Source organism: Euleptes europaea, chromosome 2 (assembly GCF_029931775.1).
Source record: "Euleptes europaea isolate rEulEur1 chromosome 2, rEulEur1.hap1, whole genome shotgun sequence".
NCBI lineage: Eukaryota > Metazoa > Chordata > Lepidosauria > Squamata > Sphaerodactylidae > Euleptes > Euleptes europaea.
The window spans coordinates 95,644,801-95,788,658 of NC_079313.1; the positions used below are offsets into that span (position 1 = coordinate 95,644,801).

General features: G+C 44.1%; 5 protein-coding genes across 5 annotated transcripts; 3 read left to right on the top strand and 2 right to left on the bottom strand.

Moving 5' to 3' along the window:
• The first annotated feature begins 7,056 nt into the window (after positions 1 to 7,056).
• Positions 7,057 to 56,977, top strand: C2H6orf132 (chromosome 2 C6orf132 homolog). The gene is made up of 5 exons (XM_056844162.1): positions 7,057 to 7,214; positions 23,399 to 23,514; positions 47,676 to 47,751; positions 51,945 to 55,038; positions 56,782 to 56,977. The coding sequence occupies exons 1-5, from the start codon at positions 7,064 to 7,066 to the stop codon at positions 56,885 to 56,887; spliced, it is 3,543 nt and encodes a 1,180-aa protein (XP_056700140.1). The 5' UTR covers positions 7,057 to 7,063; the 3' UTR covers positions 56,888 to 56,977.
• A 12,628-nt stretch (positions 56,978 to 69,605) lies between these two features.
• On the bottom strand, positions 69,606 to 79,313 carry WDR77 (WD repeat domain 77). The gene is made up of 10 exons (XM_056844163.1): positions 79,160 to 79,313; positions 77,050 to 77,235; positions 76,036 to 76,177; positions 75,903 to 75,952; positions 73,450 to 73,520; positions 73,171 to 73,225; positions 72,046 to 72,117; positions 71,838 to 71,946; positions 70,682 to 70,750; positions 69,606 to 69,765 (listed from the first exon to the last, which is right to left on the bottom strand). Exons 1-10 carry the CDS (start codon positions 79,281 to 79,283, stop codon positions 69,606 to 69,608), a joined length of 1,038 nt encoding a protein of 345 aa, XP_056700141.1. The 5' UTR covers positions 79,284 to 79,313.
• Positions 79,314 to 79,902: 589 nt separating this feature from the next.
• Positions 79,903 to 93,344, top strand: ATP5PB (ATP synthase peripheral stalk-membrane subunit b). Its single transcript, XM_056844164.1, has 7 exons — positions 79,903 to 79,936; positions 80,028 to 80,070; positions 84,496 to 84,641; positions 85,427 to 85,590; positions 89,168 to 89,293; positions 91,287 to 91,466; positions 93,205 to 93,344. Exons 1-7 carry the CDS (start codon positions 79,906 to 79,908, stop codon positions 93,274 to 93,276), a joined length of 762 nt encoding a protein of 253 aa, XP_056700142.1. The 5' UTR covers positions 79,903 to 79,905; the 3' UTR covers positions 93,277 to 93,344.
• A 3,028-nt stretch (positions 93,345 to 96,372) lies between these two features.
• Positions 96,373 to 98,143, bottom strand: LOC130473321 (adenosine receptor A3-like). Its single transcript, XM_056844843.1, has 2 exons — positions 97,824 to 98,143; positions 96,373 to 96,952 (listed from the first exon to the last, which is right to left on the bottom strand). The coding sequence occupies exons 1-2, from the start codon at positions 98,141 to 98,143 to the stop codon at positions 96,373 to 96,375; spliced, it is 900 nt and encodes a 299-aa protein (XP_056700821.1).
• An 18,202-nt stretch (positions 98,144 to 116,345) lies between these two features.
• LOC130473322 (adenosine receptor A3-like) lies at positions 116,346 to 119,659 on the top strand. Its single transcript, XM_056844845.1, has 2 exons — positions 116,346 to 116,695; positions 119,035 to 119,659. Exons 1-2 carry the CDS (start codon positions 116,346 to 116,348, stop codon positions 119,657 to 119,659), a joined length of 975 nt encoding a protein of 324 aa, XP_056700823.1.
• Positions 119,660 to 143,858: the final 24,199 nt, after the last annotated feature.

A 143,858-nucleotide genomic window follows, 5' to 3' on the forward strand; every position in this document is an offset into this window, starting at 1 on the left:
CACCCTGGGTAGTAGTGACCATGTAAACTTGGAATTTACAATCTTGGGGAAAGGAAAAACTGTACATAGTCAGACATATAGGTTGGACTTTAGGAAAGCAAATTTTAACAAACTTAAACTTATGCTGGGTAGAATCCCATGGTCAGAAATACTTAAGAAGAAGGAAGTTCAAGAAGGGTGGGAGTTTCTTAAAAATGAAATACTGAAGATGCAATCACAAACCATTCCTATGAGAATGAAAAATGGGAGGAGCCTAAAGAGGCTAGGGTGGCTCCATAAACAGCTTTTTAAAGATTTGAGAAATAAAAAAGACTCATTTAGGAAGTGAAAGGAGGGCCTTATAACCAAAGATGAATATAAACAAATAACTAGTGCTTGTAGGGAGAGTGTTAAGAAAGCTAAAGCTCAGTATGAGCTTAGGCTAGCAAGAAATGCTAAACACAACAACAGTAAGAATAAGAACAAGGACAAGATAAGCCCATTGCAGGGACCGGAAAGTGAAATTGTAACAGGAGATGAAGAGAGGGCAGAACTGCTCAATTCCTACTTTTCCTCAGTCTTTTCTTGTGAGGGAAATGGTGCTCAACATGGCAGAAACAGAACACTCAATGAGGGGAGGGATTTGCAGCCGAGGATTGACATTGGGGTAGTGCACAAACACCTAGTTTCTTTAAATGAAAGCCCTCAGGGCCAGATGAATTGCATCCAAGGGTACTCAAAGAACTTGCAGGTGTAATTTCTGAGCCTCTGTTGATTATTTTTGAGAACAGGTGAGGTGCCAGAAGATTGAAGATGGGCAAATGTTGTCCCCATCTTCAAGAAGGGGGAAAAGGAGGACCCGGGTAACTATCGACCCATCAGCTTGACGTCTATACCAGGAAAGGTTTTTGAACAAATCATCAAAGTCAGTCGTTGAGCATTTAGAAAGGATGAATCTGATTACTAAGAGCCAGCATGGGTTTCTCAAGAACAAGTCATGTCAGACTAATCTGATCTTTTTTGAAAGAGTTACAACTTTGCATTATCAGGGGAATGCTGTAGACATAGTTTATCTTGATTTCAGTAAGGTTTTTGATAAGGTTCCACATAGTATTCTTGTTGACAAACTGGGGAAATGTGGTTTAGATCCTTTAGATCCTGTCCCTTTTCCCTGAGGTGCCCCCGCCCGCATTTCTAGAAAGCTGAGAGGGCTACCTTTTCATGCTATCAAGGTGGATGTGAGGGGGTTCACCTTTACAAAGGGCTTGGACCTCCTGGAATATCTTCACAGACCCTGAGATGTAAAGCTCTTTGAAAACTTGAAATGAACTGTGTTATTATTAAGAATGTATGAGCAGCTGAGTTGGATGAGACTGATGTTCCACCTTGTCCAGCATCCTCTTTCACACCTTGGTCAACTACTCAGACATTTGTGTTTTTTCCCCTGTCAATGTAATAAAATGCTAGTCTTGACCCTCTCCATGTTCTTCTTGAAATCTGCATGAAAGGCAGAAAAGAAGATGGAAATAATAGTTAACGTTAAATGTACATGTTAATTAACATGATCCTACCTATATTACTCAGATGTAGATCCCATGGACTTCAATTTTAACTATATTTGAATGACTTCTGGAAATGGTGTCTTCAAGGAAACCCATGAGTTTACCAGAGAGCTTTCACCATGGCTTAAATGGGAGGGGATGTTTCATATACTGGCAGTAGCTCAAGAAATTGGCTGTTACCGCACTAGGTATTCCCAGCTATGTATTAAGAGTTGGAAACTGTTATAAAAAACACTGTTCGCACTTTGTTTGGCCCCTTTAGCTGTGAAGACGTTTTCAAACCATTTTTAAGCCGTGGCATCCAAAAACCCTTTTAAAGCGATGTTTTTTTATAACATTTCCAAACTCTTGATACATCGCTGAGAATACCTAGTGCGGTAACAGCCATTGTCTTACGTTTTTTTTAATCCAGTAGGACTGCATATTTGGATTAACAGGCACGTCTTTGAAGGCAGCTAGACAGGTTTACTTTCTGGTGATGGAAACTACATATTGCATGGTTTCCTTTTTAAAGAAACCTATAATCCCCATGATCCAATCTGTTTTACTTTTACAAAGCAAGATACAAAGCCCAGTATCTCTTAAGAGTGAACTAATCTGTGTTAAGTAGTTGTTCTTCCTTGAATTCATAAAAAAGTGCCTTCTAGGATCAGACCAAAGTCCATCTTGCCCAGCAAGTTCAGGGAGGTAGGAGCTGCTATGATTGAACTTTTCTTGGAATCCTCAAACATATTGTGGGGTGTCTTCCCCCCCCCCCCTTATGACACAAAATGTTTGAGTAATAACATGTTTACGTTACCGCTTCCTACCTTATCTTGCTGCACTCTGTTTCTCTGAAAAATTTTCTCCCAGTCCAGCTGATTTCCCATATCAGAACTTGGCAGGGTGGAAAATGTTACAAGGATCCAAGGGAGATGTGGGGTGGGACAGGGTTAATCTCCTCTGAATAGTGTGCTCTGGTTTGCTTAAAAAAAAAGGGCCCCATCTTGACTTTACATGTGTATGTAACTGGACTTGCCTGTATTTCTCCCCTGCTGAGCAAGCAGTACCTGGGACGAGGGCATTTGTATCAAGGGGAAAGTATAGCTGCTAAGTCATTTTTATACGAAATTACAGATTCTGAGAGATTTCAGATTCCGGATCCACCTATAGATGCTCTAATCCTTGCTTACCACTGATTTCTTGCATTTTGACTGGTAGGATGTATGTGCTTTTACTGTTGGAGGAGGGTAAGCTTCTGCCATCTTCAGGAAACTGTATTGAAACTGTGTGGTATATAAGTACCAGACAGCCAGCGTGGTGTAGTGGTTAAGAGCAGTGGTTTGGAGCGGCGGACACTAATCTGGTGAACTGGGTTGGTTCCCCCACTCCTAACCATGAAGCCAGCTTGATGACCTTGGGCTTGTCACAGCTCTCTTAGAGCTCTCTCAGCCCCACCTACCTCACAGGGTGTCTATTCTGTGGAGGGGAAGGGAAGGTGATTGTAAGCCGGGTTGATTCTTCCTTAAGTGGTAGAGAAGCTTGGCATATAAAAACCAACTCTTCTTCTTCTACATTAAATTAATAAATTTTATTTGCCTATCATTAAGCGGAGAGGCCTGTATTCTCCCCTGTCTTTGCGCCCCTGCCTGCTTGTCAGTAGATACAAGCAAAGCCTTTATCTTTGTCCTATGCAGGACCAGCTAGCACTGTCTACCTACTGTGTTGGAAGTGGATGGCCTTGTCATAGCCTTTGTTCCTCTATCTCGTGTCCCTATCTACCCTGCTGTCTTCCACAGGATGCAAGCAAAGCATTTTTCTTAGTTCCCTGCAGGGCATGTGAGCTGGTGAGTGCTGCCCGCCTGTCACAGGGAGAGATTCAAGTGGCTACAATCAAAGCTTTCTCCTGCCTACCTGCCCAGCATATGCTGCAGCCCCAGATAGTGGGAAAGCTCAGTCAACCAGTTCCTGTGGATCTGTAGAATCAGGAAGCCTCCCAAAACCAGTGAGATAGTGCGATGATTGCCGGAAAGTGGAAATGCCAAGCAAAAAATACCAGTCAGGATAATCCTGTTTTCGATATCCTTGTCATATATATCTGCTGATGGTGAGTCATTCTTGTCCATCTTTCTGCTCCCCTCCCCCCATCACATAGGCACTAGAGCAGTAGTTCCAAAAGTGGGCAATACCACCCCCTGGGGGGCAGTGGGATCACCTAGGGGGGCACTAAGAGGCAAGGGAGCAGCAGGGGGTGCTAGAGGTCGGTCCCTTCAACTGTGTTGTTAGATAGGGTAGGGCAGTGATGGCGAACCTTTTAGAGACCGAGTGCCCAAACTGCAACCCAAAACCTACTTATTTATCGCCAAGTGCCAATATGGCAATTTAACCTGAATACTGAGGTTTTAGTTTAGAAAAAACAACTCATACATTCATATATTTTGATTGATATTCCCTTCTTGGGGAATTTGCATAAATAAGAGGCTTAAAGCTGGGCTGGCTAAGGGCAAGGAAGACTCCTCTATGATCATAGAATCATAGAGCTGGAAATTTCTTCTAGAAATGAGGCTTGGGGGAAGCTAGGTAGACAGACAGAGATACATCCTGGCATGACAGGAGGGTCAAAGATATGGCCCACGTCTGAGAACAAAGCCACTGTAGTACCAGCCACATGGGACACCTGAAGCTTTGTCTATCAAGGTCAGTACTGTCTACTCACTGCAAAGAGGGTTTCTACCGTTGAACCATGTCCCCCACCCCCAGCTCCTCAAGTACTTCTGAATTCCATAGATTTCAAGGGGAGAAAAGTATTTTCTTCTATTTAGCTCTCAGACTGAAACCAAGAGGACTAAAGGCCAAACCACACATTAGGTTGAAGATCCATTACTAGATCTCCACATGGCTTTTTCACCCTAAAATGCAGCCATAGGGACAGACCACACTGGGCTGGGAGGATATTAACTTTCTTCATTTTGCCAATTAAAAATGTCCTCCCCAACTGGGTGGCTATTGTTCCTGGTAGACAAATCTTTGTCTGTCTTCTTTCCTTGCTAGGAGATAATTGTACCTGGTGTGGAGGGGAGGGTTCAGCTGAGAAGTTAGTACCTTGTTGTCTCTGTAAAGGGCCTTTTTAAAACAGCTGCACCCTGGGACCAAGTTCAGAATTAGATATATAGGTGAGTCAGCACTCCGCTTAACATTCTGTAAGGGGGAAAAAACGATGTTTGAAAAGGCAGTTCGAATGGGGTGAAGAGAGTCAGTTGGATGATAAGGGATGATGAGAAGCTGACAGAGTAAGCAGGGATAAAAAGAAAAAAGGCAGAGCAATCAATGTGGTAATACCTACCTAGGAAAGCAGAATGGAAGAAACTGAAGACGGGCGGGGGGCCCAAATTGAAGATGGGCAGGGCCCCCAAACTGAAGATGGGTGGCCCCCCCGACAAACAGCTGAGCTCCCCGTCCAAACTGAAGACGGGCCCCCGACAAACAGCTGAGCTGCCCCGCAGCTCAGCTGAGAGGAGGGGGGCGTGGCAAGGTGCTCGGCCACAGCCTCCCCATCCAAACTGAAGATGGGCAGGGGCCCCGACAAGCAGTTGAGCTGCAGCGGCAACTCAGCTGAGAGAGAGGGAGGGGCTTGCCCCGGTGCAAGGAGAGGGAGGGCGCCAGCGCAGGCTTGGGAAGCATGGGCTTGGGGAGAAGGAGCACCGCACCACGGCACAGCCCTAGGCAGACGCGAGGACTCCATGCGTGCCCACAGAGAGGGCTCGGCGTGCCGCTTGCGACACGTGTTCCATAGGTTCGCCAACATGGGGGTAGGGGGTGCTAGGGTTGAGTTTGTGTAACCAAGGGGGTGGTGGCCCGAAAAGTTTGGGAACCATTGCACTAGAGTAATAATATGAGTAGAAGGCTTCCATCCACTCCTCTATCACCAGAAATAATTCAGATGTGGGACATTTACAGTGTTTCTGAATGGGTGAGTTCAGCTCAGACCTTGATTAGTAAGTTTCTAACAGCACATCTCTAGCACCCAGCAAATGCGGTAATCCAGGTGTTGCTATTTAAAATATGAATTTGCAAATTCATAGCATTGTTTATACATGGTAACACAGCAGATCATTGAGGGAATGATACTCTGGGTGTTTCTAATATTTGTTCTGGAAATATAGCATATTGTATTAGCTTGTTCAGAGGTGAAATCCTAGAAATTACCATGTTGTTTTCTTCTGTTTTATCTCTCCTTTTTATCACTACATGGCTTCTGGTTCCTGGTGCTGCCACAGGGGTCTGTTATAAATGTGTCTTGCCTCCTTCTGATACCAGGCGATTCCACATCAGGTCTATGCATTTCTGGGGGAAGAAAACAACCCATTTAATGGAGAGGTAGGATACGCTAACTGGTGTTAAATGTTGCAGTGCTAATGGGACAAGACTACGTTCTCATTGGGGGGAAAAAACCTTACCAGAAAACAGACCTCTTGAAAACAGGATCATCCAGCGTGATATAGCGGTTAAGAGCAGCGGAGTCGAATCTGGAGAACTGGGTTTGATTTCCCCACTCCTCCACATGAAGCCTGCTGGGTGACCTTGCACTAGTCACAGTTATCTCAGAACTCTCTCAGCCCCACCTACCTCACAAGGTGCCTGTTGTAGGGAGGGGAAGGCCATTGTAAGCCACTTCAAGACTTCTCATGGTAGAGAAAAGCAGGGTATAAAACCCCACCCTTCTTCTTCTTCTATATCTCGTTGTGATTTCAGTTATTTGCTGGGAGCTGCTTCTTATTGTATGCTACGGCCTCGGTACCCACCACCCACTATTCCCTTCCTTATGCCGGATTCCTGCTAGTCTTCTGTCGTTGCTTTGTTTGTGTATACACGAGGGAAGTTCTTAATGGCTATTTCCTATCTATGGAGAGGTTTACCAAAGTCCACATCTGACTTAAGATTTTAAATGGACAGAATTCCATGGCTGTGTACAGGGGGAGAGTTATTTTTTTTTATAGCTGTGTGCATATATTTTAAGCCTTACATTTGAACATATGCATTTAGAATTGCTGTTACCAGTTCTGAGACTTAAACAATAACTCAGGTTATAAGCCCAAAGAAATCAGAAGCTGACACAGTGAGGTTGGGAAATCCATGCAGCGCACTCCAGTGTTTTTTATTTGTTTGGCTTTAGCTCTGAAAACCTGGGAAGAGGCTTTTGACCAGGCACCTTTGTTAGCCTTTGGACGTGGCAGAGCTTTGGGGAAGACCTTCAGAAGTCCCTGAGCTTTTTTTTTTTTTTTTTAAAGTCTGCTGCTTTTAACAATGGCTTATTGTAGCAACGAGAAAAGAATGTGATCGACGGAGCTGCCGTGGGGTGTGGCCAGGTAACAGCAGCCAGCCCTCTACCTGCTCAGGTGGTTTACCTTTAAAGCAGCTGAAAAGGTAGCTCAGAAGGCTAGCACCTGCCAGAGCCTCCGCTGGCTGGTGGCGGAGCAAAGTTGAAAATAATGCCTTGCTAGAGGGAATATTTGGAAACGCGTCGGAGAAAGGCAGAAGTCAAGATGAAGAAGCACCACTCTGTGCAGGGGACTATTAGCAGACTCTTTGGGAAAAAACATAGCAGCAGCAACAGCCCCACCACCTCCCTCTACGTCACCAACCCCCCCTGGGTCTTCACACAGGAGGTCGCCTCGGACAGCCTGGCACGTTCTGGTCAGTATGGCTTCTCTTTTGTTTTGTTTCCCCTTTGGAGGCTTGCAAGGGAGGGGAAGGTTATTTGCTTTCTTGGTGCGCAGTTTCACCTGGTCAGGCTCCAGATGGGAGACTGTTCGGCCCCAGAAGTAACTGGGAAAACTCCGAAGCGGAGTGAACAGCGGTGACACTGGTGTGGGTGCTTGTTTTGTACCACTCGAGAGAGCTCTGGGAAGTAGCTCTGTTACAGCTGGGAAGCTAGAGGAAGCCTTTGGTAGGAGTGACTGGATCAAACAGAAGCATGTTGGAACCTGTGAAAGTACACTGGGAGCCTGCGATCAGTCCTCTACAAACAAAGCAACGATAGAAGACTAGCAGGAGTCCAGCCTAAGGAAGGGAATAGTGGGTGGTGGGAACCGAGGCCGTAGCGTACAATAAGAAACAGATCCATCAAGAAGTAGTACAGAAATGTCTCTCCCATGGTTTTGTGGGAGAATAGAGTTGCGCTGATTTCAGCCATAGGGAAGCCATAGGATGGATATTTGTAGGGTTGCCAGCCTCCTGGTAATAGCAGAAGATCTCCTGCTATTACAATTGATCTCCAGCCGATAGAGATCAGTTCACCTGGAGAAAATGGCCACTTTGGCAATTGGACTCTATGGCATGAAGTCCCTCCCTTCCCCAAACCCCTCCTCCTCAGGCTCCACGCCAAAAACCTCCCGCCGATGGCGAAGAGGGACCTGGCAACCCTAGATATTTAGCAGGCACTTCTGGTGTTGGATGCTGTAGACTTGTTTATTTTGCGTCTCTGATTCCTGTCCTGTAATTTGTAATTGTGCTATGAAAGCCAACAGGTTGATATGGGTGGGTGGGTGCGCTAGGTCAAAATGTTGGACCATTACCAAGAGTCATCTAAGAGTACAGGAGTTGTTCTAGCAAGTTTAGGGTGTAGGCTATAAGATTCAGCTGCTGCTCAACCTCTGCTTGCTTCAACATAGGATTGTGTGGGAATCCCACACAAGTGCTATGGGGACAAACTGGAGTTGTGCCATAGAGTTCTCCGCGGGTGGCACCCTTAGAGTTAAAAACTTAGTTACGTAACTTGTACCTGTGTGTAAGTACAAGATAGGCAGTGGCGTTGACTCTGTCTCAGAATTTAGGACAGTGAAATTTTGGATGAAAGGGAAACTTAAGCGGTGAGAGAAGGGGGGGGGGAAGAAATCACTGAGATTAAATGAAATGTGAAGCTGTGCCCTTTGGCTTGCTTCTAGTTCAAAAGAATGAGTCAGTTCTCTGCTATGGAAAAATGATCCTCATTTCTTGATTGTCAACTTTATGCCCCACGTATCTATTGGCACGGGAGCTCTTTTGGGCACTAAAGTCAGAAGTAGGCCTTGGCATGATTAGCTTGGCATGATTAGCCCTCTGTTGTTCCCAATTTGGAGGCTCTGAGAGTGAATGATAATGTCTATTGCTGTGGACCAAGGATTTGAGGGTGCACTGCTGCTTTGCATTCTTACCTGTACTGCTCTTCATGTTTCCTATCCATACTTATTTTCTTTTCTCAGGGCTGTGGGCCTTTCTGGGGGCTCAGATAATGTCACCAATATATAAAAGCTGTAAACAACGTTGAATAATCTTACTCTGAAGTACTGCGAGGCACAGATTTTCAGTTTGGGCAGCTGATTTTGGAGAGGGCACAGTTTTTTAATTCCAGTCCTCCCTCCCCGTATCTTTAAAAAATAAATAAATTCATGAGCCAAGCAGAAGTACCTATTTTTCTTTTCACTTCACATGCAAAAATGTCTAATAATAGCACTGTGCTGTACATGTACACACGTTCATGCTTATGATAGGGTTGCCAGGTCCCTCTTCGCCACCAGCGGGAGGTTTTGGGGGCAGAGCCTGAAGATAGCGGGGTTTGGGGCGAGACTTCAGTGCCATAGAGTCCAATTGCCAAAACAGCCATTTTCTCCAGGTGAACTGATCTTTATTCACTGGAGATCAGTGGTAATAGCAGGAGATCTCCAGCTAGTACCTGGAGGTTGGCAACCCTAGCTTACGATGACTTTGTTAGTGTGCAAAAGATGGGGTGGCTCTGTCTCTGTCGAATTCGCAAGTAGCTGAGGCTATGCCACGTGAGCCTTTTCCCCTGGGGAAAACTTATATGAAGTGGTGGGGAGATGGAAATGTAAATATCCAGCATTGTTTTCATCTAGAAGGAAAGAAAACTTCAGTTGTGGGGATTGAGGAACGTTGTGAGAGGTTACAAGCGTAGAAACCCTCAGAGGGTTTTATATCCAGATCAAAGGTTGGAACGGTGACAAATTGTAACAGCAAGTTTGTGGGGGGAGGGTCTTGTTAGTAAAATGTTAATAATCAGTGTACTTGATTTAAACAGCCTGAACGGCGCTATGATGTCCTCCACCTCCCAAAAGAATGTTCTTTTGGAAAATTGTCCTATGGTCTGTTTACATATGCAATTGCGCGGTTTTTTTCATGCAGTCACTCCCATGTATAACGCTGCAAGGAGAAATGAGCTCCACACAGACACTTCGAATAGACATAGCTTGCTGTGGCTAGCAGTTAGGGTTGCCAGGTCCTTCTTCGGCACAGACAAGAGGTTTTTGGGGTAGAGCCTGAGGACGGCGGAGTTTGGGGAGGGGAGGGACTTCAATGCCATAGAGTCCAATTGCCAAAGCGGCCATTTTCTCCAGGTGAACTGATCTCTGTCGGCTGGAGATCAGTTGTAATAGCAGGAGATCTCAAGCTAGTACCTGGAGATGGGCAACCCTACTAGCAGTCGTTGCTGAGACTGCTGCAGGAATGGCTGATGCAATTGTGGAAATGGATACTGGTCACTATCAACCTAGCTTGCATGGAGAAAAGATCCCATATGTGTACCACCAAACAGATATTCCCAAATCACTCAGCTGCTATACTTTGACAAATGATCACTTTGCTGTCCATGCTTTCCTTGTATTCTCACAGTTTACTTCTTGTGTCTTTCTTTTGTTTGAATTACATTGCATCCTCTTTTGAGAAGACAACTTCACCCTTTTGTCTATCCTCACATGACATAACATGATCCTGATCTGTGACTGTGACCCTAGGCACTGCTGTGGAGAAGCTAAACAGAATTATCCCAAGTCTGCTCTTGCCTGCCTTACTATTGAGAAATGCAGGGCTCAGCTTGGCAAAATGTGGGAGATCCCTGGCTGGCTCATCCACTTTTGTTAAAAAGCAGCGGCTGGGTATGTTTGTGATTTGGATTAGATCTCCTCCTGTACTGGGGCAGGTGGGCTTAACTGTTCCATCTCGCGCTATTTCCCCAAGAGAAATTGGCAACCCTTTGCAGCTTTAAAACCTGAAAAAGAAAAGAGACAGACAAGCTGCTAGTTCTGTTGTCCCATGATATGGTTGGAAGATGCCTGGCCCCCAACCATGTTGACGTTCAGCATGTCTGCGTCTGCTTAGCGTAGGGTTGCCAACCTCCCGGTACTAGCTGGAGATCTCCTGCTATTACAACTGATCTCCAGCCCATAGAGATCAGTTCCCCTGGAGAATATGGCCATTTTGACAATTGGAATCTATGGCATTGAAGTCCTTCCCCTCCCCAAACCCCGCCCTCCTCAGGCACCACCCCAAAAACCTCCCACCAGTGGCGAAAAGGGACCTGGCAACCCTAGCTTAGCGCCTGGGCCTGAAATCTCCTGGGAACCCTATGTGCATGGCCTTGATTTTCATGAGGCAAGAATGTCTGGGTATTCATGTAATAAATAAACATTTGAGGTGTAACACTGAAGTTATCCCAGGGTGAATAAGTCCCTCTCCTTCAGTGTTTGCAGCATACTTTCCATGCTGCATGTGCTAGAATGCATAAACTAGTCCCCACCTTAGTTTTGCATCGGATGAATTGCAAAGTAAACACAGGTTACCCAACCTGAAATGGGTGTAGGCTTGTGGGTGTCACTGACTCATTCTTGACTCCCATCCCTGGTGCCTCCCTTCCCCCTACACTTCCCTTAAAGCTATGGATGCAGTTAGTATAAGGAGACAGCTACACCTCTCATGAGTAAGGCAATTAATGACACAGCATTGTTAGAAATGTTTAGAAATTGCCCCCTAACAAATCATAGAGCTAGATTAATTATACATCTGTGTTTGGGAAGGTAAAATTCAAGCACTTGAAATGCCAGTCACTGTCTTCTATGGAGTCCTCATCAGACACAGCTTTTTGTGTCCTTCTCTCTCAATGATGCATTCTTTATTGTTTTAATTATTGTAGTTGTTGATTAATTAAATGATTTTCCTCTCTGGAATAAAACAAACATTTAGGTTTTGTCTGTCACGTTTAGTCTTGGTTGCACACTGAAGAAAACCTTTTTTGGGGGGGGGTTTCCTCTGCTAGCATGATGATTTTAAAAGTCAGGTGGTTGTATACTAATGACTGTTCAGGAACTTGGGCTTTTAAAAAAATCAGAAATATTAAAGGGGCATTAATAAATTGCTCTCAACTAGCAAGATCTATCAAGAATAATTATCTCCCCCCCCAGGTTCAAATCATTTAAATCAAACCCAAGCAATGTTGCCTAGACCACATGATGACTGATTTTTAAGAGAACCACATGTGTACCTATTGCTCATGAACACACGAAGCTGCCTTATACTGAATCAGACCCTTGGTCCATCAAAGTCAGTATTGTGTACTCAGACCTGCAGCGGCCCTGCAGGGTCTCAGGCAGAGGTCTTTCACATCACCTACTTGCCTAGCCCCATTAACTGGAGATGCCAGGGATTGAACTTGGGACCTTCTGCATGCCAAGCAGATGCTCTACCACAGCTCCTTGCCTATCTCTAGAGGTCCCCACACACAACAATACCTTCATAGCTCACTGGTTCTCTGCCTGTCGTTGGCTGGCTATCAGGCAGGAAGTACCTGTCTGTTATGGTGATAGTGATGCTAGAATGATATATTAAAAGGTATTGCCATTTTGTAAGGAAGTTGCTTCACTGACCTCTGACATTTCCCACTTAATGCACAAACATCCAACCCTGAGCACAGGGCACTTCCAAAGTTATCATAATCATCACAGGGAGCTCTCAAAGTATGAAGCAAAATTTCCTGAGATAGTGGAGGCAGCAGTCCTCCTTGACTCTTTCTGAGAGATTCTATTGGCGCAAAATGGAAGAGCTGTATAGGCTATATTTGTTGGGGTGTTGATGAAGGCCATTGAACTTTATCAGACCTCTCCAATTTTTTAAAAAAAAACACACACAATGGCACTTTAGGTGCTTTGGGATAAATCTTAAAGCTCTCTGAATTCACATTGTTTGGAACCTCCCATTTTTAAAATATATTCAGATATGAATATACGGTGGAATGTGCTGCCTCGGAGGGTGGTGGAGTCCCCGTCTTTGGAGGTCTTTAAGCAGAGGCTAGATGGCCATCTGTCGGGAGTGCTTTGATTGTGGGATCCTGCATGGCAGTGGGAGGGTTGGGGTCACTGGGGATGTGGGGGGAGGTAGTTGTTAATTTCCTGCATTGTGCAGGGGGTTGGACTAGATGACCCTTGTGGTCCCTTCCAACTCTATGATTCTATGAGATGAGAGTGGATGTTACCTATCATGCTTATTAATCTACATTCAATTTATGTAAGGTTGTATTTTTCCACTTCAGTAAGATTCAGTTTGCAAAGCCTTGCTTAAAACTGTGTGTGTGTGTTAAGTGTTGTCAAGTTACTTCCAGCTTATGGTGGCCCTATGAATCAATGAAAGCCGTGGCTTCCTTTATTGAGTAAATCCATCTCATGTTGGGTCTTTCTCTTTTCCTGCTGCCTTCAACTTTTCCTAGTGTTATTGTCTTTTCCAGTGAGTCTTGTCTTCTTGTAATGTGACCAAAGAACAATAGCCTCAGTTTGGTCATTTAGGCTTCTAGGGAGAGCTCAGGCTTGATCTGATCTAGAACCCACTGATTTGTCCTTTCAGTGGTCCATGGTATCTGTAAAACTCTCCTCGGACACCATATTTCAATGGAATGAATGTTCTTTCTGTCTGCTACGCTGTCCAACTTTCACACCCATACATAGTAAGGTGGAATGCGACAGTATGAATTTTCTCCACCTTGGTTGCCAGAGGCACATAATTACACTTAAGGATTTTTTTTTCTAGCTCCTTCCCCAGTTGCCTTCCCCAGTCTCTCAATCTCCTTCAGATATCTTAGTTCCAGTCTCCCTTATAGTTGATGATTGAGCCAAGGAATAACACAATTTTAATTTCTTTATCGTCAGTCTTAAAGTTGTGTACTTCCCCAATAGTAATTACTTTTGTCTTCTTGATGTTCAGCTGTAATCCATCTTTGGCACTTTCTGCTGTAACCTTCATCAATAGTCATTTCAAGTCTTCACTATTTCTGCCACTAATGAGGTATCATCCACATATCTCAGATTGTTAATGCTTAAAATTGAAAGGACTCCATACACTGTGAAGTTCTCTGGCACAAGAGACCATAACATCCCAACTTTCTGTTGTTTTCTTCAGTGGATTTGATCTCATGTTTTTAAGGATTCTGTATACTTGAGCTCAATCCTGTGCTGTCCTTACAGGATTCAATCCTAATAGGAGTCACCTGTCAGAAGAACTCAAATTTTGAAATTGCATCATTGGAGGTAGGGCTGAGAGAAACTCTTGCTTTTCTTCAGTCCACGGAGAATTTCACTGCTGTTCTTGAATAGGAATGGTAAGAGAGCTCTGTAGAGATAGTCAACATTCTCAGCAATGTAGAGTTTGTCCAAGTATAATCGAACCAAGAGCAAGGCAGCTGTCTCTCAAGATGGTGTTTACAGCTGACTCAACACACCAAATTCAGACATGCCCATATGGATGTCAGTATAGATATCATGCCCTTCAGTTCACCAGAGTGCCCTAACTCAGCCTTCCATCTGTTCAACCGTCTTCACATTCCACACCAGCTACCTGGCGCCAATCCAACTCATAATACGAGATTTAGGTATGCAAGGGATTTACACCCAAAAGTAAAACTAAATAAATAAAGCATTGGGGCACTCTTGAATACAATTTGCTGCTAACTTTAATTTGTTACCCCCCCCCCCCCAACACACACACACATATTTTGCCTTTTGGTTTCTTGGATGATTAACATTTATCTATCTTCATTATTGTCTGGAATGAACAGAGGCTTACTCTTCACACAAGATTGCTGATTCTTCAGCATGGAAACTGCATCATCCCATTGCAAGATGAAAGACACTTTCTTTAAAAAAAAAATTGTGCAAGATTTGCATAAACAAACTTTTCCAGCAAAGCAACGTGCTGTTGGGGAACTCTAGTGCGGTTCACATTCTTTTAGAGACTGAATACCGGGCTACATCAGGGTTTCTCAAACACCTGATCTCCTGGCAGGGGAAGCACTAGCAGGAGAGGTGAAGACATGTTGTTGGATACTGCAGCTGCTTGGCTTTCCCACGGCACCATACACCTGCTTGTGGCAAGCAGTTGCAACATAGGAAAGGCAGTCAAAGCCATCTGAATAGAATCTGTGTGGGCAGAGCACACTGCAGGATGGGTGGAGAAGAGGAGCGACTTGCACAGAACTTAAAAGAGGAGTGTAATGAAGTTTGGGAACCGGTGCTCTGACAGGCTATGCTTTGTATGTGATTTAAAACTAGCTAGGATAAGCACATGTACCCATATACACTGTGATGTGAGGTCAATGCAGTTAGTTTGGCCAGATTCACATGTACCATTTTCAGCACATTTCCTGTTTTTGGTGCATGTGTGTGAAAAACAGAGAGGCACATGTCTCAAGTTTAATTAACAGAATGGCAGCTTTAAATGGATCTATATTGGGTTTCTGAACTGATGGATGGCCATTGGGACAGATTGATCCACATTTACATTTCAGCTTCCCAATATATATTTGATAGAGGACCATACCTGTTGGCTTTATACCAGGTTAGAACATTTGCTCCTCTGGCTCAGTATTTTCTGCCTTGTCTTCCAACAGCTTTCCAAAGTCTTAGGCAAAGAAGGGCCTTTGCCAACATGTATTATAGGAGATCCATCAAGTAGAGGTGCTAGCAATTGAACCTGGACCTTTGTGCAGACAAGCCTCTATCACTGAACCCTGGCCTCTCCAAACTATGATATAGTCTCTGGCTGAGGTCTCAGCAGGACTTGAATAAATTTCCATTGCATTAGAAAGAAATAACTTCCTCTATACAACCTGCATCTGCTGGTAGACTTGAATCTCAATTATGCAGGTTGAACAGCGAGTTTTGTTGTCTGGCTTTGGGCATGTCGCTTTTTCTTCTGCCTTGGTTGGCTCCTCTTCTATTAAATGAATGCCTAGTGATATAGATCCTTCTTTAGTAATTATCAAGGTCACACGTGGAAAACACATGCAATAGGTTCCCACACAGTCTCGTTCCACCAAGACAATTCTACTCCCACATTGCAATATCACTCTCCCTAGAGCATCCTTAAAATCCAAACAGCCATTTTTGATGTAATAATGAAGTCAGCTGCAATGCTCTGGTGGGGAAGGGTAAAGCTCATACTTTGATTACAGAAGGTTCCACTTTGGTCCATGGTAACCCTAACTTAAACGTTCTGAGTAGAAAGTGTTAAGAAAGAACTGCTTGGGTCTCTACAGAGTTGCTGCTGGTCACAATAAATATTGCTGATCTAAATCACCAGTGGTGTGCTTTGGTATAAGGAAGATTCATGGGTGCTCATATGAATGGTATAATATCTTCATGCATACCATTCTAAGCTATTTGGAGGATATATAAATTTGACAGACAGACATACAAGTTACATTTTGTCACCTTCTTGAAATGCTTCCAAAAATGGGTGGAGAATATGGTGGATTGCGCTTTGGAGACAACAACCAGTTTCTTACATGGTGGCTTGGGTTGACTTTCTTCTCCTACACAGTCCATTTTGGGGAACTTTTTAGGGTGTGTATGGAGTTGTGATGTGGGTATTTGTAGAAGCAATTACACCCACCCACGTTAAGGTTAACCTGATTAACTGCTGCTTTATTTAGCTTGATTTTGCTATTAGACAGGGAATCCAGGCAGAAGAGTCACAGATTAGGAGGATGGATAAGTCTGGGTGTTAGTGACAGCTCTCAGCACTGTAGCCCAGACAACCAAGTGTTTAACAATCGCAGCTACTAGCTTGGTGACAAGACAAAAATAAACAGAAACGAGTATCTCCTTAAGAGCCAAACTAGATGAGATGTTGGAACTCTGTCATCAGCTCTTCCATATATTTAAGTTTCATCTCTTCCCTTTCTGCTGAGAACTTCTATCTGCCCTGTTAGGGAAAATTTTTTTAAAGGTAAAGGTAGTCCCCTGTGCAAGCACTGGGTCATTCCTAACCCATAGGGTGACGTCACATCCCGATGTTTCCTAGGCAGACTTTGTTTTACGGGGTGGTTTGCCAGTGCCTTCCCCAGTCATCTACACTTTACCCCCAGCAAGCTGGGTACTCATTTTACCAACCTCGGAAGGATGGAAGGCTGAGTACCTGAAACTGACTTCCGTCGGGATGGAACTCAGGTCGTGAGCAGAGCTTGGACTGCAGTACTGCGGCTTACCACTCTGCGCCAAGGGGCTCTTGATATTACAAATTTTAAGGTATGGATTTTTGTAATATGACTCATCCTTTCCCCTTTTATTGGTAAGGATTATGCACTGGGTTTTCTCTATCCACTGCAGTTAGAAGTGATTGGCAGCTTCATTTGTTCTTGAGCTTCTGATTCAATGTGTTCATTTTTTTTAAATCAAAAGCTATTTATTTAAGCCACCTTTTCACTCTCTCTTACCTTGAACTAGTAATGAAATGTAATTGGTTGGAATGGGTGTAGGCCTTTTCTTGTGGGAATGCATCCTGTGTTTATTGCTGCCAGTGCATTTTCTGTGTCTGTGCCTTCTTCCTCTGTGCTTTGCTTTAATGTTTGCTTTCTCAATAGCAAATCGCTACCAAGCAGCCCTTCAAACAGAGGCGGGGCTAGCAGACTGTGAGTGTCTCTGCTGATCGTACCTGTTAATTCATGCTGCTCACCTGAGAACCTTATTAAAGTAAATTATGGGCTGTGTTCCCTGCTAGAAAGGACAACTCAGAGAGGTGTGGTCCTGTGGCAAGAACATAGGACTGGAAGCTAGGAAGTCCCAGAGTTCTATGACCAGTTTTGTCACCAGATCTATCATCATGTTTCCTCCCTGTCGTTTTTACAGTGCTAATAATTATATTTAACATAAAGGCTGGAAAGATTGCCTGTACCTATAGAAAGGAGCAGCATTTCAAATAGTTGCTCTTCTCACCTGGGCAGGCTCCGGTGGATGGCAAGGTTGACAAGGGTCCCAACAGCAGTGCCATTTTCCTATTGCAGGAAGCACCCAGAGCTGTCAGAGTCAGGGAGAGGGAAAATTCCGTGGCTTCTGCATCCTGCTTCCTCCTAGCTAAGGGTACACACTGAGGATGCCAGGAAACCCACCCCCCCCACACACAAATCCGCTGGTGCCCAATGTAAAAGTAATTAAAAAAAACATTCTTATAATGTCAAAAAGTCAATTCCCCTTTATTCTGATTTTATGCTGGTTATTTGAGTGGTTTTGTAAATGCATGTATTAAAATGTATTTGTTTTACAAAGGTTTTAAGATTGCCTCTAAGCAAACTGTGCCCAAGCAGATGCACATGGTAAAACTGTAAACAGCAGAAAAGTTTACATAAAAATAATCATCCGAACCAGCCACTGATTAAACACCTCCCACTAATATCCAGCAAAATTCAGCAAGAATGAAGAACAGTATGTCCAAACTGTCCAATTAGGTCAGAAGAAGAAAGGGCAGATTGGTGGTTCAGTGGCAGAGCATCTATTTGACATGCAGAACACCAAGCCTTGGCATCTCTAGTTAAGGATCGGGTAATAAGAAATGTGAAAGACCTCCTCCACCTGAAAGCCTTGGAAGCCTCTGCTTTAGTCTCAGTAGACAATACTGACCTTGATGGCCTAATGGTTTGATTCAGTGTAAGGTATCTTCATGTGACATCAGTCAAAGACTATCACAGGGATTGAAGTTTTGCCAATCAGCAGTTCCCACCATGCTGCTTTGGGTACAAAATCAGGAAGCTGATGGCATAGCGGGATCTAGGAAGTTAAAAGCCTTTCTGGAAAGGAAAAAAAAGAAACCACATGAACACATGAAGCTGCCTTATACTGAATCAGACCCTTGGTCCATCAAAGTCAGCATTGTCTACTCAGACCTGCAGCGGCTCTCCAGGGTCTCAGGCAGAGGTCTTTCACATCACCTACTTGCCTAGTAAGAAAATAGATTCCTTTGAAATGTGGTGTTGGAGGAGAGTGTTGCGGATTCCGTGGACTGCCAAAAAAACAAATCAGTGGGTTATAGATCAAATCAAGCCTGAACTGACCCTGGAAGCTAAAATGACTAAACTGAGGCTATCGTATTTTGGTCACATCATGAGACGACAAGAGTCACTGGAAAAGACAGTCATGCTAGGAAAAGTTGAGGGCAGCAGGAAAAGAGGAAGACCAAACAAGAGATGGATTGACACAATAAAGGAAGCCACAGCCTTCAGTTTGTAAGATCTGAGCAAGGCTGTCAAAGACAGGACATTTTGGAGGACTTTCATTCATAGGGTCGCCACACACTTGCCTAGTCCCTTTAACTGGAGATACCGGGGACTGAACCTGGGACCTTCTGCATGCCAAGCAGAGGCTCTACCACTGAGCCACAGACCCTCCACTAACCATGGTTAGGTTTCGTATTGTACTTGCACCAGTCCTAGTGCAGCCCTGGTAGGATAATCTTGCTGAATAGGAATCTAAAGGAGCAGCTTTTAAAAAGGCCACTGGGTGAGCTCCATCACTCGCATTAAAGTCCAGAAGGATATTGTAAATGGAACAATTACAGTAAGGGTTTCTGAGATGAAGGGGCGATGTGGAAGCAGAAACGGAAAAGCCTTGCTGCTTCTGGAACATCTTTCATGAACTGCAACAAGAGAAGTGCATGGGGACGCTGTTGGGTTGCTTGTTACTATCGAACTTCATAGGCATGACCCAACAGATTGTTTGTAAATAGCCTGGTCTGCTTACAGTGGCTTTCACTGAAATGTATCTAGAAGGTCTTCACCAACAGGTTTGCAATGAAGTCAATTGCTGGAAACACTGGAAATCACCACTCTGCGGTTCTTCTTGTTCCTAGAAGAATGGCAATAACTATATGCCATTGTAGCCATACCACAATAACAGGTTTAGGCTAGATGTTGGAGAGCCAGAGGAAAACATCTGCTTTGCTATGAAACTCATTGGATGGTTTTATATAAGTATCCCCCAGTGCCATCTACTTCACTTCACAAGGATGTTCCATTTTTAATGTGCTTTACATTTTGTAGTAGGTTACTGCTATTACAGTTGAGAAACAGAGGAAGAGGGAGAATTTTATTGGAGTAGGGGTTGACCTTGATTCTATTGCATATGGCCTACATGAAAAATTCCATGTGAGGAAAAATGTGGCAAACCATGTATAGATATTGTTGAAGGCTTTCACGGTCAGAGTTCATTGGTTCTCGTAGGTTATCCGGGCTGTGTAACCGTGGTCTTGGTATTTTCTTTCCTGACGTTTCGCCAGAGAGTCACTGTCCTTCAGTGTTACTCCTCTGAAGATGCCGGCCACAGCTGCTGGCGAAATGTCAGGAAAGAAAATACCAAGACCACGGTTACACAGCCCGGATAACCTACGAGAACCATGTATAGATAATCCAGTGTGACAATTACATACATATTTATTGCATTATATGTAAATATTCTGAGAAGCTATGAATGGCTGTGGCACTCCATGTGTATGTGTATACACACATACTCACTCACAGTGGCATGGATGCCTGTGCAAATGTCAGAATGATGATTTACACATAGCGTTGGTTCCTAGTAGTCTTTTCCCAAGATTGTCATTGGCAGAATGGGTCTGTGGAATCCAATCCAGGGTTTCCTGCTTCTCCCTCCATGGCAGTGTTCTCTGTAAAGTTTGAAAAAATGGGATGACAATGTAAAAGCGAACAAACACCCGATCACTATTGAATGGGCACAAAGTGTATTATTAGAGAGAGGCTGTTGGTATGTCCTGAAGGGGAGACAAAGTCTGCGATGTGTTGCCCAGCCATTAGGCAGGGAAAGATGGTGTGCCTTCAGTAGCAGATTTGGAGGCACCGTTAGAGTGCCACATATTGGCTTGGATCCAACCTCATTAAGAAATTTCAAGTGCCCCTAAGTTTTCTTAAGAAGCGGCAGTTTCAGAGGTTATCCATGTTGACTAGCAGTAGAACAGTAAAATTCAGGTCCAGTAGCACATTAGAGACCAACAAGATTTTGGGGGCATAGGCTTTAGAGACCAAGAACATTTTCAGGGTATAAGCTTTCAAGAATCAAAGCTCCTTTCATCAGACACGGTAGGAATAGAGTCTTTTAATCCCAGTCAGAATATGGGAGGGGTGTTGTAAAGAATGCTTGTAAAGAAGGGGCAGTGATTTTTGCTAAGTTCACTCTCCTGTTGCAGATCACGGCTATGTTGTTCCTGAAGGTACACTGATCCACCCAGAACAAAATGTCATGGGGCTAAGATGGTAAAATTTGCCATTTGTGGAGCCAGCGTGGTGTAGTGGTTAAGAGTGATGGTTTGGAGTGGTGGAGTCTGATCTAGAGAACCGGGTTTGATTCCCCACTCCTCCACATGAGAGGCAGACTCTAATCTGGTGAACTGGGTTGGTTTCCCCACTCCTACGCATGAAGCCTTGGGTGACCTTGGGCTAGTCACAGCTCTCTTAGAGCTCTCTCAGCCCCACCTACCTCACATGGTGTCTGTTGTGGGGAGGGGAAGGGAAGGTGATTGTAAGCCAGTTTGAGTCTCCCTTAAGTGGTAGAGAAAGTCGGCATATAAAAACCAACTCTTCTTCTCTTTTTCATGCCCCCTTAAGAAAATAAAGGGGCATTTAAGGTTCCTTATGTAGGTGGTTGGATCCAAGCCATTGTCAATTACTTAGTTCATTGTTTTATTTTTACTGCTGTGTTGGTGCCATTTGGATTTTCTGCTTCAAGTGCCAAAATGTCTTGAAGGGTACAACAGCAACTTTCTGCTCTGTACTTCCTGGCGTCTGGCACGTGGTGGTGGTGGTGGGGGAATTCTCCATAAAGGCATTTCCAGTGCTGATTACAGTGCGTGGTGAAGCACAACTAAGCATCATTTCCTGATCTTTTCCATTCCTCTGTGCCTTTCTCAGACAGGAATGAAGCAGCCAGGTCATGAAAAACGAGTAGTTTCAGCTCAGCCTCTCCCTGTGCCTCCCAGTGAAGACTCTATTGACTCAAGCTGAATGGGGGAAAGGCTCTTGAGCTCACTTGTCCTTTGCTCTGTTTGGGGAGTCTTGCAAAGGCACCTGATAAAAGGAGCGGCGGGTGCTGGCAGCCAAGCTATGAGAGCAGTGATACCCTTGAGCAACACTGAAGGTTCATTGTCCCCCAGACTGGTTGAAATGATAAGGTAAACCCAAGAGCCCATGTGTTGAAAGCAGACTCCTGGCCAATAGGGGCGTGCAGCTGGAAGAACTGGGGCAGAAATGAAAGACAGTAGCTTAGGATTCGGGGTGTGTGTGTGTAATATGTTTAGTGATAGGCCATTGTTCACCCTCGTGCGTCCTTTTGCTTTGCCTGTCAGATCCTGACTGTCAGCCAAAGACTACAGTTTGAGTGCCGCTGGCAGAGGCTGATCTAGTGGTCGAATTAGGGTTGCCAGGTCCCTCTTTTCTACCGGCCAGAGGTTTTTAGGGTGGAACCTGAAAAGGGCAGGGTTTGGGAAGGGGAGGGACTTCAATGCCACAGAGTCCAATTGCCAAAGCAGCCATTTTCTCCAGGTGAACTGATCTGTATCGGCTGGAGATCAGTTGTAATAGCAGGAGATCTCCAGTTAGTACCTGGAGGTTGCCAACCCTAGGTCGAATCAGTTATAGGGGTATGATAAAGGTAGAAAGGGGGAGTCAGGCTTCCTCACCAAACTTGAAGGAGCTTGCTTGTGTGTTTGCCGCTAGTGACTCATCAACGTTTTGAAAATATGGGATGCTCTGAGCTATACAGCCAGGCCTGCTTCTAGTTTTGCTTCTTGTTCCTGATGACCAGCGTGGCGTATAGGTAGAGTGTAGCAGTTCAGCTGGAGATACATGACTTGGGATCTTTGTTCACCTACAGATCCCAGCTTACTGGATGGCCTTGGCCAAAGGTATTGTCTTGAGGGTAAATTAGGTGAATTCCAAGTTTCCTGGTTGATGCCTGAGAATGGATACAACATGCATAGAAAGCACATCATTTAGGAATGGCCAGAATTGTACAAATGCTCGTGTAAAAAATGCTGCTGTTAGAAAAATACACAAAAGTGGACTGCTGTTAGCATGGGGAAAGTCACAATTTAGGTCTGGACAGATCATTTGTAAACAACTTTTACTTTGAATCTTGTATGTATAAATTAGGGCAATTAGATACATTATATTTGTAAAGTGTAGCACCTAAAATAATTCAAGTGTGAACATGGCAAACACAAGTATCAATTAGATACACATGCCATGGAGCTGTAATGGTAAACACCCTGTCAGGAGTACACCTGGTAGCAAACCTCTATGTAATGTGGCCTGGAGTTCTCCAGTCCAAAACATAACAAACAAAGTATCTCTCCGTTCTCTGGACACATGAGGAGACCCTCTGTTCTATGGACTTTTATAGATCTCAGGCGTGTCTGAAACTGTGGTGTCCAGTTATGTACCTGTCTTTTGAAGGGCTGATTCATGCAGGATGTTTGCTTCAGACACTCTGGCGCTTGGTTTTTTTGGACAATCATAACATTCAATTTATACAGCATGACCAGTTTGCAAGAGCCACACAAAAGTGGAGCTGAAAGGCCGTTATGTAGAAGAACTTACCAAGTTAACTTTCAGCTCCCAAAAGCATTTAACCTATCAAGGATACTACAAATGCCGCAACATTTTCCATATTCCCTTGATTTCCATCTTATTCATTGCCCCCCACAAGATGTAATGAATTCCACACATCTTGAAGTCATGTTTGCATTCATTTGCCTTTTATTGTTTACTTGTTTCTCTTTTGGTTTAGGTGATGTGGATGGCACACACTATGGGGATAATCGCTTTGGCACATTAACGGATTCTGGAACAGCAACACTTAAGCCACGACCGAGAGTCCGACCTCTGCTGACTTTCTTACCCCTTGTGAGTATTTTGTATATGATTTGGGTTTGGCCTGGATTTAGTTTGCATGATGTATATGAAGTGTTACTGCCATACTGCTTCTGTACAATGAAACACAAAGTGAGAGAGATTATAACATTTTTGAACTGCCTTTGGCTAGGAACAATATTGAAGATTCTTCCCTTCACAGAGCTCCAGGGAAAACTCCAGTAGAATTAGAATTACAGGCTGGGATCCTAAAATACTGTCATAGGGTTGCCAACTCCAGGTTGGGAAATTCCTGAATGTGTAGGGGGTGGAGCCTGGGAGTGGGGTTTGGGGGAGGGACCTCAGCAGGGTATAATGCCATACAGCCCACCCTCCAAAACAGTAATTTTCTCCAGGGGAGCTGATCTAGAGCCAGTGTGGTGTAGTGGTTAAGAGTGGCAGAGTCTATTCTGGAGAACCAGGTTTGATTCCTCATACCTCCACATGAGCGGTGGACTCTAATCTGGTGAATTGGGGTTATTTCCCCACTCCTCCACATGAAGTCTGCTGGGTGACCTTTGGCTAGTCAAAATTCTCTTAGAACTCTCTCAGCCCTACCTATCTCTTGGGTTGCCTGGTCCCCCCTGGCAGGGGATGGGGGGGTAGGATTGCTAGATCTAGGTTGGGAAACTCCTGGAGATTTGGGGATGGAACCTCGGGAGGACAGGGACCTCAGTGGGATACAATGCCATGGATTTAGGGTTGCCAGGTCCCTCTTCGCCACTGGCGGGAGGTTTTGGGGACGGAGTCTGAGGAGGGCGTGGTTTGAGGAGGGGAGGGACATCAACGCCATAGAGTCCAATTGTCAAAGTAGCCATTTTCTCCAGGTGAACTGACTTCTATCAGCTGGAGATCAGTTGTAATAGCAGGAGATCTCCAGCCAGTACCTGGAGGTTGGCAACCCTACATGGATTCCACCCTCCAAAGCATCCATTTTCTCCAGGGGAACTTATTTCTGTAGTCTGGAGATGAGCTGTAATTCCGGGAGATCCCCAGGTCCCACCTGGAGGCACCTATCTCACAAGGTGTCTGTTGTGGGGAAGGAAAGGCGATTATAAGCTGCTTTGAGACTCCTTAAAGGTAGAGAAAAGCAGGTTATAAAAACCAACTCTTCTTCCTCCTCTGTAGTCTGGAGGTCAGTTGTAATTCTGGGAGATCTCCAGGCCCCAGCTAGAGTTGGCAACCCTATTGGTGCAGTAGCGCCACCAACAAAACATTTCCCATTCTGCTATGGAAAGGAGAGAGATTTTTGCCAATTCTCTCTTCAGACTTCCAGTTTGCGCCCTGTACTGTTCTTTCAGGTTGCTGACCCCCAGGAGCACAGTTCTGGAAGGCACCAAATGGTGCAGTGGGAGAGGGAAGGTAGGCAAGTTGTCTCCATCAACCATGACCTAGCTTGCCAGCATGGTGTAGTGGTTAAGAGCGGTGGTTTGGAGCGGTGGACTCTGATCTGGAGAACCAGATTTAATTCCCCACTCCTCCACATGAGCGGTGGAGGCTAATCTGGTGAACCGGGTTGGTTTTCCCACTCCTACGCATGAAGCCAACTGAGTGACCTTGAGCTAGTCACAGTCTCAGCCCCACCTACCTCACAGGGTGTCTGTTGTGGGGAGGGGAAGGGAAGGTGATTGTAAGCCGGTTGGATTCTTCCTTACGTGGTAGAGAAAGTCGGCATATAAAAACCAACTCTTCTTCTTCTTCTAAAAGCCAAGCCACTGAGTTCAATGTCTTTTTTCACGCCAGGCCTGTGTTTGTATGTCCAATGCAGTGGCGGACCTACATTTTTGGGGCCCTGAAGCTTGAACTGTTATGGGGGCCCCTTCGCAACCAGCAACAATAGGGCAACATCCAACAAAGTCCAAAGGGCATTGCTGACCTTGTGAGGACCTTGAGGCGGTGGGGCGGAGTAACTGAAAATGGGCCATACAGTGAGCCCCTTCCCACCAGGAAAGGGGTCTATTATCTTCTTCCGTTGGGTTGTTCTATTTTCTATTTAAATTCTATTTTAATTCTATTTTAAAAAAAACAATTTAAAAAAAAATTAACCACTACATTTTAGATTTTTGATTAAAATTGCTTACTGGGTTATCTCACATGCCCATCACTGGTGTGAATGTGGACAAAGTATTCCTTTCAAAAGTAAAATATGCCATATCAGCACGCAACTCACATTTGATTTTATGGACGTAAACTATGACATTACCAAAATTACTATTGCAGTAAACAATAACATACTGTACATACAGTAAAAATAATATTAATAATAACAATAATAAAATAATAATATGGTAATAATATTATTTACATGCCCTGTAAAATAATAATATGGTAATATTATTATTTACATGCCCTGACCTGGATGGCCCAGGCTAGCCTGATCTCGTCAGATCTCAGAAGCTAAGCAGGGTCAGCACTGGTTAGTATTTGGATGGGAGACTACCAAGGAAGTCAAGGGTTGCTATACAGAGGAAGGCACTGGCAAACCACCTCTGTTAGTCTCTTGCCTTGAAAACCCCATAAGGGGTCGCCATAAGTCGGCTGCGACTTAACGGCACCACACACACACAATAATATACATACATACATACATACACACACACACATATAGATACAGGGTAATATTGTAATGATTGATCAATGAAATACAAAATATACCCAAAGGCCAAAGCATTGACTAATACACAAAAAAGGAATACAATTACAGCCATAAAGTTGTTTTTAGTTCACTTTACTTTATTCCTTATCGAATATATACTTTATTCAAACAGTAGTGTCCCCAAAAATGCCTCAAACCAATCACATTCTGCAAAATAAATATTGTATGGAGAAAATATTGTAGAAGTGCATCAATAAATCACAAAAATCACAAAATCACACAAGGTTGGAAGAGACCACAAGGGCCATCCAGTCCAACCCCCTGCCATGCAGGATCCCACAATCAAAGCGCTCCTGACAGATGGCCATCCAACCTCTGCTTAAAGACCTCCAAAGACGGGGACTCCAGCCCTTACCCCCACCCCCACCCCGAGGCAGGGCATTCCATCATCGAACCGCCCTCACCGTCAGAAAGTTCTTCCTAATGTTTAGGTGAAATCGCTTTTCTCTTAGTTGAAATCCATTACTCCGTGTCTCTGAAGCAACCGAGAACAAGCTAGTTCCCTCATTAACATGACATCCCTTCAGATATTTAAACATGGCTATCATGTCACCCCTTAACCTTCTCTTTTCCAGACTAAACAAACCCAGCTGCTTAAGTCTCTCCTCATAGGGCATAGATTCCAGACCTTTGACCATTCTGGTCTCTCTCCTCTGGACACCCTCCAACTCTGGACACCCTCTCCTCTGGACACGCTACAATACTTATATAAAAACTCAATAGATGGCATTGGGGAGGACCAAAGACGCCATGAAGAATGACTCGGGTAAACCACTGTAAAGTTATTCCACTTGAATGTTGAACATCCACAAAGAATTCTACCTCTAGAAATACAATAAATGAGAAATAAGCCAGATCTGCCACTTCTAAAAAACTCAACTGAATAAGCAAAATTTAAAAATTTTACTCTAGAAAACAGAAATATCCTGGTAAATATGGGAACTGAAGCACAAGTTTAACTAATAAATAAATAAATAATAATAGGGAGATAGAAGGTCATCACAGGGGGCTCGTTAGGATAAAGAGGTGAAAATCTGATTTTTGGTGTTAAAATGCACAAGCGAGACGAGTGCAGCTTGAACTGAGAATTCAGATGTCGTCTTATGGTTACGATTGGCTCTAGTCTAAGGGCTGAGCTATAGAACTATTACACTGTGCACCAATGAAAGATTCAAGGATCCAGCTGCCAAAATGTAGGCTATGAATATACTCTGGTGAGCTCAGTGAGGCCATACAGCTGGGGGTTCGGCCATTGCAAGCCCCCGAGAAAATTTTGAAATTTGACCGATTACAGGGACATTTTGAGGCCATATGAAATGGGTATTAGAGCATATTCTAAAGTCAGTATTATGTACTTCAACCCATTGTCTTATGGTTCGATCACTAAAAAACTCCACCAATTTTGTTGAGGGGAAAAAGTGGCTTCAGGGCCCCCCTCCAGGATTAGGGGCCCTGAAGCTTAAGCTTCATTAGTTTCACAGTAGATCCGCCTCTGGTCCAATGTGTGGCACAGAAGTATGAATTTAGGAGAAAGTCATGACAAAGTTGTCTGTAGAGAACAGGAAATGAATCCAGCTGACTGCCATATGTGGAGAAATGGTTGCGCTTTTAGTGATGTAGCCTCAGGAGTTTCCCTGCTGTCTTGCAAAAAAGAAATAAAACAGTTGTACAAAATTAAACATAAAACTGAAGGATGCTTTCCTGGAGGATTATACTTAAAGTTTATTAGGCAAGACAGTGTAGGCGAGGCATGGGGAATATCTTCAGCGCAAATTACCCCGAAACTTCGTTAACAGGCCAGGATCTTTCCTGCAAATATAATGGAAATTAATCTAGGTCAAGGTGTTCATAAATCTGTTGAGGCGATCATGGCTGGTTGTGTCATAGCCTGGTAATCTTGCCTCAGCACTGCCTCAGATTAATCAAATGAATGACACACAGAAGGGGGTAGAAAGAAAAGGAAAAGCAGGAGGTGCATTGGCATGTATGCTCATGTGCTGGAATGATAAGACAGGAAAGACTGTGGCTGAATGCAGGCATCATCACAAGCAGACCTTGGTTTGTGCATGATGAGAATGAGCCAGGTTTTTTCATGGGCTCTTGGGAGTTCCTCCTCCACTTGCATGCAGGGTTGCCAACAGCCTGGAGAAAACGTTTTGCCCCTATAATAAAGGCTTAATGTGTGGAAATAAGCTGTGGTGAAGCTTTTCATGGCCCAGAGGTAAATCACATTAAGCCTCTTTAAGGGGGCATGGCATTTTTTCTCCCAGTTGTTGGCACCCCTGCATTGCATGCAGAGCCTACGCGCATTTGTGATGTCTGAATTCAGCAACAATCTTACACATGATTTTAAGGGATTTAGAAACCAGCTTCTAGACACAAAGAAACAAACTGCAGTTTGTTAAAGAGCACCAATTCAGAGGTCCCAACAAGTTAGAGTTTCTTTTGTACCAGGAAGTTTCCACTCTGGGCTCTACACATAAGGGGAAGAAGGAAGGGAGGCAACATATGAGCCCCAGAAGTAACCTGGCTGGTTCTCATCTATATGACATTTTCTATGGTGGTTTGTTCATGACGTCTGAATGTAGCCATAGTCAAGCTGCTATTTTAATAGTGATGATATCATTCTAGGACTAGATGTACAGAATGCGTGTATATTTTTAACAGAATCTGCTGTTTCCATGCGGGAATGGGGGGATCCTACAGATATGCCAAAATTAAGGCTATGATTATGCTATGTCCCTGCACAAATGCAGAAGCAAAGGGGAATCTGATATGAATTCATCATCCTGTCTTTTTCCATAAGTAATTAGTTGGCATTATGTAATTTATAAAAGCATAACATTCTAGATCCCTTAGTGCATAATTCTGTTAGACTGCAGAGTATACACAGACTTGGGTGTTTTCACAATATGAAATGATAGATCAGCTACAACCAGAACAACTACAAGCTGGAACCAGTGTGGTTAAATTCCGAAGAATATATTTAGGTTCAATGAAGAACTGTTTTATGGAGCTGATAGAGATTACAGTTGGTCACATGGTTATCACGAGGCACGCAGATGTACACCATTTTCCTAACAAAATCTGACTGTTTTGAATCCCTCTCAGCCCGCGCTGACAAAATCATCCTCCGTTCTTGTTCATATCCAGTGCTGGTCCCTATATCAGAAGTTTATAACCCAAATTATGGTTGCTGAGTACTGTTTTGTGGACTCTCAGTCAGAGGCAGGGATGGAATAGGGAGTTGCAGAGGCTCCTAAGCTACGGCTTCAGCAGTCTTTTCTCCAGTCCTGCTGGCTGTAGCAAGGAGCATAGGGTGCAAAGGGTCTGTTGAAGAAGCACCACTTCTACATGCTCCCTTGTTAACCCCAAATTCTGAGAGTGACAGGCAGACTGTCCTTTCGCACTTGGCAATCCCTGCGCCTAGGTGAAGAATCAGCACATTTATCATGAGAGAGGCTGTGCAACTTGACTACATTATCACAATTACAGACAAACAAGAATAATTTATTGGACCAATATATGTTGGTAGATTAGACAAGCTTCCAATCTGCAAAAGGTGTCCTGAACTCAAGAAGACTTCACATCTCCAGCCTGAATTGTTTGTTCTTCATGATGCTCCTCTTTGTACAAAAAGTCATTTACGCAAAGTGGTATGCGGCATCTATTCTTAGTGCTAGTATGATTATATGATACTCCGTGTTGAACTATAAATTGCACTTGTTATCTTGCTTCAGGCATGTGCCTCTTTGTGCGGTAGGAGTTCAATTTCCCTGGTTCTATTATCTGGTTACAGGAGGGAAGGCAGCATGGTATAGCCCGATCTCGTTAGATCTCAGAAGCTAAGCAGGGTTGGTACTTGGAGGTAGTGTTGCCAGGTCCCTCTTTTCCACCGGCGGGAGGTTTTTGGGTGGAGCCTGAGGAGGGCAGGGTTTGGGAAGGGGAGGGACTTCAATGCCACAGAGTCCAATTGCCAAAGCAGCCATTTTCTCCAGGTGAACTGATCTCTATCGGCTGGAGATCAGTGGTAATAGCAGGAGATCTCCAGGTAGTACCTGGAGGTTGGTAACCCTGCTTGGAGGGGAAACCACGAAGGAAGATTCTGCAGAAGAAGACACTGGCAAACCATCTCTGCTTCTCACTTGCCCGGAAAACCGCTTGCTGGGGTCTCCATAAGGCGGCTGCGACTTGACAGCAATTTACATGCACGTTATCTAGTTATCAAGGATTAGTCACAATCTGTCAGTTGACATATGCCAAAGCAAAATGCAATAATCCCCAACATGATGCCCGCCCCGTGATTCCTGCCATCTGCTTGCTTCTCGAGTCACAAGAATAAAATCCAAAAAGTCTTGGAAGGAACAGAAGAAAAACAGGAAAGTTTGGGTCATTCCCTACCAGCTGGTTTACCATGAAAGTAGGAAAGTACTAAGCATACCCCAGGCAAGTGCATCAGCGTTGTGACCGGATTTACTTATATCTCTGAGCCTGGGAATCTCTGCATGTGGCTGTGCAAGTTTTCTTTGGAAACAAAAACCAAACACCATCTCAGTCTTTCCCGAAGCAAGAGCCCATCCTGGCTTTTCTTTTGCCTCTTCGGTTCAGGAAATGTTTCTGAAGAGCCAGGGAAGCATTACCTTTTCATTTGCAGAGAGAAACCGTTTGAAAGAACCAGCCTCAGTCATAGGAGACTCTTGGCCTGGAAACTCCCAACATGTTGTGGAAACTCACAAGGCTTTGTAATTGGCCCTGTCTCCATGGCAGGATTCCTAAAGTACCTGCAGGGTGAGCGAGGGTGGAAGTCCCTGTTCTGATATGTGTTTCGTACATGAATGTTCATCACAGAATGCCTCCAGCATTAAGTGATGCCTTGTAAGTGTGAATGTGCTAGGCAGATCAAACCGCATATTACGTCATCCACAATGCTTTCCAATGGCACCAGTTCACATGTTCAGCTGTAAGTTAACTAGTTGTAGATAATCAAGTAACATACATGCATGTGGACCTATGGAACTGTGAACCAAGTATAACCAGCATGTGTAGATCATGATGATCAGATGCAAGGCATGCTCATCTCCAAACCCCTGCTCCTATGCAGGTTGTTTCTTGAGGATCCTTGGCAGATCTGCCCACTTAATACTTTCCTATACCATGAAATCACGCAGGCTAGAGAAATGTCTTTATTAGAAAAAAAAGACAGTAGGGTTAAATAGATATCTCATTGAGGGTATAATTAAGAGGGAGGGAATAGAATGGTTCAGCTATCATTAAGGAAACAATTCAGAGTCAATGGGGCCATAAAAGTACTTCTGAGGGTGACACATATGACACTGCAGAATGAAACAGAAAAAATGGAGCTTATTTTTCAAGAGGAACGATACACATACGTTTTTATGGTCCAGTTACTCATTAAGTAATGACTAGCATGTTTGAAACAATTCCAGAGCAGTAGCTGTGTTAGTTTGGTGCAGCAAAAATAAACAGGAGAGTTAGGATACCATAAAGACTAACAAAAATATTATTCCAGTTCCAGCACTGGTTTTCATGGACTACAGCCCACTTCTTCAGATGCAATGAAGTGGGTCTTCGTCTGACTTACTTCTTCAACCCCAGGCTTGAACCAGGACTTGGGATTTCTTACTCACCATAAATGTGAACTATCTTAGCAAAAGTTTTAAAAAATGCAAAAAATTCACATTATTATTCATAATTGTGTGTTGTTTTTATTATTTTATTGAATTTTTTTTTTTACTTTGGGGGGGGTGCTGGTATACATGGACTAGGTAGTTTGTTCCTGAAGCTGGTGCATCTCTCCAGGTTGAAGAACTGCAAGTCCTTGCTGTGCATGTGACATAGCAAGTGTACAAACTTTCTTCCTTCTCTCCTTGTGGCTCAGTACACAAAAGCCCGTGCCCACACAGATGTGTGTAGGTGAAGAGAAACTTCCCAGTCTGAGCTGAGCATGTTTCCAGCATTACCAACAGGCTGATTTTAATCTGGCCCAACAGGCTTTGTTGTTTCAGACTTGGCCCCAATGATAAATCAATGGGGAATTTTTAATTGCCTATATTTGAATAAGTTAATAGTAAATGAGCCTAGAGCAATTCCCCCCCCCCTCTTGGAGGGATGGTAACTTTCTCAGTCATGCTGCTCTTCTGTCAATCACATTTTTATCCAGACTTCCTTCCAAGGTGCCCAGGGCAACATACTTAGTCCTCCCCCCTCTATTTTATTCTCACAACAACCCTGTTAGGTAGGGTAAGCTGAGAGTGAGTGGCCCATAGCCACCCTGGCATTTTCATGGTACAGCAGGCATTTGAACTCAGGATCCTATTGAATTTCTCATTGCTGCTGTTTTGACTTGAAAATTCCCATTTCAATTAGTTTCTTTCTTGTGTGAATTGAACCTGGGAACCTTTCTTTATATGCCGCACTCTTTTTCTGTGCTACATTTTCCTTGTAATATTACCCTTTGTGTAGGGTTGCCAACCTCCAGGTGGTGGCTGGAGATCTATTACAACTGATATCCAGGCTACAGAGATCAGTTCCCCTGGAGAAAATGGCTGCTTTAGAAATTGGAGAGGGGAGGAACTCTGTTGAACTGAAGTCTCACCCCTCTCCAAACCCTGCCCTCCAGCTGGTATCTGGAGGTTGGCAACCCTAGCCATAGAGCCCAATTGCCAAAGCCTCCATTTTCTCCAAGTGAACTGATCCCTATTGGCTGGAGATCAGTTGTAATAGCAGGACATCTCCAGCTAGTACCTGGAGGTTGGCAACCTTACATTCTACCCCATGGAAGTCCCTCCCCTCCTCAAACCCCGCCCTCCTCCGGCTCCACCCCCAAAATCTCCAGGTATTTCCCAACCCAGAGCTGGCAACCCTATGTAGAGTCCTCCTGGCTTTACTTCAGCACCATGGGGACCACTGCAAGCACTGCAACGTGTGTCCTTTTCCTGCTGCTCTGGAACCATCACAAGCCCTTGGTCACGTGAGAAGATCTGGAGGTTCAGCTGTTCTGGCACTGTTGTTCCTGGGGCAACGCTGGCATGAGAAGAAATCACACTGAGTACTCCTCCGGTGTGACTTAAAGCTTCCAGCATACCAGAGAGAAATGGGAAGGAAACACAGTGCAACCAATTTCATGCTCTGGTGAGGGAACATCTGAAGAGACCCATAGAGCTCTCACTTTAGGGAAGTGTGGTCTTGCACAATCTGCTTGAGGACTCCTTAGGGTTGCCAATTCCAGGTAGAGATCTGTTCACCTGGAGAAAATGGCTGCTTTGGCAATTGGACTCTATGGCATTGAAGTCCCTCCCCAAACCCTGCCCTCCTCAGGCTCCGCCCCAAAAATCTCCTGCCAGTGGCAAAGAGGGACCTGGCAACCCTAGGACTCCTGCATGCTGTGCATGTGCCCAGGGTGATATGAAGCATCTTTCCACCACTGCTGCCAGAGGAGGAGGAGGCTGTTCAGATGCGGGGAGGGGATGAGGTGGAGGCAGATGAAGCTGACTGGTGTTGTGGGCAATAGTTTAGGGCTGATCCTGCTTAGGGGCAATCTGTACATGTAAATACATCTAATGAAACTCCAATGGCTGCGTTTTTGAGTGGGAAAGGGGCAGTTATGTGTGAGGAACTCAGGGCCTAGCTGCCTGTTATGCTGGCCCTGGGGACATCCTCATGTTGGGGTGAGAGAGAAAGAGATGTGTTATAAAGTTCCATGCTTCCTAGGCGCACCGAGGCCTGAATTTGTACTGGAACTGTTGTGTGTTGACAGAGGGCATTTAGACCTTTCCTCCTGCATCATTTTCCAAACCTGCAACAACCCTGGAGGCCCAGGGGGTGCAATTTGTCCCATTTGGGCTTCAACTTGTACTGACAAGTTATGCCTCCACTGCAGATTGCCCCTCCCTCTTATTCCACACAGGTGTTTATCCTTGCAATTGTCTCTGTAATGTCTAGGGTTGCCAACTCTGATTTGGGAAATCCCTGGAGATTTGGGCATGGAGATTGGGGAGGGTAGAGTTTGGGAAGGGGAATGAGCTCAGGAGGGATATGATACCATATAGTTAGGGTTGCCAACCTCCAGGTAGTAGCTGGAGATCTCCTGCTATTACAACTGATCTCCAGCCAATAGAGATCAGTTCACCAGGAGAAAATGGCCACTTTGACAATTGGACTCTATGGCATTGAAGTCCCTCCCCTAGCCAAACCCTGCCCTCCTCAAGCTCCGCCCCAAAAACCTCCCGCCGGTGGCGAAGAGGGACAAGGTTTGGGATGGACAAGGGAGTGTCGGGGAGAAAGTTACTCTCCTCTTGTGCTTCTTCTCTGCTCAAAATCCCCCTTCCTCTACAATTTGCTTTTCTGTGCAAAGAGTGGTTTTGTTTATGCATTTGAAGGCAACGTGCACTCGTGCAGTGCCCTTATATACTTGGTGAAAGAGGTAAACAAGGCTGAAATTTGAAGTATGTGATGCCAAGCCCATGCCTCTAGCCTGTTATATATCTAAAATTCTTGACCCCCCCAAGCCCTTACCTTACATAGGAATTAACCACATGCAGGCTTGCATCACAAAAGAATGAGGGTTTGACCAACCACCACGGCTGTAAAAGTGAGTCAATATTTGAAGTGCTTTGGAAACTGTGTACACCCAAATATTGGACAGAAGCCCTGACATATTCCTTTACCTTGAAAATATCTCCCTGTAAGACCAAAACTTCCTCACCACACCCTGCTATGAGTATTGAACTTGGCATCGGCCTTGCACACTGTTAGTATGGCATCCAGGAAGTATTTTTTAAATTTTATTAGGAACACATACTATTCTGAGAAACATGTACTGTTACTGCAGCAGCATCCACAGCTGCAGATCTACATATGGCTGATGCTCCACACTGAAGTACAATCCACCTTTAGGCACATCTGCCTGCCCCCCTTCAAAAAATAACTAGAGGCCCAGTGCGTTCATCCACTTTGCTTTGCTCTCAAGCTAGGGTTGCCAGGTCCCTCTTCGCCACCAGCAGGAGGTTTTTGGGGTGGGGAGGTTTCAATGCCATAGAGTCCAATTTCAATTTCAATGCCATAGAGTCCAATTGCCAAAGCGGCCATTTTCTCCAGGTGAACTGATCTCTGTCGGCTGGAGATCAGTTGTAATAGCAGGAGATCTCCAGCTAGCACCTGGAGGTTGGCAACCCTAACTCAAGCGCCATTGAACTATCGCACTGGACAATGCACTCAAATTAATTCATTTTTTTTCTGCTCGGAGGAAATAACAACAACAACAAAAAGGATACCGGGTGGGGAAATGGGTTGAATGCCCTCAGAGCCAACAGCGTGCTTTGGTATTTTTTATTTGTTTTTACATATGAGGTTAAAATCGATATTCACTGATATGCACTGCATTACCCATAAGAAAGACCAGTGCCTCTCCACAAATCCCTGGCTGTCCACAGCAATGAGGAGGGTTAGTCTAGCGTTCCTGAGTCCATAAACTCCAGCATTATATCACTAATCTTGCCATCATTAAAAAAAAAAATAGGGGGGAAATGGGTGGAGGGAGGAGAGGGAAGACAAGCAAAACGGTGGGTGAGAACAAGGGGAAGGGTGTTTGGTGGGGTGGAGAAATAAAGACCGTCTGAGGAAGTTTGCACGCTCAAGGAAAGCTGGCTCAGAAACAGATTTTAAAAACATCATGATAAAAGTGCTTGGGAAAACGACAGAGGCAAGATGATTGGAAAACGTTTCCAAAACCAAAGATAGAGAAAAAACATGCAGAATTTTTTAAAACTGGGAATTTGATGGCACGCAACAATTTGTGCTACTCGTGTGGAAAAGGCGGTTCTTAAGTTTAACAACTGGAAAATGGGGTCATTTAGTGCTGACTTAACAGTACGAGGGCTCCAGCAGTTGGTTGGAGTGACACTCTTTTATGGGAAACTAGTGAAGCAGGGTGTGAGCCCAGAGATCCATCTTAGATAATTTGCTACAGATACCAAACCATCTTTCAGCCACTACTGCCACATAGGACTGTGGGTCATAATCTGTCCCCATCAGGCAAGAAAGAACGATTCTCTGTTGCAGTGAAGGGTTGTCCTGGAAAGGATAATTGATGCTTCAAAGGTCTCATGATTCACATTCCGCAAGCCTGAAATGCTGGTTTGAAGCCATCCAAAATGATTAAAACAGAGGAGAAGCTACTACTTTGGTACTCTGCAGTGACAAAGGTCTTGCAAGACACCTCCATGCAGAAATATCTGCATGATACAGGATATCTTTTTCCAGAGTAACCAATGGTTTAGAACCTCAAGTTTCAGAGAGCCTCTAAACACAGTTTGGGAGATGACAATTAGCCCAGTTAGGCCTGAGCTTGTCAGGGATTGGGAGCTAAGCAGGCTCAGCCAGGGCCAGTACCTAGATGGGAGACCACCAGGAAAGACCGGGGTTTCTATGTGGAGGAAGGCAATGGCGCAAGCCACCTCTCCTCGTCTGATTCCAAGAACACCCCATGAATAAAAGGTGGAACAAAAACACGCGGAAACGCATGGGGAAAGCGAGGCGATCTCTGACAGTTGGAAAATGCATGTAATAATCAAAACAAAGCCCCAAAGTAGACCGGAGGGGTGACTGTGAGGGAAACAGCCATGCATAAAAGGCCTGCATTTCATCTATACTTCATGACACAGTTGTGACCAAGCCCAGTAGATCAGTTCCACTTCAGCTGTCAGCATTTTAGCTCTGTTCACAAATTACAGTGAACGCACATTCAATCTGTGATTTTTCTTTATATGTGTAATTCTTATGTTACAGTCAATGCATGTACAGCTGAAAGGGCTTGTATATCTAGTGATCCCTCTTTTTCAGCACAGTAGTTTAGAATGGAGACAAGTTAACCGTTCTACAAGTGAATCCTAATTCCATTCTGGAAAGATATCTGAACCTTGGCCTGGCCCCCAGCTTGTTAAATATTAGCAAAAATTCCAGATGGTTAGCTTCAGAATTCTGAGCATGGGCAAATGTATGTGACATTGGAATTGCAAAACCAAGGGGTCATGTTTTCAGAGTACAACCCACATTTTGGATGTATGTTCGTTTTCTTAATAACTCGTGTTTACCGCATAATACACAGTTATACCAAGTTGTGATTTTATTATGAGTTTCCTAACTCTTGGTGTTTGTGAGTACCAGAAAGTTTATCATCGTGTAATTATGTCAAGAACATGCCTATTTAATTTGTAGGTGGCCAGAGGGGGAAAAATATTTTTTTTAAAAATGCTGTACATTTGGATAAATGGTGTATATTTGGATGTAATATTAGCCCGTTCAAATGACACAGGGTCTGATCCTCTGTAGCATAGCCTTCCCATCCCCTGCTTCCTGCTGCAGGCTGTTGTCCTTCCTGAAATGTTGCTCCTCATGGTCAGTGGAGCAGGCTGTTGTTCTCTATGAAACAGGCACCCAGGAACGGTGTGAAATTCCTGCAGGAGGTCTGGAGTGGGAGGAGGGAACATGATGAAAATGTTGTCCAAGGCAACATTGAACAAACACTGCCAGTCTCTAAGCATGTCGCTGCCAGAAGGTACTATTCAGATCACAAACGTGCAGTTCTTCAAAGGCAGAGCATACTGTAGGAGAAGGGGCTGATGAGTGAGAGAGGTAGACTTGGGCTGCTTCCTCATGGCAGTGGTCCTCCGTGTGGCTCTGTTGTCACTGCAAATGCAGAGGCATTCCCAGCAGCAACAGAGCACCCACACGGCAGTTTCCCCCATGCTTTCCTCCCTTTAGTAATGAATAAGATACTCGCAGACTTAGAACGAAGGGACCATCTTGAACTGTGTGGCGATGCCAGAAGGAAATGCGCACCCTCCTTCTGGGGACAAAGCACCCCATCTCTTCCAGTGCTCCCAGATTATATTGAATTCTTAACCATTCCAACTTTTTGCAGACTTTTCTTCTTGGCCAGACATAATGCCTCACCCCTCAATGAATTAACTGGCAGGTTTTTGAGAACCCCAGTCAAACAGAGAGTCTGCCCATGTGGAAAGGCAAAGCCAGAAACACCCGTTTTTTTATTCAGTTGTGATTTATATTCTTCTGTAAGATCTTCTGTGATTACTCCATTGATTTCACACTTTCCTGTATGTTCTCATGACTACCACTTAATCTATCTGCTGTCTGGTAATGATAAGGCTGTTACTCTATCAGTAGTTTACTACTTAACAGCCACTTTGAAGATACGCCAAAAGTTATAATCAAGTTACGCCTAAATGCTCATTTGCATACAGGCGCTCTTTTTGAACTGGAACTGGCTTTCCTTGCCTCAGCCCCCTGTGGCCACAATTTCCCCTTATATCTCTGTAACAAAAAAGGCTAGATACTTAAAAAAGAAAAAAGAAACCTGGAAATTCAGAGGAGCTAGTGGCTCGTGGCAATAGATTGCTATATTGTTATTGCAACTGCAGTTTGTTTTTAAAAAAATAAAAGCCCCCAAAGTCCTTTGATTGCACAGGGAAAATGGCAGGGGGGTTGGCCCAAGGAAAATGGTGCCAATCTGGGCAGGACCTTCAATAATGCATACTTCAATGGCAATCTTTCCAAAAAGAATGTATTAAATCAGAATTGGGAAAGACTGCAGCAAAGCAAGAGAAAGCCCAGAAAGCAGATGGTTAGGGGACGGTTACATGTTGATTGCTCCAAAACAAAAATAAGCAAATATACACACACCCTGCTCCAAACCAGAGCAAAACCTCTGTGTGGAAGTAATGTTAGTTTGTCCAAAACCTCCTTCCAGAATGGTCACAATCCTGAACTGGCAAGACAGGGTACTTTGACTTATAAGGAACCAAATAGGGCTGCTGATGTACACACCGACAGACGAGTTGATGAGATGCATACATTCCACATGCTAATGGCAGACATATCCTGAATACTAATTCAGCAACTTTGATAAAGATCTGCACAGTCGCTGTGTGGCTTATGAATATCAGACACTTGGATTCAGTGCATGTGATACTCACCGATTCCTTTCTTTGGAAGTGTTCAACAGTACAGTGTAAGTGAATCCCTGGAGCTACTGGAACCAGAAGTCAAAGATTGCAGGGATTCAAAGACAAGGAGGAGGTTCATAAGGCTATAAGATCCCTTTGGATAAAATCAAGGGTTCATCTACCGGTAGTCCAGCATCCTGTTTTGCACACTGGCCAATGAAATTCTTTTAGAAGGCACAGTTTCTCCATGTTGTCTCAACCCCCCAGTAACTGGTATTCATGCCTCTTGACATGGGGTTGCCATCCAACCATCATGACTAACTCTCTTTGGGCTTGTCTGCCATGAACATTTCTAATCCCCCTTTAAAGCCATATAAATTAGTGAAGAGAACCAGCAAGGTGTAGTGGTTAAGGTGTCAGACTAGGATCTGGGAAATCCAGGTTCGAATCCCCGCTCATGCTATGGAAGCTTGCTGGGTGTCCTTGGGCCAGTCACACACTCTCAGCCTCAATCCTGGCAAGTATTTGGATGGGAGACCTCCAAGGAATACCAGGGTCGTGACACGGAGGCAGGCAATGGCAAACCACCTCTCAACGTCTCTTGCCTTGAAAGCCCCACGGGGTCGCCATAAGTCAGCAGAATCTGAAGAAGTGAGCTGTGGCTCACAAAAGCTCATATGCTGCCAGAAATTTTGTTAGTCTTTAAGGTGTTAGTGGACTCCTGTTTTCTACTGCTAGTGACAAGACTAACACAGCCACCCATCGTGATCTATCACAAGTGGAATGTGCATTATGTGGAGATAAGTTGCTTCTATCTTTCTGGAATCTACTGCCCCGTCAACTTTTTGTGTATGACTGAGTTCTACAATTTTGTGAGAGGGATAAATATTTCTCTGTTCCCAATCTAGATACCATGTACAGTTTCATAAACCTCTTTCATGCCCTTCTCACTCAGAGTCTTCTGTAAGTAGAAAAGCCCCAAACACTTTCATAGTATCATGTGGAAGAACGTCATAAGAGATGCATGGGCAGCTGTGTGTGCTGAAGGAAGGGCTTGTAGAGAATTCAGACGCACTCTAAAGGGGCCTTTAGGGGATCTGAGTGATGTTAGTATGGAAGTGGCTGACGTTTATGAGAAAAAATGCAATTAAGAATGCGGAATTGTCAAGACATCTAATATGTAGCTAGAAAAAACTCCCCATTAACTTCTCAAGACCAGTGGGTCATGGGAGCTAGGAAGGAAAGAATGTAAGAATGTAGCTATATCTGGGAAATATGCATTAAGAAGAAGAGTTGGTTTTTATACCCTGATTTTCTCTACCTTTTTAAAGAGACTCAAACTGGCTTACAATCACCTTCCCTTCCCCCCCCCCCAACAGACACCTTGTGAGGTAGGTGAGGCTGAGAGAGTTCGGAGAGAACTGTGACTAGCCCAAGGTCACTCAGCAGGCTTCATGTGGAGGAGTGGGGAATCAAACCCAGTTCACCAGATTAGAGTCCGCCACTCTTAACCACTACACCACACTTAGGGTTGCCAACCTCCAGGTAGTTATTCAACCAAAGGGCAATCACTATGGCAAAGTAGACAAAATAGAAAACCAATGATATTAAAGCAAAATTTGTATTAATTTGTTCCTTCCCAACTCTGATTTGGGAAATCCCTGGAGATTTGGGCATGGAGATTGGGGAGGGTAGAGTTTGGGAAGGGGAATGAGCTCAGGAGGAATATGATACCATATAGTTAGGGTTGCCAACCTCCAGGTAGTAGCTGGAGATCTCCTGCTTTTACAACTGATCTCCAGCCAGTAGACATCAGTTCACCTGGAGAAAATGGCCGCTTTGGCAATTGGACTCTATGGTATTGAATCCCCTCCCCAAACCCCGCCTTCCTCAGGCTCCGCCCCCCAAAACCCTTGTCAGTGGTGAAGAGGGACCTGGCAACCCTAACCACACCGGCACTCACCAGATTTGTATAGCAAGGCTAGTCAATAGTTCTATGTCCTTTCATGTTTGTTGCTATAGGCTAGAAGAAAAGTTTCCCTGGGTTCAAGAGGTTTTGTTATTGCCCTTTATGCACAGTCTTGCAAGGGCAGGATACAAGTCTGGGGTGGATGCATGTTGTTTACCGCAATGGTCGTGAAGCGGCCCCTTATTGTTCTGGCTTGAGTTGTGTGCTGTATCACATTTTCCATTTAGTTTGCCACCCTCTGGGCCCTGTTTTGGCACTGGCGCTGGCAAATCGCAGCACGTGTTCAATGAAAAGCACAGGTCTCTAGGTTATTCATTATTCAAGGTGCGTTCATACCTGAACGCACCTTCCGATGAGGCAAAACACTTTAATGGACCATAAGAATCCACATTTCCTGATAGTTACATCTTGTTGAGATGGCGCCGGGCAAAGCATTTCCAGCAAAAAGCACTGGGAGGTCACGCCCACTTGTTTACTTTGAAACAACGGCTGTCTTTGAATGTGCAGAGTGCGCTTTCCCTTTGCTGGTCTTCTTCAAATTCCTGTGCATCAGAAGGGACCAATGTAAGAGCAATCTGTGGCTTCTACAGGGCACATGGCTCACTGTCTTTGATAAGCATAATGCTGTGGGGGGAAAGTATCAGCATTTTTCAAGGCACTCTTACCACATTCCCGGTTGTGTGTACCAGTGCTGAACTGGGAACAGCGGAAGCTGCCACATTGCTGGGTCCTAAAGATTTTTCATGGAGTATTTCTACCTGGGGGCTGATCCATCTAACCGTGTTGATGTGCCAGTCTTAGCAATATCCCTTAGATCAGGTGTCCCCAGTCGTTTTGAGCCTACGGACACCTTTGTGATTCTGACACAGGGGTGGTGGGCACAGCCTCAGAACGGCTGCCACAGAGGGTAGGGCCAGCCATAAAATGGCTGCTGCAGCTTACCTTCAGCCACACAGTAAAGATCTTTGTGCTGTGGTGGCAGCTGCTGATAAAGCAACATTTTCAAAAAATTTGCACAGCCAATCATCAGAAACCCAGCTGAGCAAAAAGCCACATTTGACCTCGCCCACTTTTCCAAAACACTTGGTGGGCACCAGGAAAAAGCATCAGCAGGCAACACGATGCCCGTGGGTGTCACGTTGGGGACCCCGGTTTTTAGATAAATACATATTTTTGCCTTGATCATTCATGTTTATAAATTTTTTTACAGAGAATGCTATTTCAAGTAGTGGAACATGGTATAATCCTTGAACAAAACCTCATTTCTTTGGAGGAATTATCTGATCTGGGTATGTTGAACATGGGTGAGGCAGAAACTGTGCGCTGCTGAATAAACCACTCTCTCAGGAAGTAGGAAGCATGACGTCTACCTCTGGCAATGGCTTCCCTATAATTGTAAGGCATTAGCATATGAACACAAAATGCTTTCTTTGCAATATCATGAGTGAATCACTAGCAGAGAAGCCGGTTTGTTTGGGGCTGGGATAGAAGGCAGGTGCTCTTTTTCAGCATTCTACCTATTTGACAGTGGCAGGAGCTCTGAGCAAAAGTAACATTCACTAGTGCCGAGGGGGGGAAAATGGACATCCCAAATAACCCAATATCGACTTGACAGTTTTACAAGCATGAAATCCGGAGAGTCATCTTTAGGTTCCCAGGGCGGCTCTTTTGCATAAGATTTCTCATTATATCCACTTTACCAACGTTTAGAAATGATGGATTAAAAAAAGAGTAGCATAGACCGATGATTACTCTGAGCCTTGCAAAGGAGGAGTATACAAACCCATAAAGAGAACTTTGTTAGTGCTGTGTGTCTTATTAAACAAATTACTTTATAGCCTCACTGAATGGCAGAGCCTTTAAAAAGGCTTCATGCCATTGGTCTTGTGCTTACCTAACTCATTATAAAGGCTTGGATTAGGGTTGCCAACCTCCAGGCAGTAGCTGGAGATCTCCTGCTATTACAGCTGATCTCCAGCAGATAGAGATCAGCTCCCCTGAAAAAAATGGCCGCTTGGGTCATTGGACTCTATGGCATTGAAGTCCCTCCCCAAACCCCGCCCTCCTCAGGCTCTACCCCCAAATCCTCCCACTGGTGGCAATGAGGGACCTGGCTACTCTGAGATCAAGGGAACAATTTCAGGCATCCCCAGTGCCAAGCTGGGCTTCTTTCCCCTTGAACACCCTTATCTCCATGCCATATCACAACAGCTTTAAAAAAAACACCCTGTTTCCAGAGAAGCTGGCTGCATGTAGGGTTACCAGGCCCCTCTTTGCCACTGGCAGGAGGTTTTTGGGGTGGAGCCTGAGGAGGGCAGGGTTTGGGAAGGGAGGGGGACTTCAATGCCATAGAGTCCAATTGCCAAAGCGGCCATTTTCTCCAGGCGGTCAGTTGTAATAGCTGGAGATCAGTTGTAATAGCAGGAGATCGCCAGCTAGTACCTGGAGGTTATCAACCCTAGCTACATGAGATTGGCGGTGGTGGGACTATAGTTTGAAGAACTCAAGTCAAAAGCTCCTTGGGCACACAAAACTAGTGTTACTCTTTGGATCCTGCCTAAGTAGGGTTGCCAGCCTCCAGGTGGTGGCTGGAGATCTCTGCTATTACAACTGATCTCCAGGTGATAGAAATCAGTTCCCCTGGAAAAAATGGCTGCTTTGGAAGGTGGACTCTATGGCATTATAATGGATTGAAGTCCCTCCCCTCCTCAAACCCCACCCTCCTCAGGCTCCACCTCCAAAATCTCCCAGTATTTCCCAACCCGGAGCTGGCAACCCTATGCCTAAGGTACGCTAACCTCTCCCTGGTGCTTAATGAGATGGGAAGTGCTACCATCTTGTTTCTATAAGATGGGAACAACGGCACAGAGAAACTAAGGGATTCAGCACATCTTATCAGATTTTGAAAACAGGGTTATACCAGAAAATACTGAATGGTGGTCTGTACATTCATCAAAATATTCACACGACTTGTTCAATTTACCAAAATCTATCTTGTTGACTTCATGTAGCTGGACGAATCAGACTTAAATGAGTCTCTTGAGATTCAGTAGCCTGTCACATCAGGAAATTGCATCTACTAATTTAATGATTTTATCTACCATCTTTAATGTTCTGGCCACAGAACAGGTACATTGCTTCAAGGAGCTTGAAGTGCTTCAGGGAGCTTGAAGTGGTTAAACGACTTAAAAGTTTCCTGTGTGGCAGCTCTGTGCACAGTCCTATTGTAGCCTCCAGCCAGATCAGAATATCAAGCATTACCAGTTGCCCGGTATCTCTGTATTCACAATTAGCTGCTGTGAGAGCATGGTTATACTAGCCTCGCTTGGTAGCAAGGGATTGCAGACGACCACTTCTCCATGTATTTAGAACTGCCATGAGCTTCACTTTCAAGTGGCTACTGTGTGGTGCAGAGTGGTAAGCTGCAGTACTGCAGTCCAAGCTCTGCTCATGACCTGAGTTCGATCCCAACGGAAGTTGGTTTCAGGTAGCTGGCTCAAGGTTGACTCAGCCTTCCACCCTTCTGAGGTCGGTAAAGTGAGTACTCAGCTTGCTGGGGGTAGAGGGAAGATGACTGGGGAAGGCAATGGCAAACCACCCCATAAACAAAGTCTACCCAGTAAATGTCGGATGTGAGGTCACCTCATGGGTCAGGAATGACCCGGTGCTTGCACAGGGGGCCTTTACCTTTTTTACATTGTGGTTAGTGGCCATCTGAATTGATGCTTCGAATGCATTTCATATTACTCTGCAGCTAAGACCTTTGAAATGAGATTAACTTGCTTAACGAAAAAATGATGTGAGCATCCCCCATTCTTCTTTGGCTCATGTGGGTATCATCAAATGGGATTATGTGTTTTATCAACTGGGTGAGGACTGCTTTCCACGAAACTATTTCAGTCCATAGGTATGCACCTACTATTGTGAATAAAATTATAAATCTGAGAAGGGTTTAAGCCCTGTTTAATCATGCACCAGACATGAGTATGGCAAACATTCCAGAATAATCTCATTAATAGATCAAGAGGAAGTAGCTTCCTATTTATTTAGTATATTTCATCCCCTCCTTCCTCTAAAAACATTGACCAAAGGGAAGCTACAAATCATAACAACAAAAGCAATAAAACATTAATCTAATTTAAATATTAAAATTCGGCACCTTTATGCCTTGAGGAAGTGTTTTGGTGAACAGACATGACCAAGTAACCCCGATCTGCCTGCCTGGTTGTTTTGTTCCCATGAGTGGAGTTTGTCACATGAACACATGAATTAGACCTTTGGCCCATCAAAGTCAGCATTGTCTACTCGGACCAGCAGCGGCTCTCCGGGGGTCTCAGGTAGAGGTCTTTCACATCACTGACTTGCCTATAACTGGAGATGCCGGGGATTAAACCTGGGACCTTCTGCATACCAAGCAGATGCTCTACAAACTAAGCCACAGCCCCTCCCTTTCCTTCCATCTAGTTTTCCTGCTTCTTTCTTGAGTAAAGTAACAGAGGCATAGTGTCCAGGAGCTGGTGTCTGGACCTCTCCCCCAAGCACCCATTTTACAAGGAGCCCCGTGGCACAGAGTGGTAAGCTGCAGTACTGCAGTCAAAAGCTCTGCTCATGACCTGAGTTCGATCCCAACGGAACTGGTTTCAGGTAGATGGCTCAAGGTTGACTCAGCCTTCCGTCCTTCTGAGGTCGGTAAAATGAGGACCCAGCTTGCTGGGGGTAAAGGGAAGATGACTGGGGAAGGCACTGGCAAACCATCCCGTAAACAAAGTCTGCCTAGTAAACGTCGGGATGTGACGTCACCCCATGGGTCAGGAATGACCCGGTGCTTGCACAGGGGACCTTTACCTTTTTAAGGGATGATAACAAAATGCATAATTTTCAGACTCTGTGGCTGGAGCATCCAACACTAGCAATGCCAAAGGGCTAGGCCAAGTATCTCTGGTCCTCCTTAAACTGTGATGTGATCATGGTCAACCAGCTCTACTAATTTTGCCACCCCAATGAGAGCATAGCACGAGAGGAGGCTTGCCCACCCAGTGGTATTGGGGGCAGGGCTGCTGCTCCCATGCACTCCCCTGGCTCCAAGCATCAGCAGCAGAACAAGCATGGTGGGGGCCTGTACTTCTTCTCTCTGAGTTCTGTCTTGGCTCCAAAGGGCTGCAGAGACATTCTTTAGCACACTGGAACTGGGCAGCCTGGGAGAGAGTGCTGTGTCCTCTCCCGTGGTGCTCCTGCTGATTTTGCACAGCAAGTGCCCTCCTGGGTGGTGAACTGGGCCTAGGGTTGCCAGGTCCCCCCTGGCCACCGGCGGGGGATGGGGGGTAGGGTTGCCAGATCCAGGTTGGGAAACTCCTGGGGATTTGGGGAGGACAGGGACCTCAGAGGGGTACACTGCCATAGAGTCCACCCTCCAAAGCATCCATCTTCTCCGGGGGAACTGATCTCTGTAGTCTGGAGATGAGCTGTAATTCCGGCGGATCCCCAGGTCTGCTTGGAGGCTGGCATCCCTAACAGGGACAAGATGGGGTGTAAAAACAATGTTTTTTGTCTCCTAATTATGCATCCCTGAACAAAGTCAAAGTCACTGTAGCATAAGCATCTGTTTTGTATTCATTCTTACTAAGGTAATTAAACTGGCAACAGATTGGCTGGGGGCAGGTTTCTCTTCAGCTTTAAAATGTGTGTGTTTAAGAGAATGGTTCCGGTGGTTGAAATGCACCCGTGCTTTCTTGGTTTTATTTTCAGATAGGGGGCTTGGGGGTCAGGGTGAACAGCAAAAATCTCTCACTTTTGGACCACTAAATGATGGCAAATACATGCCGGGGTCTCATAAAACTGGTCAAGTAAGTCATCTGGATGAAAGAATGAAATGTCTGAGTAACATCAACACTTCAAATGGATACATGATTCTCCTTTAGACTGGTGACATTTTATTCAGCATTTAGTCATGTCATAGTTCATATACCAATAAGTGACCGACAGACACTGGGCTGGATCCTTTGGATCCATTCCGCTAGTAGCGGCACTTTCCTACAGTGTAAGGAGTGTTTCCCTGATGCATGAGACTCAAAGAGGAAAGCACCACTGCTAGCAGAATAGATCCACGTGATCTAGGGTTGCCAGGTCCCTCTTTGCCACCTGTGGGAGGTTTTGGGGGTGGAGCCTGAGGAGGGCAGGGTTTGGGGGAGGAACTTCAATGCCATAGAGTCCAATTGCCAAAGCGGCCATTTTCTCCAGGTGAACCTATCTCTATCGGCTGGAGATCAGTTGTAATAGCAGAAGATCTCCAGCTAGTATCTGGAAGTTGGCAATCCTAATGTGATCCAAAAGGAAAATGTGATATGTAACAAATGCCAAATAAATACCAAAATGTAAGGATTGCATGACAATGTATGAAAGCAATGATCCCCCCCTTGTAAGTTAGCATTCTAATTTGTTTTGAATCCAAAATTTGATACATGTCATCTTCTGCTTAATCTCTGAAGGTTTTTTTACTCCCAGCACTTGTTATTTGTGGTCTTATAGTCCATCTTTCAAACTATTTCAGAATGCTCAAGAGGCACATGGAGTGGCTGTTCCGACACCATCAGTGCCTGAAGGCTTTGAAGAGAAAGCAGCTCCGGGTAAGAGGCTGGTTTTTAATTGGGTCACCCAAGGCTTTGCATTTGCATATGATTCATTACAGCTTGTTACCGCCTTATCTCAAATTTCGATCTTTTGTACTAACAAGCTTCTTTCATCATCAGCTCAATCACATGTGCCATGTTGCAGTGGCTGATAGATCCCATGCATACTGTTTATTTCATGGCAAAGCAAGTCTGACGATAGAACTGTATGGCACGGGTACAACACCAACCATGGGTTTCAAGGACCCATAGTATGACTGGAAGGCACATGAAACAGTGACATTGCTGAAGCAAAGCAGGTCTGGCTCTGGTCAGTCCCTGCAAGGGAAACTTCCTGGGAACTTTATGGGCAGTGCCTTGATCTCTATGGTGTAAGAAGGGGGGTATAAATGCAACCAACATCTATGATTGCATCAGTGCAAGCACATGTTGATTCATGCCATGATGGAACAATATAGTCAAAGGCAGCCCAGTGTCAATAGCATCCCTGAGTCCTGCTAGCATGGGTAATGTTTGTACCCATCTGCAATGCCAATAGTTTTGCCCAGTTGTGTATTTGATATGTATTCAGTAATCAGCATAATGCAGATGGGATGGGTTAGTTATTCATCCAATGCATAACCCATGCACTGATTAGCATTAATACAGACACAGCTTTAGTAGGGTTGCCAGCTCCAGGTTGGGAAATACTTGGAGATCTGGGGGGTGGAGCCTGAAGAAGGCGGGCTTTGGAGAGGGACTTCAATGCCATAGAGTCCAATTGCCAAAGCGGCCATTTTCTCCAGGTGAGCTGAGATCTCCAGCCACCACCTGGAGGCTGGCAACCCTAAGCTTTAGGTTGCATCTATATGCTGTTCTTTTCTAGCACAACCAGAGTGGTGTACTAGAGAGAGCACTAGATCTGAACTAGAAAGATAACGAAACTCACTAGTTAGCCTTGGGCAAGTCATAGTCTTAGAGGCCAACTTGCTTTTGTTGAAAGGATGAAGCAGGATAACATCATGTACATTATTGCCATAAACTGCTTGGAGGAAGGGTTGGGGATACTGCTGTGCATTGCATGTGATCCCTGCAATCCATATACCGGGATAATATATCTAAGATGCTTTGAGCACTTAAGGAAAAGCACTGTGTAAAAATATTTCAGAAAGCCAGAGTTGTGCATTTGGATAAAGGAAATCTAGGTTCAAATCCCAACTCAGCCATGAAGCTCAATAGATGGTTTTGGACAAGTTACTCTCTCGGGTTTTTGAGGGATAGATTGAGATTATCTTGAATTTCTTGAAAGATGAGCAGGATAATACAAGTGTAATAAATGTAAGAATGAATACCCCTATACCTTTATCCTGTCCTAGTCTCCTTTCTATCTACATAGCATTATGGTAACAACTGCATGTCCAATTCTGTGTGTCTACAGAATCCAGCCCATGGTGATTGTCCATGGGACTGGAAGTTAAACATGTGCTTAAGTCTCTTCCACTGAAATCAATGGGACTATAAAGTGGCTAACTCCAGTCAGGCTAACTCCAGCCCTTAGCATATACATACTTTTATCCCATAATGCAGGGGTCCAACCATTTCGAACCTGTGGATGTTAAGAACCCCTAGTCCAAGGGAATTCTCATTGGGGTGGGTCAGCAAAAACAAAATTACAAATTGTGGGGTATGAATCATCACACCTCAGTCTTGGTAGCTGCCACCAGCCCCTTTTTACTACCCAAAATAGCCATAAACCCAGGGCAAGTTTCCAGCCTTCCTGGGATTAAAGTCAAGAAAGTTACCCCTGCAAGGCAGACCACTTGCAGAGTGAGTTTCACAAAACAATTAACCTGGTAGGTGTAGCCATGTTGGCCTAGGTACTGGAATTAGATGGAAACCACCTGAAGACAAAACATCACAATATGCAATTTATTAAAATTGTGCAAGAATACCTCTAAAAGAACAGTGAGCAGTGAGGCATTGGAGTTTATGTCACCAATGTCCCTCCCCTCCCCAAGCCCCACCCTCTTCACACTCTGCCCCTAAAACTTCCCGCCAGTGGCAAAGAGGAACCTGACAACCCTAGTTATCAGAAAGATTAGCCTAGAAATAATAGGCACAGTCTCATCAGGCCATTCATCTGCACAGTCCCTGCGGAAACTCTGCAGAACATCTGCTCTTTGCAATGGATCTTGTGCAAGAGAATTTCCTGGATGCTTATACCCAGTATTTTCAGAATGCTGCAATAAATTAAGCAGCTTCTAAGTTTTTTTCCAGCATTTTTTTTCAGTTGTCAATAATTGGTTACAAGTGGTTTTAAAATATTAATCTTTAAAAACTAGCTTCTCTGTTCATTCTAGACTAGTTTTATGGCTATCCTATTTGAGATCTTTCAAAAACTATGAGGAACTCTTAACATTGTTACTGGTAGGACTTGCGTGGAGTTACAGGCCACTATCATTAAGCTGAAGCAACCTCTTCAAAAGCATGTTCAACTAGTTTCTTCAGGCAAGGAACCATGGCAATTAACAAACATTTAGAGGAAAATATATAAAGTCACTTCCTGTTCTTGAGCAAGTCAGGTCTGCAACAGTCCCCAGTTCATTGGCAAGCTGGAATGTAAATTGGTTTTGCTTATCCATTTTGCTTGTTGATGACTATTGATAGGGTTGCTAGTTTTCTGGCTCCAGTATTCTCTTCTCCAATCAGAAGAACATTTCCTGGGCATCAACTGGTTGGGTACAACAAATGACCATTTTATTTTCATTGAGATCACTTGGTTGATAATTCCAAAAGGGCCAAACTAGACATCAGGGCACTAGATTCCTGCATAAGAGCTGGGTGGTTACCTCATTTATATGGAGTGGAGAGTTGCTGGAGGGTGGGGGACAGAGAATTAAAGTACAGCATGTACAGAAGGAACTAAGCTTCCATCTGGGCTTCCCGCTATCCCAATGAGCTTCCTCCCTTTCTCCCAGTAAGCATATGAATTTGCCTTATACTGAGTCAGAACTTGAGTTCATGTAGATCAGTAGTGTCATCTCTGATGGCTGGTGGCTCTCCAAGATCTCAGAAAGAGAAAGATCTTTCCCAGCACTTTTTACCCTAGGGCCAAACTAGATGTGATAGCATCTTTGTGTCTGCCAGGGGAACACGGCTATCATTTTAAAATGCCCCGAGGGAACAACCCCAGTGTGGCCAGCTGAGGTGCTCGTTTCCCCTGTCCATGTCTTATCAAGTGCCAAAATGTCCGTACCCACCCCCCACACACTCACACAGTAGCTTCGGCACTTAAAAAGACATGGGTGGGGGCTCTGAGTTGGGAAATACCTGGATATTTTGGGGGCAGAGCCTGAAGAAGGCGGGGTTTGGGGAGGGGAGGGATTTCAATGCCACAGAGTCCAATTGCCAAAGCGGCCTGCAGACTAGACATCTGTAGTCCTGACCTGGATGGCACAGTCTAGCTTGGTCTCATAAGTTCTAGGAAGCTAAGCAGGATTGGCCCCTGACTAGTACTTGGATGGGAAACCACCAAGGAAATCCAGGGTTGCTATGCAAGGGCAGGCAATGGCAAACCACCTCTATCTGTATGGGGCTGCCATAGTCAACTGTGACTGGATGGCACTTTTCACTGCCATAGGTCTGTGCTTAGGACTGCACTATAAGTTAAACACCATAAATTCTCCAGTACTTGTAAATTTGAAGGGGAGGGATTTCAATGCCCCAGAGTCCAATTGCCAAAGCGGCCATTTTCTCCAGGTGAACTGATCTCTATCTGCTGATTTTTTTTTTAAATGGGAATATGACTGATTGGACTTTTATTATTATTTTTCTGTCTTATAAAATTTTTTGTAATCATTGCCTAATCATGAAAATGGCCACCTGTATGCCCACCGATTTTTGCAATTTGAAATTAAAGGAAGGCTTAATGCCCTGTGGTGCAGAGTGTTAAGCTGCAGTACTGCAGTCAAAAGCTCTGCTCACGACCTGAGTTCGATCCCGACGGAAGTTGGTTTCAGGTAGCCGGCTCAAGGTTGACTCAGCCTTCCATCCTTCTGAGGTCGGTCAAATGAGTACCCCACAAACAAAGTCTGCCCAGTAAATGTCGGGATGTGACATCACCCCATGGGTCAGAAATGACCCGGTGCTTGCACAGGGGACCTTTACCTTTACCTTACCTAATGCCACTATGTATTCTGTTTGCTCCCTAGGGCTTGGTTCCCAAATCAATGGGAATTACAGAAAGTACAACTCGGTTGTTGATCTGAGGCCCAAGACATTTGAAGATGACTACTTGGCTGATGATGAGATTCCACCACCACCATCAGTTCCTCCTCCACCACCACCACCATCAGTTCCTCCTCCACCACCACCACCATCTTTTCCTCTTCCACCACCACCACCACTGCCATCTTCAATTGACCTATCATCACTTTCAACTTCAGTGGAAGCTCCATTCCTACCTTCAGTGGAAATTCCACCTCCACCTCCAGTGCCTCCTCCACCCCCACCAGCAGTATCACCTCTTTCATACCTGGCTCCGCCGTCACACTCAAATTCTAACGTGTCTTCTCCTACTACTCCATCTCCACCAGACTTCATTCCTCCTCCTCCTCCTCTGGCTTTTATGGATCGTGCAGCCCCTCCTACAACTCACTTTTCACCACCATTTCATACTCCACCTCTTTCAAATGGTGGCTACAAATGGAAATCTGAGACTGTTCTAAATCTTAGGGAGTCAGAAGATGGCTCTCACTACCCAAACTTAACTGTTCCACCTAGCCCTACCCAGAAGGAGAAAGAACTGCCCCAAACCAGCCCAGATCCTCATCAAACCCTTCCCAGATCATTTAAAATACCTCCTCCAGCCCCTATGAGAACATCATCTATTCCTTCCGGGGACAAAGAACCAAGCCGAAGAGATGAACAGGCCCCTAAAATGGTTCCTCACAGCCGACCTGCATTGCCACCTAACTTTACAGTACGGCCTGCAGCCGCGGTTCACTTAGAGGGAGACGCTGGACAGAAAGCTCCTTTGGATAAGCAAATGGTAGAAAAACCTTCTGTATTCATCACAGAATCTAGGAATCCAAAACCAACACCAGAGTCTAATGGTGTTTCTACCTCCGCATTGAAATGGGAGGTACAAAAAGAACTGGTGCCACAACAGGCAACATCAAAAGACTGTTCTAAAAAACCAGTGACTCCATATGCAGAAGAACCAGAGCTTCCGTCACCAGACTGGGCATCCTCTGATGATGAAGAATGGAAGGAACGTAGCAACCTGGACAAGCTGAAACATGAACTGTCAGCCCTTCTGTCTTCTACCTACAGAAAGGAAGACAGACAGCTGGAGAAAGCTGTAGTTCCCAAAAGTAAAACCAGCATTAATGATAGTAACCAGATTGGTTGGGAAGAATTAAAACAAGCTAAGCCTACCATGATTAGCTCGCAAATACCAGCAGGGACAGATACTGAGAGGAAAGAAAAGATACCAGGCAATTCACCATCTGCAGGCAAAGTTTTGACCAATAATGTTAATTCAAATCCAGATAATAAATCTACCAGCATGCCAGCGAATTGTGTTCTGAAGTTCAAAAATGAATTGGAAGCTTTGCTGTCTCCAGCCAAGGACGGGGGGCCACCCTTGGCTCTTACCAACCTGAGGCACAATCCAGAACCAAAGAAACAAGCAACTCTTCAATTTGGGGGCAGCGAGTCCAAGATTCCCAAACCCACAGTAAATCAAAATACAGCAATATCTGAAGTGACAGGAAAAGAGCCTAGGATTCCTAGTGCATCTACTAATAACTCCCCAGCTGGAAACATTTGTAAGCCCCCAGCCTCCCCTCTAAAACCCAAGCCTGAACTCTTGGTTCCTGCTGCACCTTCTCCAGCCTCTGCTGGAATTGCCTCCCCTGTTCAAGCTCCCACCACAGACCTTTCTCACCTACAGTACAAGACACATAGGACAAAATTTGCCTCCACTGATAGCCTGCCCTCTGTGACGTCTTCCCAAGCTGCAGAAGATGGGCCGATCACCACAAATAATAATGACAACCAAAGAGACTCTGTTAGGCGCAGGTTCTCAGAGACACCCATCATCCTCAGGAACACCGAGCAACTGAATGGTAGTCTTTTGATCCATCCTGTAACAGGAGAGGAAGTCGAGAGAGGCTCCCCGATGGCTCTTCTCTTGGCTGCACAGCAGCGGGCCCAGAGAGGCAGGCGTTCTGCCTCAGCCTCACGACAAAACAGTTCCTTATCCGAGAATCCTCAGTTCAAGTTATCAGAAAAGCTGCGCAACAGCAGCCAGTCAGAGGTGACGTCATCCACCCTTTACTACAATGATACCAAGCCTAACACCGTCAAGGTTGTTCCAAAGGGCTCTCCCAGGGAATCCCTTGCAGCCTCAGAAATTCAGCAGCCTAATGGGGCAAGTTCATCTGATAATAAAGTCTGGGGCTTGTCCAACCTAGGGCAGAAAGGGCAGAAGCCGCAGTTGTTCTACAGCACCTCAGAACAATTCAGGGATTTGCACAAACTCAGGGAGAGCGAATCTCCGAATCTTCCTCCATCAAATAGTTGTGGCGCTTCCGTTTTGGTTCCAGGCGGCTTGGAGTCCAGCCACTTGAAGCAGCAGGGCTCTTCCAAGGTGTCTGATACTCCCCTCTGCTCTCTTACTAAACCCCAGATCCACACCAATAACAATGAGGCAGAAGAAGGCTTCAATTATGAGATCATTCCACCCCCACCAGAGTTCAGCAATGATGACAACGGAGCCCCAGATGTTTCTTCAAAGGGGGAAAGGAAGCCTACAGGCTTCAGCACCTCAGCGGATGATCACGTCTCAGATGAACAAGTTCATTTCAATCATTCAAGCTATAGCTATAGCAACAGTTATTCCCCAATATTGAAACCTGCTCTGGAAAGCAGCGGGAGGCCTAGTGGATACGGTCTCCATTACTCAGGTGGAAGTTACCCTGCTGGCTACCTCAGTGGCTACTCCAACAGCCGCCCTCTGATTAAGAAGCGCCTTTATGTGTCAGAGTCTGATGGATCATATGACAGACAAGCCACTTCCACTCGCATCGGAAGCACACCCAGTTCCTACAGCCACAATGCAGTGACGTACAATTCCCCGTTTATGGAAGGGATGCGTCGGAACTCTACTCAGAGGAACAACAATGCACATGGCAGGAGGATGTCCCTGGAAGTACCTGGGAAAATGGTGACTTATAACAATGCCACCAATGACACCAAGTATAAAGGGCAGAATGGAGAGTATTCCACCAGTACTGGCAGGTACGTTCCGCTTATCATAAATACAAACATTGTGAGCCAGGAGCAGCTGGGAAATGTTGCTGGTTAAATGTAAGCAACAGGCGCCATCTGAAAATCTTTTACTTTTTGCTGCCTGCTAAACAGGGGGACTTTCCCCGCAACAGTGGGGAAATGGGGTTCAAGTCTATTTAACACAATGATCTGTCTCTGATTATTGCAATCCATAATGCCCCAGAGAAACAGCACTACTCTGGACATATGGGCAAGCCAGGGACAAGTGCACACACCACCAGATGAGTCTTTCCTTTACGTAGTCCATAAACAGGTGAATAAACACTAACTCTTGGAAGTAGTTAGCAGAAGTGACTGCCATGCAAACTTCTGTCCAGTAAAGTTTCTCCTCCAAATATACCATTGTGCATTAGGAGTGAAAACTAAAGTACAGTATTTTCCCTGCTTCCTTCTGACCCACCAACTAACCTACCTTTATCTGCCCCCGCAACTTCATCTGCCCCTCCTTCCTTCCTCTGGCAGTCTCAACCTGTGAAAATTATGGCCTAGTTGTGCAGTGCCAGCCACCATTCCCCTGTATCCCACTCCCTATGCTATTTCCTTTTTCCCCTCCTCCTGGCAAGCCACATATTCTCACCTTTCCCTGCTCTCTTCTCATTCCCATCCATCCATCCACCACTCAACCTTTTAACTGCCCTCCTTCAGCTATATTTATTATTTTACTTCAATCATACCCTGTGGTTCTCCTGTCCTCCATTTTATCTTCACAACAATCCTGTAAGGATGAGAATGTGTGACTGGTCCAAGATCACCCAGTGAGCTTCTGCAGTAGAGTGGGGATTCAAACCTGGGTCTCTAGAGTTGCCAACCTCCAGGTAGTGGCTGGAGATCTCATAAGAACATAAGAAAAGCCCTGCTGGATCAGACCAAGGCCCATCAAGTCCAGCAGTCTGCTCACACAGTGGCCAACCATCTCCTGCTATTAGATTTTATCTCCAGGTGACAGAGATCAGTTCACCTGGAGAAAATGTCCACTTTGGAAGGTGGATTCTGTGGCATTATACCCCATTGAAGTCCCTCCCCTCCCCCAACCCTCCTCAGGCTCCACCCCCCAAATCTCCAGGTATTTCCCAACTTGGAGCTGGCAACCCTATGAGTCCCCCAGATCCTAGTCTGAAACACTAACCATTGTACTACACTAATTTTCATGGAGTGGCTGCTGTTGATCAGTAGCAAACAGCCAGGACTAGGTGAGTCATTGTGCGGTAGTAAATCACCTGCTACTTGTTGGTGGGCCTGATGAGTCCTCGCTCAAAGTCCAGAAAAGCCCTGGAAAGGGTCATGTCCCCCCCTTTTATTGACAGATACCAAGGCTTGAAGGCTGACAATACTGTTGTGGATGTCTAGGAGCCCCCACAATGGCCAATGAGAGGGCATTTGTTTCATAAAGCTACTAGGTATTGCTTCCATTATTTGGGGGGTTACCCCCCCCATTTATTTTTATTTATTTTTCAGATTTTTCTGCAAATCTGGGGTTTTTCTCAGGTTTGTTGAAAAATCTGTCATGTTTGTCCATGGTTCAAATCTTGAGATTTAAGTATCCACAGATGGTGCCGTTTTGATAATTAAATATATTGATGACGCACACACATTTGCTTCACAGGCTGTCTAATTAAAGTGCACAACCAAGAGCTTCCATTCATTTGATTGTATTTTTGTTTTTTGCCTTTGTTCCCCCCCCCCCTTCTTCAGACCTGCCCCTGGAAATCTACAGTATAATGGGACTGCAAATACATTTACTGTCAGGCCTGGAACAAGACAGCCAATTTCTTATGCGTATCAAGGAGGTCTTCGATAAGGAGTAAACTCTGTCATTTCACACGCAGCTTGGACAATGTATCACAGAACTCCTCTTCTAAGCTTTGCTGGGGCTGTTCCTCAGATAGTTCTTCAGAGCCAGCAAAGAGGTCTACAATTGTCCTAGGGCCTTCTTGTGTCAATAGAACTGTTGTAAGTTATTAGGGCGAAGGGTAAGTCTTTTGAACTGGTAGCCTGCTTCTAAAGTCTTCTATGCGTTGTGTTGATGCAAGTGAGAGCATGCAGTGATTCAGCAACACTCGTTTAATTTATATGCTTTAAACAATTAAACTTCCTTGTGTCTAGGACGAGCTAAAAGGTAACTTGCCAGTATGAAACCTACTTTCCTGCCCCGCCTTCATGAATGTGCTTCAGTCATTCCAAAAAAAGAGCAAAAGAGAGGACACCATAATCTCAGGCAAGGGAAGAGTTGCCAGGTCCCTCTTTGCCACCGTTGGGAGATTTTGGGGGTGGAGCCTGAGTTGGGCGGGGTTTGGGGAGAGGCGGGACTTCAATGCCATAGAGTCCAGTTGCCAACGTGGCCGTTTTCTCCAGATGAACTGATCTCTATCGGCTGGAGATCAGTTTTAATAGCAGGAGATCTTCAGCTAGTACCTGGAGGTAGGCAACCCTAGGCAAGGGAGAGATGAGGGAGAGTCCAGCAACAGAAAAGTGTCAGCATATCGTACAGGGGCCAGGATAAGATGGACAGCTGAGGAGCAGCAGCCAATTAAAACACAGAACTGAACCCTGAAAAATTCCAGTGTGCGAAAGCTGATAGCACAGCTATGGGAACGGAGCAAGGATAAAGCACAAATCAGGCAGAATGGGTGAAGGGAACAAGGGTTGCCTACATTTTGGGGCATTTGAGTTTTAAAACAGCTAATTTTTTTAATTAGCAGCTGATCCCTGGTTTTATAGGCCAGGACTTGACAAAAGTTCTCTGACTCTAGAAGCCAGGCCAAATATTTAGGAGCCAGACTGATATTTCAGTCCTCAGCGTTATGTATGACCATATTGCTACCACAAAAAAATACTGGGCACCCCAATGAAATTTCGAGATGCCATGGCGACCTGGTGCCTGGGACAGTCATCTTCAAGCCCAGAAAAACTTCTCTTGTTGAATTTGTTCTTGTTACATGAGTGTTAAAGGTGCAAGAACCCCGGCAGAGGCCACCCTAGGAGAGATGAAGCCAGCTGGTCCTAGATCTATTGGGGAAATGAGAGCAGGCTCCTTCCCTGGTTCTCCACCAGTCTCTTCATTCCTGCTATGATGTAAAACTAGTCCTACTAACTACTACAGGTAGGAGAAGGCAGTTCGAGGTAGAAGATGAGAGGGAGGAAATGGCTGCATCTTCTTCTGTTGCCTTGCAACGTTTAAGGAGATGGCCTGGCCTGTCCCTTCAACATGCAAAATGGTAAAGGAGGTCTAATCAGGCACTGGATGCTTGGAAAGTCCCTACTCTTTCCAATGTGCACTGGTTTGGAGATTATTTTTTTTTTAAAAAAGCTTTTCCTTGAACACTTCAGTAAACAGAGGTGCTGGCACTTACACACTCAATTCTAAGGTTTATCTCCATGGACAATTACTGTTGAAGCGCTACAGGTAAACACCCATCTGTGAAAATCTGATCCCTGAAGCCTGATCGTATGTTAATTTTGAATCACATCCCATTTATTCTGTGGGATTTACTTCCAAGTAGTACAGATTTGCACCTAGATTTCATATTGGTGTGGACCATGCAGTGTACATTTCCACTAAAAAGTGGGTCAACTGTTACCAATCTCTCCTCCCACTGCAGACTTCCAACTCCTCCCTCATACAGTTCCTGGGAAAGGGTCGCTGTCCCTCAGGAGAAGCATTTCAGGCTGTATGCGGAGGACAGAAGAATGCCTGGTTCCACGGACAGAAATGCTTTCTATATGTGGAGATTTAGCACAGGATCCAAGCCGTATGACAGAGCACTTTATAACGTAACAGCTGGTCTTTTGTATCATGTTAACCGGCTAAGCTATGTAAATGGTGCTTTAAGACAAAGTTCTAGAACCGCTTGTTCATAAACTAGTCCCATAGTAAAAAAAAATCTCCTAGAACTATTTTGGCAGATTATCACTTTGCAGAAAAACAAACCAGGGATCTTTTTTAACTCTTGTAAATACAACTGTAAATTTACAAACCATGTGCAGTCTCCCCTCTTCCAGACAGCAAGTTGTCTTTCATGTAAAATAGTATTTCAAGATTGTGGTTTAATTCCACAGAGGTCATTTTTTCTTTTAGCTTGCTAGTATTGTCCCAGAGGCCTACTTTATATATACATTAACCAAATGTTTCCTGGACTATTAAGAATGGTGAAGAAAAGGGAACTGTAGAAGCTTCATCTTTTCCCATCCCTGCAGTACTATGGCATGACAAGGTATCTTTTAAAGGTAGCAGGGCTCTGTATGTGCATCTGGTCACTATAAGGGTTGCCAGCTCTGGGTTGGGAGGTGCACACTGGGAAGAATGGGGTTTGGGGAAGGGAGGGACCCAGGGTTGCCAGGTCCCTCTTCGCCACCAGTGGGAGGTTTTTGGGGCGGAGCCTGAAGAAGGCGGGGTTTGGGGAGGGACTTCAATGCCATAGAGTCCAATGGCCAAAGCGGCCATTTTCTCCAGGTGAACTGATCTCTATCAGCTGATCAGTTGTAATAGCAGGAGATCTCAAGCTAGTACCTGGAGGTTGGCAACCCTAGAGGGACCACAACAGGTCATGATGCCATAGAATTCACCCTCCAAAACAGTCATTTTCTCCAGGGGAACGGATTTATGTGGTCTGAAGCTGTTGTACTTTGGGGAGATCTTGAGGCCCCATCGGGAGGTCAGCAACCCCATTCCCTACCCTTGTTTATATGCATGTATCCATAACGTTTAGGGCTTGCAGAGAGGTTAGCTCTCCATTATATGTATGAAAAAACAGCTATCCTACTGAAGTTGGGCAGTTGTTTTGTGTACAATGGGGCACAAGAGTGTCAAACATTATAGAACGTACACAATATACTGTAGTGCAGGGAAGAACTATGAAGCAGTCATCTACCTTATTTACAGGTAAATGAATATGTAAAGGAGTCGTGGAAGTAGCTTGGAATAAAGAAGAAATTTGTACGCTCAGCATCACCTTTCATCTCATTTGGAATTGTAGAAAAGCTATGTGGCATCTATACGTCAGTGTAAGGACTGGGGGGGGGAAATGCAAGGCCTGCAGAGGATAACAATGATCTATATTAAAAAAAGCACTTTGAATCACGCCTCGCTTTCTCTCACAAGCTTTTACTTTCTTCCAGTATCTCCTCTCTAGCATGCAGCCTCCTCACAGATGGTGTGATTGCATGTTTAAACAGGTGTAGGCCTCAGCCTCGGTGTCCTGTCTCTTGGTCCTCCAGGGCAACTGCCAGGCCTCTGTGCGAAACAAGATGCTGGGCTAGATTTTATTTATTTTATTCAATTTGTATCCCGCTCTATTTCCCGACCAAGGCTGGGATCAGAGTGGCTGACAATTGTTAAATAATCCAACGCATAAAATTCGGCAGGACTCTACACTAAAATCAATTATAAAATTATAAACAATTAGCCATTAAAACCTCATTATACTAATTGGCGCCATTAATAGAACACAAGGCCACAGAGAGTCCGGAGGGGGAGTTGGGTTGCCAGGTCCCTCTTGGCAATCGGCGGGAGGTTTTTTGGGCGGAGCCTGAGGAGGGCGGGGTTCAAGGAGGGACTTCAATGCCATAGAGTCCAATGGCCAAAGCGGCCATTTTCTCCAGGTTAACTGATCTCTATCAGCTGGAGATCAGTTGTAATAGCAGGAGATCTGTAGCCACCACCTGGAGGTTGGCAACCCTAGGGGGGAGCAATCAGGACCCCCACCATAATCAATAAGATGGAAACAAAGACAAAAAAGGAAGGAGAAAGAGGGGCAGCCATGACATAAACCGCTGCTGCCCTCAACCGTAGGCCTGGTGGAACATTTCGGTTCTACAGGCCCTGTGGAACTGCATCAAGTAGATGAACCACTGGTTCGATCCAACAGGGCTCTTCTTATGTATAGGGAAACTAGACTTAAACCTGCTACATAGTACTGAATGCTTGTTTTGGTCTATGCTAATTTGGAACACCGAGTATTTTGCTATGAGTGCGAACGGCTGCACAAGCCACAGTACATCTACCTGTGACAACTGATAATTTATGGCTGTGTCAGATGGTGGAAAGGAAATAATCAGATTAGAGGCAAGATCCCGCCTGTTCCCTGGGCTAAGGGCAGCACTTTTCTCCAGCCCGAGGAGGCTTCTGCTGATGAAAGAGGCCAGAGGAAAGAACAGCTGTTAGTGGACTGGATCCACAACAGCCAACCCAATGTGCAGTACATTCCAAATTACTGAGAATGCAAAGGGTTTGCTATTTTTTAATTATTTATTTATATCCCGCCTCCCCCCCCCCACCGGGGTCCCAAAGTGGCTTACATTGTTCTTCTCTCCTCCATTTTATCCTCACAACAAACCTGTGAGGTAGGACAGGCTGAGAGTTGTGTGACTGGCCCAGGGTCGCCCAGCAAGCTTCCATGGCAGAGTGGGGATTTGAACCTGGGTCTCTCCGATCCAAGTCCAACAGTTTAACCGCTACTCAAAGAAGGGTTGCACGTGACAACAAAAAGGGTGTATGCATACCAAAAGAAGTATGCGCTGTGCTCTGGCACAGGGAACAAAATCATACTGACAGCTGTAACATCCATATTGAGGTCGGCAAGCCTCGGCAACTGTTTGTAAAAAGTCTGGTCCCGAGAGTTAGGCATCAAAGCAAAACTAATTCCCATTCATTGAACTTTAAACATGTCATTATTCTCCATTCCAATCAAGGAGGTATTTTACGCATTACTGGGATTGCGGTCAGGATGAAACTCCAGCTGTTTTGCCTTTGGTAGCATTAAGTAGCCACAGGGATTTAAGTACCGTCACAGACCATTATCACCAGCATAGCACAAAAGAAATACACAGTACAGCTATTTTTAAACATTAATCAACTCCAAAGGATTCATTAACTTACCAGCATTGCCTGTAATAAGCCTGTATGCTGGCAATACTAACTAGAGGCACAATTTCAACTCATAGGAGGAAGCTCCATTTATGGAAGTGTCTTCAAATACATGTCTTTGCTTGCAGGGCCAAATTATATATTTTTCAATACTCAGATGAATTTTCAAATAGCCAAGCTTGCATTAAGAACACGTTATTCCTACCCCTCCAATTTTGTTTTGGGGCGGAGTAAGAACATTTGGCATTGTGATGCACAATTCTCTTTCAAAAATGGCGCTCCAGAGAAGTACTGCTCAATTTGAACTTAGAAATTGTTATGATGTGGAGCACCAAATCACAATAGCATGCAATTAACCCACATTATTAGAGCTATGTGGGATCGAGCCATGGAGAAACAACCATGAATCCATGGTTTCACCACATGCACATGTGTGTATACTGGGCAACTAGTTAACAAGCTGTATCAGTGGAAGAATGTAGCCTGATGGAGAACAATTTTTCAGATATAAAACAGGAATGGTCGGAATGGTTGCCTTATTTTATACATGTATTCTAATGTAACTGCAATACAGACCATTTTGTGGGTTCTACCAAGGAGCCCCGTGGTGTAGAGTGGTAAGCTGCAGTCCAAGCTCTGCTCACGACCTGAGTTCGATCCCGACGGAAGTCGGTTTCAGGTAGCTGGTTCAAGATTGACTCAGCCTTCCATCCTTCCGAGATCGGTAAAATGAGTACCCAGCTTGCTGGGAGAAAAAGTGTAGGTGACTGGGGAAGGCAATGGCAGACCACCCCGTAAGTAAACGTCTAGATGTGACGTCACCCCATGGGTCAGGAATGACCAGGTGCTTGCACAGGGAACCTTTACCTTTACCAAGTTCAACTCTGATTTCATTCTTTAACTGTGGTGCAGTCCTTGCACCTCTACAGAAGGGCTTGAGAAGGTAGGCTAGAAGGAAGTGGAAACATGGAAACACATTAGACCATTTCTGTTTTTCAGAAGTATAGTTTGTTAACTGAATTTTGGATAGATGTCTAATGATGAAAGACATCTGGAAGTAGCAATGCAAGGGCACTTAGCCGCATCAGACAAAACCTTTGCATGATTTTCTTTCACATCCTAACTAAACCCCAAATTCAGCACAAGGCACTAGGTCAAAGGGTATTGTGTGTGCTGCGTCCCAGGGCAAGCTCATGTATTACTGCCAAGGCACAGTTGTCACTTCCCATGCCAGCATCTCCTCAGTAACATCGGCAAAGAGGAACAACACAAGTCTGACTAATTATAGGTTTTACCACCCCCCGTACTACAGCCAAGTGGGATCCAACCTCAAGCTTCCAACTATCAGGCTGGTTTGGTAGTATATAAATATGCCCTTATATCCCACTGGCTTGCCTACAGTTGATCCCATATTAAGTCAGCCTCTGCCTTCCTTACAGCTGACTTTAATAGCAAGATTGAATGAGTCATCATGAGAGACGCACACTCCTGAGAGCTGGATGGGGGACATGGGCAGCAAAGCTGGTTCCGCTGCTTACCAAGGCTCATGCTATAAATAGGACTCTTCAAAGCTATCCATGCAGCTCCTTTTAGCAAGCCCCGACATGAGAACCCTTTAAAACTGCCATCATGAATACCACTGTGCCTGTTTTCCTACAATGGCCTCCTTAAACGTACGTGTGCGCACGCAGTACTTCAAAAGTTATAAGATCTGTGAAAAAGTTTTTCATACAAATTAAAATTACAGATTTTTTTTAGCATTGTCTTGATTCAAATTGGGTAGGGCCACAAAAAATACGTTCTGGAAATATGCCTGTATTTTCATAATTTCATAATTCTGCACAAAGCAGAGATGACAAATGAGATGTAACGAGCTCTGCAGGGCATTGAAGCCTCACCGACCACTTACATGAAGCTACCTTATACCGAATCAGACCCTTGGTCCATCGAACTCAGTATTGTCTACTCAGACCAGCAGCGGCTCTCCAGGGTCTCAGGCAGGGGTCTTTCACATCACCTATTTTCCTAGTCTCTTTAACTGAAGATGCCGGGGATTGAACCTGGGACCTTCTGCATGCCAAGCAGATACTCTACCACTGAGCCACAGCCCCTCCCCACCACAGCCACTTCTAATCATTGGAAATCCTGTCTTTGGAAATCTTCCCACACTGAATGCTAATTTTAGAAGCCACAAGGACTAGAAGCTTGAAGAAAGCTGTGATTCAGAATGTCTAACTCCTGAGCTTTTCTATGCTTGTACTGAATTCATACCTCTGGATAGAAGCAATGTCTGTGCATTTCTTTTAAAGGCTTTTCGGAATTGCATCTTATATGAGGCTGACACGGACATCAGGATGCCTTAATATTTGTCACTGTTCCCATTGTGACCCTGCTAAATAACCACATGAATTACACTCTACGTACCAAGCCTGTAGGGCCCCACCTTTATCCTGTGGGAATTTTGATTGGCCTGAAATATCCTGACATCGCTAGTAACAACTTACTGGTGGTCCCTGGCCCAAAGTGTGTCCAGTTGTCCTCAACTAAGCCCCGGCAGAACTCCCTTACCAGCAAGACCAGAGCCCTGCAGGCCTTAAAGATTTCCACAGGGCCTGTAAGGATATTTCCCGCCAGGCCTATAGCTGAGGTCAGCAACAGTTTATCATCAGAACTGTCCTCCCTATCCCCCTCTGGGCTGTCATCAATTTATATCAGGGGTCCTGACTGCTCTTTCAGGTCACCTTGGCCCTATGCTAGTGATGAGCACCACTTACTTTAAGTAATTGAGTGGAATTGGAATCTGATTTTAGATATTTTTAACTTTATTGGATATAGTTGTTATATTGTAGATGATGTGAGCCGTCCTAAGCCCGGCTTTGGCTGGGGATGGAGGGTGGGATAAAACTAAAAGAAAACAAAAACAAAGAACCATTCTACAGCTACACTGCAAGAAAAGATTGGCAGCAGTGACCAAGCTGGGTAACCATTAGCTATCTTCTCTTGATAAGCTGCTAAGAACCTCAGGGCTCCTGAACGCAACTAAAAGCTACCGCCATAAGGAGCCCAACTGGAGAAGCTTGCTCTGCTACATATATTCTGTGTGATCCCTCTCCACCTTGAGAACAGAGATAAAGCCCTCTTGCCATCTCACGGGCTCAAGAGAATAAGGTAAAATGGGAGATACAGGTATGCTGCAAGAGCCAAGAGTAAATCTTCAGGCTGCCACAGATCCATTTTGTAAATAGCAGAGCTTTACCCCAGTGTAAGGATCTTACCTCTGTGCACAATGAGTCCATACGGTACTACCTTTTTATGTTCCTGGGCAGTTTGCATGGTGGATCCAATAAACTTTAAAATGTAAAGGGTCATTATTTTCCATGAGAATAGACCCAGCCCCATCTACTCTCATAGAAGGTATCCTTTAACACTGAAAGGGACTAGGCTCTGTCAAACAGCTGTTTGCCAGGCCAGCTTCCTCTTTCTCCCTCCCCACCCTAAAACTTTCCTAAAACTCCAGATTAACTACTCCAGAATTTCAGGTGTTCAGTCACTTTGGGTATACCTGAGGTCACCCAAAACAGCAATTTTGGGGCACGTTTTAGCTTAGGTATATCTGGATACATACCCCGACAAGCCAAGGCAGGTTCTGGCCATAGCTAATTCTGCCAAATAGCCCCTGCACAATATTTAAAAACTGTACAGCATACCACTTCTTCACTGGTAGTCTTCAGTACAATGGAAAAGTCACTCATATTTATTTAACCCTATGTGTACGATATGTACTTTGGCCAGCAAGAGTTTCAAAAAGGTTATACCAAAGGCTCAAGCCTGTATTCAGTCGGGAAACCTTCCTCAATGAGGCTTGCTCAAGGACAAGCAACACCTGCCCCCAAGTGGCAGGACAAAGAAAAACACAGCATCTGAAGCAGACCGGGGCGTCCCAAGTTGTTTCAGCGGTGGGCCACATGATGAGAAGTCCATACATGCTGGGTGCATGAACTGTTTACTGAGAACCACGGTGACATACAGCCTCCTAGCTATTCAAAAATATGGATTGTAGGAATAATATAAAAGCAGTCCAAAAAACACCTTGTTTAATCAATTGTATTCATACAAAAGGGCAGTTACAGGCCTAGTGTTAATCATTTTTTGATCAAGTCAATGAGAGTAAGGGTATTTAATATATTGAAGTATTCTTGAGAACTGTGGAGTAGAACGCAGTCAGGACACACACCTCAATTCTAGCTCCAGGTTTATGTCACTGATGGTGGCTCTCAATTTCTATTCCAGCAGTTTCGTGAAAGAGAATGAACGTTACTTTCACACAGCCAGGTGGACCAAAGCAATGCCCAGTTTGGCTACATAGCCAGAAATTGCAGAATACTTCTTGGATTCATATGTTTCTATCCAAAATTCCAGGGATATGATGTCTTCTTGGTGGGCGTGGTTCACTATCAGCTCAATCAGTTCCTCGTGAAACTGAGCCACACTGATACAGCAGATTCTCACCAGTAGTTCTCCATAATGCCCCAATTTCATGATGTAAACTTGAACAGCTCAAAGCATTTTGATTTTTTCTAAAAATCTCAGGCAGGCTACACCCCAGGGTCTGGTAGACTGCGTGTCACCCGTGGGCCACATGTTGGAAATCCTTGGTGTAGACAAAACTATTGACATGGATCTTTTAAAAACAATTCCAGGCCCACCTTTCTCCTAGCCATCTAGTTAACAAGGCCCCAGTTCAGACAGTTATTCAAGGGGTGCTCCAACTTGTGCAGCACAAGAGCAGATGTACGCCCCTGCCACACCCACTAGTGCGCCTGCGTATCTGCGTAACTAAGCACACAGAAGCTGCATGGGAAAGGTTGTTGTACCATTTAAATAAGAAGCTGCATTAATGCAAAGCTGCACGGGGAAACTCTTTGCCCTCCCCAGCCACATGCTTAAGCCAGGCCTTAAGACTGAAAAATCTAAAGGGGTAACTTAAGGTCACCCTTACTGACAGGTACACTGAAGCCCATGGGCAGTCGCTAATCATCCCGTCAAGAGCCTTAAGCGTCCTCGTGGGAGCTCGTGGGTGGGGCTCTGGATGTCTCCTTCGTGACTCATGTGCTGCCAACTTGACAAGATGACAGAGTGCGCTGCAGGGTCAACTGGGAGCTGAGAAACAAGTCTGGGCTGCTTGTCAGTGCCTTATCACCCCAACCTATAGTTCACCCCAATGTGAATTCCAGCCTATAGCAAATGGGTGCTGTTTTAGCATTATTTCTAAGTTAGTGTAAGGAGACACTGACCAGTCTAGAAGTGGTTCAGGTCCGCAAGAAGCTCGACTGAACAGGGGTGAATAGTTTTTCCACCAATCATCCTGTGTGGGGTTGCCATCAGACAAACCCTGTGTTGTCTGACATTGCAGTAACACCTGACCACTGATTCCCGATAAGGTTTTCTTTGCAAGTACTACTTCATCTCCGTGTTTCAGACGTTTTGCACATAGGTGAGTGACGGGGCACTTAAAACGCTATCACTGCCAACCTAAAAAGCATGGCACCTACATGCAGAACATGATTCAAAACAAGCAGAAATAAATACACCACTGAGTAAAATGCAGCAAATGTGGGCCAAGTCAGTGAAAGCGTTACATTAAGCATACACCTGTTTAAAAATGAAAAGGGGTTTATTTAAAAAGAAACTACCTTCCCTTTTTCCCCTGTGGTCATCTCTGTGACACACAGGTCCTGGATTAGCACTTGTTACCAGCATCAAATCAGCATAATGTTAGTCGTCCTTTCCTCCAGAATATCACAGCAGAAGAAAAACAAACCCCCCATAAGTTCTTCTACAAGTATCCCATGGCAATATTTGACATCAGCACACCCATTCTAAAACTTCTACTTTACCATGGAACTGTGACATGAATACAATTAACAAAATAAAACACAAAAATTAACATTAGCCCATCTGCCCAGAAATGGGCAGCAGGGCGCCAAAAAAAGTTGGGATTTCACAGAGCAGTTCCACAGGAGACCGACAGCAACATCAAAGCCGCCAGATCTCCTTTTATTTTGAAGAGCTGCATACGGCAGAAATAGACTATCAACTATGCCTCACGAAGGGTTCACAAATTGCCAAGCTCGGTCGACACACACCTTCTTGCGTGAGGGTCTCTGAGGTCCATGGGGCAGACACTCCCCCACCACCCAAAATAAAATTTCACACACATTAATCTAGAAATGGTCCGTAGTCTAAATGAAGCAACCAGATTCAAAGCAATATTTTACTACAGATGGGCGTTTTGCTCACTGTCGAGGATGCAACATCAAAAAACAAAACAAAAAGGGTATCTTAAGCCCTAATGCCTCCAAAGCCCCCATACTGTAGCAGCAGGTGAAGGCAGAATCCTCCAGCAGTAACCAGAGTTCAAGGACTCTACCAAGACTGCAAGGTATTACCAGAGCAAGATGCAGAACCTTAAAAGTGACAAGGACCCCCTTTCCTTCATATTACACAACTGAAAGCAGGAGACCCAAAGGAAAGGAAAGCTTCCTTCCTCGTAACCGTACAGAAGGCCAAATGGATAATTTCCCCTCCGCCTCATCAGTGAAGCTTTCCGAACCAGCCTTGCCTTCAGTGCAGATGTGGACTTGCAGGGCTGATGGGCTGAGATCCAAAGACCCAAACAAAAGTTTGGGTCCAATCCAGCAGAGGTTTTTGCTTCTCCCCTACCCCAGTTCTTTGAACAGCGGATCCCTCTGCCGTTGCTTCCAAAGCCTTTTGCCATGCAGCATGGGGACCTGAAGTTCAAGAAACACAACTCACAGCAACTATTTGGGCACATGGAGATGGTTCAGCCATTCAACGCACCCAGGCCACAGACATCTAGTATTCCATGACAGGAGTATTCAAGGAATATATTTTTTTAATTACATAATCGGATGGTGAATTTTTTCTCTATAGGGCAGTTGCTTCCCTGATCAGACTACAAGGAAATTCAAATCTCCAGCATTACCATCGTGGCCAGTGAGTGCCAGAAAGCCTGTCTGCATTACACTTTATGCAGCACACTTTATGACTATACATGGCTCATATTTTTATGTTGGATGTGTACATCCCCAACCTTACCAAGAAACTGCCATGTATCACAAAGCTCTGCATCCTTAAGGCGGAGCAATTTAAAGTGATGCCCTTAACACAGATGGGACCAAGTTGGATGACGACACCAGCCAAGTCTTGCAAAGCTTCCTTTGAATGTTCCTGTGGCTGGATTACTTCCTCATCTCTTTTGTTTAACTCATATCCCTATCCGAAGTTGGCAGGTAAGTTCAGGTTTCATTTCTTCATAAAAAAAAACAAAAAAAAAACCTTTCCCTGCTACTTGGATGTTCTGGGAAGTACAGTGAAGCTAAAAAGATGACAAAACGCACATCTTTCAAAGACAGATGCCAAACTGAGCCTGTGCCCTGCAATGGAACCTCTATTACAGGCAGATCCAGACTGGTGCAACAAGTAGCTGGTATGAGGCTAGTCCTCATCTAACATGAAATTGTTACAGGACCTTTTCTCCCCCTAAGTTTCAAGGGCTACATTCAAACACCCCCCGGACATGACAAAACAAATGCTATTCCAGAGAGGAGGACTAAAAAAAAACATATAAAAACTATGCAGTGATGTCATTATTTGCAGAAGGGTGGCTATTCTGTGTTGGGATTACGTGATGTAGAACTTGGTGGTCCCATCCAACTGTCGTTAGGGAGCCTTTGTCTGATGGCGACCACGACAACCCTTTCACGAAGTCTCGATGGGAGCGGTTTCTGAAACTGAGAAGAGCACGAAATGTTGTACAGTTATCTGGGGGAATCACATAATGACTCAGTCAGAAAAAACAAGAAAGCCCCCTCCTTGAGCAATATGCATTCTTGGGAATTACTAGAAATGGAATACACCTAATGCACAGTAGAGCTTATGGATTCAGGTGGCTATTGTAACAGTGAGACCTTTGTATTTTTAGGCTAACAGGACCTTTTCTGGAATACCATCAAAGTAAATTCCAGTCCACAGACTTTCAGTCCATGCACTCACTCAACAGGGAGGTCAATGTGTGAGGGACAGAGACTGCCTTCCCCATGCGGATCCCCCCCCCAATAACTACCTTAGAAGGCAATCCACTACTCAGGTTGTCCCTGCAGATGAATCTAATGAAACAGCCTCAGCCTCTCTTCCTCCCTCCCTGCGCACTAGCAATGGTTTGGATGATGGGATGCAAAAAAATCTGCATCTCACCACAACTCTTCACCCATCTCAGTAGATCGGAAATGGGCTCAGTGAGGGATGGGTGGTATGGCCTGTTTGCCATGCCCTTCAGTGGCAGCTGGGTTGACAGCCCTCTACTGCCCTACAATCTACCTCTCTCCACCTAGTGATGCTGAGAGCCACGTGAAAAGCAATTCGTGGTGAAATGTGTCATTTTGGATTTGTAAAAGTTTAGGCCACTCCCACAGGAAACACATCAAAACAGAATAATCCATGGGGCAACTTACTTGAAAACATAACCAAAACTGATTAAAAAAATTAAATCTCAATTTGAACATCATGCTGGTTAGCCAAAAGCACTTTCCTGCTGACCTTTCCCCCGCTTGTTTAAACTGGGCTGTTACCCAAGTCAACCAGCACAGGTTACATCTGAATCATGCCTAAGAAGAAGGCGGGGAAGGAGTTGTACTATTTTGTACTTACACTTCTGAAAAGCTGGAATCAAGGACAACTACAGAGCAGTCTTCACTGATGGAAGCCAGAAGGGATGAACTAGAGACAGGAGAAAAGCTCATGAACACATACAGAGACTGGCAATTTAGGCCTGGCAGGCCACAAAAAAAACAGATGCCACAGGTGGGAGGCAGCAAAGGACAGTTTTAGCCTACAGCTACAGCTGGTGGAAAGCCTATAGCGCCATCCTAAGCCAAACTATTCAGAATCCTACTCAGGTCTATTCAATGGGGCTTATTCCCTGGCAAGTGTTCTTAGGATTGCACTGCAAATCAGTTACTATTGCTTAAAACTGAAGCTGCAGGACAATGCAAAGACATACTGGCAATGGACAGAACTGAAGCTGACGATACTGATGATGGGTTCCTAGTGAAATCTAGCTTGGTTCCTCCCAAAGCCTTTGTTTCAAATAACACAACACTATAAAGCATTTTCAGTGGGAGAAAAAGACACATTCTGGAATATCAACATGCTCCTAGTCATAATGATTTCCAGAGGAAAAAAATGTAAATTGACTTTTCTTTTATCACTGACACTCAGTGCAGAACACCACTTCAAATAATTTAGCTGCTTTCAACACACAACCGAACAACCTAAAGCAGTGGTCCCCAACATGGTGCCTGCTGACACCTTTCTGGAGCTTACCAAAGGTTTTTTGGAAGTGGGTGGGGCCAAATAGGGCTTTTGCCCAGCAAGGCTTCTGATTGGCTGTGCAGATTTTTAAAAATGTTGCTTCAGAAGCAGCCGCCACCACAGCACAAGTATCTGATTCTACACTATATTACTGAAGTTAAGCTGTGGCAATCATTTGGTGGCTGGCTCCACCTCCTGCGGCAGCCATTTTGGAGCAGCCATTTTGTTGCTGTGCCCACCAGGCAGTGTTAGAATTCCAAAGGTTGGAACCCACCAGCTTGAAAAGGTTGGGGAACCCTGACATAAAGCGTACAGTACATTCAAGTAATAGAACAATTGCACTTTACAAGGGAAGAAAGGAAGTCTTCGCTTCGGATGAGCATCTCATATGTTATACAGACCTACTCATCAGAAATGACGCTGAATATTCAAAGTTGGCTTTAGGATACTCACATGCATAAATTCCAATACCTGCTAATGCTATAGATCATACCTATGTGCAGAAAAAGCAAATCCAGTAATATTTCGAGAGTGCACAACTGTGCTGCGCGCAGAGTCTGGTTTCTTTGTGTCTACAAAGACAACAGTTCCATTTTCGTCACCTTGGAAAGGGCGACAGAGAGCAGCATTGTTATCAAGCCGACTGTAAACAAAATTCAACCATACCGACTAAGCAGCAAGAACCAAGAAGTACTCCTTACCCAAAACAAAAGTGTCATTTTGATGTGGATGCCACACCAGTGAGGTAGAAAGATTACTAGAGGCAGTGCAGACTACACGAGACACAAAAAAAGAGAAAGGAAATGCCGTCAGTTTATTCTTATTTTATTTCCTAGCACAGCAGATCAGCTTTAAACAAGAAAGGAGAATGGAAGACACAGAGGGCTGGTTATTATGGAGTTCCTCAGCCTTAGACTATATAATTATATTGTCCATCTAGTTCCATTGTCCATCTAGTTCTATTTAAGTAGCAGTACTTCAGGGAAGGCGAGTGGCCCAAAAACTGGCATCTGGCCTATTTTATTATAGTGAGCATCAAGCGATCTTACTCTCTGGCCACTGAAAATTCAGGAAGATACAAGATTCTTTTGCTGGCAGCAGTTGCCTACATTTCTTTGACTTGCAGAAGCTAAACTAACTAGTGTGCGTTACTGCCTCAATAGTACTAACTACCATGGAAATTACATGTCTTCCCCAAGCTTTAGCACTGCAGTTTGGACAATACTAAGATGATTTGGGCATTCAACACGACGCTGCCAAAAACAAAGTGTTTCCTTAAAAAACAGTTATTGTACTAGGCTTATTCATTGGTCATCAAGTGAGGCTGTTCTATATGCAAGCTGCTGCTGTAAATAACATAATGCCACGTGGCAGGGTGTCCTGAAGGAAACAGGATTTCAAGGGAGTTTTTTTTTTTTAATCATTGGGTTCCAGCGCAATCACTCCTAATCAGAGAATGGCATAAGTTCATGCACACACTCCCTCTTGCACATAATTGCCCCTTTCCCGTCCATGACTTGCCATAACCGTCACTTAACCTGCACTGGCACTAGGATTAAGAGTAAACAAGATGGCCTGAAACCATAATTTTAAATGCCAACTGTGGTTTTAGGCAATCCTGCTTAGCCTTAACCGTTATTAGCACCAAAGCCTGGACAACACTAAATTAGATTATGGCAAGTTGATCAATTATAACCCTTTAGGGGACTCTGGGGTTAGGCAGTGTGGAATTTCTGCAGGGCAACAATCTTTGAAATTGACAAGTTGGTTCCTCTGACTCCTAGCCAAAGGGGAAAACAAAGAACCCATGGCCACAAAAGACATACCAATGCGAGTTGCTGGTTTTGGAGACCTGGTATCCCAGAGTAAAATCCTGCTATCCTAAGAACAAACAAAACAAATGGAAGTTATTTTTAAAATCAAAATTTTAACTGCCAGGAACTATACTTTTCTTTCCAGAAGTAGTTCTTTCAGCCTTGCCAGATTCCTCCCTCTCCCCTAAGAAACTCTGACCCTATTACCTTTGTGGTTATGCTGACAATATAGGGCGATCAAAGCCTTGCTTTCTAACTCACAAAGAATCAGAAGCAAGAAGCTGGCTTTACCTCAGCGCAGGACAAGAACACTGTATCCTTTCCAGGGCAGGACGCAACACATGTCACTTGGCCAGAATGAGCTAGCAAAAATTAAACAAAAGGAAATAAAGCCTTCATGTTAATATGGACGCATTTGACTGGTCAATCACAACCTGGTGCCATATAGGTAGGAGAAGGCTTCACTGAACACACAAGGGACAAAGGGGTTTTTGACCCCCTAGGCAGCTCAAGAAGAAAGGACAAGTGGCTAGGATGTGAAGTGAGAAAGATGTCCCAGTTAGCATCATGGCTGCCAAAGCAAGTCACCCAGAGGTCTTAAACAACAGCAGCACAGGCCCAAAACCTAAGGCAGTTACCACAGCTTGGGAATAACACAGACCTTAGGGACACAGCTTGCATTTAGGAATGAAGCAGCAAAATGGGGGCTTTGGCTGCTTTTGCAAATTCCATTACGAAACCTCAGGTGTGATATACCTTGCAGAGTCATTGATGGTAGCGAGGGGAGACTGCAGGGGATCACTTGTGTTCCTGCTAGTACAACTGCCAGATGACTCCTAAGCTTTGGTGAGGTCACCTTATCAGTCCCTCCCCCTATCCTGAACTGAATGAGGGTCAAGCTAGAAAGATGAAGAACCAGGAAGTAAAAGAACTCCTCTTCAGCAATTTGTTTTTTATAACAGCAATTGATTTCAGAAAGCTCAGTAGCTGAAAGTAGCAATTCATCCCACACAATGGAAAGAAAGCTTTTCTCATGTGGTTTGCTCAAATGTCAACCACTGAAAAATAAATGTTGCTTGCCACAACCAGGCCTTCTCTAATCAGAAAAACAAAGTCTGTCTTTCGCGTCCTCCCTCCCTCTTATAGTTCTCCTTCCGTCTATCTAGCTTTCAACAGAGAATTGTATTTAACGCTGAGATGAGGCCTGCACATGTTCTGAACTGCGCACATAAGAGGCTGTGTGGAACTTACATCTCCTGAGCACTCTTAACATCTGGCATACCATCAGAATGTTCAACGTGACCAAGAAGGAAGACCACACAAGCAACGCTGCTCAGGAAATTGGGATTCACCCCACTCTGGATGGGGTTACACTTCCACTTAAAAGAACAGCATTTACAACCTGAGCGATGCATAGTTCCACTGATTCAGATAAACATTCAAGTAGTAAATACAGCCTTTAATCTCTTTTTGGGGCTGGTTTACCAACTGCGACCCTGCCTTTAAGAGTGAGATCCGGCTGCAGTTATTCATGCTCTGGTCACTTCCAGGATGAACTGTTGTTTCTGAGGATGGTTCATTGGCTGGAGAGTTTTACAGGCTGTCCATTAGTTTCTGGGTTGAATTAAAAATGCTGGTTCTTGCCTTTGAAACCTTAAACCACCCAGTACCGTGAAACAGAAAGGAGTGTGTGCCTGCTCCCACTCAAGCCAGCCTGAGCTCCAAAATCATCCTCCGAAGCCCCCAAATCCTCGATGTGCCCCCAAGTCTCAATATTTAGGTGGGTAGCCAGCCATTAGGGACAAGGCCTTTACTCTCATGTTGCCTGGTTTGTGGACCATCTTGTCCTAACTTTCCTGATAACTTTCCTGCACCAGGCAAAAGCTTTATTTATTGACCTAGGCATTTATAAATTGTTGATTTTAGTCTACACCGGGATTTGTTTAGTCCTGTTCTTCAGGGGTTTAAGACCTTATTTATATTTGCTATTATTTTATTTCATAGTAATAAAACTATGGTTTTTCTGGTGCTATTTGGTTTTAATAGGTTGTTAATTAATCTACAGACAATGCCACATGAACTTTACTACTGCTGTATTATAGAGGTGCTATTGAAAATGTGTTAACACAGTTTTGTAACCTGTTATTAAGCAAAATATTTTATACACAGTTCTTATGCTGTTATTATGCCCTTTACTGTAATTTTATCTGTTTCAATTATTGTAATTTTAAGTTATCCTGATCTTTAAAGAGCGCAGCAAACAAACACATTACATAAGATCACCAGCTGCTGAACAATCCAGTGGAATATTGTCTTCCTGCCTGCTCAGGAGCTTTTCGCCCAAAGTAGGCTAATGACAATATTGATTGAATAATAATAATAATAATAATAATTTTTTAAAAAAAACCAAAGCAAGGACTGCAGCTTGATCAGTGAAGGCACACAAAGTTCTGCAAGGACGGCTTTAGTTTTAATCCTACTGAAAACTAACAAGTTTGAAGAGCAGACAAAATGAAGAACTAGGAGCCAACGCAGTGCCATGGCTAGACCCCTGCACATAGACGGCAAAGACCTGGGTACAAATCATTGCTCAACCATGAATCAAACTAGGTGACCTTGAACAAGTCATTCTCTTTCAGCCTAACCTATCTCACAGGGTTGCTGTGTGGGTTGTTCAGTGTACTGTACCCTGAGCTACTTTGGAGAAACTCCAGGACAAGAAACAGCAATAAGTTAGCACTCACCTCTGTAGGAATTCAGCACTGTTTCCTGAGGGACGTCCCAGATCTTCACACTACACATAAAATCCAAACCACGTTAAGAAGAAGAACAGATACACTTACATAAAACAGACAAAGCAATACCGCAAAGGATCACCTGAAGTCTTTGCTGCCACTGACAGCATGTTTGTTGTTGGCGAAGACACTCACTGTCGTCACAATGTCGTCGTGCTCGTACTTACAAAATTTGTTCACTATCAGGGTCTCGTTCTCATCCAGCTCCCAAAGTTCCAGAGCACCTGCACAAGATGGGAACAAATTCAGAAGACTAATTCCTATGAAAACTCAAACATGCACATGAAAGAGATGACCCTCCATTACTTACTGTGTTCTTGGTATACCTAAACAGCCTCTCTCAGTATTGCCCACTAGATCACATCTATGATCCAAATACAATAAGAACCCTATTTATGAACAGGGTGCATTCCAGAAGTTAGTTTGAAAGTTAGGATATATTTTCCCATAGAGATACATGAACGTTTGCAATGAAGAACAGCAGAAAGCAATAGCGCTGTAATTCTATGCAGTAACTAAATCAAACCATAGAATAACTGTAGAATAAGATTTTTAAATTTTTTCTTTAAATGCTGGGCTGTTTTACTTACAGGAGGCAGGTTTAATTAGAGAATATAAAGATATGTGGCACAGATCACACTTTGGGGGAAAGGAGGGAGGGATTTCTCAAATTCATGTCTAAACAGCTAACAGAAAATTAATTTAAAAGGGGAAGGGCTTAAAATACAAATCAGTGGCTCTTCCCCCCTTGTGTGTGTGTAATTCTTGAGCTTTTCCTCCTTTCACAATACCTTCCCAGTCCTCATCCTTTGTGGCTCCCCGCACTGCCTTCCAAGCTCACTTCCTGATCTTTGCTATATATGTAAGGAAATACTGTTTGTAAATCAGGGGCTTACTGTACAACAAAAGTTCAGAAGAAGCCAGCGGTCCTTAAAGGAAATATCATTTTTTGGAAATAAACACAGCTTTTGAAGCAGTTTACCACGTGAGCTTGGTCCTGCAATGATCAACTAAACTCTCTGCAGAGCTGAAGGCAAACGCTATAGAAAAGTTACTCATAATACAGTTCACTAAACAAGAGGCCCCTAATATTCACCTGAATCAGAAGCTACCAAGATGCCTTTATCATCCAGCCATTTCAGATCTGCTATGCCTGCTTCAGTTTGAACCCCTGCTGAGCAAAAGCCTTCATTAGGAGCTTTTGATGGGTCCTTGAATACCCAAATGGAACCAACCCAGCACCGTCCACTTAAGCTGGATGCTCCCAGGAGCAAGGCACCATCTGGAAAACAGAGAGTTACATTAAGTGGCGATGAAATATCTGCAATATATTTTACCATCTAATACTAAGCAGAAGAATCATTACTAGAGATTATGTAATGCCAAGGCTGAGCTAAGTTAAAAGAACAGAGCCTCTTTTCAGAGGGCTCACAATCCACGCTACAATGAACAACGCTAGACCTGAAACCTCTGTTTTGAGCCTTTTTGAAAAAGGCAACAAAAACGCTGTAAAAATAAAAACAATTCAAGGCCAAACTTTGCCTGGGAATTGTTCTAGAGTTCTGACTGCCAGAAATCTATACTTTCTATAAACCAAGACCCTAATAAGCGCTATTCAGCCGATGCCAAATGCAAATGCCATTTAAAAGGCAGTGAGAACAGATTAGTGCATTCATCTTGATTACTGTAACTGAATTTAATGTCTGAAAAGCAGTACTGGGACAGTTTTAATATGAGTGGGGGAAAGGAATTTTACAGGATGCAACAGAAAAGACTAGAGAAAGAAAAGCATGCATGCCACCATACCCCAATATATGGGGTGGGGGGAGAGAGGCAGCCTTCCTAGGGCATGTTACATGGGAGATTGAGCATTGCTTGTCATTCAAAAAGAATCAAGACTGCTTCAGTATAGGAAGAATAGTTTCTTTGTAACAGCACTGAATATGCCCGCTGACTGGGTCATTTGCCTTCTGCCTAATCACAGCATGAATAGCAGCTATCTGGGAAATAAGACGAACATCCAGAAATGATTCATTCTTTTTAAGAAGTCCCACCTTGGTTAAGCTCCCAAACCTATTTGCTTTCCCTTATCAGTCAGCGCAAAACACAATACTGCTCAGTTTCAAAACGAAGCACCTGAGGGGGGGGGGACAAAGGTGAGTGTTGCAGAAAACAGTAACAAGAGTCAATGAAGCAGCTGGGGTTGCATGCGGTACATACAAAGCGCCAAGACTCCCGAGAAAACAGTGGGCTTAAAACAGAAACTGTGTATTAGCCGATTCTATCCTGTCTTTCCCCCAGGGCTCTCCTCTAATTTAACTCTCCTAACAGCCCTGTGGACCCTGACCTGGATGGCCCAGGCTAGCCTGATCTTGTCAGATCTCAGAAGCTAAGCAGGGTCAGCCACCAAGGAAGTCCAGGGTTGCTGTGCAGAGGAAGGCACTGGCAAACCACCTCTGTTTGTCTCTTGCCATGAAAACCCCAAAAAAGGGGTCGCCATAAGTCGGCTGCGACTTGACGGCACTTTACACACATACAAAGGGAAGATGACTGGGGAAGGCACTGGCAAACCACCCCGTAAACAAAGTCTGCCTAGAAAATGTCAGGATGTGACATCACCCCATGGGTCAAGAATGACCCGGTGCTTGCACAGGGGACCTTTACCTTTCCTTACAGTAATCACAGCCCTGACCTGGATGGCCCAGGCTAGCCTGATCTCGTCAGATCTCAGAAGCTAAGCAGGGTCAGCCCTGGTTAGTATTTGGATGGGAGACCTCCAAGGAAGACCAGGGTTGCTGTGCAGAGGAAGGCACTGGCAAACCATCTCTGTTAGTCTCTTGCCATGAAAAGCCCAAAAAAGGTCGCCGTAAGTCGGCTGCGACTTGGAGGCACTTTACACACAACAACAACCACCCTGTGAGGTAGGCTAGACTTAGGGACAGCGGCTGGCTCAGGGTTATCCCGCTGAGTTTCATTCGCTTTAACCAAATAAAGATAAACCGTTAATTCACAGCTGGGGAGGGGGGAGCCTGACCATAAACCCCGCCCGCATCCGACTCGCGATGCCCGGCGGAGAAAAAACCCGCCGAGTTTGGATCCAGGGGCTGCAGGCGGCGCCACGGGAGCCGGCGCCTCTCCAGGGCCGCGGGGCTAGAGGCGAAAGGGATGCGCCTTGGAAGGGATGCGCCGAGGCCAGAGGCGGCTACCTGCCCGGTAGTGGGCCCCGTCCAGGTGCCGCTCCATGCAGGCGGGGGCGTTGGGCGGGATGCTCCACTCGGACCCGGCCTCCCCACCCACCGCCTGCCCGGGGTCCGGCTTCGCAGCGTCCATGGCGGCGGCGGCGGCGCGCAGCTCTAACGGAGCCAGCGGGAGAAAAGTCGGCGCGCTCCCACGTGCTCCCAAACCCCCGTTCAGCCCGCCCCCCGCAGATCTCGTGCTCCTTGTTCTCGCGAGAACGTGTAACAGTTCACGCTCCTCCCCCCGCCTCATAGGGAACAGGAGAGGGCAGGCCCGAGCGGGCGTCCGTTACTCTCGCGATACGGGCCCTTTCTTCTCGTCGCGCGTCCCGCGAGAGAAAAACCGCTTCTCTTTTGTCAGTCAGGCTCTTCGTGTTCAGTTGACCGAGGCCGCTCTGAAAGAGTCTGCATCGGACACCGACGGCCGGGGGCTGAAGTCGTGTCACGTCACGTCAGGACTTTGGGCGGAAGGAAGCCATTTCCCCCAAAGCGACACCCCTCTTCCATGTTGTGTTCTCGCGTGGCTCTGTCACCTCTCGCGAGACTGAATTCCGGACCGTTCACGGCGGCGGCCTGGGGACAGGAAAGCTTCTCGCGGAACGGGAGGAAGAGGAGGCTGGTCTCGCGAGACTTGCCTTGTGGAGGGCGCCATCTTGCTGCTCCCAGCGCCGGCGGGGGTCACAGGGACAGGGAGGGCAGCGCTTGGCGGAGACGCGATGCTGGCCCGCGTGGCTCTGCGCGGCCTGGGTAAGCCGAGGGTCCCGCGGGGCGGTGGGGGGGGGAGCGCGGGTGCCGCCCGTGGGCTGCCCTTGTGACAAGCTGTTCTTGCCTTCTGCAGCCCCGGCCGCCTTGAGGAGTTTGGCGCCCGCTCTCTCCGCCGGGTGAGTACGGGTGCAAAAGGAGCTGGGGGCCGCCTGGGCTCTGGGGGGAGGCCGGCTCTGGGGGGCCGCCTCGCCTCCAGCACGCACAACCTCTTCCTCGTTTATGCAAGGGGCTCTTTGCTTGCTGGGAGGCCCCTGTATGCTGGGAACTGGGCTTCTGCTGTACCTCCGCTCCGAGGAAATTTAATTTATGTACCTGACCATGAAAGAATATTTCGGCAGAAAGTCGATTCCTTTGAGGATTAAGGACTGGAGAGAGAAATTGTGGTTGTATAGGCGGATGGCCAAATTTACAGAATCTTTACATGGTAAAGATAGGGACGAGTTCAAAAAAAAAAAACTTGGTTAAAGGCCATCGCATTTTGGGATGAACGGGCAAAAATGAATTTTACAAGTATAGTTAATGAATTATAGATAAATGGTAATGTAGTTTATATAATGATAGTTTAAGGTAATTTTAAATACTGTCAGAATACTTCTCCGGACGTCTAGTGGTGGTGGGACACTCATTTAAGGTGGGTGGTGGGTTTGGACACTGTTTATTTTATAATATTTTAATAGATGTAAAAACGTAGTACAAGTGCTCTTTTTGTATTTTTTTGTATTTTTGTTTTGCTTTTTAGTTATTTATGTGATTTATAATTTGTTTTTTAAAAAATAATAATAAAAAAATTATAAAAAACAAAAAAGAAATGTGGTGTTGGAGGAGAGTGTTACGGATACTGTGGACTGCCCAAAAAACAAATCAGTGGGTTATAGATCGAATCAAGCTTGAACTGACCTTAGAAGCTAAAATGACTAAACTGAGGCTATCGTATTTTGGTCACATCATGAGGCGACAAGAGTCACTGGAAAAGACCGTCATGATAGGAAAAGTTGAGGGCAGCAGGAAAAGAGGAAGACCCAACAAGAGATGGACTGACTCAATAAAGGAAGCCACAGTTTGCAAGATCTGAGCAAGGCAAAGATAGGACATTTTGGAGGACATTGATTCATATGGTCGCCATGAGTCGGAAGCAACTTAACGGCACTTAACACATACACAACCATGAAAGAATTCCTGGGATCTGTATTGTGGGAATCTTCATCCTTCTTTGCTGTGCAGTGTGCAGCCATTAGACAGGGGACGCAGTTTCCCGATTATTGAATCTTGCTGGAGGTTCTTGCTAAATGCCTAGTTGTCGTGCCGCTGCCTGTAGAGCTTGTTCTTCTCCCAGGGTCCCTGTGGCTGTTGTGTCAGATGCATAAAAGTATTACATTCGCTTGGGTGAGAGGTTTAGATCTAGGACTTCAGACAGCAGAAGTGGCAGGGGAGTCATAAGGAGAAGCCAGAGGGCCCAGCTTCCCTTGACAATATGAGTGACAGTGCTGCAATGAAGGCAGTGAGCAGTGTTAGGCCAAGATCCCTGATCTTTCCTCTTCATATGTGTCTGTAGAGCTGAAAACGTATTTGCTTCTCACAAAACTTAGCTTGTATTCCCCACTGCTACTGATGGTATTTGCTCCCCTCTTTTCTTGTGCACATCCTCAATCTAGAGGGGAAATTAACATTCCCTACCCCATACGGTTCTTGTGCAACCCTGCTGTTAGTTCTGTTTGTTATCAATACTTTTGGAAGTTATTGTTTTTTGTCTACTGGATAGATGGATTTGCTTGTTAATTGTAAAGATGGTTCCATCTGGCCATTTCCAGTTTTAAGATTTGTCCTTGTTTCTTTATGATTGCTTTCCCCCTCCCCCCTGAATCTGCTGTTACACGAAGTTATATTTTCCTAGTGTGAAAGAACAGAGATAATAGACTTATTTCTTCATTCTTTGCAAACATCTGTTTAATTGTATGATTTTAGAGCTCATTTTGCTTCGGCAAAGCACTGTGGCTTGCATGTAACAGATCTCTTAAGCTATTCAGACTTATTATGGCCCACAGGCATTTCAAAAGCAGAGTAAATATACTAGTATAAGATTAATTATCTACATAAAGTGTCTCCATACATCATTCGTCCTAATATATCTAGCAAAAGGTTAGAATCTGAGTAAATTATGCACTGGACATTATCTCAGCCCATATTTTCATTGCAAAACACAGAAACTTCACCACACATACAGTAGTTGTTTGGTCAGCCCCTGCCAATAAGCTTTTGAGAGTCTTCTGCTTGGAGAACAGTTTCTTATCAGCCAACGCAGGTTCCAATAAATCCAGGTATGCCTTTACACATAGAATCTGAAGTGGAAAAACACTTGAACTAATGTCTTAATCAGATGAACAGAGCAAGGAAAAATCTAGTTAGATGGACTGTTTCTGTATATTCCTGACAGGGGTGCAGATAGTATCACATTAAATCTAACCAGCCTAAACACATGGCGATATCTTGGATCTGTTAATATAGATAGGTAACGTGCATGTTGATGTGGCATCATTGGAACTAAGTTAAATAGAAAGCGAGAGTACACACTGTAGGCTTTAGCTAATGTTTCTTGGAAATCAATATCCTTTATACAGCCGTTAATTGCTAAACAAGCTTTGTTTAACCTTGTGGATTTAAAAAAGGGGGGGGGGGACTAAAACTGGTCAATTTGTCATCCGTTGGGTTGAGCCATGTTGGGAATATAAGGGTCACTCATTATGCTGTAAAAAAATTGATCACTGATGAACAAAAGTCGGATTCTAAGTCTAAAAGCTGCTATCCAGGCTAAATGTGAGACCAGTTTCTAATCTAAGGGCCATAGAGGTTGCGCACCTAGTCACTTTAAGAATTGTTCTCAGGAATTTGAATAGAATTAATTTGGTAGAAGGAGTAGCTGCTTGTACCCTTTTGGGAGGTTGGAGCAATCATTCTTAACTATTCAATATGTAATTTTCTTACATCGAGTAGATATGTAGTTCCCAACATAATTTATCATAAAAAATAACCCTCAGGTATTTATAAGACCGAACTTGTTCAGTTTTATATTCTCCGATCACCCAGCTGTTTAGTGGGTGAGAGACCGTTTCAAAGGAAATGATTTGGGTCTTATTGACATTTATAGATATTTCATTTTCAAACAATAATGCCTGCAAGGTTCTCTTTAATCCCACTTTGTTAATTAAATATCATATCATCTGCATATCATAGCATAGAATTTCTTTCATTGCCCAGTTTAGGAGCTTCTACATCCTCTGCCTGTAAAATAGTTGTTAAATCACTTAAATATAAGTTAAATAACAAGGGAGCCAACACACAACCCTGTCGAGCTCCTTTACACACTGGTATATGTGATGTAAGGTGACCAAACTGATTGTAATATGCTTTCATTGTTGTGTTATGATGAAACAAGTAGTTTCAAGTAAAGTCTGAGATCTGTATTAGACTTGGAATTGAGACAACAGTTTTTAATGTGATATCTTGTCACATATAGCCTGGAAATCAATAAAGACCACATGTAGAACACCACCATGGCCTTTAACATATTTATATACAATAAGGCTTAGGATATAACACTTATCAATAGTTGATTTACCCTTTCTAAATCCTGATTGCTCTCGATTTGTTATTGATAGAGATTCAGCCCAGTCTTGATAGAAGGCCAAGTAGATATAGTGCATAAAGCTTTCCTGTAATTGACAACAGACTTATGGGTCTATAGCAGCAGTACCCAAACTTTTTGAGTCATGGAGCACTTTTCAGGAGAGAAATTTGTCATGGAGCATTAATTTTCACCTAGCACATCTATACTAAACCGAATGACTGTCGTATTTTTCTTTCCAATCACTTCATGGAGCAGTAGGAGATGTTTCGCGGAGCACTAAGTGCTCCGTGGAGCACAGCTTGGGAACAGCTGGTCTATAATTACCAGATTTATTCTTGGAACCTCTTATGTATATAGAAATAACAATATATTTTCTCCAGGCTACTTGCATTACTCCTGAAGAGTTTATCAAGGTGAATAAATGGGCAAATAAGGGAATCCATCTATTTTTAAAAACCATTAACAATTTAGTAGGTTTAGAATCACCCCCTGGCACTTTGTTAATTTTCAGCTTAGTAATTAATTTCTCTGTATGAGATGTTGAGACTGGCGGCCACTCTGGTAACCTTACTGCAACCGTAGCAGATCTAACTTCTTGCATTGCAGTTGAAAAGCAGCAGAGTGTTCTCACTTTAAGGCTCTAATATGCTAATTTAATGGGGAGTAAGATGTTGCATGTCCCTCATAAATAGCCTCCCTAAAGAGGTGTGAAACATTTTGTTTGGCACCATCTTGCTGTCATATCTGAATTCTCATGCCTTTTAGTTTCTGCCTTCAGTTTACATTTAATCATATAATATAATTATGTTAATCGTATTCTTTAGGAATTTCTCTCAATCGGATTGATTTATGCTGGAAATTCAATTAAACTTATTTTAGAAGGGATTAATATCACATCGCTCTGCCTTTGTTACTGCAGAGTGGTGCACATATCAAGACCACTTCACACCAGTCAGCGGCACTTGGCGCCTGTGCCACCAATGCCTGAGACAGGAGGTAAAGTCCGTCATGGGGTAATCCCTGAAGAGTTTTTCCAGTTCCTGTACCCTAAAACAGGAGTCACAGGTTAGTATGCCTTCCAGCATGCATGCTTACATTCATGTTATTATGGGGGAAAGCCAGTTTGTGGCAAATGGTTTTCATAGGTATTGTCGAAGGCTTTCACGGTCAGAGTTCATTGGTTCTTGTAGGTTATCCGGGCCACAGCTGCTGGCGAAACGTCAGGAAAGAAAATACCAAGACCACGGTTACACAGCCCGGATAACCTACAAGAACCAATGGTTTTCATAGGGTTGAATCTAATGCGCCACCTGTAGACTTAAGCTGGTAGAATGGGAATAGCCTGTCCTTGCCTCAGCCCACTGAACCCCCTAAAAGTCTGTTTTGAGTATCACAGGCACAGCATGGGGGGGGGGGGAGTGGGATTAGCAAAAATTACACTTTCCTCCTATGTGCTGTCGTTTGGACCCATAGTTTTGTTAGTGTGCTGGTTTAGCATGGTCTTCTGAAAATATGGTATTAAATGTTAACAACTGATGAAGTCAACATACAGGAGAAGGACCTCTGAGCAGTCATTCAGTGTTAGTAACAAACACCTTTTTCAAAATACTGTCAGGGTAGAAAGCTCATAGTGCAATCCTAAATAGAGGTGCACCTTTCTAAGTCTATATAAATCAATGGAGTTGGAAGGGTATAACTTTTCTTAGCATTGCACTGGGGGCTTTCTATCGTGACAGATCTATGTGGGTGGTAGAATATTTCTGGGTAATATCTTTCTTTTTTAAAATTTCAGTTAATAGTATGCAGAATATCTTGCTTGTTTATGTAAGGGTTTCTTTGCTTGTTTGTAGGCCCCTATATGTTGGGAACTGGGCTTCTGCTGTATTTTCTCTCCAAGGAAATTTACGTAATTAACCATGAAACAATTGCTGGGATCAGTATTGTGGGAATCATCATCTATGGAATTAAGAAGTATGGGGGTGATGTAGCAGCTTTTGCTGACAAGCTCATTGAGGTGAGAGGACAAGCTTTTCGTATTGCTACCACGAGTAAAGTTTGTCACTACTGAAACTATGTTGTAATATGTGATATGTTGATGCTGGTATTTTTGCAATAATATTATAGCTTGCAGTATGCATAAAATGCCAAAACTACGTTATTAGCCAAAATGGGTCTTATCTTTGTATTTGTAAGTAATGTGAACTACACATGCACATCTCTAATCTTAACACCTCCCCCACACACACACAGAACTAGGCTTATTTTAGTACAATAATAGTTTCTTCAGTACAATTTAACACTTACTCTTCAGTTTAAGTTCTGATTTCTATTAGTTCTTAAGTCATTATGATGCATTCTCAGAATATCCAAAGAGTGAAGTGAGTTTTATTGCACACTACAGTAATAAAAATTTTAAAATCCTCAAAACTACTGATCCTTCAGGATATTGAATGTTTTAACTCCCTTAGGTTCAATCTTTTTCAGGCTGTACTAGAAGTGCTGTTCAAATACGGGGTTTGTGTTGCATAACACATTGTAACTATTATCAGTTTTATTTTTCGTTTATAATCTGCCTTTCTCACTGGGACTGAAAACAGATTACAAATATGATTGACTGCATAGTTTGATTAGTAAGCTGATTACAAAACATGGTAATATTTGAATCTAATGGCAAAGATTCCTAGTATAACAACATAGTGCAGTGGGGCTGAGATTGAAGAACTGTAAGAAGAAGAAAAAAAAACACATCCCTAATAAAAATCACCTCCTAAGCCAGTGATGGCGAACCTTTTAGAGACCGAGTGCCCAAACTGCAATCCAAAACCCACTTATTTATTGCCAAGTGCCAATACGGCAATTTAACCTGAATACTGAGGTTTTAGTTTAGAAAAAACAACTCATACATTCACATATTTTGCGTTAAAAACACAATAACAGAGCTTTCAATGATGCAAACTTTTACCTTTCAATAAACAGTTGTTTGTATTTGGCATGCATCTTTCCAGGACTCGTCCTCTGCTCAGCCACCAGACATTATTGCTAGGGTTGCCAGGTCTCCAGCCACCACCTGGAGGTTGGCAGCCCTAGTAGAGGAAGGGAAGGGGGAGGGATGGAGAAAGGAAGGAACTGGGAAAGGAAAAAGAATGAAGGAACTGGGGAAGGAAGGAAGGAAGAAAGGGGGGGAGGGATGGAAAAAGGAAGAAAGGAAGGAAGAAAGAAAGGAAGGAAGAAGGGAAGGAAGGAAGAGGGGAAGGAAGGAAGAAAAAGGGGAAGGAAGAAAAAGGGGAAGGAAGGAAGAAGGGAAGAGGGGAAGGAAGAAAGGGGAAGGAAGAAAGAAAGAAAAGAAAGGGGAAGGAAGAAAGGGGAAGAAAGAAAGAAAGAAAGAAAGAAAGAAAAAGAAAGAAAGAAAGGGGAAGGAAGAAAGAAAGGGGGAGGGAAGGAGGGAACTGGGAAAGGAAAGAGAATGAAGGAACTGGGGAAGGAAGGAAGAAAGGGGGAGGGACAAAGAAAGAAAGAAAAAGAGAGAGAAAGAAAGAAAGAGGGGAAGGAAGTAGCTGGAAAAGGAAAGAGAAGGAAGGAACTGGGGAAGAAAGGATGAAAGAGAGGAAGGATGGAAGGAAGAAAGAAAGTGTCCTGGGTCGGGCCTCAAGCCCAACCCAGGACTTGCTCCAGGGCGCACACCCGAAGTTCTCCCCCCATTACCGGCAGCTCTGGGGAGGCTGCGAGGCGATGGTGCGGGATGGCGGAGATGTTGGGGCCCAGCGCAGCAGCATCGGTCACCTCCCAGCTGGGAGGGGGCAGGGGAGGAGGGGGCTGCGAGAGCGAGGGCGTGCGCGCCAACACTCGCGACCCCGCCAGCCTGCGGGCGACCTTAGGGGGCAGGGAGGGAGAAGGCAGAGGCCACGCAGCCACTCCCGAGGGGCTGCCTGGCCCTCCGCGAGCGCCCTGAGAAGGAGGAGGCGGCGGGCGAAAACGGCCGGGGGCGAGGCGCCTGAGGAGGAGGACGATGGCGGCGGCAGCCTGGAGCGGGACTTTTGGGAGCCGCCTGAGGGGGACGAGAAGGAGGAAGGCGGCAAGGAGGAGCTGCTGCTGGAGCCTGGAGGAGGAGGCCCCGCCTCCTTGCTGCTGGCCTCCCCGCCGCCTGTCAGCTGTTGGGGGCGAGAGGGGGGAAGAGGAAGAAGCCAGCCGCGTGAGTGCGAGGCAGGAAGCTGACGCGCCCACGCACGCACGGTGGGGGGGGGAGCTCAGCTGAGAGAGGGAGGGGCACAGACAACCCGGGAGGCCTTTTGGAGCCCACCCGCGCGTGCCGGCAGAGAGGGCTACACGTGCCGGAAGTGGCACGCATGCCATAGGTTCGCCAACACGGTCCTAAGCTGATTCATTATACCATAGCTTTATTCTTTCTATAAGAACGCTCTCTGGAAAAATTTTGTTTTGCACATTTTGTAGCGCAATAGACGTGTGGGGGCCTTCCTCATAGCCTTAGGCAGACTGTTCCATAATGTGGCAGTTGCCAATTTTATCTGTTTGCACGGTGGCTCCTTCATAATGCTTTGTTTTGATGAGCGGAGCTGTGACAGCGGCACATAGCAAGAGAGATGGTCCTCCAGGTACGTGGACCCAACACCATTATGGGATTTGTAGTTATAATTAGGACTTTGAATTGCTCAGTTGCCAATGGAGGTCTACAGCAGGGGTCCACAATGTGGTGCCTGGGGGCATCACGGTGACAATGGTCCCCACTTGACATCTTTCCTGGCGCCCGTCAAGGGGTTTTAGAAAATAGGCAGGGTCAGGTGGGGCTTTTCCTCAGCAAGGTTTCTGATTGGGCCATGAGGGATTTGATTGGCTGTGCAGATTTTTTAAAACGTTGCTTTGGCAGCAGCTGCCACCACAGCGCAAGGATCTCCACTGTGTGACTGAAGGTAAGCTAGGACAGCCATTTTATGGCTGGCTCTGCCGCTTGAGGCAGCCATTTTGCAGCTGCTCCCACCACCCTTTGTCAGAATTCCAAAGGTCCCACAGGCTCAAAAAGGTTGGAAAACCATAGTCTACAGAGTAGGAGTGGTATATAGATTCCATTTAGCACCCAGTGGTAGCTGAATTGCAATGTTCTTTACAAACAGGAGTTGCCAAGGGTGGTTTTTAATTTAACCAGAATGAGAAATCAAAAAGAGAACTTGTGGGAAACGATATTTAGAGGTCGTAGTTTAATGTACTATTCTCTGCGCAGGTAGAGAAAAAGGGGAAACTGGGTTGCGGCATTTGAATCTGTTCCTCTAATGGTGATACTTCCCTCCAGTCCAAGAAACCCTTTGGCTGATGGAAGGTCCAGGCTACTTGCGCCAGAGAAAAGCATCACAGATAGCAGAATGGATCCATAGGATCTAACCCTTTGCGAAAAGTACCTGTCTGGTGTTGGGTTGCTTGTGCTCACTTTGAGAAAGGCTTAAAACAAAATTCCAACTCAAAACAGCAATACCGTGACTTCTAACGTTTCCTGTTTTAAGGTATAAAGATGTCTGAAAGTTAGGCTGTAAGTGCAGAGTGGGAACCTTTTCAGATTAATCTGATGTAATCTTTGTTTCTAGGAACAAATTGCTGCTGCAAGTGCTTCAAAAAATAATATGATAAACAGCTTGGAGAAGGCAATTAGTGATGAGAAGAAAGAGCAATGGAGGGTTGAGGGTCGCCACTATCTCTTTGATGCCAAGCGGGTACAGTATCACAAATATATAAGCATTGCCTGTCATTTTAGAAGTGTTGCATTGTGGAAAGTTATTTTAAGGGAGCCTTTGGGATTCATCCAACCATTTTCTAGAACAAAATGTAAGTTCTGTTGAACTGGTGTGTTGCCTCTTCTCTGAATCCCAGATGGTTCTGATTCCTTTATTTGTCCTCATGTGATGACTTTGAACCTGCGATAACACAATACAGTAAACTCTTCTGAAAAATATTCTGAAATGTTGTTGGGACAAAAAATACCTGGAAGTGCTTTAAAACTACCTCTCTTTGTACTGCCCTGCTAAAGATAAAAAGAGAGAGGTTGCATTTGTAGTGTCTGAAATCAGAAATTCTGAAATAAATTATTTTCTGTCGTTAATGGCAGGGTATCAATTATAAGATTCATGATAAAAAATATCTGGGTGATTGAGCTTTTGGGAGAATAATAAAATTCTAACCTTTTATGATTTCCTATAAGGATATAGTGGAGAAAACAGGGAATAAATTGCCTTTCTGTTCCCTGTCATCTGCCCTTTGTATCTGTATTTTCAGATCTGGTTTGCTTTATTCTGCGTTGTTAGGAGGCGTTCTGGTTTTCAACAAAATATAATGTTGGAAGGACTGATCATGGATATGATGGATATTTAGAAAGATCTTTATTCTGCGTTGTTAGGAGGCGTTCTGGTTTTCAACAAAATATAATGTTGGAAGGACTGATCATGGATATGATGGATATTTAGAAAGATCTTTAGGGAAGAAAAATTAGCTGTTACGTTAAATCAGAGGTCCCCAACGGTGCTTGTGAGTGCCATGGTGCCGGCCAACCCCTTTCCTGGTATCTGCCAAGTGTTTTCAGAAAGTGAATGGGTCCAGGTGGGGCTCTTGTCCAGCAGGGCTTCTGATTGGCTATGCCAATCAAAAATAATGATGCTTCATCAGCAGCAGTCACCACAGTGTTGGTTTTATTCTCTGTCACTCTTTCCCAGTATATTTTTTAAATTACATCTCTTCACTGCTGTACTTGAATTCCTTTTGGTGTGTGATTGGCTGTGCCTCCCACGGCAGCTATTTTGTGGTTGTGCCCACCAGCTGGTGTCTGGATTATCTAGGCTCCCTTTATTTTTGGCACTAGAACACCCATGTTCCCCCTGAAGTTGGTGGCCAGTTTTGAGACTCATAGCTTTATTTTCTGATGAGTTATGTGTACTACAAATGGACAGATGGATGCAGGTGTGGATCTTTTTTATTATAAATTCCTGGTAACAGCAAATCAAGGATATATGTCTTATTAGCTTAATATCACAGTGGGAGCAATTTTGATGGCATTGCGGAGACAACTGATATGGAACATTGTGTTAACTATTTAAAAAGTATTTCGTGTTACTAGAAGAAGAGACATATGCGGTATGAGATAGCTATGTCTAAATTTACCAGTAATATTTAGTGCAGAGGTGTTGCCAAGATGGATGTATCATAAGCACAAAAAATAATCAGCACAAAGGCTAGTAGTAAATCACCATGTCAGTGCAATAGTATGTCATACATTACAAATTTTTCAAGCAGTTCAAACAATTACCAACAGATAAATCTTCGGTCAAAAGATAAATCTTCAAAGGTTCACAGTCTAACCTCTTACTAGAAAATATAAACTGCAACCGAAAAGTCTTTTAGAATGCAGTCCAACTGCTTTAGTAGTCAAAACAATTACAGCTTAAAGTATGTAGAAGGAAGCCTGTGGCCAAATCTGGCGCTGTGGACGTAGCAACCTTGATCGAGTACCATCTTTGGGACGGGGTTCCGTACAGAAGTGTTGCCAAGATAGATATTATCAACAGACACCATAAATGAAGATTAGTTTGAAATAAAATTTATTTGTAAATTATTTAAGGGGGAGGAATACTCTGTGTGTTTATGGTATAATGTTGCTGTGAAACAAGCATAATTGGAAGAACTGCCAAGGAAAATTATTTTTCTTTGCCCATCTAGAACAATGCTGCCATGCTGCTGGAGACCAACTATAGGGAGAGGCTGCTCACCGTATATTCTGAAGTAAAGAAGCGCCTAGACTATCAAGTAGCGATGCAGCATTTTGTGCGGCAGAAGGAACAAGATCACCTGATCAACTGGGTGGAGCAAAATGTTAGGAAGAGTATAACAGCTCAACAGGTAATGACAAAATGTCATCACTACTTGTGACTGATGCTTTATCCTCATGAATATTACTTTACCAGCAGAGTAGAAACAGATTGCACTTGGCCTGCTGAGGGGAGGGGATGTTATTTATGTACTATTAAGGCTAACATTTAAGATGTTGCATGTGAATTGTTAGTTTTGCTGTGATGGAGATAGTTGATGTTGACTCAGATATGTCTGAAGCTGATGTTTACATTTCCGTGTGTACTCATAGCTCCAGACAGGAAGCTGGAGATTTGACAAATACAAAATTGTCAGCTGGCCAAATTATCAAAAAGTAGAAAAGGATTTTATAGTAGCTATAAAGTACCGCATCAGCTCTAATTACAGCATGTGAACAAATGAAAATTTAAGTATTACAGTAAAACTCAGTGGTTTTTGGATAACATTGTTTAAGGCATTACAAAAAAAGACCTCAGTCCAACACAGTTATACTCCTTTGTTCATTTCAGTGGGTTTAGGCATGCCTAACTGATTTGAATTTTAGCCTAGTTACATGCAACTTTACAGAAGATATTTGTCTGGTTGCAGGCCAGCATCATTACATATTTTGGCTGTTACTCAAATCACAGTGTGGGAAGTACACAAATCTGTTACAGAACTGAGTTGCAGTTGCTTTGCACTTATTGGGGGGAAAGTAAAGGAGTGTACAAAGGAACCCCAATGGAGTTGGTTTAAACTGGCTCTGGGAATTTCTGTGCTGACCTGCTCTGTACATTTGTAGAGCTTCAAAGTACAGGCTCAATATCCCTTATCCAGAAATCCAAAATTCGTAATGTTCCAGAAAACAAACATTTTTTGAGCCCCTGGCCCCACCCCGACGGAGAGCTCTCCTGAGCCCAAAGGAGACTTACCGTGGAAGGACGGTGAACCGCTGACGCCACCCCGACACAGCCTGGCTCAGGGGCCAGCCGCAACTCCAGGCCTGTTGCTGGCAGCCCCTTGGAATTCCAGGCTGCAGGACAAGGCCTGGGACTGAGCCGCGGCCAGGAGCTCTCCCAGCTGCTGGAGGAGGTGGGGCCTCAAGTCAGCAGGACCCCTATGGAAGCAGATGAGAGCTCAGCTGGAGCAGGTGGCAGCTGAGCGGGGAGGAGAGAGACTGATGCTGCTGGCGGGGAAAGGGAGAGCGTGGGAACAGGTGTGGCTAAAGGATTTGTTCCAAAATCTGAAGAAATCCTTTATCCAAAACATTTCTGGTCCCCAAGCATTTTGAATAAGGGATACTCAACCTGTATACCCCTTCTGAGCTGCAGGCATTACACTCCTGGTTCCTTGATTCTAAAAGGGTACACTTGGATGCACAGCCACACCTTGTCCAGTGATGCTTTTTGAGGGCTGGGGTAATCGGTTTCCCTTTGTGTTCATGATACTTGAAAAAGGCTTTGTAGTTCTAATGTAACTTTTGTGTGTCCTTAAATATAGCATCAAGTAGGTGCTCCTAGATCTCTCTTGGGGGTGATAAATTTTGATTCCGTGTTCACATGGACATCTTGATTGGCAATTGATGGGATTACGTATTCATTCGGAATTGTTCACTAATGCATGGCTTATAACTTCAAAGCACTGTAGCTTCATACTAGTTTGCCTTAATTTTTTGATAGTTCCCTTGTATGATCTGGAGACCAAAACACATTTTTCTCTTAGAAGCCTCTTCACTCCTCCTCCTCCCTTCCCTTGTGTCTCAAAGTGTTCATTTGCTTCTGTGTTGCAGGAGAAGGAGAGCATCACCAAATGCATCTCGGACCTGAAGATGTTGTCTAAGTCTGCACAGGCAGCTGTCTAAATGCAGCATTTACTTGCAGCCTGTTAAATTGTATGATTGATATTCTTAATTAAAACATCTGTACCATTGTTGTGCTCTCATCTGTTCATCCTACAGCAGCTTAATTTTGGCTTAGAAGTATTCAGGGAAATGTCTGTGCCTTGAGCAAATGATGCCAAGAGGTGAAATTAATAAAATTGTTTGTAACCTGCTGTCCCTCCTCAGCCCTTTACAATAAGTGGAATTTGGCATACATTACATTTCCAAAGTGATGGCTAATGAAGGGCAGATTAGCCTCACAAGAATCTTTGCTATTTTTCTCAACCCCAACTGTATTTAGTGTCACTCTTAATGCGAGTCGAATGGCTATTAGCATAAGCTTTAATTTCTTTTTTCAAACAGGACCCACTTGCATTTGGATTCTGATGTTTCCAAAAACCATCCACCATTTCTGCCTGGCATTAATCCTCCCCCAGCCTTGGCGAGTAGACTGCTCTTCTCCCAAGCTGGAAACTAAGGCGTTACATAAGCTTGCAAGTGCCATAAAAACCCTTATCTCTCACTTTGGGATATGAAGGTGCTCCTCAGAATAAAAGACATGCTTGCAGATCCTGGGGTGAAACTACCTTGTGATTAAAGTCTTACTGTTATACACTGCAGTAGGTATCGAGCAAACTTGGTAGTTAGCAACAAGTGATCTGGAGGAGTCCAGACTCCTGCTCCCCTGTTCCTTTCAAATCTTCCTTTTGTTATTTCTTGGGGGCATTCATGACTTTCACCCCCTTTTGGACGGAAAAGAGGAAGACCCAACATGAGATGGATTGACTCTACAAAGGAAGCCACAGCCTTTAGTCTGCCAGACCTGAGCAAGGCTGTTAAGGGTAGGACATTTTTGAGGACAATGATTCATAGGGTCACTATGAGTCAGAAGTGACTTGACGGCACATAACACACACATTCAAGACTTTGCAACACAAACATTAACACTTGCTTTGGGATGTAAACCAAATCATAAAAACAATGATTAGATTAATAGTTCTATGATAGGATAGTACCATACATTTAGGACTTTGATGCACCAAGGGTCTGATTCAGTATAAGGCAGCTTCACGTGTTCATCTGTGTGTGTATGTGTTTGAATAGCCCAGGCTAGCCTGATATCAGATCTAATGACACAGAAGATACGATTCCTACTTCTGCTCATGAGAAGCATGCAGAAGGGCAAGCAAGACATTTCCCACAATGTAAGCAGTCTAAATAGCCCAGCTTCACCTGAGCTCAGGGTTTGGAAGCTAAGCAGGGTCAGCCCTGGTTAGTAATTGGATAGGAGACCACCAAGGAAGTCTCGGATTGCTATGCATAGGCAGGCAATGACAAACCAACTTTTTAACATCTTGCCTTGAAAACCGTATGGGGTCACCATAAGTTGGCTGTGACTTGATGGCAATTTTTTTTAAAAAAATGTCCGAAGTCTTATTTTTTGTATGTAGGATTCTCCTTAGTACACATACTGGCAAAATACTTAAAAAGCTGCCACCAAAAAGCACCAGAGGAAACCTGGCCTTTGCTCTAATATTCTAGGAGGAGGTATTCTTGGGCTTTTTTTCATGTCCATTTAATGATGGAATACCTTCCACGTGTAAATAAGTAATTTATATCACAGCTAGAACTTTCATAAGCAGTTATAATACTTGTTGGGTCATGTCAGGAAACTCAGAATTTGTTAACGTAGTTAAGCCTTAGGCGCTTGCTTCCCAAGTAAATGAACAACTTGTTTCTCTTCAGATCTAAGCAACTGTATTTAATGTTTAACACCAATGTGATAACAATAGAAAAATGCAGAATTGAGTACAGGAGAATTGTCTGTTCTTATTCTGTATTAATTCAACTTACAGTCTTCTGAGGCCTTTTCTGTCAGCATTCTCATGGGGAATTTACTCTGGCCTGACTTTCTTTGGTCACTGTGTTGCTGACAATCTGGTGTTGGATATAATGTGTCGGATCCTAAGGTTGCCAGCTTCTTGATCCCTTGTTTATAGCAACAGGTCCATCTTCATCCATTAGCAGGCAGTGAAGAAAAGTTCTGCCTGCTGCTTTCTTCAGATGAAACTTGTTAAAGGCTTAGATGCTGGAGGTGCTGGCCTAAGATTTGATAAAATTACAAACAGCAGAAAAAAATCCTAGGCCAGCACCTCTAGCATTTTAAGGTTCCAAAGTAGAGTATCATTAATGATGACACTTATTCTGGTGTTTCAGCAATCCATGAGGCCCTTTCCATGACTTGTTTTATGGCAGAACCATTATTCTATCAAATACTTGTATTTTAAAGGTAGGGCAGGTGCTTCCCTGGAATATTTGTGCAGTGGCAGTAAAACCGGTCCTGGGAAATAGCACAATGGTGCTTGTTCCTTAAGTGAGTTGGTGGCCTGCTGTCAAAGATCAAAGATCAATAATTCTGCATCCAGTGGTTACAATGCAATTTAGATGTTTATATCCTATTTTGGGTCCTTATTTTGGGGGGGGGGGAGAGATGGCTTACAATATCATTTCCCCTCCATTTTATCCTCACTGATAACCATGCGGGAGGTAGGTTTGGCTGAGAGAGAGTGAATGGGCTGATGTCACCCAGTCAACTTCCATGCTAGAGTGGGGGTTTGAACTTGACCTTCCCAGATCCTAGGCCAAACATCTAACCACTACACCATGCTGACACAATTTTCCATTGTGAAGAATCAGTAGTATAACATCAGTGCAAACAACAACAAAAGACAGGTCTGTGCCCCACAGAGCTTACAACTGAACTTTCTACACTAGGAGAAAAGAAATGGGTAATAGGGTGGCAAAGAACACGAGTTAACACTGTGGCTAAGCCTTTAAAATGTGGTGCTTATTTCTGCCCAGTTTTATGTCATACTGCAGTGTACAAGGAAAGGTCTAGCACACTGGTAGAAAGCATATTTGGCATAAAGTCCCAAGTTCAGATTCGTGGCATCCAGTTAAGAAGAAGCTCCCAGTAGGGCTTAAAATGTACTCTTCCTTCCACTTCAAAGATTGGCAAGATTGGCAATGCTCAGCTTGCAGGAGCAATGGTCTGAATTAAGACGGCAGCTTCCCATGTTAAGATGTACTGTTACGTTCATGTTCTTCATCTTTGCAGAAGATATACATTCTTAAAATCTGGGAGCACGTTTCTCTGAATTTTTTTATCTTGAAAGCATAGACAATTGGATTCATGACTGAATTCGAGTGGGAGAGAAGGATGCCCATGTACAATATACACTTGGGGATCTTAAGATGAGGGTAGAAATTATGAACGCAGTTCATGATACACAGAGGAAGCCAACATACAGCAAATAAGAAGAGGACTAAAGCCAAATACTTGGCTGTCTTAAACTCCCTCCTGTAAAATGTTCTTGTTCCTCCGACATCCGTTGACCATTGTTTTAGCTTTGTTCGGATGATGCAGAAAACACTTCCATAGAGAATAGCCATGATGATCAATGGGATGAGGGTGCCAACAAAAAAGCTGAGATAAACCATGTACTCCATTTTCATTACTCCAGTGAAACTGCAATTCTGGTAGCTTGATGGTTCTTTTCTCCATCCAAACATGGGTGTAAACCCCATCAGCACAGACAACAGCCAGACTGTTCCCAGGGCCACCTTAATTCTTTTCTGACTGGTTATTATCCTATACCTGTTTGCAAGGGAGAAAAATAGAATTCCATATCAAATAGGAATAGATTTTTCTTTAAAAAGCTAATAAAGGTTCCAGACCTCATGCATTCATTTTTATGAGTGACTGTCTAGGGCATATTATTTTAATTTATTTTTTACAAAATCCTACCTTTCTGCCCTCACAAGGACCACCAAGGCAGCTAACAGAGCATGCACAATAAAACCACATTTTAAAACCAACCAAAAATCATTACAATAATTAATTCTTTATCTCACTAGCTTACAAATTACCTGCCTATGTAAAAAATAAATATTTAACATAGGGTGATAACTTTGCTATAGTTATTATGAGGTATAATACAGAGCCACAGCAAATGCTCTTAAATTCTTTCTTGCAATCTAATCTTAAAATTTTAATGTAAGGGTGGGCGTTACTGAGAATCTTGATTCCCTGAAACCTTTGCTGGGCCAATGAAATGGTGCTTGTAATCAAAAGTGTGGTGGGGTGGGGATCAGAAAGAGAGAAAGAAAGAGTGATTAGTGGGGATCAGAAAGAGAAAGAAAGAGTGATGGCAGGGGATCAGAAAAAGGAGTGACAGTAGATGGACAGAAAGTAAGAGAGGGGGCAGGGGAGTGAAAGAGACACTGAGAGAAGTGGAGGGGGAATCAAAGGTGGGAGAATGGAATGGCTACTACCGCAAGCTTCTTGCGGGTCCCCACTCATACACCATATTGGTTTGATAATGGGGAGTGCAAGCCCCACAGTTCAAACATTCAAATCAGCATCTGCCAACAGTAAATATAGACATATATCATACATATCATCCAAATGTTTAAACCCAAGTACCCAAACCATCCTTGAACAATTAGTATCTTTAACAATGACTCACCTAATGAGGAACCTGACTCTCAGGTATCTGTCAACTGCAATTGCGAGGAGAGACATGATCGAGGTCTGAGTAAAAGCCACCAGCAGGCAGCACATGAAGAGGCAGCCTTCGAATGGGAGTGAGACGTTTAAACTCACCACGATGGCCATCGGCATCACAAGCCCAACTGCAATATCTGCCAGTGCTAGTGAGACGATGAAGTAGGTCGTTGTCTGACAAGCCGAGTTCAGCCTCACTACCCAGATGACTAGAATATTACCCAAGATAGCGAGCACTGCAATCACAGACTCCAGAATAGCATAAGTCACATCAAGCCACATCTTGGAAATGGAGAACTTCTTCTCCAGATGGGAGGCATGAAACTGGAGTTTCTTCCCACAGCTTTGAGGACTGAACCAGCCAACCAGGGATCCTACAGCCAAGCACCAAGTGATGCCTGAACACTTGTAAATTGCTGAGAACTGATTACTGCATTTCCCCAGTAAGCGCTTTTGTATTCTAAGGAAGTGAAGCTTAGGAGAGGAAGTAACGCCATGGTTTCAGGCCTTAATGTTAGATAAGATTTTAGAGGCTATTAAAGATTTTAGAGGCTATTAAAGGCTCTTTAGATTTCATAACTATAAAATGAACTTTTATGGAGGAAGCTACTAGAATTCCGCAGTGTAGCATTTCATACTGTAAGGATTTGGGCGAGAGGGTTTGCACTGCGAATGCTCCCTCAGCACTTTGAAAATTCTGTAATTGAAAAAATGGCATAAACAATAATTTAAAACATAGACACATGGTCTAGGTTGAATCCTATCGGCCCATTCTCCTGATGCAAGGTATCTTTAATGTAGGGGTTCTTCTGTCAAGGGAAAAGGAATGTGTTAAACATGAGTGTGTGTGTTAAGTGCTGTCAAGTCGCTTCCGACTCATGGCGACCCTATGAATGAAAGTCCTCCAAAATGTCCTATCTTTGACAGCCTTGCTCAGATCTTGCAAATTGAAGGCTGTGGCTTCCTTTATTGAGTCAATCCATCTCTTGTTGGGTCTTCCTCTTTTCCTGCTGTCCTCAACTTTTCCTAGCATGACTGCCTTTTCCATGACTCCTGTGATCTCATGATGTGACCAAAATACGGCAGCCTCAGTTTAGTCATTTTAGCTTCTAGGGTCAGTTCAGGCTTGATTTGATCTATAACCCACTGATTTGTTTTTTTGGCAGTCCATGGAATCCATAACACTCTCCTCCAACACCACATTTCAAAGGAATCTATTTTCTTCCTATCAGCTTCACTGTCCAGCTTTCAAACCCATACATAGTAATAGGGAATACAATGGCATGAACTAACTTACTGGTAATCTAGGTGGCCAGCGACTAGGGCTGTTGATTCGGTTCGGTCCGAACCAGAAAACAGCCAAATTTCCCGCAATTCAGCGGTTTTTCGGTTCGGACGAACCGAACTCAAAAAGGGGGGGGAAACCGGGGAGCAGAATTCGCCGAGTTCGGGGTGTTCCCGAATAAATTTGGCAAATTCGGCCCCTTTAAACAGATCTGCGCCTTCCAGCTGGAAGACGCAGATCTGTCCCCCCCCCCCCCGTGCGCACGCCTCCAGGGAGCTTCCCGGCCGGGAGGCACAGATCTGTTTAAAGGGCCCCCCTGAAGGCGCACGGGGGGCCGAATTTTCCCCTGAACTCCGGATCCCCCCGAATTTCCGGGGATCCGAAGTGGGGGAGTTCGGACTTCGGCATGGCCAGAATAAAAACGGGCCGAATTTTGCCGAAGCCGAACTATACCGAATTTTTTTTTAACAGCCCTACCAGCGACACATCCTTACACTTCAGAATCTTTTCTAGCTCCTTCATGGCTGCCCTTCCCAGTCTCAATCTCCTTCTGATTTTTTGGCTGCAGTCTCCCTTTTGGTTGATGGTGGAGCCAAGGAATAGAAAGTCTTGAACAATTTCAATTTCCTCATTGTCAACCTTAAAGTTGTGTAATTCTCCTGTGGTCATTACTTTTATTTTCTTGATGTTCAGCTGTAGTCCTGCTTTGGCACTTTCTCTTTTAACTTTTAGCAGTAGTCGTTTCAAATCTTCACTATTTTCTGCCAATAATGTAGTGTCATCAGCATATCTCAAATTATTAATGTTCCTCCCTCCAATTTTCACTCCACCTTCATCTAAATCTAATCCAGCTTTCCTAATTATATGTTCTGCATATAGATTGAGAGATAGGGAGATAAAATACACCCTTGCCCGGGAATGCACCAGCAACTTACCTCGCTATTTATACGTGTCAAGTACAAAAGAATCGAAAACGAAATAAAAATTCTGTTCCCACCGTGCCGCCTTTCTCCGTTTTTTTGATAACATTCGCAAGATTTCTGTTCCCACTGCGCTGCCTTTCTCCGCTGTACTGCGCTCAAAGGAAGGACGGCGATTGGTCCAGGAATTTGTGGGCCATCCCATAACGGTAGCAGGGAAGGTTGTTTAGAAAATGGCAGCAAAAAAGGGAAAAAAACCCGAGAATTGTACTGCGTGGCGGGAGTTTGAGGGGAAAGCAAAACTTGCCCCTGGGACTTGCTGCCATCCCACCCTCTCGCATCTAAGCACGCAAATTAAAGGGGGGGGCTCGTTTTACAAGCCTCGATTCCACCCCCTCCCCCTCTGCCCCCTCCTCCCCACTCATGCCTCCCCACTCCGGTTGACTTGGGAGTTTGTGCCAGAATCCGGCAGGCGACGCTTGCAAACCCCCCCAATTTCCCCCCTTCCTCCTTTTCAAAGCTGAAAAGGGGGGAACGAGTTTGAGCGGTTAGGAAGGATGGGGGGCAGGGTGGTGGGCTTTCAGCGGGGTTGCATGTTCCCACTTCATTGCTCCGCATGAGGAACACGTTTTATTTTTATAATCCGCCGTATAAGCGGATCCTCTTACTGCGGAGAAATTGCGCTCTGGAGACGGCCTTGGAATCCTTCGGGTGAGATGAAGTGGGAACATGCAAGGAAACCCCGCAGAAATCGGAGCGGCAAACGTGCAGTGCGGACATGACCCACGTCTGACACCTTTGCCAATTGGAAACCATTCCATTTCTCCATATTCGTTTCTAACTGTGGCCTCTTGTCCAGAGTACAGGTTGCGCATTAAAACAATCAGATGTAGTGGCACACCCATTTCCTTTAAAACCAGCCATAGCTTTTCATGATCCACACAGTCAAAAGCTTTGCTGTAATCTATGAAACACAAGCTGATTTTCTTCTGAAATTCTCTCGTATGCTCCAGTAACATTTCCTTTTATCCCTTAGAAGCTCCTTGATCAATTGATCTTGAGCAGCATATATCTAGTGTTGGAGGGATATAAGGACCGAAACAAATCTTGCCACTGACAATGTAGCCTTGGGGTCCTATCGCTTAGTAAAAAAGGCATTATGTCAGTCACAGAGGCATTGGATTTGTACATTAAAAGGGGGGAAATATAGTGCGATCGAAGTTCCTCGTAAAAGCGGCATTTCAAAAGGGCATGGGCTAATGAGTCAATAGAGCCAGAAGAGCAAGGACAGATCCTGTCTGAGTATGGTATATTCAGAATTCTGCCCTGCATTACCATAGAAGGGTTAGCATTCAATCTAGCCAAGCAAAAAGCTCTACAGAGACGAGGAGTTGTTAGATAATATGTATAGGCAGGCAGACCACGTGGAGGGGGTATTTCGAAGAACTGGGATGAACAGACACGACGAGCACGAAAAGTAGTGCTGTTATAATTGAGCTCTTTAATGCGCTTTTTAATTTTGGCAAAAGCTTCAGTTTTCCCAAGATCTGATAACATATCCTGCGAGAAGCCCAACAATGCCAGTTTCTCATCTAAGATTTTTTTGCCATGAGGATTTAAAAGGGTCATGCTTCAGAGAAGCTAGGAACCCCTCAGTGCTAAAGCACAGTTTAAGGTGTAGTTTAAAGGCAGCCAACCACGCCCTAGCTTCAAGTGACATTTGGCCAAACTCAGAACGAAGAGTAACACCAGCAACACATCGAGGGGCATTTAGGAGTTTTTGTAAAAACTGAAGCAGTGGACGATCTATAGATTCATTGATGACTGTAATCCAGATGGCAACACCAAAGAGGATAATTGGGGTAATTTTCAGGTTAAAAACCTGAATAGCCCCTGGAATATATTTGCCACCTTTGGTGTGAAAAAAATTGACAATAGCACCAACCCCAGGTTTAATTTTGTTGGACACTGCTTTTTGATGGGCATTCCAATTTAGGTTATGGGAAAACAGAATGCCAAGGTAAACAAACTCCTTGACTTGGTCAACCTCAAAGCCATCTAATACCCAGCGAAAAAGAGGCATTTTTCTCCTCTTAGTGAAGATCATAATCTTAGATTTATGATGGTTTATTTTAAGACCTTCCCTAGAGCAGTACTCAGAAAAAGTTCACAAAGATCTTTTCAAACCAATTCTTGTGTGGGACAGGAGAACTGCATCGTCAGCATAGAGTAGAATCGGGGTGGGATGACTTGCAAGCTTTGGGGAGTGGCAAAACTCTGAGAAATTGGTTGCCATATCATTCAGGTATAGATTAAACAAGAGAGGAGCAAGGAGGCAACCTTGTCTAACTCCCTTGACCAGCTCAAAGGGCTCGGTTAGTTCTCCTTGGTTGCCACAGCGAACCTGAGCTGTGAGGTCGGTATGAAACTGCTGAATAAGCCATAGTAACCTCCTATCCATAGTAGAATGTGATAGTTTCAACCATAGCCTCTCCCTCGGGATGGTATCAAAAGCTCCCTTAAGATCCATAAAACCCGCATAAAGGGTGCCATTTCTGGGGGAGGAATATTTCTCGGCTAGATGGGAGAGCACTAAACAGTGGTCCGTGACAGACCAACCCCTTCTAAAGCCAATCTGTTCCCAGCCAAGGATGTCATTACTCTCAACCCAGTCCAACAGCCTCTTTAATAAGTAAGAGGAATACAATTTGCCTAAGCAAGACAAAAGGCTCCAGTAACCAGCGTATATTTGCAATATGATCTCTAGTGCCTCTTCCTTTTCTGAAACCGGCTTGAACATCAGGCATTTCTCGTTCCATATATGGTAACAGCCTTTGCTGTAAGATTTTGAGCATCACTTTACTTGCATGAGAAATTAATGCGATGGTCCGATAGTTGCTGCAATCTTTGATGTCTCCTTTCTTGGGAATTGGAATGTAAATGGATCGTTTCCAGTCTGTGGGTCTGCCCTTGTTTTGTTTTCCACATCTGTTGGCATATTCTTGTCAATATTTTGATGGACTCCATTTCTGTGGCTTGGAATAGCTCGATTGATATCCCATCTGCTCCTGGTGATTTGTTTCTCCCGATTGCTCTCAATGCAGCTTTCACTTCACTTTCTTAAACTGTAGGTTCTTCTTCAAAAGATTCTTCTTGGAAAGAATCGTTTATCCTTTCATCTCTTCTGTATAGTTCTTCAGTTTATTGTTCCCACCTTTTCTTTATTTTGTCCTGTTCAGTTAATGTATTTCCATGCTGATCTTTCAGCATGCCTAACCATGCTTTAAATTTCCCTTTGATTTCTTGGATATTGTGGAATAGATCTCTTGTTCTTCCTTTTTTGTTGTTCTTTTCTATTTCTTTACAATGGTTATTATAATAGGTCTCTTTGTCTCTACGTGCAAGTCGTTGGAATGTTGCACTTAGACTTTTGATTCTATTTCTGTCACCTTCTACTTTTGCTTCTCGTCAATCTCTGGCAATTTTAAGAGTTTCCTCAGACACCCATCGAGGTTTTTCTTTTCTTTTGGCTACAGGAATAGTCTTTGCACATTCTTCCTTGATAATATCTCTAGTTTCCACCCATAGTTCTTCAGGTTTACATTCACTTGAACTCAGTAATGCAAATCTGTTCCTTACATGGTCTTTAAACTCTTCCGGAATATTGCTTAGATTGTATTTTGGTGCTATGAATGTTTTGGTGTTTTTCTTAAGCTTTATCTTGATTTTCGATATTAGCAATTCATGATCTGTACTGCAGTCGGCTCCTGGTCTTGTTTTGGCCGAGAGAATAGAGCTTCTCCATCTTCTGCTTCCAATTATATAATCTTTTTGATTTCTATACTGGCCGGCTGGTGATGTCCATGTATACAATCGTCTATTTGGTTGCCTGAAACATGTGTTTGCAATGAACAGATTGTTGTCTTCACAGAATTCTACGAGGCGTTCTCCTGCTTCATTCCATGCTCCTAGCCCAAATCTGCCAACAACATTTGATTCTGCTTTGTTTCCTACTTTTGCGTTCCAATCACCTATGATTATCAGCATATCTTGTTTAGGTGTGTGGTCAATTTCTTCCTGATCACTGGCATAAAAAGTTTCAATTTCTTCCTCATCAGCATCTGTAGTTGGGGCATAAACTTGAATGATGCTTATGCTGATAGGCTTTCCCTGAAGTCTGATTGATATTATTCGGTCATACTTTGCATTATAGCTCCTGACTGCCTTTGCTACATCTTGCCTCACTATTAAAGCAACTCCATTTCTTCTCTTTTTGTCATTCCCTGAATAAAACACTTTGTAATTTTCTGGTTGAAAATGTCCTAATCCAGTCCACTTTAATTCACTTACTTCCAGGACTGAAATGTTCATACGTTCCATTTCTTGTTTAACAATTTCAAGCTTACCCTGATTCATGCTTCTCACATTCCATGTTCATATTATATGCGTCGAACAGCTTTAGACTTTCCTTTTGCATCTATTCATGTCAACCACTGAACGTCCTTTCAGCTTTAGTCCAGTCGCATCATTAAGAACAGCGCTACTCATACTTGTCCTCTGCTCTACCCCAGTGGCAGATTGAGTGCCATCCGATCTGGGGGTCCCATCTTCCAGCACTATATCTTTTTTCATTTTGGATTGTCTCATCATAGGGTTTTCAAGGTAAAGGTTGGTCAGAAGTGGTTTACCAGTGCCTTCTTCTGCGCAGTACTAACCAGGGTTAGCCATAGTGGCACTGCCGTTGTCTACGAAAGATCCTCCGCCAGTGTCACCTTCCACTACTGCTGCTACCCAGTAGCTAACCTTCAGGGATCCCTCTGCCCCCATCCCCATTGGAACTGCCCATTCTCTTCTGCGGATGTGGCCATTGATCCCTTAAGGGGGTGGATGCATCTTCGTCTGGTGTCTTAGCTGTGACCATTCCGTCTTGAGTGACTCTGCTAGGAGTTTAGTCTCTTGATAGAGTCTAGACCCCTTACGGTATTGCTCTCAGCTTCCCTGACATACACAACCCTCCTCACCACATTAAGGTGTGCATCCAGAAGGGGTAAATGTAACAAGGATTAAGGGCTTATTTTATCCTTGGTGTAAATAAGATATACTTGTGACACCTGAAGCATTTTTAAACAATAGCACATTTACGCCTTCACAGTTCCTTACATTGAAATCTTAACTATAACTTTTTTCAACATGAACTGTAATTATTATGTGTGATTTTTGCTACTGTTGTGCAGTCTTCCTACTTATAAACTCTTCAAAAAACACACACATATAGCCTTATCTTCCACCTACGTCATTTATCATCCAACTCTTCCACAGCTACATGTTCACCATTTACTGAACCTGATGCTTGCTTTGCATAGATTGCATTTATCATACACATGAGCACATTTTCAAGCAGACACATTTGGGCTGCTTGCAGAATACGTGGCGTCAGTTCCTGGCGGGCCCTCCATCCATTGCACAATCAGCTTCTTGGTCTCATCTTTGGCTTCCCTGCCAACAGGATGCAGTGCCCTTGGATCATGCTTTCAGTGGGTATTGGATGCCCAAAGGGATTTTTGCAAGAGAACTGAAGGGAGAAGTTTTTATCCTTGAACACTTCATGACAAAATGGATCATTTGTGCATAGTATATGATCATAATCTGATGTAATTAATTTTAATAGACAAAATCTTTCATAGGACCAAAGATCTAATGTCACAGAGATGCAAGCCCTAGTTCTGCTCATGAGAAGCATACAGAAGGGCAAACAAGACATTTCCCACAATGTAAGCAGCCTAAATAGCCCAGTTTCACCTGAGCTTATCAGGGTTTGGAAGCTAAGCAGGATCAGTCCTGGTTAGTACTTGGATGGGAGACCTTCAAGGAAGACTACACAGAGGAAGACAATAGCAAGCCACCTCTGCTTGCCTCTTGCCGAGAACACCCCATGGATGGATATGCCATTAGTCAGTTGTGACTCACCATCATGTTCTTCTTCTTCATGACATCCAAAGTGCTGGCAGCTCTCTATTTCCATAGCAAGGGTGCTAGAAGAATAGTTCCCATGGGTTCCTCACCTGAGATGATCACTTTCTTTAAAAATGTGTCAGTGTCTGATTTGTCCTACCAAACTCTGTCCTAACCAGTATCAGCTGCTTCATAAGTCTATCTTGTCATTTTGCAGGAGTTGTCTGAACCAATGGGCAGCAGGGGCAGCTGCCCTGGGCTGCATATTGGTGGGGGCGGGAGGGAAACTGACAATGACCCAACATACCCTGATGGAGGAGGGCAGCTGGCTCGGCATCAGGGGCAGCTTGTGTCTGTTCCACTCAAGGCTTGGGAGAATAGCTATTAGTGGTGGCAGTGGCTCCACCCACCTCATGTAGAGCAAGGGCCCTTGCCTGGACCTCGGTGGGGTAGTTGCAGCTGGGGACTCGGCGAGAGGTGGCAATGATTGTTGGAACCCATCCTGTATTTTTCTCCATGGTGCTGACATCACTAAGACCACCCCTTCCGTTGAGGACCATCTGCAAAAATTCCTGATTGTATACATACACATCTCCTTGAGACAAGTATTCTGAAAGCACTTTCCTGGAATGGACAGTACATGATGAAATAACCCCATTCCTGGTACCTAAGGCTGTCACAATACTTTGCACGTATAGTTTTCTTTACTTTGACTGGGTCAGAAATGCAGTGGACAACTTGCTGGCTGGTGGTTTGATGATGGGGAAGTAACCAGTGATGTTAACAGAATCTCTGGTATGTTTATTGAACTCTGTCCAGTCTGGAATTTTTCAGTTCTCCTTATTTACCTTCCTTTCATCCATCCAAAGTCAATTCTTCTCCTGTGCAACTTCTGCGGCTTCAAAGCTCTCAACTGTGCTACTTTCAGCTACTGAGGGATGAAGTCCAACATGTTCAGCGTGGTGTAGTGGATAAGAGCAGTGGTTTGGAGCGGTGGACTCTGATCTGGAGAACCGGGTTTGATTCCTCACTCCTCCACATGAGCAGCGGATGCTAATCTGGTGAACTGCATTTGTTTCCCCACTCCTACAAATGAAGCCAGCTGGGTGACCTTGGGCTAATCACACTCTCTCAGCTCCACCTACCTGACAGGGTGTCTGTTGTGGGGAGGGGAAGGGAAGGTGATTGTTAGTCGGTTTGATTCTTCCTTGAGAGGTAGAGAAAGTCGGCATATAAAAACCAACTCTTCTTCCCCATTAACATGTGGCAGAACTCGTTCAGCTTCAGAAGAAACAGATCATTGCTAATAGATCACTACCTCCCCTTGCCAAACCCTGCCCTTATCAGGCTCCACCCCTGAAATCTCCAGATGTTTCCCAACACAGAGCTGGCAACCCTATCTTTGTGGCTTAAGTAAGCCAGTCCCTCCACACACACCCTGTTTTCTCTTCTGCCCCTTTAACTGATGCTTAACTGCCTCTAGCATTCTAAGGGAAGAAGCCCTAAACTCTAAGATGTGGAAGATATATAATTATCTTAAAAGGAAATATATATTTTTTTAAAAAGATCAATTGTTGGACTGCAATGTTGGCCTACTTAAAAAAAATTAACCTTTTAAAATGAAAGCAGAGATACTTTGAATTCTGGTTACTATTTGAAAGCAGTAAGTGCCCTGCTGCCTAAGTTTTTAAAAAAGAATCATACTTTATCGGGCCTTCCCAACAGTATACCACATGAACACATGAAGCTGCCTTATACTGAAATAGACCCTTTGTCCATCAAAGTCAGTATTGTCTGCTCAGACCAGCAGCGGCTCTCCAGGGTCTCAGGCTGAGGTCTTTCACATCACCTACTTGCCTAGTCCCTTTAACTGGAGATGCTGGGGATTGAACCTGGGACCTTCTGCATGCCAAGCAGATGCTCTACCCCTGAGCCATGCCCCCTCCCCAATTGTGTGGCAGAATGCAGCCTTCCTTCTATCAAGGCAAAAAGGCATAAATTGCTCTTGCTGTGTTGTTTAAACTTACAAAAGGAAGTAGAGAAACAGCTTCCCAAAACATGTTGGTTAGAACTGATACGTTAGAAGTGTGTTAAGTAATGTGAACATCTGTTACATGAGGACAATCTGCCTCCAAACAAGTTAACTTCAGATCTAGAGATTAAGAAAGGGGTTCCTGCAAGGTAGGGTTTATGGTTGGATATGGACATCATTCAACACACTCATTTTTCTTATTAGGATGACCTTTCTTATTAGGATGACCTTTCCAAAAAGGAGCAAGGCTGTCAAAGATAGGACATTTTGGAGGACTTTCATTCACAGGGTCGCCAGGAGTCAGAAGCGACTTGACGGCACTTAACACACACACAAGAGATACTTTACAGAATTCACATATTGTCCATTAAGGGAAGACGCCCTGGCGTTTTCAAACACCAACAACATATCTGGAGAGCTGTACAATAGAATCCCTGTAGATAAACTGTGTTTATGGTCAAGGGGCAGTTGAATTTAATCCATTACACTCTACACTTCCCTTTCAATAAGTATTCCAGAGAGAGAGAGAGAGAGAGAGAGAGAGAGAGAGAGAGAGAGAGAGAGAGAGAGAGAGAGAGAGAGAGAGAGAGAGAGAGAGAGAGAGAGAGAGAGAGAGAGAGAGAGAGAGAGAGAGATTTTGAAAAGATCTGTTATTTACTGTAAGACTTGGATAATTACATGGCTCTTAAAACAGTACCTTTTTTTCTGTAGCAATTGGGGAAATGAGCTACACATGTGTAATCGATGGGTTTTTTCCTGTAAAGGGGACCACAATTTAAGTTCTCCATGATACGCTAAACATGTAACTAGAGGTTCCCATGCTGGTAACTGATGTATTCTGTATTATATATATATCAATATATATATCAATATATATATCAATATATATATATTTGTGAATACTGTTTTGCTATGAGTTAGGTTTTAAGCAAAATAAATGAAGTTGAATGGAGGTAAAGCAAAGAAGAAATGAATGGATCTATGCAGATTCCTTAGGAGCCCCACACTGCCATACACATGTCAGCAACCTAGAATATGTTTATGCTACATATATGATGGAGATGTTACATATTCTTACAGAAAGGTAATCCAGAATTTAATAACAGCTGCTTGTCTTATCACACAGCAATGGAAGAAACCAGAACCCCCATCTGAGCATGATTGGGTTCAGAAAGTTTGGAATCTCATAAGTATTAACAAACTATCACAGGTCAGGGCTCAGCCAAGGAAATAAAAAGAAGATTGTTTCAAGGAGGGATAATGGCCTGTAATTGCTTTTTTGGAAGCAAAGCCTCGAAACTGGAAAAAACCAAACAAATATAAGACAATATATTTGATGGTGGAAAGTGCTGTCATGTCGCAGTTGACTTATGGTGACCCTGTAGGGTTTTCAAGTCAAGAGACATTCCAAGTGGTTTGCCATTGCCTGTCTCTGCATTGCAATCCTGGACTTCCTTGTGGTTTCCCATCTAAATACTAACCATGGCCAACTCTGCTTAGCTTCTGAGATCTGTCAAAATCTGGCTAGCCTGGGCTACCCATGTCAGAGCACAATATATTTATGTTGATGTTATAACAATTTTATTAGTGTACAAGTGATGTGGACAAGCAACTTAACGAGGTGAGAGGTAGAGAGATGGGAATGGATATTTACAGTATTTATAGGTTTCCTTGTTCTTTTTATTGTTTATATTGCTAAATTAAAAAAAAAGTTTAAAAAAGAGAGAGAGACCATGGTTATGCTCAGGTCATTGGCCTATTTATCTCAGAACCATCAACTTGGATTGGCAGCTCTTCCAGGCAAAGACCTTTCTCAGCACCAGCCACATGTGATCCTTTTAACTACACGTGAAAGGGCTGGAACCTAGGACCTTCTGCATGCAAAGCTGGAGCCCTGCCATTGAGCTTTTAGCTCACATAATAAACTCTTGCAAGCATGCCTCTGAAATCCTGCAAAATTAAGGGGGCAGGGGAGGTGTGGAGTGAGGAATTAGTGGGTAGGGAAATAGTTAATTGTTAATTCTGTTGATAATGAGGGAGTGCTTCCCATGGAAAGACATCCCCCTTCCCTTGGAAGGTTCTTGACTCTGTGATTATCTATAATTAATGAACACTCCATCAAATTTACACAAATGGCCATTAACGCATGGGCAAGATGTCACCGGTTAATCTCTCTCTCATCTCACACTATTTTAATCTGGGATCATAAAAGTAAACGCACATCCGTCTCCCATCCCACACTATGTGCACCACCCGATGCTCCATGCGTTTGGGACGTGGGATAACGTGAGATATTCGGGGAGTGCTCTGTCGCTACCGACGTCATTACATCACAGTCACGCGATTGTGGATGCTTGGCGTCTTGCTTTTTTTTCTTCTCCCCCCCAGAATGATATGCCGGTATACCAATGCAACTCACTTCAGGACGTTAGTTTTCTCCTGCCCTCCTGCTCTGCAGCAAAAAGCAGAGCTCTCCGGCCCGCAGCTCAGCCGTATCCATTTTTGAGGCGGCAGGAGGCTCGGAAGCTCGGGGCAGGCGCGGCTAGAGCGGGGAACGCTGAGTCCGCTGGCCAGCTGAGCGGCAGCTCGACGGGTGCCGCGAGAGTTGAGTGGACGCTTGGGCCGTCTCGTCAGGCTTAGCGGCGTCGCCTGCTCGCTTTCCTAGCCAGGGGAGGGGCGGTTTTGAGCCCCTGAGGGGAGTGAGCCTGTGAGGGATAGGCACGGCCTCGGTGCGAGGCGTACACGGGGCCTGGTGTCAGCGGGTGGCTGATCTACCGGAGGAGCCCCCCTCCTCTCTTTGGTGGGGAATTTCACACACATACCCCTCTTTAGGGCGGCCAGGCGCTAATACAAAAAAATCACTCCCGGTTGCGTTTGGCCAGGTGATTATCACACACATGCACACGCTGGCACGCACGCACACATGCAGTCTTGGGCGGCAAGGACTAATGGAATATCAAACCGGAAGCACACGCATGACGAAACAACCGGATTTATCTTGATTGTGATCTGTATTTCGCGATAAGACGGGTCTTGGAAAACACGCAAGTAAATCGCGCTCGTGGTAGATTTAATCTGCAGAGCGGGGACAGCGTGTGTGTGACCACTGGAAAACCGCTACATTAGGGGGGGAGAAGCAGACCAAATCGGTCATGCGTTAACGGCCAATGAAATGTACAAGAAAACAGCAAAAACATGCTTCTAATAAAGCAGAATAAGATTAAAAACAATATTATTTTGAACTTTACATATTTCAGTACAGACATCAAAAGCTGGTCAGGTTTTCTCTGAAGTGGTCATCTTGGGAGAAAACAAACAGATTTCATTCCATATAGTGCTGGATGACAGGATGGGAAATCCATGGCTTTTGAACTGGGGGATCTATCACAGACTGGTTTCCTGAGTTCTCATTTTTAGGAAAGTCCCATGATCAAACTGAAGCTAATACAAATTGCTAAAGCAGCTGTGGTGTTAACATCCTCCTTGTGGTGTGTGATGTAGGTAAGGCAGCACGTTAGAAAACCAATTCAATCTTCACTTTCCAGATTCGGCCTATGGAAAGTTACTCAACTTTATTGTTAGACCTCAACAAAACAGTAAAATGGTTCACAAACATGCATGGATAATACCACCCCAGTTAGCTACTTCTCTGCTCTAGATTCTTCCCTCCCAAAGTGGCCTTAAAAAAAAAGATGTCAAAGCCTATGTGTGACAACAAAAAGCAGTTTTTTAAAAAGTTAAACAAAGCAGATTGAAAAGTATAATAAGGGAGAACTTGAATTCATTTTGAGTTAAAAGGCTGAAAATCAATCCCAGTTCCCAATTTGAAATTCTTAGTTCCTTATTCTTGAATTGAACCACAAGTATTGATGATATTAAATTATCTCTGTAGCCGAAAATAAGTTGTGGACTACTCCAAACCATACCCCTCTGGACTCTGTAGAGTGTATCCTGCAAGCCTTCATACACGGGAGTCTGTTCAAAAGCCTGTTTTTTGTACAAAACGAATAGAGGAAATTTTTGCAAAAAACAAAAATCACCCTAGGCTTTGCACCAGGAAGTGGGTTATTTTATTTTTAGGGCAATCACCAGAGTTTGATCAAGTAGGCTAAAAAGACCTTTCAGCCAATCAGGAAACAGATTACAAGATATGAGAACCACATTTGAGTCTAACTGCCAAGGTTGTTAGTACAACAGAGGGGAATAAGCAAGCACAATGCAAGCAAACCTATCTGTTTAAGGCAACAAGGCAATCATTTCAGGAAAGACTTTAGCCCTAAGAAAAGTCATCTCCTGGGCTGAAACATTATCCCAAGCATGCCCAATCTCATCAGATCTCAGCAGCTAATCAGGGTTGGCCCAAGTCAGTATTGGATAGGAGACCACCAAGGAATACCGGGGTCGCTACATAGAGCCAGCCAATTGCAAACCACCTCTGAACATCTCTTGCCTTGAAAACCTTACAGGGTCATAGGGTTGCTAGGTCCCTCTTTGCCACTGGTGGGAGGTTTTTGGGGGAGATCCTAAGGAGGGTGGGGTTTCGGAGGGGAGGGACTTTAATGCCATACAGTCCACTTGTCAAAGCGGCCATTTTCTCCATCACTGGAGATCAGTTGTAATAGCAGGAGATCTCAGGTATCCCTCTGGGAACCAGTCTGACTTTTCTAATAATGGAACTAATGAAAATTGGATTATACTAGAGGTGGTTCCAGTTATAAACTGAGAGGAGACTTTGTACAGTCATGTATTGAATTGAAGAGGGACTGAGGAAGAATCGTAAACGGCCGTCTCCCCTTCTTTTCTTGACATTGGGACCTGCTTTTTCCCTTGTACCTGGCTGAAGGACAACTGAAAACAAGAATATTTACTATAAGAAGATTGACTACTACATACACTCTTACAGGCTTTTGTACCAATATTGGACTTCTATAACACATGCAAACCCATTTGGGGATAGTAATCCTGTGTTATTTACTTGGCTATTTATACCTACTAGGACAGATATATAGTACCTGGAGGTTGGCAACCCTATGGGGTCATCATGAGTTGGCTGTGACTTGACAGCACCGGGGGGAAAAAACTAGTCAAAGAACAATAGCACGTTGGGTGTCCTTGACTACTAATTATAGCTGAAGATGTGGCCGTGAGGAGATGGACACACATGCTCTGGTGTGAATTAGTCATCTGTGAGCTGAAACCATGAAAGGAGGGGATCAGGTAGATGATAAGAATGGTTATTTCTTCAGAATCCAAACAAAAGTGGCCTCCACTGGGACACATCACAGCTGTTCACTTAGTAATTACAGATGATAGGGAATCTTAACTGAGATTACATTTTTACTATTAGCATTATTGTGACTGCTGGCTAAACCAAACAGCTGATGTTTCCTCAATGGGATATAATTGTTAGGAGAAGGTGATCCCTTCCAGCTGAAGGGGAAGGTGGACACGGACACCTATACTGTGGGTGCACGCGCATATGAAAAAGCAGCAGTTTGGAAGCAGACACAGCTGTGAGTCGGCTGAAGAAAGATCTCTCTCTCTCCCTCTTTCTCGTTCTCTGGATCTGATGTACGGTAGTGTATCTGCTGCCCTGTAGGAACGCTTCTTTGCCTCCACCTGTGTTCTGCATGTGTATTTGTAAATAAAGCAAATATTGCGAAGACCCTGTAAGCATCCAGTGTGATCTTATCCAAAGAGAGTCAACCCAGGTAAGCGTTGCCCTCAGAACTTCGCATTGCTCAGAAAAGGGAACAGGCAACAATATCTTACTTTTAACCAGATTTAAATTTGCTTATTTATTATATTCACTTCACTAGCGGGTCACCATGTGCTTTGTTGACTGGTTTTCTAAGAGGGATCTTTTAGATTAATCTTTTGTTATTTCATTAATTTGTCTTTAAGAGTCATGTTCAGTGATAAGAACTGTATTCATAGGGTTGCCAACCTCCAGGTAATAGCAGAAGATCTCCTGCTATTACAACTGATTTCCAGCCGATAGATATCAGTTCACCTGGAGAAAACGGCTGCTTTGGCAATTGGACTCCCTCCCCAAACCCTGCCCTCCTCAGGCTCCGCCCCCAAAATCTCCCGCCGATGGCAAAGAGGGACCTGGCAACCCTATGTATTCGGCATAACTCTTAAATAGATCCACAGGACTCCAAAACTCTTCCATGCCACCAAGGACATCCTTTATTTTTCATATTTTTGCTTCATTTTCACCCTGTCTTTCCTCTCTAATGGGGACCCTAAGTGGCTTATGTTGTTCTTCATTCTTCCATTTTATCTCCGTTTAATATGTGCCATCATGTGCCAGCAATGCCCTTCAGCCGTTTACATTGGCCACATTGGACAGTATCTATATGAGAGGCTAAATAGGCCCAGATTAAAAGTGGAATCATTCAGAAACCAATATGGGGAGCATTTCAGCCTCCCTGGACATTCAACAACAAGAGTTAAAAGTTGTAGTATTTTAGCAGAAAAGTTTCAAAGGGAGACTCGTCAAGAAGCTGCTGAGTAGGAATTCATATACAGATTTGATATCTTCAGACTCAGTAAGGACCTTGGATTACTACAAAAGCCAATTTTCTTCCTCACAGGTTTTTGTACACTATTCAAAATGATCCTATTTTGCCAATACATCAGCAGTTGGGAGTGGTCCGCACCCAACCGAGTGGATTGATTTCTCCTTTGACTGGATCTCATTTTCATTTGTGCTCTGCAATGCCATGTCACACACTGTGCACTGGAAAACGGGGCCGTCTGGCCTTTCTTCTGCTTTTTGGAGTTCTGAATATAATTAGAGCTGCCAACAGAAAGTACATTCATCTGAAGAAGTGGGCTCTGGCTCAAGAAAACGTGTGGCACCATACATTTATTTGTCTTTAAGGTACCACAAGGCTCTTTCGTTTTAATAATTATCCTGGAACTATTAGTAAGGTATTTCTATCATTTTGCAGGGTTTGTGTCTTGGAGGCTTCTGGGAGTAGGACGAGTTCGAGTCTAAAGGAAGGAATCTACAGGCGCTCTCACATATGCTAAACAATGCACCATCATCCACTTTCAATGAACTTTAGTGATCATTTGCAAGTGGATTTTGCCATTTCACACAGCAAAATCCTGTTGCAAAGTGCACTGGAAGTGGATTGAAACTGCATTATTCCACATGTTACAACATAGCCTTTATGTTACAATTATAACTGCCTGTTGGAGCAAAAATCATTTGGACAACGTGTGATCTCTGCCTAATATGGACATAAAGTCGTGTGAATCCCCACTCGTGCTATGGAAGCTCGCTGGGTGACCTTGGGCCAGTCACACACACTCAGCCTAACCTACCTCACAGGGTTGTTGTGAGGATAAAATGGAGGACTGAGGAATGATGAAAGCCACTTTGGTTCCCATTGGGGGGAAAGGAAGGGATAAAATGAATTAAATGATTAATTAAATACGGCTGATATGCTAAACATTTGAAAATGAACAGATTATTACAATAGACTCCAAAATTTTGCAGCGGTATGTTCCACCTTCCAAGCCCCACCTGTAAAAGTTACTATCCGCTGAGGGGACAGGATGGATATGGAATGTTTGGCTAGTTATTATGACCATGTTTTGAAAGTGCATCTGAATTTAAACTGAAACTGGAATACCAGTATAAACCCTTTCCCCATTTTTTTTTCATTTTAAAAAGAAGCTTGTAACTTTCTATGAGGTTAGATTACAACATTTTTTTTCTGCAAGTTACCTTGGTCGTTTCAGAGCAACTCGTAGGATAAGATTTTTATTTTTGTCAAAAAACCTTCGGTTTCTCTAGTGCTTTGTGAAAGGCGCCTTAGCCTCATCCAGATTGTGGTAGCTGTTACCAGAAATATCATGCTGTAGAATTAGGGAACCTGCTGGCCAGGTTTATGTAATTGCTTCCTCCTAAGGACCTCCAATGTACATTTTACTTTTTCTACTTTAAACATTTTCTTGAAGAGGCTGGTCTGATATCCTTTACTCATGCGTGTTGTTTGTTTCACAGTGATGTGGCAAGGATACCTGGAATCTAGGGGAGCTGGAAAAGAAAGAAGCGCAAGTCTCTAGGAGCAATTTGGTTCTGCAGATTCCTCCACAAAAGACAGAAGACAGAAGAACGCAAGAGACAGAAGAACAGGTCATCTGGCTTCTATAATTTTGTACAAAGTGAAACTCTGGGGTTGGGAAGAGTTCTTAACGAGGATTATCATCTCTACATTACACTTTTCTCAGCTGGGCTCTCCTGCTCTGAGGACAGCACTTGAATTTCAGAGGAAGATGACCAAGAGCAACCTATCCAAGGACACCCTGCTTATTGCCTACATCTCTATTGAAGCCCTAATAGCAGTGATCGCCACCTTGGGAAATGCTCTGGTAATCTGGGTAGTGAGACTGATCCCAGCTAACCAGAACACTACTTTTTACTTCATTATGTCTCTGGCCCTGGCTGATATTGCTGTCGGCATTCTTGTTATTCCATTGGCCATCGTAGTGAGCTTGGGGATTACAATGCACTTCTATGCTTGCCTCCTCGTTTGCAGCCTGCTGATGGTTTTTTCTCATGCATCCATCATGTCCTTGATGGCTATAGCAATTGATCGGTATTTGAGAGTAAAGTTTCCCACACAGTGAGTATCATTAACTTGTAGCAACAGATTTCATTCCAGGATGTTGTAGTATGTTTCCGACATCAACAGTGTCATGGGCTCCTGTAGCTATCTCTGTTCTTTCTTCCAGTCCACATACACTCAGAAAGTAACCTGTCTACAATCTCAGTAACTCTGGCATCAACGTTATCGTTTGTGTCAGAAATTTACTAAACAAAACCTGTCCCTTCGATATCCTTTCAAAATATTTTCAGTTCTAATGGAATTATTTCTGTCACTTGGGAGCAGATGGAAATCTTCTGTTCTAACAACTATTCTGATGCTGCACTTTCTAAGTTCAATGTTCTCAGGCAGCAGGATGGGCAGCAAGAGGGGTGGGGAAGCAATTTGGTAGATGTGTGCTGAGAGTGGTGACATCCAACCAGCAAAATTAACGGATTATCCCACCAAACAGCATGGTCCCAATTAGTGTGTTGAGTTCAGCATTTGCACTTTCTGCTGATCATTACATATTTCTCAGTGGTTTGGGGTTTTTTGGATACCGTATAAGCTTAGGTCCTGTGTTACCTGAGATGTTTTGTTCTCTGAGGCTCCACATGCCAGGCAGCGGAAAAGGATTGTCTTGCCTCTCCCTCCCCTACATGATAAGCAGTCTCCTGGGGCTTTCTCCTCCCAATAGTAAGAGAACACACAAGAGAGATTAGTGATGACACAGGATCAGATAATCTCTATGTACGAGAAGGAACTGCTGATTTCAGATGTCGATTACATTTTACAGCTTGGTGGTGGTGGGCAGATATTAACAAGTTTGTATGTGGGTGATACTCTAGGAAGATTAATTTCAAATTTAAAAAATAACAGCTGATAAGCAAGGGGAGCTCACCCTTCCCATCTTTCCTTGCTGTGCTTCACAAAGCATATGTTTCCCTAGACAGACTCTAATAGCTAAGCTGAAAGAAATGAAGCAGAGTGAGGCAAAACACAGCAGAGGACAGGGTTGAGCTGGGGCCTGAAGTGTGGAAGGAAAGATCCCTTGGGTGAGGGGTGAAGTCCTGTGGGGTTTATCCCAAATGCTGGTTGCGGTGGTAGGGATATACATGGAAATATGTTTCCCTTTGAAACCAAGAAACGACGAATACGGTAGATCAGTTTCAGTATTCAACTAGATTTACTTGCAATGATGAAGTAAAGTGAGGTAAAATCATAAGAGTTAAATTCAAAGCAAGGTGTTTTTGCACAGCCCTAGTCAGTGCTGTCTTTCCCGTGTCCCGTTTGTTTCAACTTGCTGGCAGTCAGAAACCTCTCAAAAGCAGTCAAGTGACAGGATGCTTTCTCTCCACAAATGCCCCAGCAATTGGCTAAATATGCATTGCTTTATATCAAGGGAGTCTACGATCTAAAATATGTGTACCCCATCGTGCCATGAAAACTCACTGGGTGACCTTGGGCTGGTCACTCTCAGTCAAACCTACCTCACAGGTTGATGTGAGACTAAAAAGGAGGAGGGAAAGGATGTTGTAACTGCTGTGGGTCCCTATTTGGGAGAAAATGTTGGTATAAATATCTAAATTAATTAAAATGAACCACTACCATTTTAATCATTTTTTTCTGGTTTTGATAATAAATGGGCAAAAACAACTATTATTCTATGAGTTTTTATTTTAATTCGATAGTTCATTAATCCCTCTATGCCCAGAATAAGAGCCCTAAATAGTGCCCTAAATCCCAAACAGCCTTTGACCTTCCCACCAAAAACTAAGACGGGGCAAGGCAAACCATGTTGTCCACTCTTTGTTTCCTTATTCTTCCTCCCCCCACCCATTGCTATCCATAGTCTACTTTTGCCAAATTGCCACATTCTCTCATTCTCATCCTGCTGTTTCCTCCACCATATTGTTTTCTTCTTTGCCCTTTCCCCTTTGCCACAGTTTCTAAACATGTGTTTCTCCTTCACTGGCAAGGGACCAGCTAAGAAGGAGAGGCAAGCTGCCATTTAACTTCATAGGATCATGGGCTGTATAAACTTAGCCTCCAACATGTTTGTGATTGTGGGGTGGGGGTGGGCGAACAGGGGTTTGGTTGGAGCTTAGGGACAGCAAGTCAGCCCTTTAAATGATTGCCTTCATTGTGTGGGAAGGGTTAAGGATGGCAAACTTGAGGTTGTTGATCTGCATAATCCAAGACGTCCAAGGTTTAGTAAGGCAGGAGGGGGGAAGTGGGTACCATATTAAGATTCCACATAGGTATGAGTGATCGCAACAGATTTCATGTAACCCGATGTCAGTAAAATCATTGGTGTTGCAAAGAAAGACCTGACTGTAAAAGAACTGCAGCTGATATGTTTGCTTTTTTCAAAACAGGTACAGAATAATTGTGACACGGAGGAGAATCTGGATGGCTCTGGGAACTTGCTGGTTAATCTCTTTCTTGGTGGGTCTTGTGCCCATGTTTGGGTGGAACCTCAGGAACCCACAAACCCCCAGCTACTTGGAATGCTATTATCAGAATGTGATGAACACAGATTATGTGGTGTACTTCAGCTTCTTTTCCTGGATCCTTGTTCCACTGCTGATCATGTGCATCCTGTACACAGAGGTCTTCCGCGTCATCAAAACACAGCTGAAGCAAAACACAACGTCCATCAAAGGAACAAGAATATTTTACAGAAGGGAATTTAGAACAGCCAAGTCTTTGGCGCTCGTCCTCTTCCTGTTCGTTGTGTGTTGGCTGCCATTGTGCATTCTGAACTCCATCTCCTGTTTCTGCCAGACATGTAGAATACCTCCAGCGCTGTTATATGTAGGCATTCTGCTCTCTCATGCCAATTCAGCCATGAATCCCATTGTTTACGCCCTCAGGATCAACAAGTTCAGAAAAACTTACATCCTGATTTTGAAAACTTACATCTTGTGCATGAAACAAGAGCCAGATATGCCTAAAACTGAGAATTCATCAACAGATCAGTTGTCAGAGGATAATCTCTGAAAGTTCAAGTGTTCAATTACTCAACCACAGAGAAAGTCCAGTCCATATAATGCCAGTACAGTCCGGAACGTTCATACCACTTGAATTGTATCTCCCAATATACTCTGAGCACCAATGCATTCCTCCGGCAGCCTTTTCCTAGTGGCGCCCTCATCTAGGATGGTCCATTTGGCAACAGTTGTGTCACAGGTATTGTTACAGTCTCTGACATATTACAGCACATGAACTATGATATTGTGTTGTACATATGCAGAAATATTCATTGTAAAACCCAAACTATATATATAAACTGCAAACTATATAGCAGGGGTTTTAATTATCTTTATAAAAGGAAAGAAAGCCTGGATATATTAAACCAGAGGCTTATGTTTCTGAATTATACTGGCAGATATTTCGGTGTCAGTGCTGGGATACAGTGCTGCACTTTTCCTATTTTTTCCTGATCTTCCCCAGCCATTTCAGTGGAGAAGACCAGAATCCCTAGTAGCCCTTTTCCCAATTTTTCAGCTACAGAACAGCATGTTCTGCCCTCCTGTCTTTTCAATGACTCCAAGAGCAGAAATATTTTTCCTCTGTACTTCAAGGATATTCAATGCTGACTCATGATGACATGATGTAATGAAAACAATATATTGTGTTTTATGATTTAAACATGAAAGCAGAATTCTAGAAGTTAATGAATAGGTTTAAACTCATCGTAAGGTTATAGAGATGAGAATGATGATAAAATTGGTTATAAAATGTATAAACAAAACTCAACACTGACTATTTGAGAAATAGTATGCTTAGCCTAGAGGAAGTGGATGTCCAAATATGGTCTTCTAAAATAGAGCAACTGAGAACATTCCTAAAACAGGGCTACAGTGTAACCCTCATAAAAATTTCTTAGGATTTTTTTCAACTCCTTGTCAAGGTGATTGAAACAGTATAAATACAGGCACAGAAAGACTAGATTTTCAGACCTCTTTCAGAGTGTCTCAGAAGAAGGTGTATCGGTATGTATGGCTTCAAATATATTATTCTAGATATTGTGAATTAGATACTTTGAACTAAATCAAACTTATTTGACTGTTATATTTTAAAAGTTGGATTTTAAAACTGAATAGTATGTAGAACTTGCTTGCTTATGTTGAATACATTGTCATTGAATGTAAGACGTAGGGGGTTACCACACTTGTATTCCCAGCGATGTATTAAGAGTTTGAAAACGTTATAAAAAATACTGTTCACACTTTCTATGTATTCCCACCGATGTATTAAGAGTTTGAAAACATTATAAAAAATACTGTTCACACTTTCTATGTATTCCCACCGATGTATTAAGAGTTTGAAAACATTATAAAAAATACTGTTCGCACTTTGTTTGGCCCCTTTAGCTGTGAAGACGTTTTCCAACCATTTATAAGCCGTAGTATCCAAAAACCCTTTTAAAGCAATGTTTTTTATAACATTTTCAAACTCTTAATACATCGCTGGGAATACAAAGTGCGGTAACCCCCATTGTAATACTTGCATTTACACACATATATACATTTGTACTGAAGTACATTAATAAAAAGACTTGCTTTTTAAAGTAGGCAAAGTCGTTGAGTCCTGCTTAGTAGGTGACTGGCTGAATAAGATAACATATCACTTCTCAGGAAGTGGTCCATTCTAAGAGCCTAGACACTTGAAAGGCACAGACCCGCTTCAGTATTCTCTGTGATAGGGCCATTCCAGAGGAATGCCATAGGGGGTGCGGTGGGCACCTTTACTTGACACATTCAGGAAAACATGGAAGAGTGTTCTGTGCTAGAGGGTAAACTGTTTTAGCAGGATCAACTCTGTGCACTGGCTTCTAACTCCATGGCCATTTATGCAGGGTCAATTTTGATGCTCGCTCAAAGCTATTTTTTTAAATGCAACCTTTAAAATACCTATTCACGGTCCTGATGCAAAAGGAGAAATTCCACCCCCCACTCGCCTGCTCCTTCGTTCCTGTTTGCAGAGCCATTAGCAACTGCTGTGTGCATAGCTAATGCACCGCTGTAATTTTGCATGGTTCCTTGAGGGGATTCTTCACAGCAGGAGTGGAGCAAACACAAAAGGTCACGTTAAAGGGGCTCTTAAGAAATGCGAAACAGGTATGTGCCGGCTTCGCAGTCACTTCCTGAATAACGATTCAGCGTGAAAAACTAAAAAAAAAATATGCGGGGCAATTCAGCCTGGAACGCGCTGCTAATTACCAAGCATAAATGGCCCATGTTTTAATTCTGCATTGGTTTTAATTTGCTGGACACTTGTGATGTTTGTCTCTTGCATCTTCTGCTGTGTTGTTAGCCACCTTGAGTGTGTGGAGATAAGGTGGGTCATAACTATTTTAAATAAATAACAGCTCAATTTTCTGCAGTTACTCCAGTCTAAGCCCACTGAAATGTACAATCAAACAGGAGTCTGCAATTCTACAGAAAGGAACTTCTGTCAGTTGGCATCTTTTACATCAGCAAGTCCCTGAGTCCACCTTTTACAGCTCCTTCTTTCCCTTTTTTGAAGGGAAGATCCTGGAACCCAGACCATGCCATCAATGTCCATGGGCTGCACGCACATGCACCCCCAATTTTAGGTTGTGTCCCTGTGTTGGAAGCCACTCAGGGAAATAACACTCTCAAAAGATTTTCTTTGGTCTTGTGCTCTGATCCACACAGTAACCGTTGGCTGTTGCTCCTCCAAACATATTGCATCCTTTGTTCAGTTAAAGTTTTACTAGATGTCCTTTTCACAGTAAAACACCGGAAACACCCACTTACTTCACAATGATTTGCTTAAGGCATATTTAAGTGTTGCAACCAGCCACAGGACGGAGCAATCTACGATGTCAAAATGATAATTTCCTACTTGCTGCAAGTCTAGGAAATGCAGCTGGGTTTAGTTTCTTTTGGACGACAGAACATGAGGGACTTATGATGTCGTTCTAATATGTGCTTTATATAAACATATCACCAGAGCACAGTGAAGGCAAGTAGGTTGGCATAAACTAGCGGTACAGTTGTTTTCAGTTAGCAGCTGTGGCAGCTGGCTCCAAAGGTGTACTGGTTAGATCCTGTGATCCATTCATGCAAGACCTGGGCCTCGGAGGGTGGTGGAGTCCCCGTCTTTGGAGGTCTTTAAGCAGAGGCTGGATGGCCATCTGTCAGGAGTGCTTTGATTGTGGGATCCTGCATGGTGGGGGGAGGGTTGGGGTCACTGGGGATGTGGGGGGGGAGGTAGTTGTTAATTTCCTCCATTGTGCAGGGGGTTGGACTAGATGACCCTGGTGGTCCCTTCCAACTCTATGATTCACGCGAGGATTGCAGATCTTCACCACTTTCCCCTTCTCCCAGCAGCCATTTCCATCCCCAGGAAAGTCGATTTCTGGGGTTGTGAGACCCACAATGCAGGTTGGTAAGCTGCAGCGGGGGGGGGGGGAGAGGGAGTGAAATTCTTCTGTCAGTGGAGTTCTGCTCATGCAAGAGGCAGCTCTGCCGATGGAACAGGCAGGAAGAGGGATTTCACCCCTTCCCCCTCCTCACTACAGCCCAGTGCCTTCTGCTGACAGATCATTGGATCCAACCCAGTAATATTATTTTGTCAAAAGTGATGACGATTCATTCACAGTGGTCAAACTGCAAAGTCACAGCACTTTGGGGGGGGGGGGGTCAGTGACCAACTCTGGAATTCATGATCAATTCTGAACTCCCTTGGACGTGGGTTGTTAAGCAGAAAGGTGGCATGTAACTACTTTGAACAAATAAATGAATAGTCAGAGAGATCTTCCAAAAGACTAATGCTACTTATGCGATTCCTTTGACTTGTAGCATATGGTACAGTAGGCCAGAAGGAACGTCCATGAGGGCATAATAACAGAATTATATCAGGACTGAATTTTGCTTGAAGGAGCAAGAGGAATAATATCAAAGAATACACTGGGTGCTTAGCCTACCACACCAACTCGAATAACATTCATGTGATACAGTTGGGATCCTATATATATCAGACGACATATCCTATAATTGTAAAACAAGAGATTACTAGCATCACTGACAGAGAAACACAAACCTTGGCTACCAGCCAAGATGACTAAAGGGAACCCCCATATTAAGACGCGGTAAAACACTGACTCCCAGTGCTAGGAGGCAATAGCAGGGAAGGCCTTGGCTTCTTATTTGCGAGAGCTTTTAATGGGGTATAGACTGCAGATACCGTTTTTTGTGGGGGGAGGGATTTTAGGGGTTTTACTTTTTATGTATATATATTGTATTCTGGTTGTAGTTAACATAGTTAACGTCTGCAGTTCAAGATAGCCTTCACTGTGCATATTACACTATTTTTACATTGCCCTGTAATGTTGTAATTCAGCCTTATTACTCTGTTTGCTGTACATAACATAACATCCCCTTTCAACAGCCTTTATCAACAGAAGTATTGTGTCCAGATCACGTGAAGTGATGCTTTACTCTGCTCTGGTTAGACCTCACCTAAAGTATTGTGACCAGTTTTGGACAATACAGTTTAAGAAGGATATAAACAAGCTGGGACGTGTCCAGAGGAGGGCAACAAAGAGGGCTAGGGGTCTGGAGGCCAAATACTGTGAGGAAATGTTGAAATAGCTTGTTATGTTTACCCTGGAGAAGAGACAATTCAGAGGGGATATGATAACCATCTTCAAGTACTTAAAGGGTTGTCATATAGAGGATGGAGCAAAGTTGTTTTCTGTTGCCCCAGAAGGTCGGACCAGAACCAGTGGGTTGAAATTAAATCAAAAGAGTTTTCAGCTAAACGTTAAGAAGAACTTCCTAACAGTTAGAGCAATTTCTCAGTGGAACAGGCTTCCTCTGGAGGTGGGGGATTCTCCTTCTTTGGAGGTTTTTAAACAGAGGCTAGATGGCCATCTGACAGCAATGCTGATTCTGGGAATTTAGGCAGATAATGAGAGAGGGGGCAGGAAGGGATGAGTCAGTGCATGCCTTTCTTGCATGCCTAGGGTAATGCTGATTGCTACTTTTGGGTCAGGAAGCAATTTTCCTCCAGGCCAGATTGGCCAGGGATCCTGCAGGGTTTTTGCCATCTTTTGGGCATGGAGCAGAAGTTACTGGTTGTGTGAGTGGCGTAGTTGTGAATTTCCTGCATTGTGCAGGGGTTGGGCTAGATGACCCTGGAGGTCCCTTCCAACTCTATGTGTCTGTGTCACTATGTTTCAGTCAATATGTTTGACTGCACATATGGGAAGAACTACAGCACTACGTACGATCTTCCTGATATGTGCAATCGCTGTTTCCTCTGAAAGGGGCTACGCATGGATTTCCAGCCTTGGAACACACATACCTGACACCAGATTAAACCGGCGTGTGTGCACCAAGACTGAAAAACCCACACTCCTTTCAAATGAAATAGTGATCGCACAGATCAGGAAGGTTGTGTGTAGTGTGTTTGTTCCATGCATACCGTCCCAGCATCAGGGACATAACAACTGAAAAGGCTGTTTCACTGTATTGTTCTCCAATCTTGTAATGCTGCCTAATGTTGTTTCTGCATATTGCACTGTCCTTACTGCATTGTTTTAGCTCAATCTTCCTGGAGTCCCTGGGAGAAAGGTGGACTACAAACAAAATGAATAAATAAATAATTGTGATTTGTTTCCTTGAGCTGAACGGCAGGATATACTTATTTTAATTAATAAATAATAAATAAATGAGGTACTGGGGGTAGCATATGCCTTAGGCATGTCCACAAAGCTAGAGTGTCTGCTAGCCAGACACGAATGTTCTCATGACCTGAACAGACATTCGGTATGTAAGCATTATCTGGAACATCACCGTTATCACCAACTCATGTATGAGTTTTTCTCTCTCCAGGCCAGTTGGCAACCCCGTCCACATCCCATCAGACTGTAGCTTCTACAGCTACACAATAGGCACATGGGGAGTAAACTCCTTTTCCCTCACCAAGCGGGCATCTGAGAATGGCTGAAAGGAGCTATGTCACACTGACAGGGAATGTGCTGCGTGGCCAGAGGGAGGAAAGTGAGTGTGTGACTGGCCCAAGGCCACCTAGTGAGCATCATAGCAGTACAATAGGGTTGCAAGCTCCAGATTTGGAAATAGTGAAGATTTTGGGGGTGGAGCCTGAGGAAGGTGGGGTTTGGGGAGGGGAGGGACTTCAATGCCATAGAGTCCAATGGCCAAAGTGGCCGTTTTCTCCAGGTGAACTGATCTCTTTCGACTGGAGTTCAATAGCAGGAGATCTCCGCCTAATACTTGGCGGTTGGCAACCCTACAGTACAAAAAAGTCTTCACTTGTTGGTACAACACGGCAACTGAAGGGGACAGATGAGTCTCCCTGGGGACAGAGTTCCAGAGTTTTTGGTGCCACAACTGAGTTGCCACCCACCTAACCTTAAAATGTGGGGGCACCAGAAGCAGTGGGGATCTTTCCCCTTATCTGTCGGAAAATTGGCACAGAATATCTTGAAGGGGGCATACAGCCTCTAAGAATGCAATTTGTTTCAATCCTGATTTGTTGAGAAACAAAAACAAGTTACAGCTAGAAATGTTTACCAGCAAACCAAGAGTAATAAAGAATAAAATGAAGCAGAAATAACAACCGTGTGCAAAACCCCAAATAGATTATTTCCCCCAATAACTATGATCACATTTTTGAGACCTGTGATCCGTCATCCATCTACATCACCTACAAAACCCATCTATATCAGCCAAAGAGTTATTTTTGACAAGGTGAACTTTAATGTACTACTGGGACGATTATACTGTGCAAGGGCCACAAGATGGCAACAGCTTCATACAGGAAGCCAGGAATTTTCACATCTTTTGTGTTTAAGGAAGTGGCTGGTAGCTGCATTTGTGCAAAGAAAAACCCACAACCCAAATCCATGTACTTTTTTGTTGTTGTTGTCAAGTCATAGCCAACTTATGGCACTCATGTAGGCAGGGTTGCCAGGTCCCTCTTCGCCTCTGGCAGGAGGTTTTTAGGGCGGAGCCTGAGGAGGGCGGGGTTTGGGGAGGGGAGGGACTTCAATGCCATAGAGTTCAATTGCCAAAGTGACCATTTTCTCCAGGTGAACTGACCACTATTGGCTGGAGATCAGTTGTAGTAGCAGGAGATCTTCAGCCGCCACCTGCAGGTTAGCAACCCTATCTGTAGGGTTTTCAAGGCAAGAGACGTTCAGAGGTGGTTTTCCATTGTCTGCCTCTGGTTTTCCATTGTCTGCCTCTGTGTAGTGACCCTGGTATTTCTTGGTGGTCTCCCATCCAAATACTGACTAGGGCTGACTCTCATGAGATGAGGCTAGCTAGCCTGAGCTATCCAGGTCACTTTGTAGGGCAAGATTAGCCATTTTCTTTCCCTTTCATTGTCACTGCCACCACCTTGGGTGAAATCCAGCCCCGTCTCTCATGGGTTGCCCGAGACCAATGCCACAGGGGTGTATCACTAAAGAGCCAAAGAGCCAAGGCAGGTGGGTAAAGGCCATTGATTAAAACCAACCCAAATGACCCAAAACAATGTGCAAGGTTTTGAGTTTTGCAGAATTCTTCATCAGGCTGGATAGTAAATGTTTGCTCTATGCCTAATAATACATACCAACTTAGCAGGGTTTAATAAAGTATATTTTTGCTTTAAGAGTAAATGGTAGTAGTGGAATGTAAGAGATAATTCATAGGGTTGTACTGCACAAAATGGTTTTACAAATTGGCTTGGACAAATGATTAAGGACTGTAGTCTATACTGCTGTTTTTTTCTTATTGTAAATAAGATCCTTTTAATGTAATTTCTGTACTGCTTGACAAGTCATGTGAATATTTATACTATGCTTCAGTTCTTTCTAGCATTTCCAGACTTCTATAATCCTAATGTATTGATTACTGAATGTCCCATTTTTGTGATTATATTGGCTCTCTATGTGTAATCCACTTTGAGTCCCTGTGAGAAAGGCAGACCATAAATAATTTAAATTTAAAAATAAAATAAATAAAATAAGTCGTAAAATAAACCCGATGGGCTAACTTTGACTTGGGTGGCTCATTCTTGAGCAGTTTGAACATGAGTAGTGGAATTTATAAAGTGTCTGCACTTTGATAGCAGAGAGGTGAGATTTTAAGCTCTCCTCCATTCTCTTTGGGCAAAAACGCATGGTCGCTTTAGCTTCCTTTATTCCCTGTTTCAGCCACAATTCAGCCAGGATCGAACGCATGCGTTTCACCGAACGTACGTTTGATCCTGGCTGAATCCTGACTGAAACAGGGAATAAAGGAGGCTAAAGCGACCATGCGTTTTCACCCTTTGTCAGCTCTTGCTGGCAAAAGCTTCTGTCACAATAAATGCTTTTCCATCGCTGTGTATTCCACTCTTGACTGGTTGCTCTGCAGGTTTATAGACAATGATTGGAATCATCAACAAGTTTTTTTAATATAGATATTTCAGAAGACAACCTACCACAATGTCTTTCATTTTCATGAAAATAGAGGCTACACAGTTCTCGATTCAGTCCAGGTACAACAATAATTCTCTTAACTTGTAGCTCTTATTGCCTGGATATACATCTTAGCTGTAAATTCAGGATGTTTCAAAGAGATACTCTGCAATTGTCCATGTAAAAGGCTGACAGTTTAAAAATCGGATGAGTCAGATCTCCAGTGGAGAAAAAAATAATCCTGTCCATTCAGAACAATCCTCAGTGGCATTGCCACCCATGATTTCCACCACATTTAAACACAATTGGCAAAAGCTGAATCAGAGCCCAAGCTGTCTGACACTTATTCACATTGGAGAGGGGCCATGGCTCAGTAGTAGAGCATCTGCTGGGCATGTCCCAGGTTCAATCCCCAGCATCTCCAGTTAAAGGGTTTGGCAGTAGGTGATGTGAAAGACCTCTGCCTGAGAACTTGGAGAGCCGCTGCCAGTCTGAGTAGACAATATTGAGATTGATAAACTAAGGGTCTGATTCAGTATTAGGCAGCTTCATCTGTTCTAGTAATCCTAGTTAAATTAGTGACATTAATTTTGGAATTTCTGGCTTGCGGTCGGCAGCTAAAGAGACATGTAACTGTCGGTAATTTGGCAATGCCTTCTATAAATGCAACTTCAACAACAGCAAATTAATTAGGCTAATCGTAACCTCACTTAAGTATGGTAATGAGAGAGGCTGCAGATGCCTTAATATCGGGGTGGGGGGAACTCAATAGATTTTAGCTTTTCTTTCCTGGATAGGTTTTCCTGCCACAGTATCAAGCCACTCTTGACAGGAAAGAAGATAAAATGTGTGTTGGCTGAGGGAATGTAATTTGTACCTCAGAGGCCTGCTCAGCATTAGAGACACAGCTTTGTTTTAGCCTAGTGCCAAGGCCAAACAGCGGGTGTCAACACGGACAAAAAGGGCGGCTGTTGATTTCGCTGAGATGTTTTCTCCATTGGCATCCGCTGCCTGGCACATGAAAGCCTCAGATGTTCGAGAGTCGCAGCATATTTAAATAGTGCATTGACACCTAGGACATAGAAAGGCAAATCAAAGACAAAATTATAAAAACAACAACAGTGGAATAATATTTGTATTCATAAGTCATCTACACAGGCTCTCTCCTGATAATGAGCAATTAAGGATGAATAACAACGAAATAAAAACCTAAAACTGTGAAAATGGTAGGTAGTTATGCTAGTTATCAGGCGTATATCCGAGCAGGTAATTGGGACAATTACCAGAATATCATATTGTTGCAAAAAATGTTTAAAACCATTTGGCTTTACAATGTATCCTAACATGTGTTTACCACACATTTCATTTTACATAAGGGGGAATTTCCATTCATTCATTATTTGCAATGCGATGGTGATATTAGTGGCGTCGAATATTATTTTGATCAACAAAACTCCTTTCTTTGTTTTTACCCAGACAAACTGATCAGACAATTGATCTGTATCTATGTGTAATAACTCCATTCTTTCCATGTGCAACTGTCATGTTAAGCCACAGGTAAAAACAGATGAACTGCTGTTGTCAGATTAAGCAGAGATTTCAGATTGATCTAAACAAGTCTTTTTCTTGCTACATGGCATGAACCACTTGGAACCGCACTGTTTACTTGGGAAGGGCTATGGCCTGGAGCTGAGCAACTGCCTTGCATTTGGAGGGTCCAGCATCTACACCTGCTTGTTCCAGTTGGAGGATGTCAGATAGAAGGCAATGGAGAAAGACCTTTATCTTCTTGAGACCCAGAAGAGCCACTGCCAGTCAGTGACAACAGCGCTGAATAAGATCATCTGTTCTGGTGTAAAACTTCCATACATTCATATATTTTGAGGTGATCAGCTCTGAAACCATCCTCAAAACTCTGACTTTATGGGGGCATGCCAGTCACAAATCATACCAAACTCTTTCAAACGATAATTGTACATAATCACTGGTTGGTGGAATTTGTATGGATCAGGAGTAGAATTATTTTATTTATTTACAACATTTGCATCCTATCTTTCTGCCCGATCAGGGCCACCAAGGTGGCTAAATTAAAGGGCAGATTCTCCCACAGTGTCAGTACTGAGTATAAAATCTCACTTGCGTGGAGTTCTTTGCATACCTGTCTGCAGTCACACACGTGCCTCAACCCATGGCAGTACAACTAAAAAATCAGCACAAGCCAACTAAAATGCACAGATGCTTTGATGCAAGTTACCTATGTGCATCAACCTTATGGACAATGATTAACAGTAACTTGACTACTTCAAATTAACATAAAATGTGGTCATTTTTTTCACCTTACTGTGATTAAAATGAAAATTGGGCAATGAAATGGTACAAAATCCTGTCCAGCAGAAACATGGAATTCCAAATGAAGCTCTCTGGAGAGTGGTTAAAATGACTCTCAGTAGGTGTATAATGAAAGATTCTACCTTGCAGGACTCCAGTCAAAGCTACATATTAAGATAGCATAGGGTGACATCATAACACTTAAATCATACCCTTCCCTTTTTAGCAAACACAACAGTTCACAGAGTTGGCAAATGTTGTCTCTCCCTGGAAAGATCTGACATTGTAAACAACAGCCGAACCTTCTGCATCGCTCTCTGGGGATTTTGCCGGCTGCCTGGCTCAGGAGAGATTAATAGCATGACAATTTGACAGTTTCCCCAAAAAACAACAAGAAAACATAGCCCATCCTTTTGTTTCAGTGATATACAGCAGGCCTGTAGTGTAGACAGAAAGGGAATGAGGGAATGTTTTATAGGAGTGATTTCAGCAGGGAGCCTCCAAGAGATGGGCTGCTAGGTCTAGTTACTGCCTCCTCTGCAAAGCGAGCATAGCTCCTTGTAAGTACAGGGTGCTCACGCATTAATTGCTGCTTCCATATAGGGATATGGTATTCTTTCAAAGGGAAGAACTATCACACTCCTAATGGTTGGCTGTTTGGATTCTTTCTTAGAGAACAGATTAGCCTCCTCTCTAGGATAGCTGGGGGGGGGGGCGGAACCTCAGCCGCGTGCTCTCTGTATGACTCCTGCAAATCAGTGTGCTAAGTAGAAGCAATTCATTAAAGACATAATCTGGAGAAAGGGTCATTACAGTGGAGTATGAAATCCCTTTGATGAGGCGATGGGCAGCCAGAGGGGGAGGGTGCAAGTCAGCAAATACTGTAGGTGACAGGCCTGTTGACCAACCAGCAGGATCCATTAGTGTTGTCATCAGAGGTCTGTCATTGATAGGTTTATGTGCATTGTGATTCCACTAACCCTTGCATGGTTGGGATGGGCTTTTTGGAAGAGGAGCAACATTACCATTTCCCTTCTGATGTGGAGTACTTTCTTTCATATTGGATTACAGCTGAGGAAAGGAGACTTTTCAGTGGAGAGGAAGAGGCATTGTAACTAGGGCTGTGCATATTGATAAACCCGAACTGGACCCCCCCCCGAAAAAAAGCCATTTCAGTAAATTTCGGGTTTGGGTTTACCAAATGGCAAAGCCTGGGGAGAAAGCAAAAGCCGATTTTAAAATCCCTGAAAAAACCGGGTAATTATTCGGCTTTTCTGGGTTTGGCTTTCCCCAGGCTTTGCGAAGCTCCTGAAGGGGCATTTTTTTGAGATAGTCCCCATATTTGCAGCATAGCTACAAGGACCTCTCCTTGCCTTAACCCCCAGGTTTGGTTAAGATTGGGTTTGGGGGTCCAGAGTTATGGGGTCTGGAAGGGGTCACCCTATCCTCCTCCATAGAGAATAAATTGTGAAGTGGCATGGTCAGAATCTCTATTGTGAATTTAGCTATGTATCACTACGGAGGAGCCCCACCAACTTTCCCAGCATTGCTTTCAGAGTGGGAGACCTGGCTTGCCTAAACGGATTGTGCAGTCTAGGGTTACTGGGGTTAGAAACATTTTGAAAATGTAGCTCCAATTCACTCTGAATCCTCTTGGGAATCTAATTGATAAGGCCAGCATATGGGGAGGGCTCACTGCTGACCTGACTTGTGGCTCAGCAACAGAGGCCACTCCTACCTGCCTTCTTGTATAGTGGCAGCCATAGGCACCACACAGGACAACTGTGGGCCCTCCAATCCCACCTGGTTGAGTGACCTGCCCTTGCCTGCTCGCTCGCGCTCTCTCTCTCTCTCTCTCTCTCTCTCTCCCCCTCTCTCTCCCTCTCTCCATGTTGGCTGCTTCTACTTCTAGCCACCATTACTGGGTGAGTGAGTAGCAACAGAGGGTGGACTCTGCTTTCTGCCTCTATCTGAATGAGGGTTGGAAGAGGATGAGATGGTTGTGACAAGGGCATGCGTAGTGATGGAAGGCCAATAGAGGGCATCTTGCCCAGGGCTTCTTAGCTTGAAGCCAGCCCTGCTAATTAGTTTAATCTCTTAGAGTGCTCAAAGACAACCTTGCAGTGATTGCTCACAATATTCCAGGATTTGAAAGCATATTTTTGGCTGGATTGACTCATGGCGAGTGTTGAAACAGTTTAAGTCCTTGTCCAGAGTAGAGTGTCACTCAGTAATGTGTGAATAAGGGCTCTTTTCAAGAGAGTTCTTTCTCTTGTGGAATGCTTAAGAGCCAAAAGTCAGAAAAGTTCTTAGTCAAATCTGACCTCACCTAAAAAATTGGCTATGTAGTTTAGCGCAGTCAGTACTTGGATGGGAAACCACCAAGGATGACTGGGGTTGGTACACAGAAATCAATGGCAAACCACCTCTATTGCCCAGAATGCCCTGTGGATGGGGTTACCATGAGTCATTTGTGACTCGACAGCATGCTTTTTCCTTTTTCTTAGGCTAAGGATGTTCGGTTTCAGGTAGCCGGCTTGAGGTTGACTCAGCCTTCCATCCTTTCGAGGTCGGTAAAATGAGTACCCAGCTTGCTGGGGGCAAAGGGAAGATGACTGGGGAAGGCAATGGCAAACGGCTCTGTAAACATAGTCTGCTTAGTAAACATCAGGATGTGACGTCACCCCATGGGCCAGTAAAGACCCGATGTTTGCACCTTTATCTTTAAGGATGTTGTGAACTTCACAGCAAATATGTTCAGGAGCAAATGTCCTACGCTGGATAGATGCTATCACTTGTGAGCTGAGCCCTAGATCTGCTCACCTGGCCACTGCCCAACTCGAATAGCTGCCAAACAGCCTTGTGGTGAGCAGCAGCTGTGGCGGCAAAGTTTCATTTCCCTTCTGTCTTGTGGTGCTTTGGCATCTGCAGAGTAGGTGGAATCCATTTTCCCCAGGGTCATCGCTGTTTGGGTCAGGCCATTAAATGACATGTGAGGGGACTACAAATACACACACACAAATACATTTAATAATACAGACTTAAGCAGAGACCAATTGAAAATCTTAAAAAAAAAAAACACACAGTGTTTACAATCACTGGTTGGCTGACCGGTTTGCTTGTTGTTTATTTATACAATTGGCTGCTGAGCAACAGGCAGAAACAACAGGTCAGCAGTGGAAGGAGGGTGGGAGTAGGACTCCCTCTGGGTTGTGTGAGAACATGCACACATGAAATACTTCCAGCTGTACTCTTTGAACTTGTGAAAAGTAACCCAATAAATCATAAGTCTTGGGATGCTTGTGAATAGTCGAACCGCTCAACGAAAATTCCCCTGCAGTACTGCAGTCAAAGCTCTGCTCACGATCTGAGTTCGATCCCAATTGAAGTCGTATTCAGGTAGCCGGCTCAAAGTTCAGTCAGCCTTCCATCCTTCTAAGGTCAGTGCAATGAGTACCCAGCTTGCTGGGGGTAAAGTGTAGATGACTGGGAAAGGCAATGGCAAACCACCCCGTAAACATAGTCTGCCTAGTAAACGCTGTGATGTGACGTCACCTTGGGTCAGTAATGACCCGGTGCTTATCTTTACCTCATTTAGGCAAGCTGTTATATCCTGGTCTTAATTCCCTCTCCACCATCTCTAATATCAGTACAATAACACAGGGTGTTTATGCAGATTGTTGAGAGACTGAGAAGTAATTAGGAAAGGTGCTATAGACATAACTATTATTTTTATACCTTGATTGATCCACCTGTCAGTTTTGAATTGTAAACTGCCTTGAATGCAACCGCAGCAAAGTGGTATGCGTGTGTGTGTACATGTATATGTATGTATGTATCAAAGAAATAAATTGCCCACATTTATCTGGACTATGAAGTCCCTTTTACAGACAGGGAAAGGTGACACCAAGCCATGTTTCATCACTCAGCCAGTGTGCTCCCAGGAACACCCAAGTGGCTTTGCACTCTATTGACACACATCTTGGCAGGTAGCTAACACCCTCTTCAGTGCCTCAGGCCACATTTGTTCCCCTTTTCCATTAGTGTATGCTGCTATTTTGCATTGTGACACATCACACAAAGATGAATTGGTTGTTATCTTATTGTATTATGTCATGCCTAAGAAATGAAATGGAAAGCAAAGTGCTTCCTCAGGTGTATGTTGCAGACTCCTGTTCTGCACCAGAGGGAGAGCAGGTGCCTCTCGAGCTCTCCATCACAAAATTTTCAGCACTCCTGCAAACACACATATGCAAAGTTTAAATCAATGCGCAACTCTTCCCCCCCATAAGAAGAGGTTACTATTGTTTCTTTATATGTAGATGGGTTTTCAAGAAGAGTATTCCTCCTTTGAATCAAGGCTTGCCATTTCTTGTGAGTTAAGATAGATTTTCACATTTTGTAGAAGTGTCCTATATTTTAAAATACCATTGTGAAAGCACACAGAGATGCTTCTTGCACTACAAAACACTGGGAATGAAGCACAAATATTTTCTAATTAAATAGTGACCACCTAATAAACATGTGTCTGCAAGAACTCGACGGTTATTTCCTTAGCAGGTAGATGACACAAAAGATGATATATAATTATGATCTTGTAGTAATAATCACATTCTGAACATTATTTCTTGGGTCCTCAGGTAAATTGCCCCCCCCCAAAAAAAACTTCCCAAAACCCATTGCATTATTATAGTTCAGCCTTGAATATGCTTGGATGTAAATTTCTTAATCTCTAGTCTGTTTCAGGTGTTCATAATGACCATTCCTGTTATCAAAGAATTAAGGGATCAGACAAGGACCCAGCAGTTCAGAGGGAAGTAGGGTACAGAGCAGCTGTTTTACAGATCCCTGCTCATTGCTTGGAGAGCCAGTGTAGTGTAGTGGTTAAGAGCGGTGGTTTGGAGCAGTGGACTCTGATCTGGAGAACCAGGTTTGATTCCCTACTCTTCCACATGAGCGGCGAAGGCTAACCTGGTGAACTGGATGTGTTTCCCCACTCCTACACACAAAGCCAGCTGGGTGACCTTGGGCTAGTCACACTCTCTCAGCTCCACCTACCTCACAGGGTGTCTGTTGTGGGGAGGGGAAGGGATGGTGATTGTAAGCCGGTTTGATTCTTAAGTGGTAAAGAAAGTCAGCATATAAAAACCAACTCTTCTTCTTCTTCTTAATAGGTGGGAATGATACTACAGCATCTGGCCCAGCAGGGACTGGATGGTGCAAAGAGCCAGTTGCTGTCAGTCAGACCTTATAAAGCTGCAGACTTTGACCAAGCTGCTCAATTTATGCTTTGCTTATTCCTCTGTCCATGGAGTGAGCTGCATACCTGAAGGCCATATGCCTTGAGACACCCCCCTCCACGCTTCCTTGGCTTCAGCTTTTTTGCATCTTCCTTTCCATTGGCTAGATGTTTCTTTGTTGGTTGAATATTCCCAGCCAGTTTAATCTTCAGAATATACCCTTTAATGTGAAGGCTGGGCATGATGGAAATTTTAGGATTCCAAAAATGTGCTCTATTGAGGTTACAGTGGAAGTGTGGAATTTAAAGTTCATTGAAACGATCAAGAAGATTGCCCCTCAATGACCTGTTCTTCTTTTGCGACAAAACCCAGCCCCTGGTTTACCACTGAGATGAGTGATCTGAAAAGGGCTAGGAGACGTCTAGAATGGTGCTGGCAGAGAACTCGTACTGAATATGTCAGACGATGTTATAGAGCTCAGTCACTCAGTGTAAAGTCTATGAAGCGGTGGTGACGGCGGCTAATAAATGTTGCTTCTCTGCTAGTATTGCACCAGCTAGTTCACAGCCATTGTGATTGTTTAAGGTAGCATGGCATCTGCGGACTCCTAAAACTGAGCCTTCATTGTATCAGGACCAGACAATTAGTTGTGATACTTTTGCAAAGTGTTTTGCTGATAAAATATCAAGAATATGCTCTGATTTAGATGCTCAGTCCATGGGTTCATCAGAAGAACTGCCTAATACACCACCTATTCTATTTATGGACCACTTTGACCCAGTTTCCATAAAGGATGTTGACAAGCTCCTGGGATCAGTGAAGACCACTACTCGTGCCCTGGCTCCTTGCCCATTCTGGCTTCTAAAATCATTTAAAGACTGCATCAATCAATCCTCAGTATCTATTATGAACCAATCACTAACTCGGGGTACCGTCTCTTGACCACGCAAAGAGGCAGTTATTCGTCTGCTACTAAAAAAAAAATCCCTACAGAAAAATAGTGTAGCCAATTACTGCCCTGTTATTGGAAACTAGATGGAACATGCATAATATTCCCATTCTACAGTCACTCCACTGGCTGCTCATCAGTTACCGGGCTCAGTTTAAAGCATTGGCTCTCACATACAAAGCCCTTCATGGTCTTGGACCCTCATAACTGTGAGACCATCTCTCCTCCTATGCTCCACCATGACAGCTTTGCTCATCCAAGCAAGGCCTTCTGCAGGTGCCAACCTGCAAATGGGCAAAATCAACAACTGCCCATACGTGTGCCTTCTATGTTGTGCCCCTCATCTTGTGGAACAGCTTGCCTGAAGAGGTCAGGAAGGCTCCCACTCGCCCGGCTTTTCACAAACTATGCAAAACTGAATGATTCAAGAGAGCTTTTTCTAATTGTCTTTGCCTGTGTCTTCTACAGTTTTTATCTCCGATACCTGGCATTAAATTTTATGGAACACATGGCCTGGCCCCATGAAGTGAGATTTATGTCATATCTGGCCCTCGTCACAAATTAGTTCAGCACTCCTGGTCTAAAATATCTGACCTTTGTACATGGCACAAAAGTTAGGGCCTACAATTTTCATCTTTTTAAAGCACATGTGAATTTGGAAGTCCCTTAACTCTTCTTTTCAATTGAAGAATTTTTGATCCTAGAAAAAAAATAGTCATATCCGAAGTGATATTCATTGGTTGCCTTCTCTGCTTAAGCCCTTTCCCTTCCAAACAAGAGCGATGACTCATCCTTGAAATCCTACTCTGTTCTGAATGGAGGTTCAGCATCTCTCCTGACTCCTGCAGCTGCATCTTGTGTCTCTTAAAGTCTCAGAGCTAGCTCTGCTGTGCTATTAATGGCAAACAATATTACATTCCATGTTCAAAAGCAATCAACAGAACCACAAGGAGATCCCAGTTGTTCTTTGCTCTGACCACTGCTATCGCTACGGGAAAGCCAATGAGCTCCCCACCCCAAGCTGAATTTTATATCCACGCAACTCCCTCTGGCGTAATGATAAACAAATGGTTATTTTGGAAGAAGCCAGGAGAAGCTTAGAATAGACCCCCCCTTTTTCAAACTCATTTTGAATGTTTCTGTCAAAGCGCTTTGTTCCTGGGAGTAATTCTCCTGTTTGCAGCTCAGCAGATATAGTTACAAAACCCTTGAAGTGACAATAATTTTCAGTGTTTGTCTCCTGCTTAATGCTACAAGGAAATTACTTCTCAGTTTCTTTCTGAAAGACTTTTCACTTGTCTGTTATCATGCATGTGACAAGTGACAGCAAACAAACTGTTCTAGAGGGCTTTGACAGATGCCAATCACAAGCAAGGACCCTTAAATATATTACTCCAGAGATTGAAAAACTAGCCTCTTCCATTATTGGATGGTGAGGGAAGAAAGAAAAGTCCAATCTCCTGCGCAATGCAGGAATTTTAATGATGATTTTTTTCCTGATAGAAGCTAGTTCTACCAGGGAGGAATTTTTGCCACTTTCTGCTCCCTATGTAGACTCCAACTTCACTCCCATGCTATTTCTAGGGGTCTACTGACCATCAGAGGTAGGGTTAGGGACGTGACAGGCTGCAGCAAGGAAGGGGAGGTTAGAAAGCTCTCTTCCACCAGCCCTGCTGTGCTCATGTAGTTTAGGATCTAAGTCTGAGTGACTAGTATTGAACATTCTGTATTTAATTAATACTATTATTTAATTAATAGAAAGAAATAAACTCCTTATTTCAAAAAAAGTGATGGGTCTGTATGATTTATGTTACAACTAGCATTGGTATTGCTGTAAGATAATGCAAGTAGGAACCTGCAAAGGCTTGTAGGGAGGAATCTCATTTCCTCTTACCCACTATATCCTTTCTCTTCCCCGAAAGCCCCCAATAGCCTCTCCTCTTTTCCTGCCTCTTTTTCTCCTTTCCACACACCAGCCAACCTACTTTTATCCCGCCTCTCTTCAATTTTCCCACTTTCCCAACCCCTGGCACCCTCTACCTGGGAAACTGTGGCCCAGTTGCATGGTGCTGGTTGCCAGGCACAGTTGAATGGAGGGGAACCTGCAAGGACTTGTGAGGGGCTCCTTATTTCCCCCTGTATATCCTTCCCCATACCATGTCCTCCTTCCCTCCTCCTGGCAACTCATATAGCCTCTTCCTTTTCCCTGCTTCCTTCCTTCCCATCCACCAACTTACCTTGCATCTGCCCCGTCTTCAGCTATATTTATTATTTATTGACTTCATTTATAATCCAGCTTTCTCCACAATGGGAACCCAAATCTGCTTACATCATTCTTCTCCACTCAATTTTATTCTCCTATCAACCCTTGGTGAGTCATGTAAGTCATGTGGTATTAAGTCACCTGGTAGTTGCTGCTGGGCCTCCAATGAGTCCTCCTTTAAAGGCCAAAATAGGCCCGAAAAGGTGCTACCTCCCCATACATTTTAATGGCAGAAACCAAGGCTTGATAATACTGTTTTGGTTGCATAGCAACGGCAACTGAGGGCATTAGTTTCTTAAAACTATAGGTGCTCCTTTTATCCTTTTGGGTTTTTAACCACCCCCCACCATGCATTTTGATTGGATTTTAGAATTTTCTGCAAATCTGGGCCGTTTTTCAGGTATGTAGCAAGATCTATCTTGTCCATTCACAGCTCCAGTCTCCAGATTTAAGTATCCTCAGATTTGGTCGGGTTATTGGTTAGATAGATAAACACAACAAATGCACTTAAAATAAACCCTCTTTTTTGCAATTTAATTTCAATATATAGTATCCAAATTACTGTATACTTCAAATCTGGCTGAGAATCTTGCCCCATCCTTGCTAAAATCTATATGCCTTCCTTTACTGAAAGCCGGGGGGGAGGGGTAGAGATGTCATAGAAGACATCTAGCACCTTATCACTACCTATTGGGGGTAGGGAACAGGCTTTATTTTTTCACTATATGATTATGAAGTTGCCTTTAATCAGGCAAGACTCTAGGGCTACCAAACTCCAGATGGAGCATGTGATCTCCTGGAATTACAACTTATCTCCAGACTACAGAGAACAGCTCCCCTGAAGGAAATGGCTGCTACAAAAAAGTGGACTCTATGGCATCACATCCCCACATCCCCACTGAACTTACTCCCCCCCCCCCAAGCTCTACCTCTGCCAGGCACTCTTAGCCCAAATTTCCAAGAAATTTCCCAAGCTGGAGTTGGCAACTGTACCCTTGATAGATCTACCAATCTTCCAGGTTGTCTGGTAGACATGTCTTTCACGCGAGAGCTGGCGGATTGTGCCAACGTCTAGGAATGACCACCAGAACCACTAGAGTTTATAGAAATGCAGTTGTTTATTTACAGTGCTAAATACACACTCTCTCCACCATAACTCCCGACACACACTCATGGAGTCTAACACTTATATACATAATGCCTCCACCAGGCATCAATTAGTAGTACACGCTGAGTCACCATCCAGGTGCAGCACAATACCTTAGCCTCTGGCCTCAACTGGATCTGGCCAGTATAATCAGGCCTCCTAGGGGCTTTCCAGGCCATTGCATCAGCCCATGGTTGACAGCTAGATCCATTCCATCTAACTCTGCCTGTCACAGCTAATATGACAGCCTTGCATATTCCAACAGTCTTTCCCAACTAGGGCTGTTGAAAAAAAAAATCAGTAAAATTCAGATTCGGCAAAATTCGGCCTGCTTTGATTCAGGAAATGCCGAAGTCCGAATTCCCCTGATTCGAATCCGTGCAATTCGGTGCGCAATTCCGAGTTTGCGAATAAATTTGGCCGAATAAAGCCATTAAAAGCATATTTGCGCCTTTCTGCGGCTCGGGGGGGGGGACTTTCTGGAGGTAGAGGTCCCAGAATTTCAGTGTAGCTTCAGGGGACCCTTCTTGCAAGAACCCCCATGTTTTGTGAAGATTGGAGCAGGGGGTCCTGAGATATGGGGCCTGGAAGGCCCCCCCAATCACCAATTGGAATAAAGGCATTAAAAACACATTTGCGGCTTTCAACAGCTCCTGGGGGGGCATTTTTGGAGGCAGAGGTCCCAAAAATTCAGTGTAGCTTCAGGGGACCCTTCTTGCAAGAACCCCCACATTTTGTAAAGATTGGGGCAGGGGTCCCGAGATATGGGGCCCGGAAGGCCCCCACCCAAAATCACCAATTGGAATAAAGGCATTAAAAACACATTCGCGGCTTTCCACGGCTCCGGGGGGGGGCATTTTTTGAGGTAGAGGTCCCAAAATTTCAGTGTAGCTTTAGGGGACCCTTCTTGCAAGAACCCCCAAGTTTTGTGAAGATTGGGACAGGGGGTCCCGAGATATGAGGCCCGGAAAGGGTCCCCCCTCCCGCACAGGCGAGCGAGCACAAACACAAAGCCCCTTCCCTTCACACCAGTCCGGCTCGGCTCAACCCCAAATAAAGGCGAGCGGGCACCAATTACCCCCCCAAGCCAGTACGGCTCAGCTCAAGCACCTACAAATGACCCGAGGAGGAGGCGGGGCAGTTGGCGAGTGGAGGGAGAGACTCGCGCATGTGCGTGCCGCTGCACAGGCTCAACTCCACATGAAGACTGGCCACAGGCCACAGGGAAAAAAGAAGCAGAATGCAAACTCCCTCACAGGCGAGCGGGCACAAACACAAAGCCCCGGCAGATCCAGCGGCAAACCCCCTCCCCCTCACACCAGTATGGCTTGGCTCAACCCCAAAAAAGGCGAGTGGGCACCTATCCCCCCCTCAAGCCAGTACGGCTCGGCTCAAAGCACCTACAAACAACCCAAGGAGGAGGTGGGACGGTTGGCGAGTGGGGGGAGAGACTCACGCACGTGCACAATGCCGCATGGGCTCAACTCCGGGAGAGGACTGCCCACAGGCCACAGGCAGAAGAAAAGAAGCAGAAAGCAAACTCCCACACAGACAAGCGGGCACAAAGCCACAAGTACACGGCAGAACCGGCAAACCCCCTCTCCCTCAAACCAGTATGGCTCAGCTCAACCCCAAATAAAGGCAAGCAGGCACCAAACCCCCCCTCTCAAGCCAGTACGCCTTGGCTCCCGCAGAGGCGAGTGGGCACAAACACAAACCCACGGCAGAACTGGCAAAACCCCCCTTTGGCTTCCCCCCACCCACAGAAACCGCTCCCCCCACACACAGAGAATCTGCTTTCCCCCCACACATACATACACAGGAGAAAAGGTACAGAGGAAAAACCCCAAAATCAAACTTGTGGATGTCTTCCAGCAGGAGCAGGGACGAAAAGTAAATCCAATCCAGTCCTATTCCAGTAAGCAGGAATCGGGATTCGGGATCTCTCAGAATCAGGAGCAGCACCACCAAAATGGAAGGAATTCCAGACTCAAGTTGGGACAGGAGGGCGGGAGTTTTTATACTCTTCTCCTGCCAGATTCAAAAGGGTGAATCCCTGTTCTGATTGGCCAGGAGAAGACCCGGCTTGGCCACCATTGGCCGCGGGAGAATGCTGCTAGTTGCTTACTAACTGACGGTTATGCTGCTGATTCAGAGCCCTAGAATTTGCTGAATTTATTCAGCAATCACCCCGAACTTGCCGAATTCGGCTCGTCGTTTTCCCGCCTTTTTTTGAATTTGGTTCCATCCGAAGTAGAAACCGCCGAATCGGGGGAAATTTGGCTCTTTTTCTGTTCGGATGGAACCGAATCGACAGCCCTATTCCCAACAACTATGCCCTCCCTGAGAACTGAAGGTATCAGGAATTGAACATGGACTTTATGCATGCAAATCATGTGCTTTCCCTACTGAGCCATAGTCCTTCCCCTAAAGAAATATTTGTCCTTAACTTTCCTATATATTTGGCATAGTAGCTGACTCCATTTACTTAAATGTAAAATTTTGACCACAACTTTTGCTTCTAAATGTTCAATTGGCACAGCATTGTTGCAATGGTTTCTATAATTAGGGTTGCCAACCTCCAGGTACTAGCTGGAGATCTCCTGCTATTACAACACATCTCCAGCTGATAGAGATCAGTTTGCCTGGAGAAAATGGCTGCTTTGGCAACTGGACTCTATGACTCCTAACCCTAACCCTTCCCAAACCCCATCCTACTCAGGTTCTGCCCCCAAAATTTCCCAACCCTGAGCTGGCAACCCTATCTATAATATCTCTGATTAGGTATCACCAAGTAGCAATGATTAGTCACTTCAGGAATTACTGACTGAAGTGTAGGACATAAGTGTTTGAATGCATAAACAGGTATAGCAAAGCATGATGGGAAATAAATTGTAGTACCCCAGTTGATTCAGTTTGGATGCTAATGGAAGAGAGGATGGAAACAACTGTTCAAACAGTTTATCATGAACTTCCTGTGTTTCAGGAGCCAAAGAAAACTTTTCTTCTTGTTTCTTTACTGTACAGAAAGTTCAGAGGAGGTTGAAAGATTTGAAAATAACCTGCTTCCTGCAAAGTTCTGCAAGCCTGTTCCTCACATGTCAGAGAGGAATAGTTCTCCAGGCATCCCTCAGTTATCAAGGTGAAAGATGAGGAAGGTACTAAAGAGGGGGAGATAGAGCCAGGTGTTTAGCACAAAGGTTCAGCCTGACTTGGCAGAATCCAGCAGGCTTATGCACACATTGGTCTACTCTTGCCAAACCTCTGTAGCACAGCCATATGGCATTAGGATAATTCATATTCAAAATAATGCAGACATTGCATAGTTGGTTCAAATTCAGGGGTTTCTGCTGAAATATCAGTGAAGGGAAACCAACAGTGGCAGTGCTTGTAGGAGTGGCGTCACTTCTAGGGGCCAAGTGGTCATTTAATTTTATAAAATTAATTTATTTATATGTTTTTCTAAGTTTTATTTATTTATGATCACTGAGGAAGGCCAACTCAGGCCAGAATGCATCTGGTCAAGCATTGATCATTTACATTGTTATATTAACTGTGCATAAGAATTTTATAACTGATTTTTATATGTAGCCTGCACTCCAGGCCCTGTTTTTTTTAACAATTTTACTGTGTACACCTAGAAATAAATGTCATTATTTTGTTACATTGCTTAGTTTGTGGAACCAGTCTATAGCCATGCTCCATGACTCTCGTTACGGTTGCCAGGTCCCTCTTAGCCAGCGGCGGGATTTTTTGGGGGCAGAGCCTGAGGAGGGTGGGGTTTGGCTAGGGAAAGGACTTCAATGCCATAGAGTCCAATTGCCAAAGC

Excerpts from the sequence above, each read along its gene's own strand:
- C2H6orf132 (XM_056844162.1), top strand. The coding sequence starts at position 7,064 with ATGAAGAAGCACCACTCTGTGCAGGGGACTATTAGCAGACTCTTTGGG. Across the intron at positions 23,515-47,675 it reads TGCTGACTTTCTTACCCCTT|AATGCTCAAGAGGCACATGG; the intron begins GTGAGTATTTTG and ends AAACTATTTCAG. Across the intron at positions 47,752-51,944 it reads TGAAGAGAAAGCAGCTCCGG|GGCTTGGTTCCCAAATCAAT; the intron begins GTAAGAGGCTGG and ends TTTGCTCCCTAG.
- WDR77 (XM_056844163.1), bottom strand. The coding sequence starts at position 79,283 with ATGGACGCTGCGAAGCCGGACCCCGGGCAGGCGGTGGGTGGGGAGGCC. Across the intron at positions 73,521-75,902 it reads AGTGCTGAATTCCTACAGAG|CTCATTCTGGCCAAGTGACA; the intron begins GTGAGTGCTAAC and ends AATTTTTGCTAG. Across the intron at positions 70,751-71,837 it reads TTTGCTTTTTCTGCACATAG|TTCATCCCTTCTGGCTTCCA; the intron begins GTATGATCTATA and ends TCCTGTCTCTAG.
- LOC130473321 (XM_056844843.1), bottom strand. The coding sequence starts at position 98,143 with ATGTGGCTTGATGTGACTTATGCTATTCTGGAGTCTGTGATTGCAGTG. Across the intron at positions 96,953-97,823 it reads AGAGTCAGGTTCCTCATTAG|GTATAGGATAATAACCAGTC; the intron begins GTGAGTCATTGT and ends CCTTGCAAACAG.
- LOC130473322 (XM_056844845.1), top strand. The coding sequence starts at position 116,346 with ATGACCAAGAGCAACCTATCCAAGGACACCCTGCTTATTGCCTACATC. Across the intron at positions 116,696-119,034 it reads AGAGTAAAGTTTCCCACACA|GTACAGAATAATTGTGACAC; the intron begins GTGAGTATCATT and ends TTTTCAAAACAG.
- ATP5PB (XM_056844164.1), top strand. The coding sequence starts at position 79,906 with ATGCTGGCCCGCGTGGCTCTGCGCGGCCTGG. Across the intron at positions 84,642-85,426 it reads CCCTAAAACAGGAGTCACAG|GCCCCTATATGTTGGGAACT; the intron begins GTTAGTATGCCT and ends GCTTGTTTGTAG. Across the intron at positions 89,294-91,286 it reads ATCTCTTTGATGCCAAGCGG|AACAATGCTGCCATGCTGCT; the intron begins GTACAGTATCAC and ends TTGCCCATCTAG.